The sequence below is a fragment of the Microtus oregoni genome, unplaced genomic scaffold (assembly GCF_018167655.1).
Source record: "Microtus oregoni isolate MIOR12 unplaced genomic scaffold, Mior012 000012F_ref0000307, whole genome shotgun sequence".
Taxonomy (NCBI): domain Eukaryota; kingdom Metazoa; phylum Chordata; class Mammalia; order Rodentia; family Cricetidae; genus Microtus; species Microtus oregoni.
The window spans coordinates 23,675,217-23,804,269 of NW_024543071.1; the positions used below are offsets into that span (position 1 = coordinate 23,675,217).

A 129,053-nucleotide genomic window follows, 5' to 3' on the forward strand; every position below is an offset into this window, starting at 1 on the left:
ATTAAAACATCTTAAGTGCCGCCGGGCGATGGTGGCACACGCCTTTAATCCCAGCACTCGGGAGGCAGAGGCAGGCAGATCTCTGTGAGTTCGAGACCAGCCTGGTCTACAGAGCTAGTTCCAGGACGAGCTCCAAAGCCACAGAGAAACCCTGTCTCGAAAAACCCAAAAAAAAAAAAAAAAACATCTTAAATGCCATATTCTGTAAGTCTTGAAGTGATTGAAGACCATCTATCTGTCTAAAATATATCTCTGTTTGACCCTGAAAACACAGCTAACATGACCACAGATTTGATTGTTATAGACTACTAACCTGTCTTTCTTTACTAGCCTTACTAGATTTCAAGGACTAGAACTTTACATTTGTAAATGAGCTGCATAGATACAATGCCTTAAACAAGAACAGAAACATATAATACAGTATAACAAAATTAACCTTAAATTTGTATCAATATACAAATATATATATATATCAATGTAAAATATTTAAGACTAATAGTTGCCTTTTTAGTTTAAAAGTAGATTCAATAATCTACCCTTTTATTCTAGTATTCCTGTATTCCCCCTATTTTTTTTCAGAAAGAGATCCTTGAATCCAACCTTCATTATTTTTTTTATTTTTTTGGTTTTTTCGAGACAGGGTTTCTCTGTGGCTTTTTGGAGCCTGTCCTGGAACTAGCTCTGTAGACCAGGCTGGCCTCGAACTCGCAGAGATCCGCCTGCCTTTGCCTCCCGAGTGCTGGGATTAAAAGCGTGCGCCACCATCGCCCGGCCCAACCTTCATTATTTAAACCGTTTTTTTTTTTCAGACCATGACCAGTAACAATTTGCAATTAATCCCACTTAAACAATGACAAATACCACCAAACAACCAGAAACCACCACCCCACCTCTTGGGAATGTGGGCATTGTGTTCTTTAGACTGCTTCCTGTTGTCTAGGGGCAATGGCTTCTTTAGGGGACCCTGAAAAAAACTGGATGATGATCAAGTTCTAGGAGAGCTAGCTGTATTATTTTTTTTGTTTAGTCTCTGTGTAATGGGAAAGTGTAGAGCTTATCTGAACTCTTGGCTGGAGCCGTCTGTGATGCTACTCACAAACCATCTCATCTAGCAGCTTTGAAGTTGTTCTGAATGCAGAATTTTGAGGAAACTACAACAGAAGCATTCTGAGAAGTTGGACTATTTGTCTTTATTGGTATCTGGTCCTTTTTTTCTGAAAACACACAAACTTTTAAAGTAACATATATATCTGCATTAACATAAGCATGGAATATGGTGGGTGGCCAATTTTGATGGTGTTTGGTACCCAAATACCTGTGGCATTTGGGGCCAAGACCAGGGCAGCAGCTGGAGTCTGTTATAGAGAGGCTGAAACAGGAAAACCCCAGACTCATGCAAGCGGAGGGCTTAGAGGGAGGGAAAGCCAGCCATGATAGCAACTCCAGGGACCACAAAGCCAATGGAGCAGCTGCCTCATGATCTCATGCCACACATTGGATGCCAGATGTAGTATTTATCTAATTATTCTTTATCAATAAAAACTCAGGTATCAGATATTGATCAGGGTAAGAACCTGACTGATCACCAGGCAGTGGTGGCACATGCCTTTAATCCCAGCACTCAGGAGGCAGAGGCAGGCGGGTTTCTGTGAGTGAGTTCAAAGCCAGTCTATCTACAAAGTGAGTTCCAGGACAGCCAGGGCTGTTTGTTACACAGAAAGACCCTGTCTTGAAAAACCAAAAAGGAAAAAAAAAAAAAAAAGAACCCAACTGATCGGAAGAGTGACCAGTGATCTCTTCTCTCCTCTCTATCCATTTTCTACAATTTCATAACTTCACGTGTCTTTAAAACTGAATAAAATTTTATCCATATTATCAGTAGTCCTTCTTATTGAATGTGGTGTGTGACATTTCAGCTAGACTGGCTAGCCTTTGCACCCCAGGTAGTCTCCAGTTCCTGTGCCCCAGGGCTCAGGTTCCAGCTATGCCACACAGCACTGTTTGGTGGGGGCTGGAGATCTGAACTCAGGTCTTCACACTAAAGCAACAAGCACCTTACCCAGTAAGCCATTTCCCCAGCCCAAGAGCTTTGTTTTTCTTAGAGCAAAATGTGGACAAATCAAAACCAAGTTGTGTACTCCAAAAATCTTATAATGATAGCTTTTCCTGCATTGATCCCTCCAAACCCCCAGAAGCAATCGTTATCAGTTTTTTGGGAAAACTTTAATAATATTTCCAGCTTTGTAAGGAATGTATGCACACTATTATGGGTTTTTGTTTTGTTTTGGTTTGGTTTTTTGTTACAGGGTTTCTCTGTAGCTTTGGAGCCTATCCTGGAACTTGCTTAGTAAACCAGGCTGGCCTCAAACTCACAGAGATCTGCCTGCCTCTGCCTCCTGAGTGCTGGGATTAAAAACGTGCTCCATGACCACCATCCTGTTTTAGTGGTGTTTTAAGTACTATTTCTTTCTTTCTTTCTTTCTTTCTTTCTTTTTTTTTTTTTTTTGATTTTTCGAGACAGGGTTTCTCCGTAGCTTTTGGTTCCTGTCCTGGAACCAGCTCCTGCAGACCAGGCTGCCTCGAACTCACAGAGATCCGCCTGCCTCTGCCTCCCGAGTGCTGGGATTAAAGGCGTGTGCCACCACCGCCCGGCAAGTATTATTTCTTGACTTGTAGATGTGAGGATTTGGTTCCTGAGTTTCCCATCCTTTACACTTTCTCTGCCTAGCATACTCAATATTACTACGTTGTTTATTTTGGTTTTTCTTTTTTGAGACACGTGTTTCTCCATGTGGCTCTGGCTATCCTGGAACTCACTCTCTAGACAAGGCTAGCCTTGAACTCAGAGATCTGCCTGCTTCTGCCTAGCGAGTACTGGCATTAAAGGCGTGCACCACCACCACCTGGCTATTATTTTTATTAAACTGGTATTATGTGTTTGGATTATTTTGCCTGTTCATAGCTGAGCACTTCATTCTAGTAGCTGAATTAGAGATTTTACAATCATGTTTATATGCAAATATACCTTTATCTATTGAACCAAGAGTTCAGAGAATCCTTTCAGCCTGACAATTCATTCCCTTCAGTTCTTGGAAATGTTTTTGAATAATTCAGCAAATACTCTACTCATTTGCTCTGGTCTTGGTCCCGGAATGCTTATGTATTAGATTTCCACTTCCCAGCATGCACCACTATTATATCTCGATATATTTTTTTCAAGTTTTCTGTATGTATATTTGAAATAAGTATGATAGCACTTGAGTAGTTTTGCATCCTGGATTAACATAATTTAAGCATTCTTCCAGGACCCCAAACACTGTTCCTAGCTTCACTCCTATTTGTAGGATCTTGTAAGGTTTTTTTTTTTGTTTTTTTTTTGTTTTTGTTTTTGGTTTTTTCGAGACAGGGTTTCTCTGGGGTTTTGGAGCCTGTCCTGGAACTAGCTCTTGTAGACCAGGCTGGTCTCTCTTGTACGGTTTTTGGGTAAGGTCTGTGTTACTCTTCAGTGAACAACTGAGGGTGCCATTCTGGATTATAAGCATATATCTGATGTGGGAGTGTCATATATCAATCTGTTGATTTCATTGGTTAAGCAATAAAGAAACTGCTCGGCTGGCCCTCATAGGTTAAAACATAGGTGGGTGGAGTAAACAGAACAGAATGCTGGGAGGAAGAGGAAGTGAGGTAAGACGCCTCAGACAGAGACGCCATGCTCCACTCTCCCAGGCAGACGCGATTCAGCTCCGACCCAGGATGGACATAGGCTAGAATCTTCCAGGTAAGCGCACCTTGGGGTGCAACACAGATGATTAGAAATGGGCTAAATTAATATGCGAGAGCTAGCTCAGAAGAGGCTAGATAGAAATGGGCCAAGTGGTGTTTAAAAGAATACAGTTTCCGTGTAATCTCCGACCCAGGATGGACTTGCTAGAATCTTCCTGGGAAGCGCACCTTGGGGTGCAACACAGATGATTAGAAATGGGCTAAATTAATATGCGAGAGCTAGCCTAGAAGAGGCTAGATAGAAATGGGCCAAGCGGTGTTTAAAAGAATACAGTTTCGGGCTGGAGAGATGGCTCAGAGGTTAGGAGCATTGCCTGCTCTTCCAAAGGTCCTGAGTTCAATTCCCAGCAACTACACGGTGGCTCACAACCATCTGTAATGAGATCTGTGCCCTCTTCTAGCCTGCGGGCATATACACTGACAGAATATTGTATACATAATAAATAAATAAATATTAAAAAAAAAGAATACAGTTTCCGTGTAATTATTTCGGGTAAAGCTAGCCGTGGGGGCGGCCGGGTGCCGGGGACGCAGCCCCGCCGCTCCTATTACTACGTATATCTTTAACTGCTGGAATCATGGAAGGTTCTTTTATATCTATGGGTATGAATACTAAAAAGAACATCAAAAAGTATGCCTGTGTGCCCTTGTAAACTATGCAGAAAGCACAGTTCATGAACCACTTAGAACCTTGTAAATAATATACACACAACATTGTATGGACTCAACAATTCATATTTAGGAATATATGTGTATATATAAATACATATGTGTAACAACTGATGAAAAAGGAGGCCATTTATTTGAAAGAGAGCTGGGAGGGAGTTATGGGAAGGTTTTGAAGGAGGATGGGAAAGGGAGAGATGTAATTAAAATGCAACCTCAAAATCAAATGAAAGAAAAACCCAGATTCTTCAAGAATAGCTTAGAGGGGGCTAGAAAGATGGGTCAGTGGTTAAGAGCACTGACTATTCTTCTAAAGTTCCAGAGTTCAATTCCCAGTAACCACGTGGTGGCTCACAGCCATCTGTAATGAGGTCTGGGGCCCTCTTCTGGCCTGCAGGGACACATGCAGGAAGGACACTATACATAATAAATAGATAAATCTTTAAAAAAAATAATAACTTAGAGCCGGGAGGTGGTGGCACACACCTTTAACCCCAGCACTCAGGAGCTATGAATTTAAGACCAACCTGGTTTGCAGAGTGAGTTCCAGGACTGCCAGAAAGAAACTTTGTCTCAAACTCTCCTCTACCACCACCGTGAAAATAAAAAGGGAAGGCAAAGGCAAGCATATCTCTGTGAATTCCAGGACAGCTTGGTCTACAAAACAAGTTCTAGGTCAGCTAGAACTACACATGGAGATACTGTCTCCAAAGATTTACATGGAACTTATGGTTGCCTTACATTTTCATATAATTGTTTATAAAGCATTGGTCATGACGTTGTTTAGCCCATGGGCTCCTCCTTCCTTGCTTCTTCATGCTGTAATTTATCTGTCAAAGAAGTCAAGTCTTGCCTGGTGGTGATGGTGCTCGCCTTTAATGCCAGCACTCAGGAGGCAGGGGCAGGCAGATCTTTGTGAGTTTGAGGCGAGCCTGGTCTACAAGAGCTAGTTCCAGGACAGGCTCCAAAGCTACAGAGAAACCCTGTCTCAAAAAAAGAAAGAAAGAAAGAAAGAAAGAAAGAAAGAAAGAAAAGAAATCAAGTCACAGCCAAGCGTAGTGACATGTCTGGAATCTTAGCACTTAAGATCACTGTTTTGAGGCCAACATAGGATTACCTAACGAGACCCTGTCTCAACAACAGATTAATTAATTAATTAACTGGTTAATTAAAGATCAGGTAATTTTTACTGGGATGTCTCGAACATTCTGAATTTGCTGATTGTATTATTATGAAGGTGATTTAACATGAAGACCCCCCACTGCCCTGTGATTGATTTCCTGTCGATGGAATTGAACCAGTAGACTTGATCTCATACAGCAGCTGTGTGCTTACTTGCTTGTTGCACTGTGCTTGCTGCCAGGTGTGATACAGCAGTGGCTTCAGGTATCATTCATAACACCTGCTCCAAGAAGGAAGTTAAGATTTGAACAGGAACCCTCTAGAGAGTACTCTGGCAGCTCAGATCAGAGAGATACTCTTCCCAGTGGGCTAAGCCAGGAATGGGATCGAAGGAGTTTTGTGAAGACAATGGCATTTAACTGGACTTGGAAGTTGTTAGAGCACTGACAGAATTTTAATCAACTGGCTGTGAGAACTGGAGTTAGGGGCCAGAGAGAGTAGAGCTGGTCATGTGGCGTAGCAGTTGGGTGTTGATGTCTACAAACACATTACATACGAGAGGTGGGGAAGACGGCCATGGGTAAAACCTCTGCCTTGTACCTTGTAAGTGTGAGGGTGGGATCCTGAGCATCTACACAAAAGACATCCGAAGCCAACTTCTGGCCTTCACATGTATTCACATGTACATGCACACATATCATACATATGTGAACATGTATACTAACATGCATGCCACACATATACACATAATAGTCACATTCAAATTCTAGAAGCCTACAAATGTTTAATTATTTGAAAAATACATCTTAGTAGTTGTGCTTAAGTTCAAGGAGAGAAGGTCACATGGTTTTGGAATAATCAGTTGGACTCTAGTCCAGTGACAAGTGTTCTTAGAAGAGGAAGAGACACACAGAGGAGACGGCACTGTGAAGACATCGTGTAGTGGAGTGATGTAGGTGCCAGCCAAGCATGCGGGCAACACGGGCTGAAGAGACAAGGAATGAATTCTCTATATACTGCAGGAACCACAACTCTGCTATGCGGCGAACTTCTCGACCAGCGAGAAAGAACGACCACCACACGAGGATTCTTCTCAGATCACGCTTTAATGGAGTGCTCTTGGTTGAGGGAGAGCAGGAAGCGAGGGGCAGGAAACGAGGGGCAGGGAATGAGGGGCAGGAAACAAGGGGCCCCGAGAGCACTAAGGCAGCTGCTTATATAGGGAGTAGGCACACGGGTCACCCTGTGATTGGTTGCCATCATCAGCTGACACCAGACTGCATCGGGATAGGCCCAAGGACCCTTATCCAAATATGGAGTTGTTTATTTCCAACAAGACAGGATGTCGGCGCCATCTTGTAATGGCGATCCTGTCCGGCTCCTTACACTGCCATACCCTGATTTTGAACTTCTGACTAGGAGGGTTTCTGTTGTTTTAAGCCACCAATTTTGTGGTTATCTACTCCAGCAGCCATAGGAAACTAACTTGGAAAGTTGGGGCTGGAATGCTCTATGATGAAATTGTGCCTTTTACTGCCATAGTCCTAGGAAAGCCCTAGACAAAGGAACATTGCGGCTTTTTCTTCTCTGGGACCCCCCTCCACACACTCTCAGAAATTTCTCACTTTTCTGTAAATTAGTAAAAAGCTCACTTCTTTGCACACTCCCTGAAGAGTCCACATCTTCAGTCTTCATTGGTGTGAGATAAGGGACTTGAGTCACTGTCTCAGGTTGCCCTTTAGTGACTGTTGAGCGTCCAGGACCTTAGAACCCTGAGTCAAATTTATAGCTGTGTCAAGAAAGGTCTCACCGCACTCAAAAGCCCTGAAATAACAGGGTCTCAATGCAGTTCAGGCTGGCCTCAATCTCACTAAGTAGCTGAGGGTGAACGCCCCATTGTACTCCCCTCTCCTTTCCAAGAATTAGGATTATAGGTGTGCATCAGCCCCACACCTGGATAACATTACAGCTCCTTTGACCAATTGTTGGCAAGTTACTGAATCTCCCTTGGCATAGCTCCTCACCTCAGTGAGGAGCACCCTTTTGGAGCGGGAGTAAAGCAAAGACTAATGAAAGATGTATGTATAATACCAGATTTACAGTAGAGCTTCAAAATGTGTTTTCTGTCTATCCAGAGCCTTTATTGAACCTATTAATATCGCACTTTCTTATATAGTGCATCTATTTCCACCAGATATAGAGTTTATCACTCTGCTAATGGAGTTTAGACGTCAGGACCCCTTTTTTTGCACAGGCTCCCAGGCTGGAGTGCTCAGAAATCAAGAACCAGAAACTCTGCAGGGAATCAAGCCCAGGTCCCGTGAGAAGGCAGAACTTGCCTGGTGAGCTGCAGCCAACTCTTTCAACTGATGTTCTCAATAGAGACACTCTATGATGGCCACCTGTCTGCTTTAGGATTAGGGACTTGAGGGTCCTTGGAGTCGGTGAGATGGGTAAAAATCACTTGACAACCTGAACTCAGTAACCAGAACTCACTCACGTAAATATGGAAGACAAGGACTGACTCCACCATGCTGTGCACACGTGCACCATGGCATGCACTACCATATACTCACAAGAATAACTGGAATTTTAAAGGGTCTTAAAACCACGCACTAATAGTTACTACCAAGAAGTTTGCAGCTATTTTTACCTATTTGCAGCCAAAGTTAACCTTTAGTCACAAGAAAGTGCATTGTGAAAACAGTATGGAACAGGAAAACTCTTCTGGGACCGCCGTGCTGAGCTGGGACAGCGGTGCTGAGCTTGTCCAGCCTCAGAAGGAGGTTCTCCACTGCCTTAGGGAAGGCTGAGAGAAGAGCAAGGCGGCTGAGACCGCCTCAGAGCAGAACCCTTATCTTGAGCAACAAGCCCCAGCAACAGTCTTAGGCTGTCCTCATTCTAATGCAGAAAATCCCACAAGTTGATAATTAGACCCAGGCAATCTGGAGTCTGACCCCTAGCGACTACATCATTGAACACTGCCAGCCCCAAGAAGTAGCTCACACTATGAAGTTTATTACCCAGCAAAAGATATCTGCTCCACCATCCAGATAAGAGCTCCTTACAACCCTGTCTCAAAAAACAAAACAAAACAAAACAAAAAAAAGAGCTCCTTACAGACGTTTCATATGGGCCAAACCTAGCAACTTTCCTTTTACGTAAAATCCCTTCTCCAGGAGTATATCAGCTGAGTCTTTATAGAGTGTCTTAGTTGGGGCTATTGCTGTACAGAGACACCATGACCACCATGGCAGCTCTTTAAAAGAAAACATTTCATTGGGGTGGCTTGCTTACAGTTTCAGAGGTTTAGTCCATTATCATCATGATGGGCAGTGAAGCAGCATGCAGGCAGACATAGTACTGGAAAGGTAGCTGAGAGTCCTATAATATCTTCCAAGCAACAGGAAGTCAACTGCTGTCACACTAAGGGAATACTGAGCAAAGAGACTTCAAAGCTCACTTCCACAGTGACACACTTCCTCCGACAAGGCCACACCTGTTAACAGTGACACTCCCTTTGGGGGCCATTTTCTTTCACACCACCACTTAGTGTACTTCAGTAACTCTTCTCTTTGATAACTTTTTTAAAAATATTTTTTTTATTATGGTAGTGTTCTGCCTGCATGTGTCCCTGCAGACCAGAAGAGGGCACCATACCTCATTGCAGATGGTTGTGAGCCACCATGTGGTTGCTGGGAATTGAATTCAGGAGTCTAGAAGAGCAGCCAATGCTCTTAACCTCTGAGCCATCTCTCCAGTCCCCTCTTTGATGATTTTGGTGCTGATAAATTCTTTTGACTCACCCTTGTCACTGATCCACCATACGCAATCTTGTATAGCATTTTGGTAGCCCATTCAGGGAATCCATAGTCACTTCTTTTGTGCCTACTATGGCTGGCTGAGCAGTTTGGAGGCAGCTGATGGCCTCTGGTTGAGACAGCATGACAGAGTGGCCCTGAAGACTGCCAGACAGTGATCACAATCTACCAGTGCTCTATAACCTAAGGAGTTCCTGGTCAAGGTCCTTTGGTGGAACCTGAAGGCAGAAGGAAAGATGGCTACTACAGTTCCTAAGGGTAGGGCATCACATCGCCTTCCTTTGGGGATCTTTATATTGTCTTATGGCATGATTGTCACTGACAACTTTCCCAGGGCAAATCCACACATATCAAGGACTCTTTCTTCCTTGTTCCCTTCTCACCCTTTTCTTTCTTTCTTTCTTTATTTCTTTCTTTGAGACAGGGTTTCTCTATGTAATGGGGGGGGGTGGATAAAGCAGCAATGGCAGTAGATGCCTAAGACCTGCAGCAAATATAATAATAGCTTAATAGTGTGCATAAGTGACCATTGGTGGTTATGTTATACATGATGCTTAGGTTCAGCTCCCTTTGGATAAATAGGTAATTTCTTTGTTGTTAGTTTGCCTCCTGGCATTTAGGATGAAAAGGTAAAGAGAAACCAGTAAATGGGGAAAACATAAAATGATATAAGAATGAAGATATGTCCTTAGTAAGGAATGCTGAAAATGGAATACTTCTGGAGAAGGAAGGACTACTGTGTGGCAAATTAAGATCTTATTCTAGTTAGCTGGGAGACAGAGGGGAGAGGGCCAAGAGTTCAAGGTCATTCTTGGCTACAGGCATTCAAGGCTAGTTTTGCCTGGTTGAGACTTGTTCTCAAAAACTTTCTAGATGCTGATAAGAAGGGGGGGTGGGGGTGGGGGGTTAAAGGAACTTATCACCAAGCCTGAGGATGAGAGTTGGATTCTCAGAACCCACCTGGTAGGAGGAGAGAACTGACTCCTTCAGGTTCTCCTCTGTCTTCCACAGGAGTGCTAAGTGCCAAATGTGTGTCTACATGCACATGCACACGTGTGTGGGCACACACACACACACACACACACACACAAATGAAAAGGAAAGTGTCGTAATGTAAAAATGACAAAACCATAAAGCACAATTATACCACAGAAGGCCTGAGTAAGATAAAAAAGGTGAAACTTTAAAATGGTCTAAGAATGACAATTAATGGTAATAAAATTCCTAAGGTCAAAAGTCATTGTGCTGATATGAAGAAGGACGCTAAAAAGAAATCCCACACATATGCTATGAGATTTGCATTGTCATGGATCTGGGCTTATTCATACAAATTTAAGGTCAATTTTGTTATATATGTATTTCTGCTCCTGATTAAAATATTGGGTTTGGACAGCTCATTTAAAATGTAATATATAATTAAGAAATAGAGCTTAATAGATAATTATCTATAATAGTCAAGCTTGTAGTCATGTTAGTTAGATTTTCTTGATGTATTTCAGATGGATAGGCATTCTTCAAACCTTTCTTCTTCTTTTTCTTCTTCTTCTTCTTCTTCTTCTTCTTCTTCTTCTTCTCCTCCTCCTCGTCCTCCTCCTCCTCCTCCTCCTCCTCCTCCTCCTCCTCCTCCTCCTCTTCTTCTTCTTCTTCTTCTTCTTCTTCTTCTTCTTCTTCTTTTCGAGACAACATTTCTCTGTACCTTTGGTGCCTGACCTGGAACTTGCTCTTGTAGACCAGGCTGGCCTTGAATTTACAGAGATCTGCCTGCCTCTGCCTCCTGAGTGCTGGGATTAAAGGCATGCACCATCACCACCCAGCTTCTTCAAACCTTTCAAAGACTACAGAATATGGCATTTAAAATGTTTTAAGAAGTTAGGACTTTTCATGTCAGTGAGGCACATATGCTCCTGGCAGCACCAATTACTTCAAGAGGTAGATGGGCATCGAAGAGGCTCCTTATGGAGTTTGTTAGTCATTTGGACAACAAACTGCTCTTGCCTGGACTGCTTGATGAACTGGATGTGCAGGACCTACAGAAAATTGACTGCTAAAGTTGCCTTAAGAAGGTGAGACAGTCCTTCAGGGTTCCTGCTTCATAAAAGAGTCTGTTAGACATCCTGCAGGACACAGAAGAAAGTGACTGACAAACTGCCAATATTGGCGGAACTGTCTTTGAAATTTCCTGTTTCGTGGAAAAGTCTACTAGATACTATGGGCCTGTAGGTTGAAGATGGATGCCCAAGTGGTACAAAAGAACTTTGGGTGACAGGAGCTGGAGAGATGGCTCAGTGGTTAAGAGCATTGCCTGTTCTTCCAAAGGTCCTGAGTTCAATTCCCAGCAACCACATGGTGGCTCACAACCATCTGTAATGAGGAGGTCTGGTGCCCTCTTCTGGCCTGTATACATACACACAGACAGAATATTGTATACATAATAAATAAATAAATACATATTTTTTAAAAAAAGAACTTTGGGTGACTATCCAGGCATCAAGATGTCTCTGTCAATTCTACAGTTTTGGAAGTTGCTTATAATACACTTCCTGCTAACTTAGGTAATATTATATCCTTCTGGAGTCTTTGATGGAGTTGAAGAATAGATAGTTATAATTTTCCTTAGTCAGCCGGGCATGGTGGCACACGCCTTTAATCCCAGCACTCGGAAGGCAGAGGCAGGTGAATCTCTGTGAGTTCAAGACCAGCCTGGTCTACAAGAGCTAGTTCCAGGACAGGCTCCAAAGCCACAGAGAAACCCTGTCTCGAAAACCCCCCCAAAAAATAATAATAATTTTCCTTAGTCATGATAAAAGATAAAGTAGATATAAATATTATAACTATAATTCTTGCTTAATACCTGTTTTGTTATATGTAATTTTACTATGTTAAAGTTAAAGCCTTCCTCTTTTTTTTTTTTTTCGAGACAGGGTTTCTCTGTGGTTTTGGAGCCTGTCCTGGAACTAGCTCTTGTAGACCAGGCTGGTCTCGAACTCACAGAGATCTGCCTGCCTCTGCCTCCCAAGTGTTGGGATTAAAGGCGTGCGCCACCACCGCCTGGCAAGCTTTCCTTTTTGTTTAAACAGAAAAGGGGAAATGGTGTGGGAGGTCCTTCTATGTGTTGCTTTTATTGGTTAATGAATAAAGATACTGTCTTGGGCCTGTGCAGGGTATAGAGGTAGGCGGGGAAAACTAAACTGAATGCTGGGAGAAAGAAGGAGGAGTAAGAAGCCATGTAGCCCCACCAGAGACAAACATAGGAACTTTAGCCAGTAAGCCACAGCCACAAGGCAATACACAGATTAATAGAAATGGGTTAAATTAATATGTAAGAGTTAGCCAATAAGAAGCTAGAGCAAACGGGCCAAGAAGTTATTTAAATAATATAGTGTCTGTATGATTATTTTGGTTCTGGGCTGCCGGGATGACCAAGCAGCCTCCTTACAACACTGATATAAAACGAAAATTTAGTCCTGTCTGAAAGGAAGAGGCCCTTAAGATGCCAGCCTGTGATGGTAACATTCACAAACATTGCGTTAAGGACAACTATCTTGCTGAACAGTGGTGGTGTGGTGTATGCCTTTAATCCCAGCACTCAGGGGAAGAAGGGGACAGAGGTAGGTAGATCTTTATGAGTTCAATGCCAGCCTGGTCTACAAAGTGATTTATAGGACAGCCAAGGCTACACAGAAAAACTCTGCCTCAAAAAACAAAAAAATGGACAACTATCTTCTAGTCAAAGTAATGATTTATGTTGTCTGCTAAGTTCTTCAGGCTTTTTTTTTTTTTTTTTTTTGGTTTTTCGAGACAGGGTTTCTCTGTGGTTTTGGAGCCTGTCCTGGAACTAGCTCTGTAGACCAGGCTGGTCTCGAACTCACAGTGATCCACCTGCCTCTGCCTCCCGAGTGCTGGGATTAAAGGCGTGCGCCACCACTGCCCGGCTAGTTCTTCAGGCTTTTATCTACTTGGGAAATGTAACAAAATCAGGATTTACTTTAAAAATGCATTTGTTTTTGTCAAACTTTATCTAAATGTTTCACAAAAGCTAAAACTAAAGTCTATTATGTCCTTTTTAAGACTGGTAAACCTGTGCTTTTGGGTATTCAAGAACCAAACCTTGGATACGTAAACAGAAGAAGATAAAAGGGCTGAATGGACAATCAGTATTTGGTCCTTAATCTCCAGTGCCAACCAGGACCCAGGCGATTTACAAGACTTCTTGAGAGAACTCTCAACATCGCAACACCAGAAGTCACCCTTCCTTTTGATTGGAGAGGCCATGGAGACTCCAGAGGTTGGACTCAGATCAATACACAACATGCAAAAAAACAAAAACAAAACAAAACAAAACAAAAAACATTAAAGGTGGAAGGGACTCTTATGTTGCCTGATGTAGGAGCTGGGAACCATCCTAGGTCCTGCCAGAGTAGTAAGCATTCCGAACTGCTGAGCCATGTCTCCAAGCTTTTTTTTCCCATTTATTTATTTATTTTAGAGAAGGAATCTGTAGAACAGGCCAGCCTTAAACTTGCTTTGCAACCAAGGACCTTAAACCCTTGATCCTCCTGCTTCTTCCTCTCAAGTGCTGGGATTACAGGCCCGTGTTAACATGCCTGGCTCTATCTCAGCCCTTTTGAAGTTCTTCACATAGGCCCTCCCTTAGCAGACATGTCCGGATCTCCAGTTACAGGCCCTGTCACCATGGGTTCCTCTGCCCAGAGTTAAAATTGTCCTACCTACTGAAGCCCAAGCAGCCTGCTACTGTGTCACATACAGCGACTGTTTCTTCTTTGGATGAGACCTAGGGCAATGGTACACCTTCATAAATGCCCAGACCTCCCAATAGCCAAGATGTTTGTCCACTTGCCTTTCTCAATTCTATGATGTAATCTTCTAATATCTCTTTTTCTATTCATCCTCAGGATTATACAGGACTCAACTCACTTCAAGAATTTATCGTAGCCAGGCGGTGGTGGCACATACCTTTAATCCCAGCACTCAGGAGGCAGAGGCAGGCAGATCTTTTTGAGTTTGAGGCCAGCCTGGTCTACAGTGAGTTCTAGGACAGTCGGGGCTACAGAGAAACCCTGTTTCAAAAAACAATAACGAAAGAACTTATGCTATATCTGTTCCTCCAGGGAAACGCACACATGTGAAGACCAGAGGACACAATGGGTGTCTTCCTCAGTTCTGCTTCTGTTTGTTTTGAAACAGGATTACTTACTGAATGTGGAGTTTGCTGTTTTGGCTATGTTAGCTGGGGAGTTAGTTCCAGAGATCGACCAGCTCTTCCTTAGCCTTGGTGTGGCTAGACTGGCTAGCCAGTGAGCTCCAGATATGCATCATTATCCCTCTGCCACCCCTGAGTGCAGACATGCACCACCATGCCTGCCTGGCTTCTTACATGGATGCTGGGAATCTGAACTCAGTTCCTTACATGTTCGGCAAGCGCTGTAGCTACGAAGCCATCTTCTCGCACTAATTAACTAATTATTTTGAAACAGGCTCTCACAATGTAGCCTTGCCTGACTTGTAACTCTAGGTATGTAGACTGGGCTGGCCTTGAACTCAGAGTTCTGCTTGCCTCTCTCTTTGAGTGGTGGGGTTATAGGTGTGCACCACCATGCACAGTCTTAGGGAGAACTTCCTAGACTTAGGTTACCACCTTGAGGTATGGCCCTCATCTTTACTGCTTTCCCCAACATTGATGGCTCTAGGGTTTTCTCATCGTAACAGTCACTGGTTTTTTTTTTTAATATTTATTTATTATGTATACAATATTCTGTCTGTGTGTATGACTGCAGGCCAGAAGAGGGCACCAGACCTCATTACAGATGGTTGTGAGCCACCATGTGGTTGCTGGGAATTGAACTCAGGAACTTTGGAAGAGCAGGCAATGCTCTTAATCTCTGAGCCATCTCTCCAGCCCCATAACAGTCACTGTTAAACTCCTTTGCCATCTTCCTAGACTCACTTTGGGAAAGCATCTGTCCTTCTCTACCTTGCCCTTCTTCGGCTTGCCCAGAGGAGTACTGTGGTGGCGGTATTAGACCGGAGACCTACTCATTTCATTGCTGTCTTGCTCTCACTCCAAAACAACCCCTCCCTCAGAAGTGTGTCCTCCTTTCCCCTTGTTGGGCAAACCTTTAAATCTCCAGACCTTCCCACAACACATGGAACGTGTTTTAGGTGTTCATGGCTTTCTTAGCTAAGATTCCAAATCTTTGACTCCTTGCTGTGTTGTCTGTCTCCTCCATCCCCCTTTTGATGTTTCTCTCCCCACTCTCCCCAGTCATAAACAGGACTAGCTAGCTGTCTGGTCTGACCAGCAGAAAGACTTGATACTGTAGAGGTGGCTCTGTGTCCCAAGCTTTTTGTTTTAGGCTTCCAACCAGTTCTCAAATCACGACACAGAGATTTATTAGTTATGAATGTTTGGCCTAGTTTAGGCTTGTTTCTGGCTAGCTCTTGTAACTTAATCTGTTTATCTTTATCGATGTTTTGCCTTGAGGCTTTTTATCTTTTCTTTCTGTGTAACTTACTTTCCATGTTTTTCTTGTCTGACTGGCTGGTGGTTGCCTGGCTTCTTGCCTTTGGCATGTCCCTCATCCTCTCCTCTTTTATTTATTATGTATACAATATTCTGCCTGATGGCCAGAAGAGGGCACCAGATCTCATTACAGATGGTTGTGAGCCACCATGTGGTTGCTAGGAATTGAACTCAGAACCTTTGGAAGAGCAGGCAATGTTCTTAACCTCTGAGCAATCTCTCCAGTCCCTTCTCTCCTTCTCTTAAGCCTAGATTTTTCCTACTTACCCTCTTTCTGGCAGCTTTTTATTAGGCCAATTAGGTCCCTTAGGCAGGCAAGGTTAAACAGATGCAACATATCTTTACATAATTAAACACACAACCCTATGTCATTAAACAAATGCAGTATAAACAAAAGCAACACACTTTTACACAGTTAAAGCAATATTCTGCAGCATAAACAAATGGAACACATCTTTGCCTAGTTAAAATAGCATTCCACCACAGTTCTCCAAGAAGCCCCTGTCATAGAAGGCCAACTTCCATTCAGGATTTCCCAATACCACCTACTCTACAATCAAACACAACTGAAATCTTCAGCCCATAGGTAGTTGCTAAATCTGAGAAAACATTCTGTGTAAGGCTCAGTCCTTGGTCAGGAAGTCTGCCTTCTGTCCCCACGTTACATACGGAACGGACTGTTATTGTCAGTCCTGCACACCACTTTATGCAATTACAGTTTCTTTTTATGGATGGAAGCCATATGATAAACAGTATGTTGATACTTCCTATATTGCTTCCGTCAACTTATGTTGAGACCACAAGGCTAAAACATAACTAATTTTTTTTCTTTTCTCTTTTTTGGCATAACTTAATGATTCTTTTTGGCCTCTTAATAATACTAAAGGTAAATAAGAGAGATCATTGGCATTCTGGTAAACATAATATGTGGGCCCATGAGATGGCTCTCAAGTAAGGTTGTTTGCTGCCAAAACTGATGACCTGGATTTGGTTCCCAGGACCAAGTATGGCCCACTTTTCCCTTGATTTGGGGGGACCTGGACTGTCAGGCACCTTACAATTGATCCACTACCCAGAAATCTGTATTGATGACTACTTCCTTGGTGCCAGGCCAAAAACTTTCAGTGGGGACTCTGGGATGCTTCCATCCTTGCCAGCTGCTGACAAGGCTAGGCCCTGAGGCCAGCCACTGCTCTCTACAGGGAATCAATTGGTGCTCTTCCTCCCCACTGAATGGGGGCCTGCTGTACAAATGCTGGCTGCTGTCGCTGAGGCCCAGCTTGCCCGTGTCTCAGATTCTCCATCTGTTGGTGCTCTTTACAACCTAGGCTCCTTTCTGGAAAAGGCACATTCGCCTTCATACCCACCCTTGCCCTGAAGTGTAGCAAAAACCCAGTCCCAAATGCCTGATATTCCTGTCGGGGTGCACAGTGTAGCATGGGCCGGTTGGAGAAACAAGGCTCCAAGATGAAATTTTAAGGCCTATGTTACAGCAAGAAGGTCCAGTTTCTCTGGTCGACTGAACCTAGAGCAGCTGTACAAAGGCACATTTACTGATTCTTACACAGAGTGTTTCCTCATAGCAAGGTCCCTAATCTAATTTACATGCCCCCATGGCTTTATTTATTTATTTATTGCAATACACAATAATACAGGAGCCTCGGGAGTGCCTGAGGCATCCTGTGACCAAAGTCCTGGGATAGGTGCAATGCCTCTTCAGCAAAACAATTCTACAAATCATGGAAAACAATCACTGTTTCCCACAAATATCGTTCAAGGCCAAACATCTGTTCATTCTAATGTCCACCCTAGATACAGTGACTCTGCTAAATTCCTACAACATATCCCAAAATCTGGGTCACTAGCCACAATCAAGTGTTAGAACAGACAACTACTTGATAACTCTGCCGATATGCACATTTTCCTGCTCCATTCTTAGACGACTTTTTGGAAAATGAGAATTTCAGCTGTGGGGATGAATATTGAAATACCTCTTGTCTGACACTCTATGTAGAAGGCCTCAGTAGTCACTCTAGAGGTACAATGGAGCCTCAACTTCCTAGAAGGAATGATCCTCCAAATCCAGAAGGACCAAGTCATCCTTACTTCAAAGAAAGGAGGCACCTGAGCTCCCCTTTGTAAAACTTGTTACTTCTGGGTTGACGCTTCAGGAAAAGTAGAGAAAAACTCTCAAAAGAAACCAACCAGTCAAACACTAAATTTCAGTACTCAAGGCCTGAGAGCTGGAGAGATGACTCAGTGGTTAAGAGTATATACTGCTCTTGCAGAGGACCTGAGTTTAGCTCCCAGCATTCACATGGGATGGCTCCCAGCTGTCTATAACTCTGACAGCTCTGACCTACAAATGCACCTGCACTCATTACAAACACCCTCTCCTCCATATACACAATGAAACATAAAATCTTTTTAAAAAAATGTACTCTAGACACCTCCCCCCACCAGATTGGGGGTCTAGACTCCTAGGTAGCTTCTCCAGATGGGCCGGACTTTCTTAGCAATCACAGCCTCTTTATTTTCTTCCACCACTGTCCGTCCATCCATCCATCCATCCATCCATCCATCCACCAGAGACAGCATCTCTGGTATCCCAGGCTGACCCCAGACTGGTGTGTAGTAGTCAAGAGTGACCTTGAACATTTGATCCTCCTGCCTCTACTTCTGAGTTGTAGAATTACCTGCAATTGTTACCACACCCAGTTTCTGTAGTGCTAGTACTCAAACCCAGGGCCTTATACACACCAATTAAGCTAACCCCAGGCTTTTCTTATTTAAAGTTTGCTTTGTGTCTTTGGCCCCTGCTTACAAACCTTTTGGTAGTATTGTGTTGTCCTGATTATTGGCCTATCTGTTCCTGATGGTGCTTGCTCAGTGACATCAACCATTACCGAGGGCCTGTCTGCCACAGCTGAGGATTTTTTGATCTGACGTCACCGTACAACCTTCAGTTTCTTAGACAGCTACTTCCTCCCTTCTCCAAATGGTTCTTGAGATACTCAGCACTCTCGTGATCCTCTCACGAAGAGCAATTCCAAGCAGGGTCTGTAGTGCCCCTATCCAGTCATGCAGGAACTTCAGATGACAAATCTTCATCATGCCTTGTCTGTGATCATATTTAACTTGGGAGACGTGGGAGAGGGGGATGTGGACTCCATTTTGGGACAGATGGCTGCCCAGAGTTACTCTTATTTCAGAAAAAGCTTCTTCCTGCCTCAGGATAGAATGAGTTCAGAGCTAGACTACTGACTTCCTAGCAGGGCTGCTACCTCACAAAGAGTTAATCATCAGACCTAGATGCTTTTTGTCTTAGGGTGTCTTGACACTACTGAATTGCATTCTACCTGTTAAGGAGCATGCTCAGACATCAGGAGGCTGACTACTTAGAGATCCATAATGTCTCTGGGAGCTCTGGGTCTTTCCAGTGTATTTTCATTCCTTTAAAAAAAATACTGTGTGCACATGTGTATCTATTGTGACACACCATGTGTATGGAGCTCAGAGGACAACTTTGGGGACCCCGTGAGCCCTTCCACCTTTACATGGGTCCCAGGGATTGAACTGGAGTCAGCGGGCTGGCACAGCAAGCACCTTTACCCACAGAGTCATCTTGCTAGCCCTTGCTGTATGTCTCCTCTCCTTTTACTTTTGGTGACAGGTTCTCATGTATACTGGGCTCAAACTCAGTAAATTGCCAAGGATTTTCTTGAACTTCCCATCCTCTCATCTCTGCCTCCCGAGGGTTTGGACTACAGGCACGTACCACCACACAAGGCTTTATTGCAGTGTTAGAGATCCAACCTAGAGCTTTGTGCATGCTAGCGAAGAACTATACTGACTAAGCTATACCCCCAGCCTCTGCAATGTATTTAAGTAAACGTTCTGGTTGCTCACTTTGGTCTTGGCAAAATCTTTTTGTCCATCAATATCTACAGTCCTCTACACATGGTCTTTCATGGCACAGGGTATCTCAGAGAGCACCTGCTTCTACTGTTTTCATTTGTAGCAATAATAGGAGTCAGAACCCTGGGTTTGGCTACAGTGTTTGATCTGCTACATCAGACACTTGAAAGTAGTTAAGCTGGGGAGATACACCCCACCTGTCCCGATATGTGTTAAATGTAATGGAAATTCCTATTCATAACCACTATTAGGCTATCTGTGGACGCAAAGCACCAAAGTCACCAGGGAGAAAAGTCATGTCTTTAAAAAGTAATGACCTTTTGAGGTCAGACTGGTTTACATAGAGCGAGTTCCAGACCAGTTAGGACTGCATAGTGAGAGCCGGTTTCAGGAGAAAAAAAAAGTAATAACCTAAGTCCACGGGCATAAGCAGTAGTAGTCGGTAGCAGTGGTTTCCAGCTCTGGGTTGGTGCGTGGTGCACCCGTAATCCCAGCTTTTGGGAGGACGGTCGCTCAAGGTCATCTTCCACCACACAGTAAACTGGGGAGATGCCCGCCTAGCGACGTGAGACCCCGTCTCAAAGACAAGTTTCTTATTCTGGGTCTGAAAGTCTACAGACGCCTTGTTTTACTGAGGCCTGCCTTGGCTCGGGGATACCACAAGATCTGAATGTCCTTACTCCCTAGCCCGACAGGTCCCACGCGTGCTTCCGCAGTCCACGTTCCTTCCGCGCTCTAGAGGGAGCCCGCGGGCCCCGCTTCCGCAGGGGATACGTTTCGGAGGGGCAGCCGCCTGGGGAAGACTTCGTTCCAACACCTGCTGGGCCGCGACCCTGCCTGGGGACTTTCCGCCGTGTGCGCCTCCCCACGCCACAGCCAGGCAACCCTCGGCCCCAGCGGCGCGCAGGGTGGAGCCCGGCTGGGACCTTGCTGGCCTACAAAGGGCTGGCCGCGGGGCCTCCGACGCTCGGGGCCAGAACCGCCACCCACCTGCCAGCCAGCCGGGGCCCAGGCGGCGGCCGTCCCCTCCCGCCCGGCTCCGCGTAAAACCCGGTGCGGAGGCCGATCCCCGGCTCCCTAGAGGCGGCGCGGCGCGGCGGACTGGGCATGCGCAATGCGCAAGGCCGGCTCCCAGCGCCAAAAGGAAGCGTTCGCGGAGATCGCAGCGGCTGCGCCGGGGTATGCGGAACGGGCTCGCGTGGCTGCTGCACTCCGCGCTACCCAGCACCTTGCGCTCCATCCTCGGCGCCCGCCCGCCGCCCGCGAAACGACAGTGTGGGTAAGCGCCCCGAGCGCCCGGGCCCCACGCGGCCCGCGGGTCACCGTGGCTGTGCTGTGTGCTGCTGCAAAGTGGTGATTCAGCACTTAGCGCCGCCGCCGCCCCTCACGCCGCCGGTCCGGCCCGCCGGGTGCGTGGACGTCCGCGCCGAGGCCGCCTCCGGGGACCGGGAAGGGTCGGGCCTGGCGGGGAGGGCGGACGGGGACGGTGCCCTGAGCGGACGCCACAAGTGTAGGGGGGCTCGGGGCCGTCCGAGGCAGCGCGGCTGCTTTGCGAGCCGCGCACTCCCGCTGTCCTCCCAGAACGGTCGGCCACCTGAGGCGGGCCCCGGTGCCATGAGGTGGGGGTATCCGGGGAGTCGTGGGAGACCGCTTCTCACCCTGCAGCGCGGTCCCCACGGGGACCGAGTTTCCTGGACTAGGGCTATGCGCGTTGGGTGCTGTAAAAGTTTGCCTGCCTGGTCGGGAGTGAGCGTGAGCAGACAGGGGGACTGGGGAGCCGAAAGATACCTTGGGAATCTCGCACAGCATCTGCCTTGTTTTACACCTAAAACAAGACAGGAGAGAGAGTTCAGTGATTTCTCTTACGATTGCAGAGATTACGACCAAACCAGGTTTATGATGCACGTTATTTTTCGCTTTGTTTTTTGTTTTGTTTTGTTTTTGCAATTAGTGGCGTACTCCCTCCGCTTTACCCCGCTCTGTGTATACTACAAATTTTCAGTCTTGTAATAAAGGCGTAAGCTATTTTCTCTCTCTTTTTTTCTTTTCTTTCTTTTTCTGTAAATCAAGAGAGATAGTGAGTTCTACTAAGATCACTATTTGAAGCCCTCCCGATTTTTAGTAATATTTGACCTGCCGAATGCAGCGCACTATGGCTGGTCTTTGTGTTCATATGTGATCTGCCTTCCAAGCAACTTTGATTTTGGCTGAAACAATTTGACAAGCGATGAGCTTGGCAATGGACAGTCAGGAGCAGAGTGAGCGGCAGAAGGTGGGTTAGGGGGTCTGGACTGATCTTTGAAGCAATGGCGAAAGTTATGGAATCTGGGCATGTGTGGACGTAATCCAGGCCAGGTGTACTGGTAGTTTGGTGGATAGTGAATAGATTAGTTGAAGCTTTGGGGAATTTCCCAGGGGGAATTAAGAAGGCACAAATGCCATATAGTGCTACCCTGGGCCTTGAAACTCCTGTCCCCCGTCCCCGGAATCTTTAAATAATAGTGAATATTAGGGTTTCATTAAGAGTTTCGAATTACACAAGTAATCCCTGTTACTTGGGAGGTTGAGGCAAAACGATTGTAATTCAGGACCTGCAGAGGGAGTTCTAGGTCAGCCTCGGCAACCTAGGGAGATGCTCTTTAAAAAAAAAATCAGCAGGGCTGGGGATATAGCCCAATGGGTTCTTGCTTGTCTTACTGTGTGCGGGGGCCCTGGGTTCAATCCTCAGTACTCCTCTCCCCTGCAAAAGCTGACGGGGTGGGGTGTGATCTGATGGAACTGGGAGTTTAGGAGATTTGATGCAAAGATCTGTGTGTGATGAAAGGGTGTGCAACCGGAGGCAGAGAACGATGCCTGCCGGGCCTAGTCTTTCCGGCCCCGACTGTGAAGGCAGCAGCGTTATTAGGCGGGACTAGTGGCGATGAGGAATTTATGGAACTTGTTTTCCCTCCCTCCATTTCCCACTACACTATAAAATCCTTTACAGTGTGGAAAAACAATCTCTGGGAGAAGCGGGTGCAGTAAGCATAGGCTTTGTACCTCTGTAGCTTCCCAAGTTCCGGAATTAGGGGCATGTACTGCTATACATAGCTTCTAGAATTTAAAAAAAAAATGTTTAAAAGACAAATTGTTATATAGTTCAGACTTTTTTTTTTTAAATCTTGTCTGAACCTCTTGAGTGCTGGGATTATAGACAACTTTCAGATTTATTTATTTATCTTTAAAATAAAGACGGGACCTCACATAGTCCAAGGTAGCCTGAACTTCCTACCTAGCCAAGGATAACAGATCTGGATTCTCCTCCTTCCATCTCCTAGAATTACCTGGGTGTACCACTGTGCCTGGTTTATGCAGTGCTACGGAATGAAGGAACTAGGGATTGTTGGGTTCACCAAATGAGTTCCTTCACAGCCTTATTTGTGCTTGTGAGACAAGGTCTTACTACATAGCCCTGACTGGTGTGTGACTTGGAACTTTTACATAAACCGGGCTTTCCTCAGATTTGTGATCTTTGTACTTCTGGGGTTATAGGCATGCTCACCCATGCTGAGCTAAAATTTGTAGTTTTGAAGGGAACATCTACTTTAAGTTTTATTTATTTATTTACTTTTATGGTTTTTCAAGACAGGGTTTCTCGGTGTAGCCCTAGAACTGTCCTGGAACCAAGCTGGCCTCAAACTCAGAGATCCACCTGCCTCTGCCTCCCAAGTGCTGGGATTAAAGGCGTGCGCCACCACCGCCCAGATGCAGCTGCCAGTGCTCTTCACCTCTGAGCCATCTCTCCAACCCCCCCCCCCCCCCCCACAGCAACTCTTTTTGTTGTTGTTTGTTTTTCAAGACAAGGTTTCTCTGTAGTTTTGGAGCCTGTCCTGGACTAGCTCTAGTAGACTAGGCTGACCTTGAATTTACAGAGATCCATCTGCCTCTGCCTCCTGAGTGCTGGGATTAAAGACGTGCGCCACCACTGCCCAGCTCACAACAACTCTTATTAAGAAAATGTTTAATTGAGGTGGCAATTTACAGTTCAGAGGTTCATTTCATTATTATCATAGCGGGGAGCAGGCAAACATGGTGCTGGCTACATCTTGATCAGAAGACAGCAGGAAGTGGACTGAGGTACTGGGTGTTGCTTGGGTATGTATGAGACCTCAAAGCACACCCCCACAGTGACACACTTTCTCCAACAGGGCCATACTTATTCCAACAAAGCCACACCTCTTAATAGTGCCACTCCTATGAGCTTATGGGGACATTCAAACTACCATATGAATGGTTCACAACCACCCATAACTCCTTTTCCAGGGGATCTGATGCTCTCTTTGGACCTCTAAGAGCATCAAGCACCCAGATGGCACACATACATGCAGGCAAAGTACACACACAAAATAAAGTGAATAAATGAACTGAAAATTAAAATAAATATAGTGTGCACCATTATGCCAGTCCTAATTAGTTTTAAACATTTTATTTGTATTTTATGTGCATGAGTGTTTTGCCTGTCTGGCAAGTGCACTATGTGTTATGCCCACAGAGGCCAGAAGAGGGCACCAGATCCCATGTAACTGGAATTATGCATAGTTGTAAGCTGCCATGTGGTGCTGGGAAACACTCAGGGTCTCTGCAAGAGCGGCAAGTACTCTTAACTGCAGAGCCATCTTTCCAGTCTCTCTCTCTCTCTCTCTCTGTGTGTGTGTGTGTGTGTGTGTGTGTGTGTGTGTAAATGTAAGTGAATGTCTGCGTTTGTGGAAGCCAGAGGAGGGGTCCGATCCTTTAAAGCTCGAGTTATAAGCAGGTAGTTTGTGAGCTGCCAGACACTGAACTCCAGTCCTTTGGAAGAGTAGCAAGTACTCTTAACTAATGAGCCATCGTGCCAACGCTCGATATATTTTCTGAGACAAGGCCTCTTGTAGCCCAGGCTATTTTTTCTTGCCTCTCCCTCCAAAGTGGTTAATTAAAGATAGGCATCCACCACTGTGCCCAGCCTCTGTGTATTTTACTTGTAGTTAGACTTTCTTTTCCTGCTGCGGTCTTTCATTGATGAAGTCCAGGGCATTGATGAATCAGAGCTTCAAGGATGTCAGAGAAGGAAATTCAGAAGGCTCAACACTATTTACTGAATCAAGTCAACTATTCAGAAAAGCTATACATGGGAGGCAGAGGCAGGCGGATCTCTGTGAGTTCAAGACCAGCCTGGTCTACAAGAGCTAGTTCCAGGACAGGCTCCAAAACCCCAGAGAAACCCTGTCTCGAAAAAAACCAAAAAAAAAAAAAAAAAAGAAAAAAGAAAAGCTATACATGAAAAGGAGTGACTGAAGCTTTGGAAAAGTCAGATTGAATCAAAGGGCATAGTTTTAGGAAGCTACCTTATGTCAATCTTTATGTAAAAATGTTCCTATATGCATATGAGTATTTTACCGATATGTATGTATGTGTCTAACATGTATGCCTGGTACTGGGGTCAGAAGAGGGCATCAGATCCCCTGGAACTGGCATTGCTGCAGATGATTGTGAGCTACCATGTGGGTGCTGGGGCTGGGTCCTCCAGAGGAGCAGCCAGTGCTCTTAACCACTGAGCCAGCATTTTAGCTCCACATGCAGATTTCCAGGACATGTTTTACTGTGCATAGCCAGAAAAAGGCCGGAACAGAGTTCATCACCTGGAGGAATAGGTGAGAGCCTGTTACAGCCTGTCTGGTTGTAATGCCTTTGCCAGTGTTTGAGCATTTGTTTCCTGGTCTAACCTCTCAACAAAGGAATGTGAGAGAAGCCCAGGGAGATGGCTTAGTGGGTAAGGGCGCTCATTGCCAAGCCTGACATGAGTTTGGTCTCCAGAACCCACGTGGTAGAGTGAGAGAACTAAGTCCTGTGAGTTGCCCTCTGACCTCCACACAAGTGCATGATCACACACACACACACACACACACACACACACACACAAACCATGTAAGCTTCTTACAAATTTTAAACAAATAAAAACGAGTAAATAAAAAGCAGTTCTTCAAACAACTGTAGTGAATATTGGGGCTGTGGAGTTATCTTAACTGTTAGGGACCTAGAATACTCCATCCTTGGCAGCCACTTGGGACAGGACTCCAGTCAGCCTGCCTGTCAACTGTGCTCTGTGTTTCTCTGTTCCACACGCTTAGGAAACAGTTGTGATTTAAGCTGTTTGGACCTCTTAGGGCTTGTGGGTGGAGTAGAGCTCAGTCAGTGGTAAAGTCTTTGCCTGTAGCACACAAAGCCTTGGGAAACAATTCAGGCTTTTAAACCACTTTTAAACAAGCAAATGCCTTTTAATAGTTTAAAAAGACCAGGTGTCCTTGAGTATCTTCCACATTAGCCTGCAAAATAAAAAGCTATATTCTGTCCATCTACCTTAAAGTTAGGGTACACAGCAATCTCACCAGAGTGTGGGGTAGGAGTGGGGAGTCTTTGTGTGAGTTTCATAAAAATTGCTTTCCTTTATATTTTACTGCTTGTATTGTAGATTTCCTAGATACCCGCCCAGAGAATTGGCCTATCTTTCAGCCAGACAGCCAAGGCTAGGACACTTTCCATAGCGTTAGGTATGTTAGGCTCTGGAACCTTGAGTAGGACCATCAGTTGAGTTGCTTTCAGTCTGCCCTTATTGTTTTCTGCTGGTTTGGCCATTATTTGTGCCCATTAATTGAGTATCTATATTATGTTGATTGTCCACTATGCTCAGCATTGTCATAAATCCTGTCCCTAAGGAGCTTTCAGTCATAAATAATGGATAATTATATTCCTTTGCTTCTGTTATTTTATTAAACATCTCCATTGTAGATGGAGATTGTGCTTCCGTTTCTGGCTACCCAGACCCAAATAATCACACAGAAACTATATTAATTACATCACTGTTTGGTCAATGGCTCAGACGTATTCCTAGCTAGCTTTAAATCTTAAATTAACCCACGTGGCTGTGGCATTACCTCATTTTCTACTTGTCTTGCTTCCTCAGTGGCTAACTGGCATCTGCTTGACTCCGCCTACTCACTCTGTCCATCCGCCTGACTCTACTCTGCTAAGCCATTGGCCAAAACAGCTTTGTTCATCAACCAATAAAAGCAGCACATCTACAGAAGGGCATCCCGCATTGTTGGCCCATTATTTGTGCTCATTAATTGAATATCTCTATTATTTTGATTGCCCACTCTGCTCAGCATTGTGAGGGTTGCAGAGATAGTTGGTCATAAATCCTGTCCCCAAGGAGCTTTTGTTCATAAATAATGGATAATTATATTCCTTTGCTTCTGTTATTTTATTAAACATCTCCACTTTTATTCTTTGTTGATTCTTCCAGTTTATTTAAAAAAGTATTTAAATTTTTTTTCTTTCTCTGGGGGTTAGAGAGATGGCTCAGTGGTTAAGAGCACTGACTGCTCTTTCAAAGAACCCGGTTTCAATTCCTAGCACCTACATGGCAGATAGCAATTGTCTGTAACTCCAGTTCCAGGGTATCTTACACCCTCACAGGCATACCTGCATGATAAACACTGATGCACATAAAATAAAAATAAATAGGTCATTTTTAAAAGATCATATCTTTTTCCTTCCTTTCAAAGTAGAACTCATAAAATTCTTTTTAAATTTTTATGTCTATGTGGTTGTATGTATGTGTGGAAGTTAGAGGACAGATATGTGGAGTTGATCTTTCCTTCCACTTTTGTAGGGGTTCCAGAAACAACTCATGGCCTTAGGCTCTGAGCTATCTAGCTGACCCCATAAAATTCATTTTTTAAAAATTACTGTTTCTCTCTCTCTCTCTCTCTCTCTCTCTCTCTCTCAACAGGATCTCACTGTGTAGCTCTGACTGTCCTGGAACTCAATCTGTTGACCAGGCTGGCCTTGAATTTACAGAGATCCTCCTGCCCCTGGCTCCCAAGTGCTGCTACCATGCCCAGTGTTTTTGTTTTTAATTGTTTGTATATATGTATGTATGTACGTGTGAGCACAGTGCTTTTGGAGGCCAGAAAAGGATGTTGGATCCCCTTGGAGCTGGAAAACAGGTGGTTGTGAGCCACTGTGTTGTGCTGGCATGTCTGTAATCTCAGTGCCTGAGAGACAGAGGTAAGAGAATGGGGGAATCTGAGGGTAGCCTGAGATATAAGTGATACCCTGTCTCTAAATAAATCAATTAATTAAATAAAAAAATTCACTCTTCTCCGAGGAACTGTTTCTCTTCTTTGTCAATTTTTTTGTCTTTTTTTAAAAAAGATTTTATTAAGGCAGGCGGTGGTGGCACACACCTTTAATCCCAGCCCTCGGGAGGCAGAGGCAGGCCGATCTCTGTGAGTTTAAGGCCAACCCTACAAGAGCTAGTTCCAGAACAGGCTTCAAAGCTACAGAGAAACCCTGTCTCAGGGGGAAAAAAAGATTTTATTGAGCTTTAATTGACATACCATAAATTACACACACTCAAAAGATAAAATTTGATAAATTTGTAAAAAGCTGCCTTAACCATCTTTTTTGTCCATTAAAATCTGTCTGCACTAAAAATTTTTTGTTAACACACAAAAAATGGATTACTTTTTTTGAGACATTGTTTAATTGTATACCTCAGTGGGGCCTAGAGTTCACTATGTAGCTTAGTCTGGTCTCAGATTCAGCCTCCCATGCTAGACAGATTATAGGTCTAAGCCACCACTCCTGGCTTACATGAAATTTTATAATCACAGCAGAAGAAAGGCACAGATCTGTGCAATTCGCCAATGCATTGAGGTATCAGGCAGACTGGCCACAACAAATTGAGAAGTCTTTCTGTAGGCTTCTGGCACTTTCTCACCATATCCTTAGCTTTCGGGTTGGTGGAAGCCAGTGGCTAGCAAGGGTTTTTTACCTGATGGTCAGAGGGTATTAAGTCAGACACACAGGCAGTGATGGACGGCTGATAAGAGGACTGCAGGCCCAGGGAGTTTCTGCTTCCCGTCTTCATAACCACTCTTTCTGATAAAACAGTCTGTGCGGTCTCCAGAGTAGATGCGTTTTTCAGATGTGTAACTCAGACCTCAGTAACTCCTGGCATTGTCGGATTAATCCCATTACTGTGCCACTAGCCCTGTGCCATTGTGTTGTTTAGATCCAACCAGCGGTTCTGTACTAATTCACTTGTGCTCTGTGTGTGGCTCAAGGGCTGGCATCAAACTGGAGATCCTCCTGCCTCGGCCTCTAGAGTGCTAGAATCTTGGGCATGTATCACGACGGCCAACTCAAGTCCAAACTACTTTTTCTTCCTTTTTTTCTCCTTGAGTGAGTGTCTTGCCACGTAGCACGGGTTGACTACACACTGGCAGTTGTCCTTCCTAGTTCTGCAGGTGTGAACCACCATGCCCAGTGCAAGCTCACACATTGTTGTGGGCTTTTCGTTGTTTGTTTTTTTGAGACAGGGTCTCATGTATCCCAAGCTATCCTCAAACTCTCTGTAGTTGAGGATGATTTTGAACTTCTGATCTTCCATCTCCAGAGATTACACATTGACAGATTTACACACGTGCATGAACCACCATGCTCGGTTCATGTTTGATTGAACCCACATATACTCGGCTACATGGGATTGAACCTAGGACTTCATATGTGATAGACAAGCATATTACCAACAGAGCTACATCTCTATTCTTTAGTTATACTTAACCAGTTGGTTGTTTATTATATATAACTTATTCATTTCCAGTTCTGGAATACCCTTTCCTGTTTCCTTTTTGGGACTCAATCCTGCCTTGTAAAAATCATTTATTGTATGTTGTGTATGGGAGCACAAGTGTGAGGGTGCTCACTTGGTGGTCAGAGGACACTGTGTGTAGCCACATGTATCTATTTAAATTCCCCTGTCACCCCAAGAGCATATCAAGGCACATTTGACTGCATGGTTTCTGTATGGACACTGCTAATGCAAACCTGTCCGTCATTACATTCTAAGAGCTATGCCTTTGCTACTCAGACCTGAGCTCAGCCTTAGGGAATAAACTTCCTACTCAACACATTCTTTATATGTTCAGTATGTGTGTATGCATGCGTAATTTTATTTATATATAGGGGTGTTTGGCTTGCATGTGTGTCTACACACCATGTGCATGTGAGCATGCCTGGTGCCCACATGTCCAGAAAAGGGTGTCAGATCCCCTGAGACTGGAGCTATGCTGCCATGTGGGAACAGGGAATTGAACTCAGGTCCTCTGAAAGAGCAGCCAGTGCTCTTAACTGCTGAGCTATCTCTCCAGCCTCTCAATATGTATTTTAAACTTAACATGTCCAAAAGCTATCTAGATAACTTTCTCCAGTGTTGAACCCAGGGCCTCGTGTATGCTAGACAAGCTCCGTGACTGCCCTCTACCGCCAGCCCTTTCTCCTACCCCTGCCCTGTCTCTTTCTGATCTCCTCCCCACAAAGTCTGTTGTTTTAGTCCTTTAACATGCACATTTGGCATAGTGAACATGTGGATATGTGCCCGTCTTTGCCTTGTGTGAGGCAGGGTCTTCTCTATTGTTTGCCATCGTATATTCCAGACTAGCTCATGCTCATGAACTTCCTGGGATTCCCCTGGCTCTGTCCTCCATCGCTCAGGATTTGAACTCAAGTCCTCATGTTTGCACCGTAAGCATTTTACCCACTGAGCTATTGCCCCAGCCCTGTTTTTGTATTTTATTTAAAAAGTAAGGTTTTTTTTGTTTGTTTATTTTCTTGCAATGCTAGAAATTGGATCTAGGACCCTGACATGGTAGGTATGTACTCTATCACTGATTGCATCCTTGCCTTTTTCAACTTGTTTAAGCTAATAATTTAGCCATCTTTGATTTTTCTTTTTTTAATTAATTTATCATATATAGAGTAGTCTGACTGCATGTATGCCTACTCACCAAAAGAGGGCATCAGATCTCATTATAGATTGTGGTGAACCACCATGTGGTTGCTGGGAATTGAATTCAGAACCTCTGAAAGAGTAGCCAGTGCTCTTTAACTTCTGAGCCATCTCTCCAACACCCCCCTAACTTCTTTCTTTAATCCTTTATCCACCTATTATATGCGTCCTACTTCTGGTCACCTCCCTCTGCTGTCCTCATCTACAGTATTCTGTGTCACTCAGATGAACAGAATAGCCTCTTTGCCAATTCCATTATGTCTGAACTTGGTTCTCTGTACATAACCTTGCCATCTGCTATAGCGTCATCTTTTGAAATCTAAATCATTTTATTTATTTGTTATAAAAATCTTTCCGTTGCTCTGCCATTTACTGAGATTTAAAGACATCTTCTATCATCTCTACAATGTCCAAGAAGAGCCTATGGAATCTGGCCTGTCCCCACCTCTCTGATCTTTTTTGGAATAATCTCTCTTTCCTTTGTAGTCACTTCCTTAACTCACTTCTGCCTAACTCATTTTTTTTTTTTTTTGGTTTTTCGAGACAGGGTTTCTCTGTGGTTTTGGAGCCTGTCCTGGAACTAGCTCTTGTAGACCAGGCTGGTCTCGAACTCACAGAGATCCGCCTGCCTCTGCCTCCCGAGTGCTGGGATTAAAGGCGTGCGCCACCACCGCCCGGCCTGCCTAACTCATTTGCACTGCTTACCTCTGCTGAAAGTGCTCAGGAAGGGTTCCACTGAGAACATGGGATTTAACAAATTAGAAAATTTGGATGAATGGGGTATAGTTGGTAGACTTACACACAGAAGACACGGGATTAGCAAAGGCTAAAAGAAGTAGGAAATCTCATCATTGAGAGATGAGATTTTTATCCCATAGGAAGTTAAAATGCATCTCTTTCAGTGATGACATGGCGTGGAAGCTATGTTTTTAGGTGATTAGTTTCTTTGGTTTTTAGAAACACAATTTAAATTCAAGTAGACATCAAAGTAGTGCAAATAGAGGCTGGGGATGTGCCCTTGTTGGTGGAGGGCTTGGTTGTCATGCAAGAGGCTGTGGGTTCAATTCCTGGCATTGGGTAGGGTGGGGTCAGGGGTGTATGAGTGTGAATGGGTTAGGTGCAGTGGCACAGACCTATAGTCCCAGCTGCTTTGATGGATGAGGTATGAGGACGACTTGAGTCCAGGAATTCTAGGCTGGTGTGGCTAAGTAGATACTTGATACCCATACACACACATACTCGGAAGTGTAATGGCAGGGACAAGGGGACTCATTAGATGACGCGCGAAGGATCCAGTAGCCTATAATAATTGATTGGCCGTATGGGGCGGAGCCCAGGGTCTTAGAATTAATGACTTTAAGGTGAGAGCTGTGTGAGCCTAGTCTAGGAGGGACAGTCAGAGTGGAAAAGACACGAGAGATTGAGCTGCAGACTGTGGGAAGAAGGCCGTCCAGGTGGGATGTTGGTCCTGTCTGGCAGGTGATTGGTTTCCCCAAGGCATGCCAAGAGAACAGGATGGTCAGGTACTGTAGTGGGACACAGTGGCACAGTCTCGTGGGCACTTCAGAGCTGGCTTTGCCTTCAGGAAGTTGAATGACACGGGGCTTCTCAGGCTAGTGGATGGGACTGAACAGTCCTTAATTACATAGGAAGGGAAATAAAATGAGGGTCTAGTTCATACAGATGTAGTGGGGGGAGGGTGCAGTTAGAAGGTCAAAGTTAGGTTGGTGAGTTCTGAGCTACTGCAAAAGCTTCTTAAATTCCCTCTGCTGCTTAAGGATCAGAAATGGATGACCCCAGATATAAGCGAAATAGATCCAGTTGCGAGGCTCTTGCTGTTCTTGGAAATGGTTTTGTTTTTGTTGCCCACCTTCTCTTCCACACTCACAGGGGTTCTCCAGGTAGCCCTGGTTGTCCCAGTACTCACTCTGTAAACCAGACTAGCCTCAAACTCAGAGATCCACCTGCCTCTGCCTCCCAAGTGCTGGGATTAAAGGTGTGCACCCCCACTCTCAGCTTGATACTCAGAGGGGTTAAACTGTTCAATGATTCCCAATAAGTGGCTCAGCCAGACATGAGTTCACGTGGGCTCATTCAGGAACCTTAGGGATTAGCTGTTATCCCATCACTTCCCTGAAGGCAGCTTGACATCTCTAGTGGATATGGGGAAGTCAGATAGAGAGGTAGGCTTAGAAAGGATATGCTAAGTGGCGCTGAGTCTGAAGGAATTTGCTAGTCAGGGGAGGCTTTTAATATGCCTTTAATGTGCCTGGACTTTGGTTAGGATGTCTAAGCTGATTTCTTAGATTGGATGTAGAGTTGAGCATATGGACACACGTGGCTGTACGGAAAATATTTATGTAGAGATGTAGATGGTACATGACCTCGTGAAATGCTGGCATTTAAAGATACAGGGGAAACAAATCTGGAGAGTGTGGGAGTTCAGAGAATGGAAGATGATGTCAGAAGCTGAATGGTTAGATGTGCTCAGTCAAAAAGGTTTTGAGGAGAAATGGGATATTGAGAAAAGATAAAAGGCCATTTTATTGGCCATCAGCAAATAGTAAGGGATAGAAGTCAAGTTTTGTGGGGTCTGACACAATTATTCTGAAAAACAAAAAATGAGGTATTGTGTGGGAAAATTAGATATCTGGGAAAAAGCAGGCCTAAGCAAATGCAAGGAGAATAAAGGTGTCTGTTAGGGCTTAAGGAAGAAGCTAGTGGAGAGTGAAAGCTAGGGAAAAGAAGGGGGAGAGCAGGAGTGGGTAGGGGGTAGAAGTAAAAAACCCATTTGTTTTGTGTATTAGTAATAATAATGAGAAAAGCCGGGCGGTGGTGGCACACGCCTTTAATCCCAGCACTAGGGAGGCAGAGGCAGGCGGATCTCTGTGAGTTCGAGACCAGCCTGGTCTACAAGAGATAGTTCCAGGACAGGCTCCAAAACCACAGAGAAACCCTGTCTCGAAACCCCCCCCTCCAAAAAAAAAAATAATGAGAAAAGGTTGCTGGGTGTGGTGACTCAGGCCAGTAATACCCAGCAATTAGGAGGTGGAGGAAGAAGGGTTAGGAGTTGAAGGTGGACCAGCCTGGCCTACATGAGGCCATGTCTCAAAACAAACGAGAGAGGGAGGAAGGAGGGAGAGATAGTGAGGCCTTTCTGTTTCTCATGCTGTTAGGTAGTCCCACAGCCGGGTGTTTTTAAGGAATACTTCCAGTCCAGGGTCCTGCCATAAGCACCGTGCTTGCCCAGCTTGTAGGATACTTGGTTTGGGGACATGTTTTCTGTTTGGGGCAGGAGCTCTGGAGGAGCAAGCGTTGCCTCTAGTCTATCCCCGGTACTTAGCACAGTGCTTAGCACATATAGGTGTCCACTGAGAATTTGTCATGTGTCTGTCTAGAGTCCTGGGTTGCTCCATGCTGGGTAGTTTCAGTTCTGGGTGCTCTGAATTAGAAGATTTTTATTATATTCTATTTATTTGTTTGTCTGTTTATTTAGTTTTAATAAATCAGAGTCTTCCTATGTAGTTACCTGGCCTTGTACTTACTATGTAGCCCAGGCTGACTTTCAAGCCTGAAGTCTTCTGCCTCAGCCTTCCCAGTACTGGGACATAAGTATGAGCCACACGTATTATGAACTGGAAAATTTCTAGGCGTGTTCACCAGGTTCTTGGTCATGGGAAGAGTTGAGACGCAGTTATCCTTTCGGTGCTGGCCCCTCAGCTACACAGTTGTCTCTCATTGGCCAGATGCTTTTCTACTACCTCTAGATTTTATCTGGCTCAGAGCCTCATCCTGACCTGTGTATGGTGAAGGTTCGGCATGTTGGAAAGTTCCTGCATCTGTGGGATGCCACGTCTCTGACGTCACTGACCACACAGTTTGGGTTTGAGGGCTCTTGGCTCTTGAGCTGGTCATTGTATTCTTCACAGTGCTCCTGTGCAGAGGCAGATAGTTTTTCTATGGGACTCGGGGAAGAATCCGTGTATTCTGAATAAGCAGTCCATAGAGGAAGGAGGAAGAGGCTCTAGGTGACATTTACAAGGCTGTGTGATTTGTGCAGCCTGTAAAATTTGGGCTCAGTAACAGTCAGTCCCTAGAATATGATGCTTCAAGGCACACAGGCTTTGGGGAAAGCTGGACCTGTGTTCATGTTGTCAAGTAGGAAACAGGAGAAATAAGAGGTGCCCTGTGAGAAAGGCCAGGGTCTTGAAAGACTGTCACCATGGCAGTGCTAAAGAATGATCCCAGGGTTGAGTGCTGTGTCGCCACCCAGCTGCATCCCCAGCTGAGATAAATCTTCCAGTTGTTTTTCAGAATGGCGACTATGGTTAGTAATAATAACAACATACTATGTTTCTAAATTGCTTAGAAAGTAAAATTCAAATGCTTTTACCTCAAAATATAAATATGAGGTAGTAGATATATTAATTCATTTAATTTAATCAGTCCACAGTGGCTACGTATAGGAAAATACCACATTGTACCTATCCTATAAAAGGAAGGAGAAAAGTAACATTGTACACTTACTGCCACTCAAACCTCAGGTCTCAGATTTATCGGTTGCTTAGATTTATCGGTTGCTCCGGTTGCATCATTTACTAAAAAGATCTTAAAAGAAGACATTCAGCTCAGAATTAGTGTTGTCTTCTGTTGTAGGTCCCCTTAGCTTTTGACAGGAATAGTTGCACAGTCTTTGCTTACCTTTTCCGACCTTGACTCTGGAGTTTATGTGCCTTGTAGCGTGCCCCCAGTTTGAGTTTCGGTGGAGGTTTCTCAGCTCCCCAGAGACTGCCACAGGGCTGCTAGCAGTGTTCTCCTTGTGTGCTAGCAAACAGTATCTGGAGTTCATTGCTCTCTTTACTGATACTTACTTTTATTAGTTATTGTTTGTGGTTTTTTTAAGACAGGGTTTCTCTGTGTAACCCTGGCTGTCCTGGAACTTGCTTTGTAGACCAGGCTGTCCTCAAACTCAGAGATCCACCTGCCTCTACCTCCCTAGTGCTGGGTTTAAAGGTGTGGGTCACCACTACCTGCCTTACTTTTATCAATTTAACAGTTCATCATAGCTAGCTTTTGTTAAAACGTTACTTTATCCCTTTGTTATCTTTTGGGGAAATACTTTAAAACTATTCAAATACATTTTCAAATGAAACTATTAATTTTATTTATTTATTTGTTTGTTGTGTGTCCGCCTGAGTGCCTGTGTGGAGACCAAAGGTTGATTTCTTTTTTGGAGACGGGGTTCAGGAGTTCACTGATTCAGCTAGACTGGCTGGCCAGCAAGTTTGGGTATCCGCCTGTCCTGGCTGCTTACCCCAGCACCAGGGTTATAAATGAGTGCCACCGTGCCTGGCGTTTCTGTTTGGAATCAAGTCCTACACGGGCACTTTTCCCACTAAACAGTCTCCTCAGCCCCTGGTCCTAATTTATGTTCCTCCTGTCTCAGCCTCCAGAGTGCTGCTATCGTAGGAATGTGCCACCCACGCCCTGCTTTGTTCCTTTTATTTATCTTTCAGAATAGATTTTGTGATGTGTATGTGTGCACATGTTTGTGTGTGTGTACATGTGCATGTCTAGTGTGGAGGCTGGAGGTCAGCATAAGATGCCTTCCTCCATCACTCTTCATCTTACCTTTCAAGGTGGGATGTCTCCCTGAATGAGGAGCACACGCTTCCCAAGAGCAGCAGGCTCCAGGGACCTCCTCTGCCTCTCCACTACTAGGACTCTAGGTGCATGTCACCATGCCCAGTTTTCTCACATGCATAGCAAGCACTTTATCAAATGAGACGTCTGTCCAGATCCACATAGAGGTTTCTGTCTAGTTTTTTTCCCCTGAAACAGGCTCGTGTAGCCCTGGCTAGTGCCAGACTCTCTATGTATTAGAGGATGACCTTGAGCTTCTGATCCTCTTGTCTCTGCTTCCTGCATGCTATAATTATAGCATGTGGCACCATGCCTGGCCAGCTTTAATTCATTACAGTTACTATTTAATGTAATACTTATGTTTTTAATGTGGACATTGGGAATCTAAATGCTAGCGTCTATCCATTGACTATCCCATCATTCTGTTAGCACTTTATTATTTTTGATCCGCAAGATGTTTCAGGTTTCTAGTTATGAAATCAACCATTTCTCCAAGGAGCCGTGGCTGTTTTTAGTGGTGAAGTCAAAGTTAGAAAGCAAGTTCATGGTACAGTATACACTGCTACTTAGGGAGGAAAAATTGGGGCCCTGGGTCCTCTCAGTGACAGGATGAAGGCAGGAGGTTTATGTAAATAATAAATAGGTATCTTATCTGTGGATGATTACATGTATCTGTATATATTCATGTACATGCATATGTATATGTAGTCATGTGTGTAAACGGAAACACACACACACACACACACACACATATATATACAGACATGTTTACATTTGTATTTCTATATCTGCTTGGATACTGAAAGCTGCAGGATCACACAGACAGCTCCAGTGAATTACAAGGTTAATTTTGGCTTTCGTTCCTTACATATTTGTAACTCTTTTCCCTGATGTGAGGACCCTGGTTCTCACTGTCCTATATATTCCTCATTTACTGTGTCCCACCGTCCCGCCCTAGTGTGACCAGCACCTGTCTCATCGCTGCTGGCACATCCCTTGCCTGTGAAGTTGCTCCTCTGGCTCTTGTCACTCCCCACCACCAGTGAATGACTGCCCTGTTTATTGATGACCTTTGACCTTTGGCAGGCATTGGCGGTTCTTGCAGGGTGTCTTTGGATACACCTCTGCACATAACTGAAGCTTTGTCTCCCCTGTTGGGCTGTGGAGGATGGGGTGCCGTCCTTGTTCCCTGGGGGATGCAAATATTATAAGGCTTGAGTTCCTGTTTCTAAATACCCTCGCCAGGTGGTGGCATACTCAGGAGGCAGAGGCAGACAGATCTCTGTGAGTTCAAGGCCAGCCTGGTCTACAGAGCAAGTTCCAGGACAGCCAGGGCTACAAACAGAAACCCTGTCTCTAAAAAATAAAAAAGTTGAAAATAGAGCTCAGGACAAGTCCTAACTCTGCATGCGTCTACGTAATTTTGGGTGCAAACTGAAGAAGGGGATGGATATCCTTGAAACATTAGTATCTTGCTTTTTTTCTCTTTTAATTAGCCTTGTTGTGACATGGACAGCCCATGTTAGCAAAAACAAGTTCAGTCTGGGGCATATCAATTCATTGAGTAGAGAGAAGTGCCTTCAAGTCCAGTAAGCTTGACTCTTCAAAGATTCTTCTGCGTAAAGGTGACCTGGTGGCCTGTTATCATAGGTTTCCCCTCCCTCTAGAACTGTGTAGTTTATAGGTAACGTTAGATTAGCGACATGGTTTGACATAGTGCTTGATATATAAGGATTTGGATTTGATTCCCAGTCCTCCTGTCTAAAGCCCGTATGACTTTGCCAGGTAACTTCCCTGAGGTCTCACTTCCCAGGATCCATACATTCTCCGAATGTATGTCCTTAAAAAGCCCGTGCTGGGCAAGAGCCTGACTCAACAGGGTCGGGAAGGGCAGCCCAGTCCAGGCTTCTAAGGGTCAGCCTGCCTTTTTACGGTTCACCCTGTGTTTGTGCCTTAGATTGCTCTTTTCGGGACAAGTTCCTGTAGACCTTTTTTTTTTCTCTTTCCTTCATGGTCTGTTCTCTTCCTTTTCTTTTAAGCCTTTTCTGATTTAAATGTATAGGTAGGTAGATTGGAGTTTATGATAGTTAGTGCATTTCGATGAGGCTGTCTCCTGATCCTAGGTGTATAGAATTGGTTGTAGTGATTCTCATCCATTATCTGGGGGCAGTAGCAGACCTGGAAAGAAGAGTCTAGTTGTCAGCATTGTTGATGTTTTGATCCTTTCCAGTGGAGCTGTCCTGTGTGCTGCAGGATGCTAAGCAGCACCCCTGGCCCCAGTACTCCTCGTTTACGACAGCTAAAGATGTCTCCAAACACTGCCAGATGTCCCCTGGGAGAGGGGGTGAAATTGTCAACTTCTAAAAACTACGGGCTATAAATATTGCCTCCCTAATAGCAATTACACAGAATTGTTAGCTACCTGCTTTCCTGATAGTCTGCCCGATGATGTTTTGACCTCTGGAGATGACAGTATACAGTTGGAATTTGCACGAGCCTGTAGTCAAAATGCCAGTAATAACACAGTGGTTACTGAGACAGTCTGTTTGCATCTCACCCTTATAGGGCCACAGTAACAACGATGGTTCTGATAATGAGCTGCCGTCTGTTGATGCCTTGAATGTGCCAGGCAGTGCCCTCATGAAGTTTAGTTAAATGTATTCACTGGAGAGAACCTGTGAAGTCTGCCCAAGTCTGGTGCAGCATGTCCCTGTCAATTTAATAACCCAAGTGAACATTATATTTTACTCTTGAGATGCTTAAGTCCAATTCCAAGAGCCTAGTAGTGTCCCAGGTGAGGAACAAAGAGATCATTTGTTAGCGGTGAAATATGGCCACTGAACCATGCTAAGAGGGTCAGCAGAGTTTTCTTAACCAGCATTATCCGAGGTGGGCAGATTGTCTCAACCAGGGTGTGTGTGGTGTTCAAATGAGCCCTCAAGAGATCTAGCCTCTGTACAGAGTATGAGCACTTGTGAGTTGCTTTCCTCGGAGGCTGTTTTCAGAGAACTATCAGGCCAGTACTGATTTGGATTAATCTTTAGGACCTGTGACATCAGCCTTTAAGGGTTCATGGGGCAGAAAGATAATCCATTCATACACATTAAGTTATATGATATACACGTTAACTCTATATGATATCTCTTAAAAATAAAGAAGCTGCCGGGCGGTGGTGGCGCACGCCTTTAATCCCAGCACTCGGGAGGCAGAGGCAGGCGGATGTCTGTGAGTTCGAGACCAGCCTGGTCTACAAGAGCTAGTTCCAGGACAGGCTCCAAAACCACAGAGAAACCCTGTCTCGAAAAAAAAAAAAAATAAAGAAGCTGAGCCAAGTGGTGGTAGTGCACCCCTTTAATCCCAGCACTCAGGAGGCCGAGACTAGCCTGGTCCACAAGAGCTAGTTCCAGGACAGGTTCCAAAGCTACAGAGAAGATCTGTCTTGAAAAACCTGTCTTGAGACAGGATTTCTCTGTATAGACGTAGTTGTTTTGGAACTTGCTGTAGACCAGGCTGGCCTTGAACTCAAAAGATCTACCTGCCTCTGCCAGTGCTGGGATTAAAGGTGTGCGCCACTACTGCCTTTCTGAATCTGTATCATTCAAATCCTGATCGTCTGATATAAAGGTTAGAAAATGTTTGTTTTGTTTTATGTGTATCATATTTTGCTTGAGTGTTGTATGTGCCCTGCATGCATGCCTGCTGCCTATCAGAGGTCAGGAGAGGATGTCAGATTCGTTGGAACTGACAGTTGTAAGCTTCCATGTGAGTTCTGGGAACTGAACCCCAACCCCCCGGAAGAGTAGCAAGTGCTCTTAACTGTTGAGCTGTCTCTCTAGGCTCTACAGGTTGAAAAATTTGAGGAGGAATTTATTCAAGATTTTATTATTTGGGAGGCTGGAGAGATGGCTCAGTCAGTGAAGTGCCAGCCTAGTGATGATCACTGGGCTCAGTGAAAGACCATGTCATTAAATAATAATAATAGTTGTTTGGCTTTTACTTTTTATTACATTTAGTGCTGGCCACTCAATTGTTTTTGGAGACTATCAAAACTTTTTCTTTTGTCTTGTTTGTTTGCTTTTTGTGGTACTGGTAATGAAATCCAGGGCTTTGCACATACTAGACGAGGGCTCTACAGCTGAGATATATCCCACCTTTATTTTTAAGTCTTAGAGTTTAAAGTAAGTAATGACTAAAAGCTCGTTTTTGAACGAGGAGTAACAATGGTGTCCATGCTGTCCTGTGGTGTCCTTGCTGGCCTTATATAGGCCTCCTTGCCTTTTTAAGATCGTTACTGTTACTTTTTTTTTTTAACTTTTTTTTTATTGAGAAAAGAGAAAAAAAAAACAAATTTTCGTTACTGTTACTTGTTTGAAACAGAGTCTCCTGTGTAGCCTTGGCTCTCCTGGAACTTTCTGTGTAGACCAGGCTGGCCTCCAACTCAAAGAGATCCACCTGCCTCTGCCTCCTGAGTGAGTGCTGGGTTAGAAACAATGTACCACTGTGCCTAGTTCCTGTGTCCCCACCCCCAGCCTCCCACTTAAGATCTTGCTCTGTGTCCTGGGCTGGCCTTAAACTCATGATCCTCCTGTATCAGCCTTCCAAGTGCTGGGGTTACAGGCCTGTGTCACCACACCAAGTTCTGTTGGGTTTCCTAGTTCTTGTGTTTGTGATGGCATCAACAAGTGGTTGTCACAGGACACAAGCAGAAAGGGTCACAGTAATTAGACTGTTATTTCTTAAACCTTATTGAGTTAGAATATTGTTAAGGTTTTCAGGATGACTTTTGATGACTGATATTTATAATGTTAGTAACTGACTTTTGTTTTACTGTGCTTTATGAAAGAACTTTTTATTGTAATATATACATGTTTAGCATGATGTGGTTTTGCAAACTGAACATACCTGTGTAACCAGCACGTGACCAGGAGGACTTCCTTGTGATCCTTTTATTTACTGTGTCTTCCCAAGGTAATAGCCTTCCAGGTGAACACATAGTTTGGTTTGTTTTCATACTTGATATACATGCGTGTATACATCATTTATTCCTGCATCCAGCCTTTTTCATTCAACCTATTAGTGAGGCCCATCCTTACTGTTGTGTTTTGTTTTCTTATTGGTTAACTCACTTGTGTGATTGAACCACAGTCTGTCTGTCTTTCTGTCTCTCTCTCTTCCTGTCTAGACAGGGTTTCTCTGTAACAGTCTTAGCTGTCCTGAAGCTCGCTTTGTTGACCAGGCTGGCCACTAACTCAGAGATCCACCTGCCTCTTCCTCCCAAGTGCTGGGAGTAGCGGCATGCTCCACCAGACCCAGCCACAGTATATCTCTATACAGTCACTGAGCATACTATCATAATGCTATGGGACGATGATGCATTTATTTTGAATATATATATATATATATATATATATACATACATACATACATACATATATTACTAGAATTGTTAGTTTGCCGTGTCAACATTATTATATAATGATTGGGGTTTTGGGGGCTGGAGAGATGGCTCAGAGGGTAAGAGCACTGGCTGCTCTTCCAGAGGTCCTGAGTTCAATTCCCAACAACCACATGGTGGCTCACAACCATCTGTAATGAGACCTGGTGCCTTCCTTGCCAGCAGTACATTGTATGCTTAATAAATAAATAAATCTTTAAAAAAATGATTTTTTTTTCTCTCTTTTTTTAGCCAGGGTCTCACTCTATAGCCCAGGCCAGTTTTGAACTTGTAGTAATGCTCCTACCCCATACCCTGGAGGGTCAAGATTATAGGGGTGACACATTACGCTTGTAGTAACAGTTTTTTTTTAAATATTTATTTACTTATTATGTATACAATATTCAGTTTGTGTGTATGCCTGCAGGCCAGAAGAGGGCACCAGACCTCATTACAGATGGTTGTGAGCCACCATGTGGTTGCTGGGAATTGAACTCAGGACCTTTGGAAGAGCAGGCAGTGCTCTTAACCGCTGAGCCATCTCTCCAGCCCTGTAGTAACAGTTTTTGAAGATCATCGTGTGGATTAGTGTTCCCTGTATCAGTGTATGAGTTTGGGCACCTGTGTAGCTTCGACGATACTTGATATGTCCCATCATTTTCTTCTATCCATTCTGGTAGCTATGCAGTGGAATTTTAGAGAGTCTGTGGGAAGAATTAGCTAAAAATTTGAAGCTCCTCGTAATATTAATCTGCACATCAACCCCATACCCTTCACAAAGCCTTCCTGTAACCCCTTTCTGCAGTAGAGCACCCCTCCTGGGACAGGCATAGTCTGCACTGGGGTCAGCAAACATTCCCAAAGAAGATGCTGGGGATACTCAACTCACTCCAGGGTGCTCGTGCCTCTGGAATTCCAGTTTTGGTTTCTAGCACTTTCATAACCCTTCACCATGTGTGGAAGTGTGATTTTGTGATTTATTGTCTTTTTGTAGTTGAAGCTGTGTCAGATTGTCACGACCCACCCTGTCCTCTGCAGGGGTGGGAGTTATCACTAGGTTCTTAGTAGCTTTCCATGAGCACAGTCCTGTTACCTGGTAATTTCTCTCCCCTACTGTGTGTTTTGTTTCTTTTTCTTGCTTTCTTGGACAGTTTAGTGCTGCCAGGATGGGGCTGGACAGAAATGGATTTGTTCTGGGACTGAGAGTACTACATTATTTCAGCATTGCAAGAGACCATTGCTCTTGGTTTTTGTAAATGTTCTTTTTTAGATGAAGGAATATTTTTTAAAAAAAAACTTTTATTATGTATATGTGTGTATCTGAGTGTGGGTTTTCGCACATGAGTACAGTATGGAGGCCAGAAGAAGGTGTGGGGGCCCTTGGAACTGTGATTACAGGTGGTTAGAAGCCATCGATCATCAATACTGGGACCCAAACTCATGTCTTCTGTAAGAGCAATATGTCCTCTTAACTGCTGAGCCAGATCTCCAGCCCTTGATGACGTCCCTATAAAAGTCATTATTGGGCCTGGCCATGGTGGCGCACGCCTTTAATCCCAGCGCTTGGGAGGCAGAGGCAGGCAGATCTCTGTGAGTTCAAGACCAGCCTGGTCTACAGAGCAAGTTCCAGGACAGCCAGGGCTACACAGAAAAACCTGTCTTGAAAAGAAAAAATAAAATAAAACAAATCATATTAGTTTTAAATACTTATTCTTTATTTACCAAGGAGATTATGATTCATCTTTTTTTTTCTTTCTGTTTGTGTGGTTTCATGCATGCTTTTGAAAAACAAGTCACGGGGCTGGAGAGATGGCTTGGTGGTTAAGAGCACTAACTGCTTTTCCAGAGGACCCGAGTTCAATTCCCATGGCAGCTTACAACTGTCTGTAATTCCAGTTCCAGGGGATCTGAGACCTTCACACCAATGTACATAAAATGAAGTTAAATAAATCATAAGAAATTCGAAAAAAAAGAAACAAGTCACACATAAGCCAATTATGTACTTGTTTTCATATAAGAGATGGTTCTTTTCAGTGTCTCTGCTGCACATTTCCTTTCTTAAAAAACATACTTTATGGGTTGGAGAGATGGCTCAGTAGTTAAGAACACCGGTTGCTCTTCCAGAGGACCTGAGTTCAATTCTCTGCACCTACCTGTGGCTCACAACCATCTGTAATGAGACCTGGCACCCTCTTCTGGCATGCAAACACAGATGCAGACAAAATTCTGTATACATAATAAATAAATAAATCTTTAAAAACATTTACATATAGCAATATACTTTGCATATTAAGCAACTATAATAGAATGGTTTTAAGTAGTTTTAAAAAAAGAAAAAGGAAAAAAATTCAGGTTAAAAAAACTCCCCAAAATGAGTTAAAAATAGTAATTTTTTTCCTAAGTGGGTCAGTGTAATTCATGTATTCATTGACTAGGCATACCAATTCCCATTGCACTAATGGTCAGTGGGATTAGAAAGAGAGCCCAACTTTCAGTCACTGCCTCAAAGTAATGCCACATGTTGGATCCTTTTGTAATGTAAAAATGGCTTACTGCTTCAGTATACAGAAGCTGAATTCACAGATAAACCGTCCAAATAAAGAAAACTATGTTGGAGTTGAAACTAGAAGAAAAAAGTGCTTCATGTACTCATTGTGACTCTGTGTCCTTCGCCCCTTTCTTTTTTCTTTTTTTTTTTTTTGTTTTTTGTTTTTTATGCTGTGGGACATTGTTTAATGATGCAAAGATGTGTTACATTCATTTTTTATTTATTATTGTTTTTATTGAGCTATATATTTTTCTCAACTTCTCTCCTTTACTTTCCCCTCCCCTCCTACCTTCTCCCATGGTCCCCATGCTCCCAATTTACTCAGGATATCGTGTCTTTTTCTACTTCCCATATAGATTAGATCCATGTATGTCTCTTTCAGGGTTCTCTTTCTTGTATGAGACAGGGTCTCACGTATCCCAGGTTTGCTTGGAACTCACTGTGTATTGATGATGACTTTGAACTTCTGATCCTCCTGAATGCTGGGATTCAGGCGGCCTGGATTATTGGTCTGGGGCTGAACCCAGGGCTTCGTTGCCTCGTAGGCAAGGATTCTACTAACCGGGCTACATCCCCAGCCCATAGTTTCCTTTTTACGGGGAGTGTATTGTGAGACAGGAGGACTCTGTTGGCAGACTCAGAACGTTCTAGGCTCCTTCCACTGCCTGTGTTTGTTTTACATAGAGAAGGAGAAAAATCCTGAAACCTTGTCGTTGGAGCAGTTGTTGTGACTCACCGCGGTCTATTACTTAGCACCCTAAGAAAGGCAATGGGTCAAGGAAGGACTGTGAGGGTGGCGCTGGGAGCCAAGGAAAGCCGTGCGTGATTGCTCTAGGTACCACCTGCCACCTCCCCTTCCCACGCTTCCTCTTTCCCTGTGGTTCCTGCTTTACCACAACCTGACTGACTACTGCAGTTGGACAAGTTGGCTAATCACCAGGTTTTGTTTCTCCTCAGGGTTGAGGATGGTGACCATCCCAGCAGCTATGAACCACTGTGTAAGGAGAATGAGAAGATTAATGAGCAATTTACAAAACAACAACTTGAACAAAAGTAGGAGTGATTGTTAGGATTACGTTTGTACAGTGCTACCTCACACTCACATTTTGTAGTAACCCAAAGACTGTGCAGAGGGTACTTGTGATGCGGACTGTGCAGAGGGTACTTGTGATGCGGACTGTGCAGAGGGTACTTGTGATGTGGATGCTCACCCTCACCTGTAACTACACCCCTTAAAAACCCTGTGCTAGGAGCTGTAGCTGAAGTTTGGTTCCTTCGCTTGAGTTACAGTCTCTGGAAGGTGTTCCCTGTTAAACGTCTCACCTTGGGAGTTACAGCTTCTTGATAAGCAGGCACTTGAACTTCACATTTGGTGAAGAACTGATCTTTAAAGTGCTGGGTGGTGGTGGCGCACACCTTTAATCCCAGCCCTAGGGAGGTAGAGGCAGGTGGATCTCTGTGAGTTCGAGGCAGCCTGGTCTACAGAATGAGTTCTAAGACTGGCTCCGTAGCTACTGAGAAATGAGAAACCCTGTCTCGAAAAACCAAAAAAATTAAAGCATAAAAAAAAAAATTAAATAAAGTGCTACTGCTGTAGGGGTTGTTTAAATTGCATCCACTGTACTTTTTTTAAAGTTTTAATTGTTGGTCATAAACTCTTTTTTTTCAGAGGGCCAGGGCATAGAGTAAGAACAGTTGGGCTTCTGTGTGGAACGAGGGCACAGCTCCAACTGTGGGAGATGAGACCTACCCACAGATTTCAGTCCGTCCTCATGTTCTTGAGTTAGGTTCTTTATGAACCGAAGATACCTGCCCCTAAGGTAGAAGAGCCGTGGATAGATGGTGCCCTCAGACACGCTGCTGGTCTTTAGATCAAGTGCTCATGACTTACCATGCTGAGGCACTGTAGGCTTCCCCATAGCACCGGGAACTCTCTCTCTCTCTCTCTCTGCCCTGCTTCCAGTGGGAGCATGGTGTTTTGGCTGTGTTTCTGTCTGAGTGCTTACCTCTGTGCCCTTCCTCCACGTGCAGAAGCCTTGGAAGATCCAGTTTCCACTTATTGGGAGTGGATGGGTGGGTTCCACAGAGGAGGTTTGGATTTATAAACCTAGCTATTAGCACGATCACTTACCTGTTCAGGTTTGCAGGTCATTATTTCTAAACTGGCAGATCTTGTGGAGCGCAACCAGGGTGGGAAGAAAGCCAGAAGCAAAGTAAACTTTCCCAATCTATTATTAAGCAGACTGTGGAACCCTGAGCGATACATGAGAAAGACTGTAAAAGGTCATCTGAATAGAAGGCTATTTACATAGTAAGATTTTAGAAGCAGTAAGTTCACATTCGACTTAAGAGATATTAGAAGCTTCATAAGTTATAAATCAGTCTTCCTTCTGTGGAACACACTGACCCACTCCCCAAACCACATACTCCCGGAGGCCAACAAGATGACCCGGCCGGTAAGGGGACTCACCACCGATCTCAAGGACCTGAGCTGATTCCCTCAAGGTGTTCTGACTTCCACACACAAAAATAAATAAAAATGTTATAAAATATTAAAATTCCTAAAATTAAAAAATTAAATTCTTAAAAACTTAGTATAGGGATTTAGAAATGACTTTCTGTTATGCAGATTTGTTTTGGAAAATATGAAATCTAGGCCCTTACATGTTTTACTTCATAATTTTTTTTTTTTCGAGACTGGGTTTCTCTATGCAGCCCTGGCTGTCCTGGAATTCACTTTGTAGATTAGACTGGCCTCGAACTCACAGAGATCTGCCTGCCTCTGCCTCTGCCTTTCAAGTGCTAGGTTAAGGTTAAAGGTGTGTGCCACCACCGCCCGGCCATAATTTTGTTTGTGTTTGGTTTTGTTTTTTCAATGCTGGCGATGGAACCAGAGCCTGGGACGTGCTGGGCTCCTAGTCAGCCACCAAGCTCCATCTTTCAGGCAGAGGTTCTAGTCACACCAGGCTTCTGGGGCTTCTGTTGGGGTTGCCTGCTTTAGTTCTGTTGAGAGGCCTGGCTTCTTCCTTCTTCCCTTCCACTCTGACCGTCCCGTCTCTCTTCTGAACTGGGCTAGATACTACTCTTTCCTTACTCCATTGTGCCACCAGGCAAGCCTGTCACCAACTTTACAGATAAATTACTTTCCTGTCTGCCCGGTGCTCGTCTGTGTCTTGCAGAGCAAGGGCTCTGGTGTCCTTGTCTTTGTAGTGGATGGATGTACATACATGTGGTGCCCGGACCTGGGCCTCCATGGGCCTCCTGAAATGTTTGGATGGGGGGTGGGGTGGGGTGGGGTAGGCTTCAGCCCACCCCAGCAGGGTGTGAATTGTGATGTTTTTGTGAAATGATTTTGGGTAATGGTTCACTCTCCCTAGCAAAACTTATTAAAATGCAGACTATGGCTGAGTGGGTCTGTGGTGGACTCTGATGTTTTACATCATCTCACCAAGCTCCCGGGAGGGGCAGCACTGCCAGTTCTCCAGTTACAAAGGCCTACGTAGGACGGTTGGCTTTTGTGAGTATAGTTGTTTTAAATTCTGAAGAAAACACAAATGAATTCTAAACATGCCTCAGTTTATCAGGATGCAGAGTGATGGCAGTTCTGTATTTTAGGAAGTTTCCAGCATATGGTAATATCCCTAAAGCTGACAGCAATTTAATTGCTCCTACAATTTTGACTTTGACAAGTTAAAAATACCAAATAAATGTCTGGGAGAGCATGTGAGTTAGCATTTGCTCCTCATCTAAAACACGGGATGCTTGCTTATTGAAGACGAGGCTTATGCTAATGAGGAAGCCGAGCTAGAGAGACATGTGATCTCCTGGGTATAAATATAAGTCCACAGACAGGCAAGCTGTTGATGACTCCATCCTCAGAGGAGGCGTTCCCAGTCATTTCCCCAGTTCTCCAGAAGGTAAGGATCAAGTCTCTGTAGAGAGGATGCTGATACACTGTCTGGAAACGAGTCCTTTTGAAAATGTTGCCCATGTTTCCTTTTCCCCTTTTCCTTCCTCAGGAAGCCATGGTATTTGATATGCAACATTGGTAGTTGGGAGGTTTTTGGCTATTCTTGATTCTCTGAACAAATGTCTACGAGGAGTTGCATTGGTTTTAATGTGTTTGTCTCTTCTCAGCTATGCTAGGGATCTGAGGCAGGTAGAGAGCTTCAATGTCCAAATGCTCTCAGCCATGCCTTGGACTCCAGTCATTCATTCAGAAAGAGTGTTTGCCGGCCTGCAGCTGTCAGTCCCTGCTAGTCTGTGCTGCTGCTTCCTACTTTCTGTTTTACTGTGTGTGCAGGTTGAAATACGATCTTGCTACATAACCCAGGCTGCCTGTTCATCCTGCTTTGGCCTCCTGGTTATTAGGATTACAAATGCCTGTCATAAGTTAAACATTTTTTTCCCTATAAAATTTAAATCTGGACAGGAGAAGTTGAAAACCATCTAGAAGTAAAGTATATATTGATCATAGTTGAATTGGCCATTTTTATATAATGAGGTGGATGTTTGTTTGTTTGTTTATTTGAGACAGAATACCAAACAGGTTGGCCTTAGATTCCAAACAGAGCTCCTTATGTATCTAAGAATGACTCCAACTCCTGAAGAAAAAAAAATATCTATATCTATCTATCTATCTATCTATATCTATCTATATATGAGAGACTGTGTTAATAGCAAATCTCTTTGGTTTACCAGCTTTTACATTGATTATATACATAATTATATATAATTTCAGAAAGGAAGGCGTTCTGCTAAAAATCAGACTAGACTTTTCTCCTAATGCTTTGAGGTTTCTTCCTCATTTTCACATGTATGTGTAGTGTGCATGTGTATATGCAAGCTTTGCATATGTGTGGGCACGTGTGTATGTGTGTGGGTATATAGAAGCCTGGGTTTGATGTCGAGAATCTTCCTTGATTATTTGTCCAATTAAAATGGACAAATAATCTCTTCATCAAACCCAGAGTCTGCCATGTGACTAGTTTGGCTAACCAGTTTGATCTGGGGATCTCCAGTCTCCACCTTCAGAGGCTGGAATTGCCTGTGAGCCACCTCACCTTCCTGACATTTACGTGGGTTCTGACCTCTGAACTTGTGTCCTCATGCATATGTAGCGAGTGCCAATGAGTCATCTCTTGAGGTTAGCACAGTATTCTATCCAACTAATTCCATGCCTGTGGTTTACCTTTAGGTCTGGCTATTGGTAATTTATTTGTTTTTTATTGTCTGGCTTAGCCTTATGCATACTAGGCCAGCTTTGTACCTCTGAACTGCATCATCAATCTTCAGAGATCTACCCTCGTCTTCTAAGACACCAGGGTACCAGTGTAGGTTCAGTTCCTTTTCGTACTTACAGATATATCTTCGGCTTTTCCTGATTCCTGTATGAACTGGCTAGTATTTGAGGTTTAATGTTTTGTCTGTTAAGTAGTTCCTAGTTAGACAAAAGTACCATTTATTGTACTCTGAAAAACAAAACCAAACCAAACTGTGTCTACCCCAGACTCTGGAATCCTTTCGTTGTACCAAACCCAATAAATACCCTCTGGGATTTCCTTTGCTGGTGGTTCTTATGCTCTCACTGTCTCTGGCCTTGCTGGAGGAGAAAGGGAAGAGCTGCCAGAGGAAGCGCTATGCTTGTTTGGAGATTGAACCTAGGGCCTCTCGTGCTAGACAAGCGCTCTGCCATCGCGCTATAGCCCCAGCCTGAGGAAACTCTTGAAAAATAAGGTGTCTGGACTGTTCTTGCCGTGGCAGTCAGCACTTCAGCAGACTACAAAAATCTCTTGGGGTCTGCCTGACTTTTCATTTGTTTCATGCCCTGGCTTTTGTTGCTTTCATGAGGCAGCTTGTTTGTCTTGTTTTCAAATATTTCACAGCATTGTTCTTCACGGAGGCTGTTCCGTATGCTCCGAGCACACATATGTGAGACTCAGACGATCCTGTTCAGCCCAGTCTTGCAATCCATCAGGCTGAACAATTTGGCTGATTCAGTACGGATCCTTACACAATCTCTCACCTTACTCTCCATCAGATACCTTTGCAATGTGTATGACCGTAGTTCTTGGTGATTAAAACCCAGTTGTTGGAGCACTGACCAGCTCATGGTCCAGCCATGCTGTCAAGTCCCCATCAAAGTGCTTATCTAGATACAAAAGCGGCTCCATAGAACAACACTGTTGTGCTGGGTGTGAGGGGTGAGGTGGGGAGGAGGATAGCTACACCCTGTAAGCAGCCAATATGACATTTCCTGCAGGGCTCAGTGGGAAAACAAGCTTAGCTGTGTGTGTGAATCAGTTCAGCCCTCAGCAGCAGAAGCTGCACCAACAGGAGCTGCAGCCAGGTGTCTTGGTTGGTTTTCTGTTGTTTGGGATGGATGGTGTTATATGAATTTTCCCAATGGTCTTTCTTTTTTTTTCTCCAGAGCAGTCACTATACAACAAATATCCTTTTCTTTCCAGTTTCCAAAAAAAGACTTACAGCAAAATGAATAATCCAGCTATCCAGAGAATAGAAGACCAAATTGTCAAGTCTCCTGAAGACAAGCGAGAATACCGCGGACTGGAGCTGGCCAATGGTATCAAAGTGCTTCTCATCAGTGATCCCACCACGGACAAGTCGTCAGCGGCCCTCGATGTGCACATAGGTATAGTGCAGCCCATGGGTGATGCAGTGGCAACAGATTTGATAGAGGGTGCCGTGAGCGGCAGGACCCGATAGCTGTCACGTTTATGATTTCTGTTATTATTTTTATTATTGATGGTTTTGTTTTTGAGACAGGCTCTCACTCTGTAGCCTAGGCAACCTAAAATTCACTGTGTTGCCCATGTTGGCCTCTTAATTTGATATGATCCTCCTGCCTCTCAAGTGCTGGAGTTTACAGACGTGAGCCACTATGCCTGTTTGTGGTGTTTTGAGACAAGGTCTCACTGTTAGCTTAGGTTGGCCTGGAACACGTTACTAGTAGAGTCTGTTATGTTTCCAACTTAGGTGATATGGCAGCAAAGAAATTCATTCCATCCTTTAAGCCAGTTCTTTTTTCTCTGGTATATTGAACTTGTTATTTGATGGATTCTTGTGTATACATTTTTTCTATATGTAATGTTACTTTTTAGTTCTCTTATCTCCTACACACATAATATGCTTAATGGGAAACTACTTCTTTTTAATAGTTTTTTTAAAATAAAAGCTTTATGTTACTTTTTTTTTTTTTGAGACCGAGTTTCTCTGTGTAGCTTTGGAGCCTGTCCTGGAACTCGCTGTGTAGACCAGGCTGGCCTCAAACTCATAGAGATCTGCCTGACTCCCGAGTGCTGGGATTAAAGGCGTGCGCCACCCCCTCCCAGTTCACTGACATTTTATAATGGGGGAAAAAGGTAATATTGAACAAATAACTACTGCTTACCTTAATGTAGTGCTCTGCAAATATCTAATTTTGTTTCTTTCCTTTCTTTTTTTTTTTTTCCAGACAGGGTCTCTGTTATGCAGCCCTGGCTGTCCTGGATCTCACTATGGAGACCAGGCTACTAATATCTAATTTGTATTCAAGGGACTAAGATAGGGATACATAAAAGACATACTTGAAGCAACAGAAGTATTCTACTTGAAATGTCACAGCTATGCTGAGTGTCGTGGCTCACACTTTAACACTTGCAATTGGGGCTTGGAGTTCGGAGGATTACTGCGAGTTTGAGACCAGCGAGACACATAGAGAGACTTTCTTTCAGAATAGCAGTGTAAGGAAAATTAGAAATAAGAGTGTTTTGTAGTTGTGAGGCTGCTGCACCTCAAATGAGGCTTCCCAGGGACACCACTCAGTTGGCCCAGTGCTGCCCCGTAAGTGATGGCCAGGCAGGAGCTAGATAAAGCCTGGGTCTTGTTTTACTTTCTAAGTAATGCTATTTTTAGAGCAACCTCACTTGCTTCTCTTGGTATGTGTTATGTTGAGAATTTCAGACCACTTATAACCCATTAAAAAGTGATTAATTGCATGTGCATTTTAATAATTACGTGTGTTGTCTCTTCCAGGTTCATTGTCAGACCCTCCAAATATTGCTGGCTTAAGTCACTTTTGTGAACATATGTTGTTTTTGGGAACGAAGAAATATCCTAAAGAAAATGAATACAGCCAGTTTCTCAGTGAGCACGCTGGAAGTTCAAACGCCTTTACTAGTGGGGAACACACCAACTACTATTTCGATGTTTCCCACGAACACTTAGAAGGAGCCCTGGACAGGTAACGCTGAGTGCCCTGCAAAAGATTGAATTGTGTTCAGTTCCTCAAGTTAATAAAAATAGTAATTACTGCTTCTGCAAAGATGATATCACCATTTTACAGTTTAGCAAAGATATTGTAGGACTGGTGAGCTGGCCAGTGGGTGCCTTTGCCACCAGGTTTGTTGACCTGAGTTTGATCTAGGATCCGCATGATGGAGGGGGACATAAGTCCTCCTCCTCCGACCTCCATATACTTACCTCTTCTCCTCCCTGCCCAAGATAATTAAAGAAAGTATTTTTTGTTTTAAAAGGCATTTGTGGCCAGGTTTGGTGGAGGCAGAGCTGTGAGTTCCAGGACAGCCACGGCTTTGTAGTGAGATCCCATCTTTAAAAAACAAAAAACTGTGTTAAAAAGCAGAAAATTAATGAGAAATGTCACATATTTACATCATGGTAGACAGAAAATAATTATACGACTGTAAATTGACCTTTAGGACCATAAAATGTTATATTGACTTATAAAATTCTTACGAGCCCTTCTCATTGTAACTGGAGTCTCATCTTTAATGTCTGCAAAGAATAACCTGTGACGGCCTGGAGGCAATGACTCAGCGCTCTTGTTGCTCTTCCAGAGAGAATCTGGGCTTGTCCCACCATGCACGTGGTGACTCATAGCTGTCTGTAGCTCCAATTCCAGGGATTCTGATGCCCCCCTCTGGCCCCAGACACACACACACCTGGTCCATATACATACATGCAGCAAAACACTCAGAAATATTCAAAAAAATTTTAAGAATGAAAGAATAATTTGTGCCAGTGTCATAGATCTCTTTAAGGCCCACGTCATGTTCCAGAGTGTCACATGTTAGACCTTCTCTTTCCCTGGTTTCACACTTCTCAGTGATACTTAGTGGATATAGAATTAAAGACAAAGCAAAATCCCGTACGTGAGTGTGCACATGCAGATGCCACAGAGTGCGTGTGGAGGTTAAATGGCAACTTTACATGTCAGCCCTGCCTTGCCCTTGAAGCAGAGTCTCTACCACAGACAGCACCAGGCTCACCACCTGCCTGCCGGCTCCCCGGGGAGTGCTGGGATTACAGACTCGTACCGTGTCTGGATCCAAGTTCAAGTCTTCAGTCTTGCACTCTTCCCGCTCGGATACAGACTCTTCCAACCTCCTATTTCAACCCTGAGGATGTCTTGCGAGTATTTATGGAACAGGTTCCATTAGGACAGTGTAATTTCTTTTATTTAAATTTTAAATTAGCCACATGTAGTGGTGCACACCTTAATCCCAGCACTTGGGAGGCAGAGGCAGGTGGATCTCTGAGTTTGAGGCCAGCCTGGTCTACATAGTGAGTTTCAGGACAGCCAGGGCTACACAGAGAAACCCTGTCTCAGAAACAAAAGAAAACAAAAAATTACTTTTATTTACTTTGTGTGCATGTGGGGGTAATGCACATGTCATGGGATGTATGTAGAAGTCAGAAGACAGCTTGTGAGAGTCCCTTATCTCCTACTATATGACCACGGGAATTGAACTTAGGTCATCAGGCTTGGTGACAGATACCTTTGCTTGTCATGCCATTCCCATCTTGATGGCCCCAATTTATTCTTTTTTTCCCTTTTCCTTTCTTTTTTCCTTCCATTCTTTCTTTCCTCCCTCCCTCCTTCTCTCCTTCCTTCCTTTATTTTTGTTAGGTAAATACATTATTTTTTAGATTTATTTATTTATGTATTTTTTGTTTATGAATTTTTTTTCTGGTGTACACCAGAAGAGGGCATCAGATCTCATGGGACTACAGTTATAGATGGTTGTGAGCCACTATCTGGGTTCTGGGAATTTAATTCAGGCCTTCTGGAAGAGTAGTCCTATGGACTCAAGAAAGGTATATTGGTTGCTTATGTTAGAGTTACATACCATGTTATTTGTTAAATTGATGCTTATTAAAAATTCATAGACTATTTACTCTTTTATAAAAGCTCGTAACCATGACTTAGACTGTTGTGACATACTTGAGGTTTTTCATTGCACTGTTGTTTCTCTAAAACTTGAATCACACCTTTTAAAATTCAGTTACTTCATTTGTTTGTCCTGAGGTGCCTGAGTTTTAATGAGATTGCACACCGCGGGCTGTACATTTAAGATTTTTAAAACATTTAAAAAATTTTTAGTATGTGTGCATGGTAAGTGTGTGTGCATGTGAGATGTATGTATGTGTGTGATGTGATTGTGACTGTAATGTTTGTATGAGTTTATGTGTGTATGCGCATATATGTACATGTATATGATAACTTGTATGATGTGTGTGCATGTGATGTGTGTTTGTGACTGTCATGTATGTATGTATGAGTGTGCATGTATATACAAGTATGTGATAAAGTGTGATGTGTGCTTGTGACGTGTGTGTGTAGGGGATAGAGTGTGTGCACATGCCTTGGTGCATATGCAGAGATCAGAGGGGATTTGATTTTCTCTTTCTACTATGGACTCCTGAGATCAAACTTAGATTGTCAGGCTTACATGGCAAGTACTTTAGTTTGCTGAGATGGTCCATTGACTGCACATTGAAGATGTGACAGTTATCAACTGCTTTCCCTAGCCGGGCAGTGGTGGCGCACACCTTTAATCCCAGCACTTGGGAGGCAGAGGCAGGCGGATCTCTGTGAGTTCGAGACCAGCCTGGTCTACAAGAGCTAGTTCCAGGACAGGCTCCAAAACCACAGAAAAATCCTGTCACAAAAAACAAAAAACAAACAAACAAAAAAAAAACAACTGCTTTCCCTTTCTTTTGAAGAAACTTAAACTTCATAGACATGTCAGACTGCAAATCTTAAGTTATACTTATATTTTTACTCATTTTAGCATTTCTGGAAAGATCAACAACTCTAAATTTACATATTAGAGTAAAAATATTAAAGTTTTTATTATTTAGAACTTCTTTTATATTCCTTTTTTTTATTAAAAATTTCTGCCTCCTCCCCGCCTCCCTCCCCCTCCCGTCCCCCTCCCTCTCCAGTCTGAAGAGCAGTCAGGGTTCCCTGCCCTGTGGGAAGTCCAAGGACCTCCCCCCTCCATCCAGATCTAGGAAGGTGAGCATCCAAACAGGCTAGGCTCCCACAAAAAGCCAGTACATTCAGTAGGATCAAAACCCAGTGCCATTGTCCTTGGCTTCTCAGCAGCCCTCATTGTCTGCCATATTCTATATTCCTTTTTCTTAAAGCAGTGGTATTTTTCTTCTCTCTCTCTTTTTCTTCTAGAAATGAGACAAGGTCTCACTATGTCCCTGGCTGTACTGGAACTCACTGTGTAGACCAGGCTGTCCTTGAACTCAGAGATCTCCTTGCCTCTGCCTCCTGAGTGCTGGGGTTAAAAGTGTGCACCACCAAGCCTGGCCCTATTTTTTTTTTGGGGGGGGTCTTGTGCATTCTAAGCAAGCATTCTGTTACTCAGCTGTGTCCTCAATCAACCGCAATTTCTTCTGGTCGTGTGTATTCATATTAACCATCTAACAGTTTTAAAAATATTTTAAAAGCTTTTCTTTTAAAATCATAGTTCTCGAGTTGGTAATTCTGTCTTATATTCTTAGGTTTGCCCAGTTTTTCCTGTGTCCCTTGTTTGATGCAAGCTGTAAAGACAGAGAGGTCAATGCAGTCGACTCAGAGCACGAGAAGAACGTGATGAACGACGCCTGGAGACTCTTCCAGTTGGAAAAGGCTACTGGGAATCCCAAACACCCCTTCAGCAAATTCGGGACAGGTTTGTCAGCATCATGCATTAACTTCTGTGCTCTTGGATCGCAGTGACTCATGGGTTCCCTGCATAGTGCTGTCATAATTTCTCATTTCATTTTGAATCTCATTCAAGTCGGAGTCCACATATTTCAGGAGTGGAGCAGCTATCCAGGGCTTTGAGAATGCTAGGCAAGCATTCCAAACTAAGCTTCACCCTCTCGTCTTTGTTTTTGTGTTTTTGAAACCCTGCAACCCAAGCTAGCCTCAAACTTGAAATCCATCTGCTTCAGCTTCCCTACTGCTAGAATTACAAGCTATTACCCAGCAAGGTTACTGTGCTTTTAAAAATGCCTTAGTTGTTATAAAATATAAAACAATGATAATATTTTAATTAGTATGTTTATTTTCTAAATTAATTTCTTTAAGTTTTAGATACGATTTCCTAGATATACAATAGCATCCAGAAAAATTGCCATAACTACAGAATTAGGTGTTTGTAGAAGTTAGTTAGGAAGGCAGGCATAGTGGCTTCCTAATTGTACTCTTATAGAAATCTCTCTCCTCCCTCTGTTCTTTCCTTCCTTCTTTCTTTCTCTCTCTCTCTCTTTTAGACAGGGTCTTTTGTATCTCAGGCTGGTTTTATCACACTGTGTGGAGGAGGATGGGTGATCTTGAACTCTTGATCTCCCAGGGCTGAAATTACAGGCCTGATTACCACATTATTTCTCCTTAAATCTGAACCCTGGTTGGTATCCATGTGACTTTCCCCTTTTCTCTATATGTACCTTTGGTGTCAGTTCTTTAGATTTTGATAAAGTGGAAGCCTTAGTCCTTCTAGTCCTGGGTTTGGTATCGGATTGCGGGTTCTTTTTTCCCCCGGACAATGGAAATTAAAGTGGGAGCAGTTGACTATTTTCACAAGCAGCCTTGGAACAGGAAAAGAGAAAATTGGTTGTGGTTATTCTCGAGTGATCTGTTTATCCAGTTGTAACCCCATAGATACAAAGAGCAACTGGGTGTAGTCAACTGGGAAGGAAATAATAAATGAGGAAGGACAAGAGTGAGTGACTCTACTTGACACACAGGTGGACCAGAAACAAGTGGGAGGACTTCTGGGTGGGGCTGTGTTTCTGCTGTGGGTGACACTTTCTTAATTGTGTGTATGCTGAATTGTTAGGTCATTTTATGTAACAAGTTCCAGGATTATAGATGGGGCCATGCTTACTTTGTTGGCTGGCTGGCAAGTTATTTTTTTACTTCTTAGAATGTAAAGGGTATTATCAACACTAGCAGAAGCAACGGGGGAGGCAAGGCAAACCCAGGACTTCCCAGGTCATTATCTCTTTCATACCTTGCTGGGTTTTATCGAATTCTGTTTTAACAAGTACTTTCTTTACATACAGTGTTTTATTTATTTATTGTCTTATTTTTATTTGGTATTTTGAGACAGGGTCTCCTGTGTAGTCCATGCCTTGAAGCCATAATTTTATTCCTCAGCCCCCGAGAGCTGTGATTACAGTTGTGTGTATTGCTCATGTAGCCCATACTGGCCTCTGACTCACTGTGCAGTCCAGGCTGGGCCTCCTGAGTGCCGTAGTTACAGGCGTGCGCCTCTACATCTGGCCTCCTTTGCCCATGATTTGATCCAGCTGTTTGTTTTCCTGTCATGGAGTTGTGAGAGTTCTTTGTAAAGTTTTGCTAACTCATTATCGTATCTGCTATATGCAGGTTTTTCCAGTCCGTATGTTACCTTTTTGTTTTGCTAGTTTCTTTTTGCTCTTCTATGTAAATGTTTATTAGAGTGATGTAGTTCCATTTATATAGCTTGAATCTATGATATGGTATCAAAAAAGTCATTGGCATGGCCAATAGCAAGAAGGTTCTCTGTGTTGTTTTCTAGAAGTCCTTTGTTAGGTCCTTCTCCGTTTTGATCCTAACTTTTGTGTTCATATAAAATGGCAGGTGTTGAATCTGATTCATTTTTGAAAGGATTTATAGATATATTTATTGGTGGTATTACTGGATTATTAGTACAGAGAATAGAATACAAAGAAATTAATACTTTTAAAGGAATCATTAACTTTTTTAAAAAACATTCTTAATTTTTTCATTTTTGTATTTTGACACAGAGTTTCTCTATATAGTCCTGGCTGTCCTAGAACTCACTCTGTAGACCAGGCTGGCCTTGAACTCACAGAGAGCCACTTGCCTCTGCCTCCCAAGTGGTGGGATTAAAGGTGTGTGCCACCATGCTCTGTGGAATAATTGATTTTAAGTATAGCATTTGTGTAGATGGATCATTTTGGTCATCATTTGTGTGTGTGTGTGTGTGTGTGTGTGTGTGTATCAGTGTGTTCTGTGTAGGCCGTGTGTGTGAGTGGTTGTGGAAGCCAGAAGAGGGTGTCAAGTCTCTAGAACTGGAATTATAGGCAGTTGTGAGTCACCTGATATGGGTGTTAGAAACAGAACTTGGGTTCTGTGTAAGAGTTGTATGCATTCTTAATTACTGAGATATTTCTTCAGCCCCTAAATCTGATTAGGTTTGCCAAGAAATGTAGAACTAGTTCACCTGATATGGGTGTTAGAAACAGAACTTGGGTTCTGTGTAAGAGTTGTATGCATTCTTAATTACTGAGATATTTCTTCAGCCCCTAAATCTGATTAGGTTTGCCAAGAAATGTAGAACTAGTTCCAAAGCTTTTATTCTGAATATAGTTTGAACTGGAGTTCTGGTGTATCCCATTCTCAAACCAGATGTTTGGCTAGCAAGATGGTTTATCCTGTCAAGGCACTTTTTGCTAAGCCTGACCTGAGTTTGGTCCCTGGGACCACGTGGTAGAAGAAGAGAGGTGGTTTTACAAAAGAGAGAGAGACAGAGAGAGACAAAGAGAGAGAGAGAGAGAGATAACTCCTGCAAATTGTTCTCTGACCACATGCACACACACACAGTATATATACTCAATAAAATACATAAATAAAACCAGCTGTTATTTTGCTGTACTTGGACCAAGTATAATCAATTTTGTTTTTAATTAACTATGCAGACAGGTGGGATTTTTATAGCAGCTCTTTGATTTAGGATAAAGCCAGTGAGAGAAAAAGAGCTTCAATTCCAATTATATACAAAGTAGAGACTCTCAGTCCCAGGCATGGGATTCCACTCTGACTCCTCATCGTGGCCATGCCGGTTCTACTCGGTGGTTTGTAATTCTAGCAACAATCCAGTTAGCGGTAGCTGATTTGTGCTACAAATCCAAACCACTGGGGTTTTTGGGTTTCAGTCAATGAACAGTTTAATCATCATGCTCTTTTGTAATAATCCAAGAACGTGGTTTATACATTGCAGCATCACTAACAAAGGAGGCCTTCAGTCACACTGCCGAAAGCTGCAGTGCAGTTTGAGGATCAGATTTCTGCTTACATAATGCAGCCATCTATAAAGACTTTTGACACTGCTGGTATTGTGCAGAGCTGTGAATTCCTGGTCCTTTGTTAGGGTGAGGTTCTATGACAAGGCCTTTCTTGTCATTACTCCTTTACTTTTTTTTTTTTTTAAAGATTTATTTATTTCTTAAGTATACAATGTACTGCTGGCAAGGAAGTCACCAGGTCTCTTTACAGATGGTTGTGAGCCACCATGTGGTTGCTGGGAATTGAACTCAGGACCTCTGAAAGATCAGTCAGTGCTCTTACCCTCTGAGCCATCTCTCCAGCCCACTCTTTACTTTTGAAACGTAATCTCACTCTGTTGCCATGGCTGGCCTGGAACTGTCTCCATAGACTAGACTGGCCTGAAATTAGAAGAGATCCTCCTGCCTCTGCTCCCGAACGCTGGGATTAAAGGTGTGTGCTACCACCCCAAGCTCATTATCTGTTCGCTTGACTAAGGCTGAGTGTAGATTCTCTTTAGACCTCACGTCAGAGGTGACACTAGAATGCAGTATACTTGACTGTAGTAGGGACTTGAAATGAACACAATGTTCTTCTGAAAAGGGTCAAAGCAAGTAAACATGCGAAAAGGAAATTTACAGCCCTCACCGCCCCACACTGAGGAACGTTCTGAGGAGCCAGGAGCAGGCGTTTGTCTCATTTCTCCGGTGTTCCTCTAATGTGCCAGTTCAGGCTGTGTTTTATTCACATAGTAGGTCATGCCTCGAGGCAGCAAAACAATGGCAGACAGAGCAAGACTCCCCTGGAACTCAGTCCTCTGACAATCCTTGCCTTATGGTCCCCAAACTGCAAAGGACTTCTTTACTTGCTGTAGATATGGATAGAGGAGAAATGGCTTTCACCCTGACCAGGCTGCGGGGTCTCCAGTGAAAGAGTTCCTGATAACTCCTTGTACCTCTGTCCATCCGGATATCCCAGCAGCTAAGAGACATTTTTATTCACCCTTTTGCATTTTGCCAGAACTAAAGGGGCAGCACCTTCATGACTGCAAATACCAGTTTTGAGTCCACTGGTATCCACAGAGGTGAGAAACTGTGTCTTTCATAATCTGTGGCCAGCAGATCTTTCAGTACCAGATTTATGCCCTAGCTGGCAGATGCCCACATTCCCTCAGGCTGCTGTGAGCTGAAGGTCTGTCCTGTCCCTGCTGTCACAGATATTTGGGTCAAAGCCACTTTGCAAAGCTGCTTAGAATAAAGTATCCTATCAATGCAGGCTTGTAGCAAGGAAACAGTATTCTGAGAATCATTTATAAAAACATATGGAGGTGTGTGATGGTGTACCCTCTAATTGCTGCATTTGGGAGGTGGAGGCCAGAGGATCAGGAGTTCAAGGTCATCGTCAGCTACTTAGGGAGTCTAAGGCCAGCCTGGACCACACAAAACTTTATCACAACAAACAAAAGTAGGGTACTGCTCTGACATGAATGGAATAGGTGTGATCCATAGGATTAGATCTTTCCTTCAGTGGCCACTCAGTGCTTTATCTGAATTCTTTACAAAATTCAATATAAATATTCAGTGATGTGCCTGCAGTGACCTGCAGCCTAAAGCACACTACAACAGCATCATTCCTGCCAACTGGGCCAATCAGAAGCAAGCAGAGCTCGCTCTGGGCTAGTGTTGACTTCTTGTCCTTGACTATTTGAAGTGACAGTTTTGCCATAGATAATGATGTTCTTCCATTGGGCATACGGTGTTTGCCTCTCTGTGAAATAGTATTGATCCTCAATGCCTTCCCTCCCTAATTCTGATTTTCTTAATTCTATTATTAATTCTCTCTTCATTAGCTTGTAGATACTGTGAGTAGAAAAATCCTCTTTTCTCCTGTTTGGGCCAGTGGTGCAATTATTGCTCAGAAAGCAGGATAAGTGTTTTCATTCTTTCTATTCAGTTACCAATATTCAAAATAATGTGTTGGTTCCCTGCCATGAGTAACACAATCCTTGTGAATACATGGTATATTTTAATTGACTTAATCATTACTATTCTCTAAGCTTTCCCATGGGCTTTGTGTTCCTGTTCCCCTATTCTCCTTCCTTTTATTTTCCCAAAGTAGTTAAACATTTTCTTCAGAAACAAGGTAAAATTACAGGTTAGCTATACTGGGAGAGAGCAGTGGGGCCATCACACCTAAGCTGCTAATGGGCATTTATTTCTTTAAAAAATTATCTTTTCTTTCTTTCCTTCCCTCCCCTTCCCTTCCTTTCTCTTTCCTTCCTTTCTTCCTTCCTTCCTTCTTTCTTTTCGAGACATGGTTTCTTTGTAGTCCTGACTGTTCTGGAACTTGCTCTGTAAATCAGACTGGCCTCAAATTTGGAGATCCGCCTGCGTCTGCCTCCCGAGTGCTGGGATTAAAGACATGCAACACCGCCGCCCATTATGATACTGAGTATGGAACTTAGCCCCAGCACTGCTCAACAAGTCATCCACCGTAGAGTTCCACTCTTCCTTTCCTTGTTTCTTTTGGGGATATATAGCTGTGGAAAAGTTGAAATTTTAATAAAAACAAGATCCGAATCAGTCAATTGTAGAGGTATTTTGTGATAACACTTAGGAGATTCTCCTGAAGTCCTTTTTCAGGACACATATCTTATACTACTAATATATAATTATAGTGGAATTGCTCCTTTAAATTTTCTAAGGAAATTCTTGTGCATAAAAGAGCTGTAGTATCTTCCAGGAGTTTTAGAATACCAAGAAGAAAAGATTTAAAAATTTTTAACTTTATTATTTAATGTGTATATGTGTTTATATGCATGTGTGTATGTACACCACATGTGTGTCTGGTGCCCAAGGAGACCAGGAAAGGGTGTCAGGTTCCCTGTGAAGCTGGAGTTATGGTTGTAAGCCATCCTGTGTATCTGGGAACTGAACCCAGGTCCTCTGAGCCATCTCTCCAACCCCTGTAGAAGGAGACTGAGACTGTTCTTTCCTTTCCCAACTGCTCAGACCCGAATAATCACACAGAAACTATATTAATTACAACGCTGGTCAATGACTCTAGTGTATTTCTAGCTAGCTCTTACATCTTAAATTAACCCATTTCTATCAATCTGTTTATCTCTATGAGGCTGTGGCCTACTGGTAGGGTTCTGGCGTGTCCTTCTCCTTTGGCGTCTCTCTGACTCTGCCTACCTTCTCTCTCTATCTCTGTTCTGATTTCCTGCCTGGTTTTACTCTGCTAAGCCATTGGCCCAAACAGCTTTATTCATCAACCAATAAAAGCAACACATATACAAAAGGACATCCCATATCAAGCCGTCAAGAGAGGGCTTTTAAAAGTCTATAATGTTCCACTAACTGCAGTTAATAGCACCACTAGCATAATGTTTTAAACCCTGGGTCTTCAGAGCACCGAGGGCTGTCACGGTTGTGCTGTTAGTATGGCCTTTGCTTGAGCACCTTTATTATTACACAGGTCATTTGAGACACCTGTAGTTTCTCTTTTTAAATTAATTTGTATTTATCTTTATGTGTATAGGTATTTTACTTGAATGCATATCTGTGTACCATATGTGTGCCTGATGCCCACAGAGGTCCAAAGAGGGTGTCAGATTTCCTGGGACTGGAGTTACGGGCAGCTGTGAGCTGCCATGTGGGTGCTGGAAGAGCAGCCAGTGTTCTTAACCGCTGATCCATCTCTCCAACCCAGAGATACCTATCGTTTCTAAGACAGATATCTAAGACATCATACTGAGTTCTTCTCACCATAGCAGAAATACATTGCTGCCTCAAACTATATGGGGGAAGTCAGTTTTATTTTCTTGAAAAATTAAAATTTGGATTTCTAGTACTTGTTTATAGACTTTTTGTCTTAAATATAATTTCAAATCGTTGTTACAGTGAAAATTACAGAATATTAACACTAAGTTTGTATACTTTTTATACTAAATAAAACTTAAAATGAAAATATACAGTGCATTTAATGGATTTTATACTTTTCAAAACCCTCTACACATACACATCACATTTGTCCCCTTGTGGTGTTGAGGGTGTGCCGTGCACATGCTAGACAAGCATTTCCGACTGCTGAGCTACACCCCAGCCTCCTGTTCTGTTTCTTAAGCTCCTAGGATGTCTGTCTCATAGTGGGCAGTCAGGGATCGATCCTGCCCTTGACCACCAGTCATGTCTTCCTGTCACCCAGTTACAGATAAGACACACAACCCTTTTGAGATGTTTGGAGGTCTTTCCCAAGAATTCCTGAGTGTCCCAAATGCCAGCCAAGGCAGGATTTCTCCCAGCAGACCTAGGGTGAAAGGGTCACAGTCAGCATCCTGATGTCCTTGGTCCAGAACTAGGGCTTGCTTTAATGTTGACCGAGCCAAGTAGGAGTCAAGATCCAAGTAGCAGCATTTTAATTTGTACAAGTGACTCAGCCTAATTAGCACTAATTTAGAACAGTGTGTGCCTGGAGAGGGACTGCTAGTTTTCATCTCAACTGTGTTCACATTGTCCCCTCCATGTGGGTTTGGGTTGGGAAGCGGTCATTGGACCATTTATTCAGCTTTCTTCTCCACTTTTCTAGCTATAGTGTTAATTTTTTCCCCATTTGGAATGCGTGCATCTTTTTGTGTGATATGTGCATGAGCCAGGATTACTCCTTTACCCTTCACTGTACGGCAGCCTCGATGTACACGGTCTTTACTACAGACCTTCGCTGATTTTGATACGCGGTTTCACCCTAATTCTCACAGGAGCACTAACACCGGCGTGCCATGTGCATCACAGGAGAGCTGTGAAAATGTCACCGCAGCCGATTTTTCCCAATTTGGATGAACCCATGAGAATTCAAAATCACAAATTTAATGCTTCTTCTCAAAATAGCCAATTTGTTCTTTTCTTCCCACAAGTAACTTGGTAAATTCCAAAAAGATTCCCCAGTGAGTCCGTTCAATTAATTATAGGAAGCACGGGGAATTGAAAACCAAAGCAAGTGTGAGTGGAAGCCAGTGGGTCTCATTTTATCTAAAAATGGCCATAATGCCTATCCTCTGAAGATATTTATTTATTTATTTGTTTATTTATTATGTATACAATATTCTGTCTGTGTGTATGTCTGCAGGCCAGAAGAGGGCACCAGACCTCATTACAGATGGTTGTGAGCCACCATGTGGTTGCTGGGAATTGAACTCAGGACCTTTGGAAGAGCAGGCAATGCTCTTAACCTCTGAGCCATCTCTCCAGCCCTCCTCTGAAGATTTTAACAAGCTTTTTATTCGTCTGCTGTATTTGAGACAGTCTTACTGTTTAACCCAGGCTGACCTCAAACTCACTGTGTGATGGAGGAGGATCATCTGTCTATGTGTTACTTTCATTGGTTAATAAAGAAACTGCCTTGGCTCGGCTGCCGTCCTTCTGCCTCAGCCTTCTAACTGTTAGGATTATAGGCATGTGCCACCATGTCTAGCCTAAAAAGCATAGCTTTCATGTAACATTTGTAGCTCTTATGAAAAATCCTAGTTGAAAATATTATTAGTTAGCCAGGTGTAGTTTTTGACCCCAGAACTCCAAGGCAAAGGCTGAGTTCAAAGCCAGCTTGGTCTACATATTGAATGAGACCCTGCCTCAAACAAACAAACAAACAAACAAATATATAAATAAAATTAATAATCTATTTTTATCGTATTGCCCTGCCCTGTGTATTTGCTTTATGTTCAAACAAAGTATGTCTTAGTTTCTTTTGTCCATCTTATAGTTTCTTAAGTCTGAGTCATAATGAAACTATAATATTTCCAAATTTTGCCTTTTCTAAGAAATGCTTTTTATCCATTTTTAGGCAACAAATATACTCTAGAGACTCGCCCCAACCAAGAAGGCATCGATGTAAGACAAGAACTCCTGAAATTCCATTCTACATATTATTCGTCCAATCTGATGGCTATTTGTGTTTTAGGTCGAGGTAAGAACTCTTCAGACCGTTCAGACAATTAGTGGAGTGGGTTTTAGTTGTTGTCCATTTTGACTTTTTACAAAGTATTAGCAGGGCTTGAAGTATCGGTATTTATCTGCTCATAGTCTTGAAAATGATCTGCAGATGAGAAATTTACTTAAGCCTGCAGTCTTCCAAGAAGAAGTGGAGACCTGAAGCACATGCGAGTTACTGGTGGGCTTTCTGACTACAGTAAGGAAGGCTGAATGGAGGAAGATTTGATCTTACAGTAGTTACAAAGTCTGCATGTTAATGAAACTGCAGAAGACAATAGATAGATGGAAGTATTTGTAAGCAACAAAGGTTTGTTTTTAAGGTGGAAATTAGTGATAATATGTTGTTTCCCTGTTAAACTGTTGTTTTGTTTTTGCCTTACTTTAAGTAGTGCTGGATTTGGTTGTGGCTGCTATTCTGTATTGCTAGTGGTAAGTGGGACCTTCAGCTGCCCTAGTCTTTCTGAAGGACAGTTTATTTTTAGGATTATTTGAGGCAGGGTCTCACTGTGTAGACTAGGTTAGCTTTGAATTTGTGATGATAGTCCTCCTGCTTCTGCCTCTCAAGCGTTGAGATTATAGGTGGGAACCGGGCCCAAAATTAAAAGAGTTATGGTTGGTTTAGATACAAGACAAAATGGATAAAAAGAATGTAAGCCGGGCGGTGGTGGCGCACGCCTTTAATCCCAGCACTCGGGAGGCAGAGACAGGCGGATCTCTGTGAGTTCGAGGCCAGCCTGGTCTACAAGAGCTAGTTCCAGGACAGGAACCAAAAAAGCTACGGAGAAACCCTGTCTCGAAAAATCCAAAAAAAAAGTATGAATGTGGTATAGCAGTTAGAACTTACACTCTGTAGAGTTCAATAGCCTGACTTTGAAGACCAAATGTACTGCCTAGTTACCCCTGTGGCTGTGAACTAAGGAAGTTAGTGAACTTTTCTAAATATCTGACTTTGCGTTTGTGAAATGGAGATGGGGGCTGGAGAGATTGTCTTCTCACCTCTGTGTGTATGCACACATGTAAATAAATATAACTTAAAAAACTTTATAATGCTGCCTATTAAAGATATATTGGCCAAGAATATTCAGTATTACCGGATATGTAGAACCCAGTCCTGACAAATGGGTATCTAAAAGCTATATTGTATCTCAGATAAAAATGTATGCTCAGGCTGCGGCCTGGAGCTGATCCTATTCCCACAGGCACTGGCTCTGCAGCTGCCTCTAAAGGTAACTTTAACTAACTCTCTATTGTTCTATTTATAAATAAGACTCAAGATTCAAAGGCTGGGGTGAAAACCCGCTAACTCAGAGAGGCTAGATCACAATTAGCTAACTTTTCTTCCTTGTTGGGGTTTCTGAAAGACCCATGCTTCCATTTAGCCAAACCAGAAAAAGCTGCACTACTCCAAACCCCACCCTACTACTTCCTGTGTCTGTCTGTCTCTTCTCTCCTGATGCCCTCTGAAGTGCTATGATTACTTTCTGTCACCTAGTAGCTAATGCAGCCTCCTGACCCTAGGTTAGTTTTATTTAATTAGTGCAAATGCAAACTCAAGGTTCACAGTGTGATCGAATATCCCACAGCAACCTAATGGCACTAGCTGAATTAAACTTGAGCTCTGCCCTCAGTGTTTTTGATTTAACGGAAGTGATAGCGTGAGGATCTAAAAAGATCAGATGTTCCATTTTCCTGGTCAGTACACGTCACTTCCAACCTAACTGCTTCTGCATGAGCTCAGTAGAGTTGTGGGTTCTCAGGGAGGCGCCCTCACGTTACAGAGACGTGAGGCAGAGATACCATCTTTTACTGCCTCAATAGATGGGGATGAGAGGAAAACTAGCCATGTGTAAGGGTCTCTGTCACAAAAGAACAAAAACATTGTTTTCTGTCTTTGCTGTAGCTGTTCTAGCTGTAGCGGCACCAACTGTCCAAACATTTGTCAAATAAGTAATGATCAAATATAGACACCGAAGTTGCCAAGCACAGACATCACAAAGTTCCCTGCGCTTTGGGCGCTCTCAGCTTGGTGGGAAAGCCAAATGGTTCAGACGCCTTACCTTTAGAAAGTTACCATTGTGTGCGCTGGAGAGATGGCTCCGTGCTTTATTCTTTGGCAGGGAACCTGAGTTCGGTTCCCAGGATTCACACAGATGGCTCACAGCCATCTATAGGTTCAATTCCAGGGGCGTTTGACACACTCTAGTGACTTCCATAGGCCGCAGGCATGCATGTGGTACACATACATACATGCAGACAAAACACTCATAAAATAAATAAGTGTGTGTGTGTGTGTGTGTGTGTGTGTGTGTGTGTGTTTTAAACTCCATTGTGGTTTGTGCTTTAAGGGTAGAAAAACAGAGAATTGTAGCGTATTTGGTAGAACCTTGTTTGAAGGACTCCACTGTCATTAGTACTTGAACATGATAGCCCACCATGCATAAAGATGTCCCCTAACCTTTTTTTTTCCTTCAATTCTTAAAGAAGTAAATAACCAGACTGGTTTAGAACTCAATAAACTCCAAAGTGGGCCTCTAGTTGGGATGACAGGCCATCTGACAGCTCTTGCATCAAATATATTCCATCTATTCTCCAGTTCACTTGTCATATATCAACTAATCCCTGGTCTGCCTTTTGTCTGGCTACGCACATTTTCCTAAATACATCTAAGTAGTTGGTTGTGGAGGTATACACCATTAATCTCAGCACTTAGGAGGCAGAGGCAGGTGGGTCTCTGAATTCCAGGTGAGCCTGATCTACAAAGTAAATTTCAAGCCAGCCAGGAACACAGCTAGTATTCTGCTGTCTTTGATATTTGTTTTACATTTGTTACAAGGTATATATATATATATATATATATATGGATAATATATGTGCAAAATAAGGTATTGTGAGGAATGTCTGGATATTTACACCTACACAAAAGTGGCTGTGGGTCAGACACGGCTCTCGGTGTTGCACAGAGACTTCCGACGTGGTGTAGGTAGTGGGCTCTGACTGCTCATCTTCATCACACACACAGGGGCCTTTTGTTTTATTTTTCCAAGTTTTTCTTTTAAAACTATGAAACATTTCAGAAGTTCTAAGGCCTGAAATCCTATCTGTGCTTCAAGTTCTGATTGGTAAATTCTGCTTTTTCTCTGCTTCTTGTAGAATCTTTAGATGACCTGACTGACCTGGTGGTGAAGTTATTTTCTGAAGTGGAGAACAAAAATGTCCCTTTGCCTGAATTTCCCGAACACCCTTTCCAAGAAGAACATCTTAGAGTACGTGCACATAATTCCGTTCTTTTTCCTTTGTGAATGTAATTGTCACGGCAATCAAATCAATTTTATGTGTGTTAGGAATGTGTATTAATAAACAACGCACCAGCATGTTTTGATCTTTGCATGCCTAGAGCAGTTTGGGTAGCTGTGACCTTGGCAGGCTATTAAACTGTCAGTGCCAGAAGGCACGTATCCAGAGCTGCCTCAGGATCTAGGGCACCACGCTTAGCCCATATAATAAAATCGCACTGAAAGAGAACCCGATTCATTTTATTTCTTTGTTGTCACTTTTTCGCAGTCTGGCAGGTAATTAACCAAAACCAGTACTTTTCATTATCAGTAAGTATTTCATGCTGTAAGCGTCATATGTAGCAAACATTTTGTGATTTGTCTTTTGTCTTTTTTTTTTCCTCCCCAGCAACTTTATAAAATAGTACCTATTAAGGATATTAGGAATCTTTATGTAACATTTCCCATCCCAGACCTTCAGCAGTACTACAAATCTAATCCCGGTCATTATCTTGGTCATCTAATTGGGCATGAAGGTCCTGGGAGCCTATTGTCAGAACTAAAGTCAAAGGGTAAGTGTTTTTGGGCAGCACCCCGAATGTAGTACCCCATCTTTCACTCAGTCCCTCATTGTCACCTAGGAAGGAAGAATTTTAGATGACACTTTGCGATCTTGAGTGAAGCAGTCATTGTTAGTGTTTCTTCCTTTTGTCTGGGGCTCCTTCCACAAACCTGTATACCATCGAGATGAGTGAAGGCGAGCTATTTCAAAAGTTATGATCATGTGTGTTGAAATTGGACCCAGACCTTTGTACCTTAGGCAAATGGTCTGCCCCTGGGCCATATACTCAGCTGCGCTGTACAGAAGGATTAAGATGTTAGCTCGGCTGAGTGCTGTGGCATATCCCTGTGATCCAGCCTGTCAGGAGGCCTAGGCAGGAAGATCACCAGTTCAAGACCAGCTTGGGCCACTGGTTCAGACCAGTCTGTCAAATCAAAAAAGAAAGGCCTGTGATGGATTTTTCCCCCCAACCATAGCTGTACCAATTGTTTTTTAATTGTTTGTTTTTGTTTTTTGTCTCTGTGTAGCCCTGGCTGTCCTGGAACTCACTCTGTAGATCATGCTGACCTTAAACTTATAGAAATCCACCTGCCTCTGCCTCTCTAGTGCTGGGATTAAAGGCACTTGAAAGGCAGAGGCCAGCCACATTGCTTATTTACCTACTTCAATCCATTAGATCAGAAAGTTGTGGGACGTAGAATGGAGATTCTTTTCAAAGCCCATTCAGGACTTACTGTGTGCTACTGTATACATTTAAGCACATGTCTATTTCCTGTTGGGGGTTGATTTGCTTTTTGGGCTAATTCTTTTCCTGCAGGATCCATTTTAATTTCTTTAACTATATAGTATGGCTATTACTTGGATGCAGTAGTGATGTCCACCTAAATTCCAGCAAGTCCAAGGCCAGCCTAAGCTAGTTCCAGTCTAGCCCAAACTCCATAGCTAATCTCTGTTTCAGGGCTGGTGAGATGGCTTGCTGCCAAGGTTGACCATGTAAGTTCAGTCTCCAAGACTTACTTAGGGTAGAAGGAGGAAACTGATTCTCTTAGGCCGTCCTTTGATTTCCACAGCATATTGAGGTACAAATGGTCCTCCCCCCGCCCCACATACACATGTGTGTGTGCTCAAAGAGAGAAAAATAATATGCGATTAAAAAATTGGGGGCAGGGGAGGTGGCTCAGTGGTTAAAGCTCTTGCCATACAAGCATAAGGACTAGGGTTCAGATTCCCCAGAGCCCACATGTCAGCTTAAAATTCCAGTTTCAGAAGACAGTCAGGGGTCCCCAGAACAAACTGGCTAGAGAGACTACTAGGTTTGATTATAGTACAGTACCTCAATGAATAAGGCAGAAGAGTGACTTAGGATGCTAGCACTTTGACCTTGGTCCCCTACATATACATGCACCCACATATATGTGCCCGTACACATGTAAGCATGCATTAGCACCCATGAAAGTAGAAAAAGAAAAAAACTAATGATGGAAAAAGCAACAACACTCCTGTCTATCCTTTCCCACGGCCCAGTGAAATTGTTCAGCCAGTAAAGATGCTGCTGTCTATCAAACCTGATGACCTAAAGTCACACCCTGCAACCCACATGGTGGGATGAGAGAATCAGCTTACAAAAGTTGTCCTCTGATCTCTGCCTGCATACTGTGGCTCATGCGTGTTCCTACATATACACAGAATTAAATTCTTTTAATGCTGGGGCTGGACAGATGACTTAGAGTGGTGGATCTCAATCTGTGGGTCTTGACCCTCTGAGAGCTGAATGACCCTTTCCTAGGGGTCACCTAAGACCATCAAAAAACCACAGATATCTATATTACAATTCATAGCAGTAGCAAGATTACAGTTATGAAGCAGCAATGAAGATAGTTATATGGCTAGGAATCATCACAACATGCAGGATTGCAAAGGGTTGCAGGCAGCGTTAGAAAGGTTGAGCACTTACGTCTTTATCAGAGATCCAGAGCTCTGATTCTGGCACTCCTCAGACAGCTCATAGGCACCCATAACTTCAGCTTACTCACACACGTATGCATATGCACACACGTAATTAATATTTTTAAAATGTTAAATAGAAAAATAGGGATTCTGTGTGTGCATATGTAGTGTTCAGGATTGAAACCAAGGTTTCATATATGTAAAGGAAGCACTCTACCACTGAGCTATATCCCTAGCTCTAGTATGAGCATTTTAGAATCTCTTATAAGGAAGCCAGGCTTGGCATCATGTGACATCATGGGAGGTGCTTGCCGCACAAGGCAGATGACCTGCGTCTGATCCCTTTGTCCCACATAGAGCTGAAGCAGAGACCTGTCTCTACAAGGTTGTCTTCTGAGCTTCACCTTGTGTTCTGCACGTGTGTACCATGCACACATACTCCATGCACACATGATAACAAATACAGTTGTTGTTTTTGTTTGTTTGTTTTGGTTTGGTTTTTTTTTTTGGCCGGTTGGTGGTGGTGCACACCTTTAATCCCAGCACTCAGGAGGCAGAGGCAGGCGGATCTCTGTGAGTTCGAGGCCAGCTTGGTGTACAAGAGCTAGTTCCAGACTGACTCCATAGCTACCAAGAAACCCTGTCTTGAAAAACCAAAAATAGATACTACTACTACTAATAAATACAGTTTTTTAAGAAGAAAAGCCACACATTTAGCTTTGTTGTCTTTTTCTTGGAATGTTGCAGGCTGGGTAAATACCCTGGTTGGTGGACAAAAGGAAGGCGCCCGGGGTTTTATGTTTTTCATCATCAATGTAGACTTAACTGAAGAAGGGTTGTGTAAGTATTGGTTGGATTTATTTTGTAATTCCTCATGCCATAGGTTTGTTTTATGTTGAAAAGTCATAAACGCTTTAGTTCATACACTTTCTCCATTGTATTTTTCATGTGTAACTTGGCCTCTGTTTGTGATAATCCTTACCCCTTAATAATTGATTTTGTGTTTTATTGGTAAAGTGTGTACTTGTCTATTCTGTCACATATCTGTGAGTCCAGAGGGCTGTGTGGGGGATATCTGAACCAGACTCAGGGAGGTGAGGACTCCATTTTCTGAAAGGGACCGCCTCCACTTGCCTGACTTCCCTTAGGAGTGATCCATGCTTGAAGGATTCAAGGACTGAATGGTTTTTAAGTGTGCCCCTTTTTTCCAGTACATGTTGAAGATATAATTTTGCACATGTTTCAATACATTCAGAAGCTACGTGCAGAAGGACCTCAAGAATGGGTTTTCCAAGAGTGCAAGGTACTTTTGTTTCACCAAAAATTTTCTTAAGGAATCTATTTTTCAAAAACCAATATATGTGAACTAATTTAACTTTAAGGCCCAGTTAAACTTCGTTTTCCCCTAAAGTCTAAATGTTGCAATGCATAGTTGTTTTAGTTAAGGCTTAGGAGTGGCAGACTGGCTTGTTAGTTGGGGCACTATTTAGTCCCTGGAGGAGAGCCGGCCCTTCCCAGGGTTTGCGCTGCTTTCTGCCCGAAGCTGCACAGAGTCTGTTGTTCTTAGATCTGGTGATGAAGCTCTACAGTGAACGCTATGAGAAACAATAAGTTGTTTCATGGATAATATTATGTTCTTCAAAGTGATTTTATTATCTGTGTAGAAAAGCTTCCATTTCCCTCCCATCCCCCTTTTTGAGACAGGCTCTCACTACGTAAACCAGGCTGGCTTCGAACCCACAGAACTCTCTACCCATGCCTCTTCCTCCCGAGTGCTGGGATTAAAGGTGCGCATCACCATATCTGGCTTTTTTGTTTTTAATATATAGAACATAAAGTATTTGTCTTTCAATTTTATTTATTATTTTATTTTTATTTATTATTATTTTTCTTTTCTTTCTTTCTTTCTTTTTCTCTTTCTTTCTTTCTTTTTTTTTTTTTTTTTGGTTTCTTTTGAGACAGGGTTTCTCTGTAGTTTTGGTGCCTGTCCTGGAACTAGCTCTTGTACACCAGGCTGGCCTCGAACTCACAGAGAATCTGACTGCCTCTGCCTCCCGAGTGCTGTGTCTAAAGGCATGTGCCACCACTGCCCGGCTTATTATTATTTTTCTGAGAGGGGGTTTCTCTGCATAGCCCTGGCTGTCCAGGAACTTACTCTACAGGTCAGGCTGGCCTTGAACTCAGAGATCTGCCAGCCTCTACCTTCTAAGAGGCAGGGACTAAAGGTGTGTGCCACCACCGCCCAGCCGTCTTTCAAATTTCCAAAGTCTTTTTTTTTTTTTTTGGTTTTTCGAGACAGGGTTTCTCTGTGGCTTTGGAGCCTGTCCTGGAACTCGCTCTGTAGACCAGGCTGGTCTCGAACTCACAGAGATCCGCTTGCCTCTGCCTCCAAAGGGGATTAAAAAATACTTTATATATAAAGACCTCTCAAAATTCTGACACAAATTTTGGATTGGGTAACTTTTTCCCTCTAGTGCTGGGGATCAAACGCTATACTTCATGCGTGTTAGGCAAACACCCTTGCCCTGAGCTATATCTTCAGCCTGAAAAATACCCTATTAAACATCATAAAAATTTATAATTATTGCTTGTGGAAATTATGACAATAATTTCTAATGTATAGATTTTCATTGAACAAGTCTCCAAATCATCATCTGTGAGATTTTTGGATTTCACAGATTGTACACAGTTCTTTGATACCTTGACCAATCGTTTTAGCGATCTAGGCAGTTGAACCTTTTTTTGTTTTGTTTGTTTGTTTTTTAATGCTGTGCCATTTAGGCCAGCCTTGACTCTGATCCTCCTGCTTCTGCCTCCTAACCTGTGCAGTCATGCCTAGGGCTGGCTCCTCTCGGGTTACTTCATTTAGAATTATTTACTTATTTTTCTTTTAAGTCTGTGTTGATAAATTTTAAGGTTTTTTTCATGTCTTAGTACATTCCTAAATCAAGAACTGCCAGTTGTTCGTAAGTGTAATGAGGATAAAATTATAGTTCAAATAAAGCATTAAAAATGCATTTCTGACTAATAATTGGTTTATGTCTAATTGGTTGTTAACTTTCTGTTTTAGGACTTGAATGCTGTTGCTTTTAGGTTTAAAGATAAAGAGAGACCTCGAGGCTATACATCCAAGATTGCAGGAAAATTGCATGTAAGTTGATTTTCCTGTTCACAGTGGTGTGTAGGATCTTTAGACTCCAGTATGTGTTACTACAGTACTACACAGATGATACAGTTGGGACTCATAAAAACAGACATTTTAGCTCTGGGCAACCCTTGATGATATGTTTAGAATATTACTGCTCCTTATCCTAAAAATCACCCTCTGTGGTATTTTCATTACATGGGCCTTTCTCATTTTTTTTGTTTGTTTGTTTGTTTTGTTTTGTTTTGTTTTCCCAGTCCCACAGCCTCTGTCAAGTGCTCCCTCTGCGAACATTTTTTATGGTCAACTTTCCCCATTTCCCTTGTTCCTGCTCTAGTCTGAGCTACTGTCATTTCTTACTGTGCTGCTAGCATGGCCTCTTAGCTCCATTTTTCACTTTGTTCTCCATGATAGTTTACTTTTCTAGCTTCAATGACTTTTTTTTAAGGCATGCATCTTAAACATTATTTGTTATGTGGTGTTGGGGTCAAACTCAAGGCTGTATGCCTTCCTCCCCACAGTGGGTTTTGAAAACTCAATTCAAAACTTGCTCTGTAGACTTGGCTGGCCTCAAACTCACAGAGATCCATCTGCCTCTCCTTGAGTACTGGGATTAAAGATGTAAGCCACCACCACCCAGCCAGAAATTACTTTTACTAAAACAATGACAAAACCATCTATAATAGTTTTGTATACAAGCCAAAATATAATCCATTTCTTTCTATACTTTTATAAATGTTTATTTGATTTCATTCATAGAAATTTGAGAGAAAATTGTTTATAAAAATGTGTGTACTATATATTAAAAATCCTGTAGGTGTCTATTTCATTTTCAATTTTTCTATATTAGCAAATATCAATTTTTAAACAGAACTATTGTATTTTTCTTCAAAAAAAAAAAATAGAGAGCCAGGTGTGGTGGCTCATGCTTGTAGGGGGCTGAGGTAAGATGTTGGGTTCTAGGCTAGCCTGGGCTACAGAGTAAGATCTTACTTTTCCACCCCATCAAAAAACAATGATTTGTTACCTCAGTAATATAAGTATAAAGATTGCCAGTGTACTTGGCAGAACCATCACATCGTGAGACTTAAGGATGTGACAGTTTGGGCCAGGGGTGTCCGAGGAAGGGTCTGCTGTGTTTGCACAAGACCCTGGTGTAGTCTCCAGCACTGTAGAATATAGGATGTGTTAGGCAACAGAGTAACGCTTAGGGCCACAGAGTGATTGTCAATGGAATAAAACAAACTGAAGGGAAGGGATGTATAAAATAATAAACTTAGTTTTTAGAAATCTGCCCACCTTACTAATCTCTGGGATAGCCTTACTTCTAACTGTTTCTACCTTCCCTTTCCACAGTATTATCCCCTGAATGGAGTGCTCACAGCTGAATATCTGCTGGAAGAGTTTAGACCCGACTTGATAGACATGGTTCTTGATAAGCTCAGACCAGAGAATGTCCGGTGAGTCACCTGCAGATTGTGCTATCACACACTAAACTTTCCCCATATGTAGAATCTCAGAACTCACAATTGTGATTAAAACGCTTTTATTTCTATTTATTTATTTTTGAGACAGGCTCGCATTATGTAGCCCTGGGTGGCCTGGAGCTCACTATGTAGACCAGGTTGGCCTCAAACTCAGAGACATGCCTGCCTGTTTTCAGAGTGCTATGACTAGCGGTGTGCATCCCCAAGCCTTTGAACGTCTTCAGTCTTTACAAGCCTGTTAGGACGGTGCTCCCCCATGAGTCCAGTGCTTGGGATGCAAGCATTTGAGGCCAGTTTGTGTTACATAAAAGCTTGTCTCAAAATACAATATAAAATTGACTGCAAAAGTAGAGAATAGTCTAATAAACCAACACCAACCCACCTCTCTTTATTCACCCTCTCTGCAAGTCCAGTGATAAAAATGACATAAAAGAAAGAAAAAACCAAATTCAAACTCGGTTTAACATCTCATACCAGATGAATGGAAGGTTTTTTCGCTCCCATAGGTGGAGCGTGCAACAGTAGCAGACACACACAGGTGTTCCTCCAGGTGGGGTGTGCAACAGTAGCAGACACACACAGGTGTTCCTCCAGGTGGGGTGTGCAACAGTAGCAGACACACGCAGGTGTCCCACCAGGAGGGGCGTGCAACAGTAGCAGACACACACAGGTGTTCCTCCAGGTGTGGGGTGTGCAACAGTGGTGCACACACGCAGGTGTCCCACCAGGAAGGGCGTGCAACAGTGGTGCACACACGCAGGTGTCCCACCAGGAGGGGCGTGCAACAGTGGTACACACATGCAGGTGTCCCACCAGGAAGGGCGTGCAGCAGTGGTGCACACACTCAGGTGTCCCACCAGGAGGGGCGTGCAACAGTGGTGTGCACACGCAGGTGTCCTCTCACCAGCACACCTCTGACATTGTCCATCTGGAGCTAGATTTAGTTGAGTGTTTTATTTAGTGATGAAATGGAGAAAGTACAGATTATTATCAAGCTTTGTTAAAGGATTAATACGATGCCTTAGTTTTTAATTTAAACAACTCATTAAGAGTCAAAGTTTAGAAATCTTTCCGAATGGAAATAAGCTATGTGACCATACAGAAATTAAATCTGTTTCATGTAGCCAATCACAGCAAATTACAGTATGTCTTGTGTTCAGTTTTTTGTTTGTTTTTGAGATTTATTTTGATTTGTACGTGTCTTTTGTGTGGTGTGTGCCACATGTATATGGGTGCCCTTAGAAGTCAGAAGGCATTGGATCCCCTAGAACTGGAGTTACAGGCACTTGTGAGTTCTGGGAACTGAATTTGGGTCTTCTGGAAGAGCTGCAAGTGCTCTTAGCTTCTGGCTATCTCTCCAGCCCCTGTTTTTTTTGAAAGAGGAGGTCTCACTTTATAGCCCTGACTGGCTTCAAAACTACATAGATTCTTCTACCTCTGCCTCCTAGAAACTGGAATTGCGGGAGTGCATAACTACACCAGTCTTTGTTTTTTTTTTTTTTTTTTAAGACAAACTCCCATAGTCCAAGGTGGATAAACCTGAACTCCTAAGCCTCCTTTCTTCGACTCCCAGGTGTGAGATTACAGGTGAACACTTCCACACCTGACTCCCAGTCAGTTTTATTGCCATAGTTGTTGTCTAATCCTTAAGTACTCAATATCTGATTATAATATGGAAAATCTTACTCAAAAACTGGTTGTTAATGGAAGCTAACATCTGGGCTATCACTCCCCTCTGACAGCATTGCCTTCAGTGTAAAATAATTTACTTAAATACTGAAGAATGGCAAAGTCCAGAACTTTCCTTTCTTGTCAGCGAATAATAAAGTTGACAGTTGATCCTGAAGTCAACAGTCGCTCGTTCCTAGACGGGATGTGACAGAGTCCACATGGTTCCTATGCTGTCGAGTGAGGCGGCACAAGTGCAGGCTGGAGTTGGTCTCCTGGACACATTACTGCGTATAGCAACGGAGAAAACGAGGAGGTTAAAATAGTTACAAAACAACAAAGCCAGCTGGGCAGTGGTGGCGCAGGACTTTAATCCCACAGGCAGGCAGATCCACAGGGCAAGTTCCAAGACAACCAGGGCAGCACAGAGAAACTCTGGAAAACAAAAAACCAAAAAACCAACCAAACAATTAAACCAGTAAAATACTTAGGAGTTTAACCAAAAGTAAACAAGACCTCTCCAAAACATCTGGGTGTGGTGGCAAGTTTGAGGCCAGCCTGTCCAAACAAACAAACAAAACAAGCAAACAAAAAGAATATACAGGACCCCCATGTGTATCAGCAAGCAAACAGACTTGCCATGGTAGCCTGGTGACCTGGGTTTGATCCCAAGTTGGAAGAAAAAACTGCCTCCCCAAAGTTGTTCTCTGATCATGCATGCACAAGGTAGCATGTGACCCACACACATACCCTTGAAAACCTGTGATTTAAATAGCATTTGCTTGTCAGTACCAACGCTTTTAGACGTGAACGTGCTGGAGTCGGTGTTTTACTTTTGATTACATTGCATGTTTCTAAATTTGATATCTCTTGCAATTAGACTTTAAGACTCCTTTTCCTGTTACCATTGCTTTGAAGGAAAGTGTTTTTCCTGTGGAGGCTTAGACTCTGTGATTGCTCTCATCATAACTGCGGCAGGTCACTCAGGAAGTGCAGAACAGCTGGGATAATCTAGTCAGCTGCCAGGCGAGAAACTGTATTACTCAAAGGTATAATTACTTTTTAAATCCCAGTGAGAGAAATCTAACATTGCAACCAGGAAAGGAATTCCTCAAAATGTGAGAGGTTGTTGGCTGCAGCGCACCAGTCTGTAGATTACGTGTATCACTTAGGTATTTACTGTCCTAGCTCTAAGTTCCTCTGATAATGGAACTCATTAAGTATTAAGGCAGAGACATTTCTTTTTAGCATTGTTACTGTTTGCTGGTCCATGGGCATTACCTGTTTCTACTCTCCTTTATGCCTTCGATGTGTTTATCATATTCCATCTCAATGCAGCAGGAGTATCTTTGCTGTGTGCCTAGCTCAAATCATAAATGATTCTATTAATTTGGGAGTTGTTATTCATGATGAATCTACTTGGGTCCGGTCTTCTGATCACTTTCAGAGTCTTAACCATTGGCTGTAGAATTCTGTCAGTAGTCTGCTTAGATCACTGGTTTATGGTGTTCAGGGTCTATTCCCTTTCTTAAAAACACAGGTATTTGGGCTGGAGAGATGGCTCAGAGGTTAAGAGCATTGCCTGCTCTTCCAAAGGTCCTGAGTTCAATTCCCAGCAACCACATGGTGGCTCACAACCATCTGTAATGAGGTCTGGTGCCCTCTTCTGGCTGGCAGGTATACACACAGACAGAATATTGTATACATGATAAATAAATAAATATTTAAAAAAAAAAAAAAAACACAGGTATTTGCCCATCTCTAGTGTTCTGTCTCTTTTCATATCCTTCAACCTTTCCAAAAGAAGATGAGCCGATGACTCTGTTAATTAGAGTTTGTTACTTCCTTGCATGTCATGAAACATGCACACTTGTGCGTGAAGCTGTGACTTCATCTGACCCACTTGGATCACTGTCCTGAGCATCAGTGTTGTTTTGTTTTGTTTGTTTGTTTTGAATTTGGTTCACTGGCACAATGTAAAAATCCATGGTGTTTCCAAAGATAATTTAGTAAGACAGGCATTGTCTCCTTTAACATGAGATTAGCACAATTTGCTTTAGACCATGTGTTCTCTTAGAAGTTTCCTTTAGGCCAGGCGGTGGTGGCGCACGCCTTTAATCCCAGCACTTGGGAGGCAGAGGCAGGCGGATCTCTGTGAGTTCGAGACCAACCTGATCTACAAGAGCTAGTTCCAGGACAGGCTCCAAAACCACAGAGAAACCCTGTCTCGAAAAACAAAAAAAAAAAAAAAAAAGAAGAAGAAGTTTCCTTTAGGTAGTAGGAACTGTGCTTATCTTCAGAATTCAAGCTGGTGTGGTAGGGGGTTCAAGAAAAGCTGACTAAATGTTCCTCAAGCTTTTAGCTTCATTTTTATTCTTCCTTTCTTAGTTTAAGTAATTCCTTCTTAGTTTCAGAAACACATATAGTGGCTGGAGTGAGAACTCTGGTTAATAAGATGCACAACACACAGACAGATGTGTGCACATGGACACACAACACACAAACAGATGTGTGCACATGGACACACTCACACCTGTGCGTGCTCGCACACACACAGACAGATGTGTGCACATGGACACAACACCTGTGCATGCTCACATACACAACACACAAACAGGTGTGTGCACATGGACACACTCACACCTGTGCGTGCTCGCACACACACAGACAGATATGTGCACATGGACACACACCTGTGCGTGCTTGCACACACAACACACAGACATGTGCACATGGACACATACCTGTGCGTGCTTGCACACACACAGGACTCAGCATTTTTCATAAGTCTGGGTTTCCTCAGCACTTGCCTTTTGCTGCTGTTGTTTGATTTTGTTTTGTCAATAGAATTTTGGCTTGTTTTTCACTTTTTTTGATTACCTGTGAGACGACCTCTTCTGTAGCATGAACAATAAAAACCCAGAGACAGATACTGGGGTTCAAGCTGAAGATCAGAAAAGCAGAACAGCCAAGCCACTAGAGAGACCTTTTACCTCCACCAGATCTTCATATCAAAGGGGCGAGATCCTTTCTCCAGGTCTCAGACTCCACACTCCAGTGACTTCCAGTCTCTTTCCCTTTACAGTCCTCTCTCCGCCCAGCCATTTCGCTTCTTTCTCCCAAACACTGTGATTAAAGGTGTGAACCACCACCACCTGGATCTGTTTCTGGATTGATTTTTATGTAGCCCAGGGTAGACTTGAACTCACAGAGATACGTCTGCCTCCGTATCCCTGAGTGGTGGGATTAAATTTGTGTGCCACCATTCCCCACCTGTGTGGCTAACTAGTGTGGCTGCTTTGCCCTCTGATCTTCAGTCAAGCTTGATTTATTAAAACACAAATAATATACCACTATACTCTTTTTCATTTTCTCTCAGACATTATTTGCAAAAGTCCATGAGAAGTCATCCCCTGGAAACTACACTGTCTTTTCATATCTGTAATCAGGAAACCTTTGTTTCCAAATGGCTCCCTTCCAGTGCTGCATTCCTGACATCATAGCTAGCCTGCATTCTAGCCTTCTTTCTTTTCTTCCCCTCTTTTATTCAACATAGATTCTTTTGTCATACAACATAATCTGAGTACAGTTTCCCCTCCCTCTACTCCTCCTAGTTCCTCCCCTCCTCCTCTCCCATCCAGATCTACTCTCTGTCTGTCTTTAGAAAAGAACAGACTTCTAGGAGATAACAACGAAACACAACAAAATAAAATATGGTAAGATAAGTGAAGTTGGATAAAACAAGCCAATAGATGCCGGGCAGTTGTGGTGCACGCCTTTAATCCCAGCACTCAGGAGGCAGAGGCAGGCGGATCTCTGTGAGTTCAAGGCCAGCCTAGTCTATAAGAGCTAGTTCCAGGACACAGGCTCCAAAGCTACAGAGAAACCCTGTCTTGAAAAAAAAAAAAGAAGAAAGAAAGAAAGAGAAAACAAAAAACAAAAAAACCCCAAGCCAAAAGAAAATAAATAAAAGAGCCCCAAGAGAAGGCACTAGAATCAGAGACCCACTCATTTACAGGTCCAGGAGGAGTCTGGCTGTGGTCTCTGTATTTGTTCCCATCTGCTGCAGGAGGAAGCTTCTCTGATGATGGCTGAGTAAGGCATGATCTTTGAGTACAGCGGAATATCATTAGGAGTCATTTTATATCATCGTCATCATCCCAGTAGTATTTGGTTTTGCCCTAGGTCTCTGGGCTGTCTAGCATCTGGTTCTTGGTCACCCAAGCAGTGCCAGGTGTGAGTTCCATCTGATGGATTGGGCCTTAAGACAATCAGACATGTGTTGGTTACTACCAACATATTTTGTAGGTAGGATAGAGTGTCGATCAATGGTTTTATGGTTGGGTTTACATTTCTCTTTAGGCGACCTGCAGAGTACCTATTCATATCATAAATACTAGAACCTGGGGGTGGAAGCTCTCCGTAGGTACCAGCTCTCTCTTTCTCAGTGTTCATTGAGTTGTGTGAGTGTCTTACTGTCAGTTTGTGGAGAGCAGCCTATTGTCTTGGCAATAGCCTAGGTTGTTTGGGGGTTTCCATGGCAGACCGGAAGGAAGAAGCAGAACCTCTGACTTCATGCCAGTTGGCTTGAAATCCTCAATTCAAAAAGGTTCAAAACTGGCTTTGTCCCTGTGAGGGGTTGGTGTGCTGGTGGCAGTGTAACGATTTCAGTTGAGACAGGTGAGACAGAAGTGTTGCTGATGCTGCTCCCCAGGAAAGGCTTATGGAAGTTTGCTGATAAAAAGCTTCCATTCCCCTAGCTCCTTATTCCTCCGTGCTTGACGTCCAGCTCACAGCATGTCTCATGATAAGCAAGTGCTCCACTCTTGACCTACATCTTCAGCCCGGTGTGTCTTAGAATCATCTTTGCCTTTGGACATTTCACCTCTACCTTCCCTCCTGTATTAGTGACTTTTCTGTTGCGGTGCCAAAATACCATGGCCAAGGCAACTTAGAGAAGGAAGAGTTGATTTGGCTCCAGAGGCCTGAGACCCATCATGGCAGGGAACTGTGGCAGCAAGCAGCAGGCATAGCAGCAGGAGCGAGAAACTGAGGCCTCACATCTTACCCTGCACCTGTGGAGCAAAGAGAGCAAACTAGAAACGCACTAAGTCTTGTAATATTTCAAAACCCATCCCCGGTGACATACTTCGTCTAGAAAGGCCACACTTCCTACACATACCCAAACAGGGCTCCCAACTAGGGACCAAGCATCCAAATGCTCAGACTATGGAGGACATTTCTCATTCAAAACACACTTTTTGACTATTCCCATTTGCGTTCTCCTTTAGCTAGTTTCTGGTGTCTCATCAAAGGTAGACTTTTTAAATTCCGAAGATGGGTGTCTCTCTTTGTTCTTTCCTCTAGCAGCAGGCAGACCAGTGTGCACGGAGTAGACAAATTTGGTGTTAGTTTCTGGTAGGAAAAGAACACAGAACAGAAGATAACAAGTTGGTAAAGGTTGCTTTGAGTTTGTGGGGCAGTGGAGGGCCCTGATCTCCTAATTCTGTGCTAAGGATTGAATCCACAGCCTCGCAGCTGCTGGGCATGTCTTCCCCGCTGAGCTGCTCCTCCAGCCCACGTTTGATGTCTGTGTGATCACTCCATGATGCTTTTTTTTAACCATGAGTGTTCACTGAGCCTGGGCTGTGCTGAGCAGGAATAGGCTTTTGTAAAGATATTTCATTATTAGTAGTAGTTTTTGTTTTTGTTTCAAGACAGGATTTCTCTGTGTGGCCCTGGCTGTTCTGGAACTCTGTAGACCAAGCTGGCCTTGAACTCACAGAGACACCCCCCACCCCACCCTCCCGCCTCCTGAGTGCTGGGATTAAAGGCAAGTGCCACCACTGCCTAGATGTAAAGACTATTTCTTAACTACTTTGGTTTTGTTGCTGCTGTTTTTCTTGAGACGTGAGTCTTAACTATGTAGCTCCGGCTAACCTCCAACTCATGATGTCCCCACCCAGCTGGGATTACAATGAGGTGCCACATCCCTGTTCTTTGTTCTGTTTTTCCCCTAGCTGTTCTTTTAAATTAGTCAATAGCATACATAACAGACTCTTTCCTATGGTAACCTTTCTCACTAGAAACGATGGGTTATACCCAGAGGATAATGGGCTGTACTCAAAAGCCTGTGCATGTGTTGCCTGTCTTTTGGGTTTTAAGAGGCCCGAAGTGGTTATTTTTGTCAACTTGACTCATACAAGCTAGGGTCATGTGAGAAAAGGGAACCTCAATGGAAAAAAAATGCCTCTATCAGATTGGCTCACAGTCAGTGGTTGGGCCATTTTCCTGACAATGTTGATGTGGGTGTGTCCAGCTGCTCCCAGTCCTGCCTCCAGGTTCCTGCTGTGACCGGCAAGATAAACCCTTCCTTCCCCACTGTGCTGTTGCTCCTGGCGTTTGCAGGACAACAGGAGGTGAACTAGGACGAGGCCCAATACATTCTTGACCGTTACTTCCGTTTTCATGAGTCAGAGTCCGTACACGTTTGCACCATAAGTTTACAGGCTTGCTTCTGTTTGCTTTCTCCCTCTGTCTCTAGGGTGGCAATAGTTTCCAAATCGTTTGAAGGGAAAACTGACCGCACAGAGCAGTGGTATGGAACCCAGTACAAGCAAGAAGCCATCCCAGAGGAAGTCATTCAGGTAGGTTTACGTCATCTGTGAATAAGCCTGAACTATGAGGAGCTAGGGGAACCCAGATCCCCTCGATCTTGCCACGCAGGTTCCAGAGCATGGAGAGTGATGGCACTGTCACCCTTGCTGCCCTGGGAAGGGTCAGAGGAACTGGAGGTTTCTCATGAAGCCTCGTGTTCTGGCTCCTACAGACGCCCAGCCTTCCTGCATCTAAGCCCTCAAGTGTGGGGAGCACAGTTGCACAGCACCAGGAAGGCAAGAGACCGGAAGACAGGGCAAGCTGCGGAGGGCTGGCTGCGCTGCCGCAGTCCTGGCTGGGGCTCAGCCCGCTTTACTTTCTGCTAGCATTATGTTTTGCCCTCATTGGTCACTATTTTTGTCAGCCTAGGAGAACTGTGATTTATTTCCAGACTGTTGTGCTGAGACTTCATTCTCCCAGTTTTTCGAGGCTTTGCTTAGCTGAGTAGAATCTTTTTCTCTCTCGCTTGTTGGCTGTGGACCCTTGTTTTGGTCCATTACCAACAGTACCAGAAAACCTTATAAGTAATGATTTTTTTATTTCAGTGACAATACAGGAAAAGAAATATTTTTTTCCATTTTTATTTTATTGTGTGTGCATGATATGTATGTGGAGGTTAGAGGACAATGTTGTGTGGTCAGCTCTCTCCTGGCTCCACACGGGTTCCAGGGATGGAGCTCGAGTGTCCAGGCTGGTGTGGCCAGCGCTTATATCTCTGTCCTCAAAAAAGCAATAAAGTAAGAAAAAAGTATCACCGATGCTTCAGGGAGCTCTGACACTTTGATGCCCTCCAGGATGTGACTAAATCCATATTCTTTTTTTTTTTTTTTTTTTTTTTTTTTGGATTTTTCAAGACAGGGTTTCTCCGTAGTTTTTGGTTCCTGTCCTGGAACTAGCTCTTGTAGACCAGGCTGGCCTCGAACTCACAGAGATCCGCCTGCCTCTGCCTCCCGAGTGCTGGGATTAAAGACGTGCGCCACCACCGCCCAGCTAAATCCATATTCTTAAACTGAAGAAAATTCAACTTTTTTCCAGTCAGTCCTGGGACTGAAATAACCTGAAAACAAGGAGAACTTTCTGTTTACCAAATTATGAGTATAGTAGCCTTGCCCTGGAGAATTTTTCTCAAGTGTATCTGGAAGTTCAGCAGTGAGGTGGCTTGCTGTGTGTTGTCTGTCCTCTGCTCTGCCTTTCTGGAGACACGCTGCAGCTTAAATACTCTCTCTCGTCAGCATCTCTACTCTCCCTGTGCCAAAAGACCACATGTGTCAACACCAAAATCAAGCTGCAACATCTGCAAAGCTGTGACATGTCAACTAGCTGACAAGTGACCGAATCCGGAATTATTGGCACTAGTTTGCCCCTTTGGGTTTTCAATAATAAAAAGCCCGTTTAGTTGTGAGCCTGAGCTTTAACAGCTGACCCATCTCTCCAGCCAATGCAGTGTTGTCAATTAGGGTTCTGGGATCTGTCCAGCTTCGCTGTTGGAACCAGTTTGTGTCATTCTCGACCTAGATCTGGTCTTTGTTTTAACCTTGTTTTGAATTATTGGTTTACCTAATAGTTTGCATGTTCTGGAAGAAATGGGCCAGGCCTTAAGAAGCCTGAAGTGATGGGCTGGTGAGTGTGCTCCGTGGGCTGGTGAGAGTGCTCCTGGGCTGGTGAGAGTGCTCCTGGGCTGGTAAGTGTGCTCCGTGGACTGGTGAGTGTGCTCCTGGGCTGGTGAGTGTGCTCCGTGGACTGGTGAGTGTGCTCCTGGGCTGGTGAGAGTGCTCCGTGGACTGGTGAGTGTGCTCCTGGGCTGGTGAGTGTGCTCCTGGGCTGGTGAGAGTGCTCCTGGGCTGGTGAGTGTGCTCCTGGGCTGGTGAGAGTGCTCCGTGGGCTGGTGAGAGTGCTCCTGGGCTGGTGAGAGTGCTCCTGGGCTGGTGAGTGTGCTCCGTGAGCTGGTAAGTGTGCTCCATGGGTAAAGGCACTTGCTGCCAAAGCTGATGGCTAGGGTCCAGTCCCCAGAATCCACCTGGTGTGTGGAAGAAGATGATCCCTACAGCTTGTCCTCTGACCTCCACATAGGCAGTGTGTGGTGTGTGTGCAGCTGAATACAAAATAAACAAGAGGGAAAAAATAAGAGTACCAAGGTGGAAGAAGCCCCCAATTAGCCTGGCCTTCAGGCCATAGATAGAGGCAGCAGCATAATTGAAAGTATGGATTTAAATATCCCTGGGTACGTGCTTATTTTTAAAGAACCACAGCAGGTATGATCCCGTCAGCGTCTCTGTGTTCCACAGACTCGGATTTTTCTTTAACTAGCTGATTAGAAGCTGCAGGAGGAAGAAAAAAAATTGTATAGATAAATGTAAAATCTCTTTTAGTACCAGAAAGATAAGCTGAATGAAGTGTCATGAAAATCTGTCAGCATCCATTGCTTCTGGTTGTAGCCCCTTCATATATGACAGGAGAATGCTCCTTCCTGTTTGCTTGGTATAGCAAGGACACTGTTTTTTGTTGAGTCAGCCAGGCTGGTGTCTCACTGGGGATCCTTCTGCCTCTGCTTCCCAAGTACTAGGATTACAGAATGGAAGAACCATGTGCCAGAGAGCATTTACCACTGCTTTGCAGTGTGATCCTGAAGATCAAACCAGGGGATAGCCTCAGCCCAAAGACGGTATTTTTAACTCAGGTTATATTCATAATTGCTTTTGTGTGTATATGTGTTTTATTATTCATCTAGAAGTGGCAAAATGCTGAACTGAATGGGAAATTTAAACTTCCAACAAAGAATGAGTTTATCCCTACAAATTTTGAGATTTTGTCATTGGAGAAAGATGCGACACCGTACCCTGCTCTTATTAAGGTAACGTGCTGAGTCTGTGTTTCTTTGTTTATGATGGGGCTTTCTTATGGTACCCAACTTTTGGGGCTCAAGTGATTTTTCTTGCCTTCACCCCTCAATTTCTCGTGCTGTAGACTTGTACTGGCATACCATATAGTCAGTGGTTTTAATTAATAGGTCAGTAGACCTATTAAATGGAGAAATAGAGAGGTCAGTTCTTACATTTGGTACTTTGTTCGTTTAGAATTTGTCACTCCTATGAGGTGACAGAAATTCTGTAAAAGAATACAAGAGGGCTGGAGAGATGGCTCAGTGGTTAAGAGCATTGCCTGCTCTTCCAAAGGTCCTGAGTTCAATTCCCAGCAACCACATGGTGGCTCACAACCATCTGTAATGAGGTCTGGTGCCCTCTTCTGGCCTGTAGACATACACACAGACAGAATATTGTATACATAATAAGTAAATAAATATTTAAAAAAAAAAGAATACAAGAAATACTATAAAGTTAAAAATACAGCAGCAAACAAAGCTACTGAATAACGTAGGAACATGGGATTGCTTTGTTGTAGGAGAAAAGTCAGGGCTCTTCTGGATGGTAAGTCTGTTGAAAGGTCTCCTTTCTACCCAGTAAAGATCGGTAAAGAAATTGCTCTGTGCCACTTCATGCAGGGTCAGGTCGCAAGCCTGTTTGAGGGAAGTCCCGAAACATAACTGACTTCGTGGAGCTCCTGCAGTTACATGTCAGGGAAGGGTGACTGGCAGGGCTCCCTCCTTTTTCAGAATGTTCTTTTCATGTCATTATTTCACTCCATGGATAAAGTGTGTAAAAATTTGCAGCATATTCTTGGTTCTAAACTTGCACACTAAAACTCATGATAGTAGACACTGCCTTCCATTGTTTTTATCTTCCCGTGACCTAATACCCAGATGAAGTTGGTAAGACAAGAGTCATTGTTTAGGGGCATGAAATTTAGTTTATCATCTTAATAGGTTATTAATGAAATAACTGTTTTTCCTTTAAGGAGACTTTAATGATTATGATTAAGAAAAGGAGAACTGTTTTTATTAATTGCCTCTTTTTGGGTGGAGGTGTTAGAGGGCTGTGCTCAAGTTAAGCACACATTCTACTATTGCACTATAATCTCATTGTTTGTTTGTACAGTTCTGAGGCTTGAACCCAGGGCATTGCATATGCTAGGCAAAAACTCTACCACTAAGCTATGTCTTTAGGCCCTGTGTTTTAGATAGGGATTTGCTATTGTAGCTCAGGCTAGCCTTGCACCTGATGTAGTTAAGACTAGCCTCCTCAGTCTTCCCTAGATTCCAAATTCTGGCATTGCAATTATGCCCCTCTGCCTGGCCGAACTGTTTTAAATGTTTTGTCAGAGTAAAGTGCTGAGCACATTAAATTGTTTGTATCCCTTAAACAGTTTCAAGGTTTAAAATTAACACTTGAGAGCATTCTTGGTATAGAATAAATGAAATAAGTTATTATTAGATTGTTCATATTGGTGTGCTTTTTACTGTGGCATAGCAAATTGTTCTAAAACTTACCAGCTTCAAAACCACAAATATCTTTTAAAAAATCAGATAAAACCACAAGATGCATTTTCTGAGGGCCAGGGGTCTAAATGACAGGGATCAGTAGTTCTGGCTCAGGTTCTAAAATGAGGTTATAGTTGAGTATGTTTGAGGTTTCTTCTAGGACTTTGTTCCTTAGAAGGCTAAAATAGGGCTGGAGAATTCTCTCCTAGGCTCAATTTTGTGGTTGTTAATAGACCTTAGGTCTTCAACATGTAGATTTCTCAACTCAGTAGAGTTGTTTGACATGGCAGTTGGCTGTCCCCAGATGATTGACTGAAAGGGTACTGTAATGGCCAAGGTCTTACATTGTCGGAGCCAAAGTCTTTTTTAAAGATTTTTATTTATTATGTATAGTGTTCTGTCTGCATATATGCCTACTCGACAGAAGAGAGCACCAGATCTCATTACAGATGGTTGTGAGCCACCATGTGGTTGCTGAGAATTGAACTCAGGACCTCAGGAAGAGCAGTAAGTGCTCTTAACCTCTGAGCCATCTCTCCAGTCCCCATGGGAGCCAAAGTCTTACAGTTGAATCTTGGGGATAGAGTACCCCTGAGCCTGTGGTTTCCTGTCAGTTAGGCAGGCTAACTTGTACTATACATGGGTGTGAATCCCAGCCAACAGGGTTGTGGATGACCTAGAGGCTGGGCTGGCTGTCAGATCTATCCAAAAGATGTCCTGTGCCTCTTGGGCACCCAGTGTCCAGGAAGATGATGTCAGAACAGCTGGTAGTGATGTCTCCTCCCCCATGCTCTCATCTCCCCATTCAGGGGACATAGAGAGCTGGCTTCTCTGCCACAAGAACTGGCAATCTTCTCTCTGTGCTGCTTGCTAACCTGGGTGCTTCAAGATTGTGAGACAGCAGCAACCTTCAGAATAATGTCCTTTTCCCCTCAACTTGAAGAGTATTTTGAGCAGATACTTTTATGAAGTGTACCTCTGTTTCCCTAATGAAACTGTTTCTCTGTCACAGGATACAGCCATGAGTAAGCTGTGGTTCAAGCAAGATGATAAATTTTTCTTGCCGAAAGCTTGTCTCAACTTTGAGTTTTTCAGGTATGTAGTTAAATCCAACTTAGGAAATCAACAATTATATTTTTGTTGATTGTTCTCTTCTTAAGCATCCATTCTTGAGATAATAAGAATTAGATTTCTCCTATACAAGAAAAGGTTGCTAATAAGTGCTGAAAATCAAAGTTAATTCTTCCTTGTATTAATGAATGTTCCCTTTAGCTCAATTGACTTATCGTAGCTCTTATTAGGAGGGTCTTCTTAGTTTCGGGATTTGGGAATCTGGACGAGCTATAGATTTATCCAGAAGGTTCATTTAGGAAAAATTAATGTTTGAAATATTTTTGTTCATTTTTTTCAATTCCTGAAGCTTACCCAGAGACGTATGTGTATAAATAAATAAATAAATAAATAAATAAATGTGTGTGTGTGTGTGTGTGTATGTGTGTGTGTGTGTGCCCAGGGATGTGTGCATAAATAAATACATGTTTGTATACGTAAATGTACACATGAATGTGTTTATACACACCCACAAAGAGAAGGGAGGTGGGATTTGGGTTTTTTGACATAAAATCTCAAAACCATACCTCACATGACAGTGTTTGTCTTTTAGAGAGGTCTGTGCAGGAGCCTTCTAACAATTGCAGAGTTGACCTTCAAGGTCCGGTTTCCCCTTCAGAAGAGCAAAGCCCAGAGAGCACCTTGACTCTGACCTCATCACAGACCTTGCACCAGGGCCTCTAGACTGCAGTTTCCACATCTCTGACCCTCAGACACATGTGCATTTCATGGTTAAACGTTAGTAGCTTTAACTGCTAAATCTTAGAGTGATCTAGAATAATGTAGAATAACACACAGTCTGGCTGTTCTGCCTGAGCCTTAGTATTGGGATTACAGATGTTCACTACTAAACCTGACATATACTATAATATTATATTTTTAAAGCCAATGTTCTCATAAAAAGTGAATTTATCATTGGGCGATGGTGGCACATCCCTTTAATCCCAGCTCTCGGGGGGGCAAAGTCAGGCGGATCTCTGTGAGATTGAGGCCAGCCTGGTCTACAGAGTCTACAGAGTGAGTTCCAGGGCAGCCAGGGCTACACAGAGAAACCTTATTTTAAATAGAGAGAAAGAGAAAGAGAGGGACAGAGAGGGAAAGAGAGAGAAACTATATGTGTATGTTGTAAATGTCTTTTTCACCTTTCCAGAAATAGGATTAGATTATGTATACTTTATGTATACATTACATTATGTATACTTAAAACACAGTTTTAAAGACCCGGTAAACCATATGAAGGTGTATAGTGTCTGAATACAATATAATATATTTGAGCCAGAATTTGCATATTTCAGTGGAATCATGTCTCTTTTTTTTTTTTAAAGATTTCTTTATTTATGTATACAGTGTTCTGTCTGTCTGTATGCTTGCTGGCCAGAAGAGGGCACCAGATCTCATTAGAGATGGCTGTGAGCCACCATGCGGTTGCTGGGAATTGAACTCAGGACCTCTGGAAGAGCAGTCAATGCTCTTAACTTCTGAGCCATCTCTCCAGCCCGGAATCATGTCTCTTTAAAAGTATATTTTTTGGCTACTCCAGTGCCCTGCACACATAGTTGTGTGACGTGGTGTTTTAGGACATTTGTAATTCTTTTCTAAGTTTGAGTCAGACGGCATTGGACCACCAGTCCTGGCACTACTGACTTTCAGCCCCACCTGACGACGCTCCAGTTGCCAAAGATGTTGCTTTGACTTTGTCATGGCCTTACTTTCTTTTTGATGAGCTGGCTCGCTCAGTCTCTTTCTCTTTCACCACACCTGCCTTCCTGGGTGTGGTGTGGTGTGGTGTGGTTTGGTGTGGTTTGGGTGTGGATGGTGTGTGTGTGTGACGGGGGAGGGGGTTAAGTTTAAAGCTGCTCATTGCCTAAAAGAGAGAATTAAGTGGCAGCCTCCATTTAGATTTTTCTGTTTGATTTTAATTTTCCTAGTGCCTAAGCGTTTTCTCTGTATTTTTGATTTATTATTAGCTTGGATAAAATAGTTAGCATTGCTCTCAGCCCATTATGTGTAGTGCAGTACAGTCACTACTACAGGAGAGTAAAACCTTTCCTTTGCTTCCAGGTAAGGCAGAAAGCACAGTCCTTGGTCTGGAGCAGTAGTGAGCGGTAGTAAGGAAAGTCCTCCTGTCCATCTGCCAGATTGCCCCAAGACTTGCTCCCCTGCTTGCTCTGGGTGCAGGCCCAGTGGGTCCCGTTATCACCATGGAGTAATTTTCCCTCCCTGCCCTCCCCCCTTCTCCTTATTTACTGCTTTTTATCCCATAACCCCCGACCACCACCTGGTGAGCCCTCGGGGATTTTCTCCCGATTCCTCCTCACTAGCTCTCCCCGATGCTGCTGAATGCCTGGCTCTTTCCTTGGTGCTGACAGAGCTGAGCAGTGTTGTATAGGCAACCGAGCAGGTCATTTAACTTTAGTTTGAATCCCAAACTCTGGTGCTACCAACCCAGGTGCCCTGGGGAAAATAGCTTCCTGACTGGGCGGTGAAAGTTGTCTTTGACTGCTACATGGTCTCTTCTCTTTTCATATACTCTCACATACATATTTTCATACTGTAATTATTTCCTAATCCTAGCTGCAGTTCTGTGGTAAACTTTATTAATGTTCTGATAGTACTCTAGTTCTGTTGATTACGGGTAAGCTAATATTTTCACAATTCTTTCCAATCTTTCTCTTTTAAGACCATGTGGTTAGAGCACACAGGTTTCCCAGCCTCATGTTTCTGAACTTTACGAGTATAGCTTGCTTGGAGAGAGAAGAGATGCTGTATTGATTCACCAGCCCTGTCTCCTCCCTGCGGCTGAAGGACGGCCATGCTCTTTTAACCTTTTCTTCTTCTCACCTTCCTTTCCTTTCCAGCTAGTCAGGTAGCCTATGCCAGCCGTTCTCAACCTGTGGGTCACGACCCTTCCACAGGGCTCACGTATCAGATATCCTGCATATCAGATATTTACATCACGATTCATAACAATAGTAAAATTGCAGTTATGACATAGCAACGAAATAATTCTACGGTTGGGGGTCACCACAACATGAGGGACTGTGCTAAAGGGTGATAGTGTTAGGAAGGTTGGGATCACTGCCCTGCACCATCTGAGGTAATCAGTTCTCCTCACCATCACCAGTGCACGCATATAGCTTGTCTCTGACGTCTTCTTAGACCCTTTTCTCCTCGTGGCAAAAAGGAACCTGTTCAAGAATTCAGCCATGCCCTCAGGAAATGATAGAAACTGATACTTGCTGTCCAAGGCCCAACACCCGGGAAGTGACAAACCGCTCTTTCACTGTCCGCGTTCTCTTCCAGCCCTTTTGCTTATGTGGACCCCTTGCACTGTAACATGGCCTATTTGTACCTTGAGCTCCTCAAAGACTCACTCAATGAGTATGCATATGCAGCAGAGCTAGCGGGTCTGAGCTACGACCTCCAAAATACCATCTATGGGATGTATGTAAGTACCCGTGATCGGCCTTCCACTCTCAGCGTTTACATTGATTGGATGGAAGCATTTGGAACTGTGGGTATGACTTTCTTAAAAATAAAAAAAACTTTATGGTTTATCACATTTTCTTTTTATTTAATTTTTAAGTTAGCTTTTATTCTAACATTCCACTGTGTACCATTCATTGTATGCAGAGTTTCCTTGATTTTTTTTTAACCATCTTTCATCAGAATGCCATATTTTTCTCCTCAAACAAAATTGTGCCCGCCCAAGGTTTAGCTCTCACCCATTCTGTATCTGAACTCTTGCGCTTCAGAAAGACAGAATGACGTCATCTCTTTGTAAACACGTGAGGCTGGCCTGTCCTGTTTCCCCAGAAGTCAGGTCATGAGGCTGCATATTCATACTCTTCGGTCATGTTTCTTGACTGTCATGCCGCCGTCTGAGGTATCAAAGCATTTCTTTTGTTTTTCTTTTCGTTAGTCGCTACATTTATGCTGATCCTCTCCATTGCAACATGACATACCTGTTTATCAGGTTATTGAAGGATGATTTAAAAGAGTATACATATGCAGCACGCCTGTCAGGTTTGAGCTATGCCATTGCAGCAGGGATGAATTCAATTCTTGTAAGTAAAATGCAAGCCCAAGAAAAGGCACCACATTGTTAGAGTTTTCTGTTGAGCTTGGGAAACTATTAACGTCTGCATCTTTAAACAGGAAGGTTGATGGGTTTTTTTTCCTGCACCTTTTAAATGACTGAAAGTTTCAAATTAGTGTTAGCCCACTAACAAGTGACTGGGACAACTTCGTGCATCTTATGAACATGCCTGTGTGCTACATATATGTGCATGTTCTGTTTGAAATGTCTAACATACTAATCCTAAAAGCATTTGTTTCTCCCAGTGTGTTTGAGTCCTTTTCTACTTATAAGGAAAGGCTGTTTGTTATTATTGTGGTGCTTGGATTACATAAGCATCTTTTATTTCTATAGACAGTAGCAGAAAGATCCTGTGTTCAGATCTGCCTGGCACTTTATTTTGTGGCATTTTTCAGTAACTGTTTTACATATGTTATTCTTATATCCTGCCCTTGATGATATCTCAGTTGTGAATTAGCATCCATTTAATGACACACGTTTATTCTCACTGATCTTGAAAACATGTGTTTAGTAAAAACTGAGGTGAGCGCATGTCCCAAATCTTAAAACAAAAGGTTTTAAAATTTCATTTCTTTTTCTTTTTTTCTACATTATTTTTTGGGTAGCTGTTGTTCAATGTATAAGAATACGTATAGTCTAACCATTTTCATATTCTGCAGATTGAAGCTTAAAGATCAAAAGTAGCCACAAGTATTAAAGTAATAGTCCATTTTGTTTCTTACGAGTGGCATTTATCTGTGGTAAAGCAGGCTTCCCATGGTTGTTGTGGCTCACGTGGTACACAGAGTGCTTTCTGTGGCCAAGGACTTTTGCTCCAGCTGTGGTTCTTGCCTGTCATCCTCACAGGGTAGTTCTCTGTGCAGTGTTCACTCCTTACAGGGTAGTTCTCTGTGCAGTGCTCCTGTGTTCTCTGTGCAGTGTTCACTCCTCACAGGGTAGTTCTCTGTGCAGTGCTCCTGTGTTGTTCCAGGTACTGCACATAGAAACATAACCACACCCTTTCCCCTTCCTTGCTTTCCGAATACAAGGCTTTGAGAGACTGTTAAAGTAAATCATTCTAAGGCGAAAACCTCATAGTGCATACACTCTTATTTTCCATACAGATTTGTTTGCCATTGGCATTTAGAACATCAGCAGAACTTATAAAATAGAGGGTAATTAAGGTTGTGGATCCTTGTCAGATGACACTGAACAAGCAGCATCAGGCTGTGAAATACAACATTAGGACTGCCTGGTCTTTTTCCAAAGGTGATTGTTTTCCCTAGAAGAGGCAGGTAGCTGAGACAGGGTCTTACTGTGTGTTCCTGACTAGCCTGGGACTGGCTGAGTAAACCAAACTGACCTCAGACATTGGGGCTGCCTGGCCTCCTAGTGACATCCAGCCAGAGATGATTATTTAAATATTTCTAAACAGTTTTGGAATGTGTCCAACAGATAGGTAGCAATCCCCTCTGATTTTTGCCTTCTTACCAAATTCATAATTTTGGGGCTGGAAAGATAGCTTAGAGATTAGGAGCACAGCTGTTCTTCTAAAAGTCCTGGGTTCAACTCCCAACAACCACATGGTGGCTCATGAACCATCTATAATGAGATCTGGCATGCAGGCATACATGCAGACAGAACACTGTATACATAACAATTTTTTTAAAAGTATTAATTCTACTATTCATCAGAATTTTTCTTAATATAAAATTTAGGAGCTTTGGGTGTCACTCCAAGGTAGAGCATATACTTAGCATGGAACTGGAGTTCAGACTCCAACACCAAAAAGAAGATAAAAACTGAAGACACGTTCTGTAATTAAATTTGATACAGTGAGAACATGAATGTCCCAGGGTGGTAGGGGTCACTGTAGTTTGGCATCAGGTGACTTTACCTCCTGTTGACTTTATTTGGGAAAGGGTATTATTTAATATGAAGATGACCAGTGTTACGTTAAGCTTATATTACTAATACCTTCAACTCTTCCTGTAGCTCTCAGTGAAAGGTTACAATGACAAACAGCCAATTTTGCTAAAGAAGATTACTGAAAAAATGGCCACTTTTGAGATTGATAAAAAAAGATTTGAAATAATAAAAGAGGCGGTAAGTCTTATAACATGTTTCTATAATTTTTATTAATCCAGTTGTGTTGTCATGTTATAAAAATTGCTGGACTGGAGAGATGGCTCAGAGGTTAAGAGCACTTGCAATTCTTCCAGAGGACCTGAGTTCAATTCCCAGCAACCACATGGTGGCTCACAACTATCTGTAACAAGATCTGGTGCTCTCTTCTGGCCTGCAGGCATACATGCAGGGAGAACACTGTATATATAATCAATAAATACATTTTTTAAAAATTGCTTATAATGGATAGAGGATTGGGGACCAAAAGCATAGTTCTGAGTCATCGTGTTTGCTGGGTTTCCCTTAGGAAGCTGAGCCCTGTAGTATACACCTGACTCTTTCAGCTTCAGAACCTACTAGAGTTGCAGGACTAACTCTGGGGAAGCTCCAGTGGAAGTGAGAGACTTCTTACCCCAGCCTTCATTTTAGACACATGCCTGCTTGGGTAGCTGGAGGCTGCCTACCGGAAGAGCTTTCTTACTTTATAGTGCAGCCTTTAGGGCTTATGTGAGTTCCACTGAAATTCATGCCATGTTTGGCCCAAGACTGGATAAACTCAGTTTTCAATTGAGTGTCCAATAACTACTACTCCGTTACTTGCTTATGAAGACCTTGGAGATGTGCAGTATCCAAGGATTCCTGGGAATTACTTTCTGAGGCGTGCAAGATGTCCCATAGAGAAGGCATTTAGATACACGTCATATGCCAGAGGTAAAGATGCAACCTGACAATGAAAATGTCTGCCCTTTCGTGTAAGAACCAGAAAAGGGTTTTAGTTACTGTGCCTAATAATGTAGAAGAGAACAAAGTAAATATCCTTGCATGCCAGTTACACATAATTTATGGAGAAGAACTTGGATTGTAGCTGATTTTTTAAATTGACTTTGAAAATTAATGAACCCGTGTTTCCCTTCCCTAGTACATGCGCTCTCTTAATAACTTCCGGGCGGAACAGCCCCACCAGCATGCCATGTACTACCTCCGCTTGCTGATGACCGAAGTGGCCTGGACTAAAGATGAGTTGAAAGAAGCCCTCGACGGTGAGACTCTCCCGCCTAATTCTCTAATTCATTCCATTGTCTGAGGGCTAGGCAGCAAGAACCTCAGAATGTAGTACGGTCCAGTGATATTTACCAACTGCCTCACAGCCAGTCTGTAGGTTAAACAGTGATCGGTTAGAAGGGTCTGTGGATCAGGGACTAGAGCTGGGAAGCATTGAGTAGAAAAATCATTTCAATAAGGATGGGATGGTAAGTGTTAGGCCAGGAAGCTAGAGAAGGGGGCCCTAGGCAGCACAGTGGGGGTGGGCCATGTTCCAGTTCTACAGTGACTTAGAACTCAGTGACTCAAGATAAGAAACAACTTCAGATGTGTGTGTGTTTGTGTGTGTGTGTGTGTGAGAGAGAGAAACCTTTAAAACAAGGCAGTAGCTTATACTTCTATATTGAAAAATAACATCTATAAAATGCCTGACCCATCATAGGTATTTAATTAGTTTAATTAGTTCCTAAGGAAGGATTAGGACATGTACAAGGGATGTGAGAAGCAGGAAAATTACTGCTGGGACATGGTATAACAATTGTCACAGGCAGTGTCCACCCACAGATGTTTATATTAGTAAAACTCTGAGAGAAATGCAGCTAGTGAGATTGCTCAATGGGTAAAGGTGTCCACACCATGCTGATGACTTGAGTTGGATCCCCAGTGCCCATACGGTGGGAAGAGAGAACGGACTCTTGTATGTTGTCCTCTGACCCCTACGTTCACCACCACCGCATACGTGTTGCTACTCTCCGCTCTAGACTGCCGTAAAAAACAAACAACAGATAAATAGACAAACAAATAAAAGTTAATGCAATAAAATTTTAATTTAAGAATTTGAGAGAAAGCTGTATTTATACAGTCTTAAACTGTCCCCCCAAACAAATTAATTCTAATGGGAAAATTTGACTGTGATAGGCTTTGGAAGTGGGCACTTTCAAATTGCTTGCTGAGCATACACAAGCCACTCCGTTATTACCTAAAAATAGAACAGTGCATAATGAAAACCCTGGTGGACACCACCTTAGCCAGGTAACTTCGGGTCACATATCCAGTAGCATGGCATACCCCTCTTGCACTTGGATGCACACGGCCTCTGCAGTGCGTCTCCCTGCTGGTGTATCAATGTAGTTTGATCGTGAGAAGACACTAGATAAACAATGGAGTTCTGAGGAACTGTCTCCAGTGTAAGGACGCACGGCCGCTAGTTGTAATATAGGACTATAGATTAGATACTGGAGAGAAAGAGGACATTCTTGTAAAAACTGAAATCCAAGGCCTTAATCCCAGCACACTGGCGCAGAGACAGGGAGATCCTGGTGAGTTCAAGGCCAGCCTGGTCTACATAGCAAGTTCTAGACCAGCCAGGGCTACACAGTAAGACTGTGTCTCAAAAAATTCACAAGGAAAAACTAAGACTGAAATTCAAGTAAAGACTGTACTTGGGTTAACAGTATCATATTAGCTTGGTGGTAGCGTGCTTGCCTAGCATATACAAAGCCTTGGATTTGATCTTGGAAAAAAAAATAGTGTATTGATTGCTTAGGTTTTGATAATCATGTTGTAGTTCTTGAAATATGATAACATTAGACAAATCTGGGTAAAGAGTCCAAAGGGAACTCTAGTATTTTGCAAGTTTTATATAAATCTGAAATTATTTCAAATACAAAGTTTTAAATCTTATATGCAGATCTCACTGTTTCTTCTTACTCATTTGCAGATGTTACCCTCCCCCGACTTAAGGCCTTCATACCTCAGCTCCTGTCACGGCTGCACATTGAAGCCCTTCTCCATGGAAACATAACAAAGCAGGTATGTATGGGTGAAGTTTTAGCAGTCTTTTGTGGATCGCTGTAAGAGATTATCCCTCTGTTCTGTCTTAAGACTTGACCAGCACAATGCTAAGCACATTAGAATTCTAATGCTCATTTTTTTTTTACTAATATTCTGTAATATTTCTTCTCCTTCAGGCTGCATTAGGAATTATGCAGATGGTAGAGGACACCCTTATTGAGCATGCCCACACCAAGCCGCTCCTTCCAAGTCAGCTAGTTCGGTACAGAGAAGTCCAGCTTCCTGACAGTAAGTGAGATGCTGTACCTTTGAAAATGGATCGCTCTTCCTTAGTAATGGGGCTTGTTACAATGAGTTGAACACACTTGGAGAATAATATGTGGTTCAATGTCAAAGATCTACAGGAAGCCTCTGTCATTTATAGAAATGTGATTATAAGTAGGTAATTTTGCCAGAGAATTCTCTAGTTTGTGAGCCATATACATGAAATTGAAGGTAGGCGGTAATTTTGAGGAGATTGATATTGGAATTCACTAGTATTTTAATATAGAGGAATTAGAGAATAAAACTCTTATGCTGGGTAGTGGTGGCACACATCTTTAATCTCAGCACTCAGGAGGTAGAGGCAGGTAGACCTTTGTGAGTTTGAGGCCAGTCTGATCTACAAAGGAGTTCCAAGACAGCTAGGATTGTTAACACGGAGAAACCCTGTCTAAAAAAAAAAAAACAAAAACAAAAAATGAAAACAAATTATCTTATAGCTCATGAGATGTGAGCTATGAGGGCTGGAGATTGGGTCATCAGGTCTTGTGCTATTCCTGGAAAGGACCTGAATTTGGTTCTCAACACCTGTTGAGGGGGCAACTTAAAACTGCCTATAACTCTAGTTCCAGGAGAGCTGATGCCCTCTGGCCTCTATAGGTACCTACACTCACGAGCACAGATACATACACATACATCATGCACACACACACACACATGCATACAAATAAATAAATAATAAATAAATTTTGCTGGATATGGTGGTGACTTGGGAAGCAGAAGCATTTGGGTCTGTGAGTTCCAGACCAGGGTGGGCTGCACAGTGACTTTCAGGCTAGCCAGAGCTACATTGTGAGAATCTCGTCTAAAAGAAAAAGGAAAGCCGCTGGATGTGGTGTAGAATGCTTGCCCAGCACACACAGAGCCTTTGATTGTTCCGAGCTGAGAATTAAAGTGGTCATGGTAGTATATTTGTATTCTCAGCACGTGGGAAGTGGAAGCAAGAGAATGAGAAATCGAGACAGTAAGTTAGAAACCAGCCTTGGGTAAATGAGACTCAGTGTAAAAAATAAAAGTTGAGGAAAACTAAGAAGCAGCTGAAATCACGGCACTCATTGGCAGTCCGTTGGAATTGTTGGAGGGGGTAGTTCCGAATAGTCACAGGTACAGATAACAACATATTCCTTATGTGTATTTTTCTAGGGGGATAACATCAGGAAATACTTTCATTTATATTGGATTTGTAATGTCAGATTATAGTTACACTAACAGTGGCATCTTTTGATATAAAAATTTAATGAACATTCTTTCAGTGTGGAAAACTTTAATGGGGAAGATACTAGACCAAGAATGAGGGCATCGATATTTTTGGCCCTTCTTCATTGTTGGCATTCCCTGTGCATACATTATCTGTGTCCCCTGCTCATTGCTCTTTTACCTGCTGGAATGGTGTCCCTTTTCCTGCTGCTCAGGGACTTAGGTCTGTATTCTAGTCCTCTTCCCAGGCCTATGGTGCTCCTCTGTTTTAGTCAGTTTCTTATAAAATACCCAATATAAAATATATTTTGACTCACAGTTTTGAAGGTTTCGGGTCATGGGTAGCTGGTCTCTTGCTTTTGCATTATAGAGTATCATGGGAGTACACATGGAGAAGGAGTCCCTCCCTCCTGGCAGCCAGGAGAGAAAGCGAAAGGAGTTTTTAAAGATTTAACTCCCTTCCACTAGGTTCCACCTTCCAACAGTGTCTAAAGCTGGGGACCACACTCTTTAGGCTAGGGATGCAGCTCAGTGGGACAGCTTCTGTCCAGCATGTGGCCCAAGGTTTGGGCCAAGCTGTAGCACCCACTACGCTTTCCTGACATCCTCAGGTGGAGTAACTACTTGCGAGGTTTTCTGAACACTTTGAAGCTCTCGGCACTTCTGCTCTTTCATGTGGGTTAAAGGGCAGCCCCATTATGAGATTATACATTCCTTTAGAGCCACAGTTTCTGCTTTGAGTAGCTACTCAGGCAATTTAAATGTGTTATTACTTCACGGCACCCCTGTCAAACACAGCTAGTTCTGCTGCTGTGCGTGGCCAGCTGTCACAAAGCGGGTGATGGTCGTCACACGCTGCCTCTCATGTGTTCCTCAGTCAGGGCATGCATGGCCGAGAGGATTAATTGGGATCTGGTGAGCACGAGCTATCCCATCGGGCTGAGCTAGAATATATTTAATGGCAGGTGAGTGTGGTCCTGTGTTCAAGCCTCAAACCAAAAGCAAAAAGAAATTGCAACATTTACCTTCACTCAAAGTGATCCAGTCTAGAGACAGAATTTCAGAGTGGAGTTTTCCATACCCCTTCCCTCCTATCCTCTCCTAGGAGCCTCTCTTTTGTCCTGATTGCGCTATCAATTTCCCTCACTTTCCGAAATAGCACAGTTTGCATCCCATTCTCAGAATGATGGTGTTAGGAAATGACTCTGATTTAGCCGACTGATCAGACATGAATGCCTTAAGTAACCCTTCACCTGAGGCTCGGCTGGGCTACGTCTGCAGCTGGAAGGCAGAATCTTATGCACTGTGAGGGAGGAAATATTTTGAGATACGTGTGAAAAACTGGAAGAGGGAAACATGAGTCTTAGGACCCACAAACCCTCCCCTCTTCTGAGGAAAAACAGCACTGGCAGTGTCTACTGGGGGTGGTTTATTAAGTCAGGTGTCTGTCCGTGCTAGAACCCTAGCCCAGGGTGGGTGAGACAGGAGAAGCAGGATCCAAAGCCCGCTTCAACCACACAGCAAAGTCAAGACCAGGCTGGGCTATGTGAGACTTTGTCTCAAAAAAAAAAAAAAAAAAAAAAAAAAGGAAGGAAGGAAGAAACCATTGTTTTTAAAGGAAAGAAAAATTGGCGGTCAAGCGGGTAAGCATAAAGAGGGTGTTGGGGAGCACACATGTAACCTCAACCTCAGCACATATATAAGGTGGAAGGATTCCAAGGCCAGCCTGGCTGTATTAATTTGCTTTCTGTCTCTGTAAAATAAAACACTGACCAGCCGGGTGGTGGTGGCGCACGCCTTTAATCCCAGACAGGGTTTCTCTGTGGTTTTGGAGCCTGTCCTGGAACTAGCTCTTGTAGACCAGGCTGGTCTCGAACTCACAGAGATCCGCCTGCCTCTGCCTCCCAAGTGTTGGGATTAAAGGCGTGCGCCACCACCGCCCGGCTTTTTTTTTTTTTTTAAGACAAGGTCTCACAATGAGCCTTGACTGGACTGGAGCTCACTAGGTAAACCAAGCTGGCCTCAGGCTCATAAAGATCAGCCTGTCTCTGCCTCCTAAGTCCTGGAATTAAAGGTGTGCGCCACCACTCCCAGCTGGCACTTTCTTATACAGCCCAGACCTACCTACCCAGGTGTGGCACCACCTGCAGTGGGCCAGGATAGCTGTACTCACAACCTGTCTAGAAAATGCCCCACAGATCAGTCTGATGGAGGCAGTTCCTCAGTTGAAATCCCCTCTTCTAGATTTGCATCAAATTGATGAAAACTCATCAGCATGATGTATTATATAGTAGCAAGTTCAAGGCCAGCCTCAGCTATATTGTGAGACTTTGTCTCAAAAGCACTAAGAAAAAAAAAATAATGATACCAAATGTTGGAGGAGACTGCTCCGTTTGTCCCCAGCCGCCCAGGCCCAAAATGACCACACAGAAACTATATTAATTACATCATTGTTTGGCCTAATTAGCTCAGGTTTCTTATTGGCTATCTCATATCTTGAATTAACCCATTTCTATTTCTGTGCATAACCATGAGGTTGTGGCCTACTGACAAGGTTCCAGTGGGCTTTAGCAGGCATCTTTCTCCTCTGGCTGCAATATGGCTTCTCCCTGACTCCGCCTACTTTCTCCTCTATCTTTGCTTGGAATTCCTGCCTTGCTCTATTCTGCCCTGTGATAGGTCCAAAGTAGCTTCTTAATTAACCAGTGGTATACAGCGGGGAATCCCACATCAACCAGATATACCATTGGTTTTATTAAATCGCAGATACTCTCTTTTTGCAACTTCTTAGGAGGCTGGTTTGTTTATCAGCAGAGGAATGAAGTTCACAATAACTGTGGCATCGAGATCTACTACCAGACAGACATGCAGAGCACCTCGGAGAACATGTTCCTGGAGCTTTTCTGTCAGATTATCTCTGAACCTTGCTTCAACACTCTGCGCACCAAGGAGCAGCTGGGTAAGAAGACGGTGGGGATTGAGGATCCTGGAGAGCGTAATGAACAGCTTTTGTGCTCAGCAAAAACTCCCCGCCCGGAGAGTCACATGGCATTGTGTGTGGAGCCTGCTATATTTAGAGGGACTTGTGAAAGCCTTGTTTCTAGGGAACTGCTTCTGAAAGACGAGCAGTTAACATCTTGCAGACACAGGGGCTGTTGTCGTTCTTTCTTTTCCTCGTCCTCCTCTCTTTTCTCCTTTAGATCCTCCTCTTCCTCTTCCTTTCTTTTTTGTGAGGAGGATTGAACCCAGTCTCCTCCGAAGGTGCTAGGCAAGTCCTCAGCGCTAGTGTTAGAGCGATTCTTTTTTTTAAAAAAAAAATATTTATGTATTTATTATGTATACAATATTCTGTCTGTGTGTATGCCTGCAGGCCAGAAGAGGGCACCACACCCCATTACAGATGGTTGTGAGCCACCATGTGGTTGCTGGGAATTGAACTCAGGACCTTTGGAAGAGCAGGCAATGCTCTTAACCTCTGAGCCATCTCTCCAGCCCCTAAAGCGATTCTTAATGAGATGATGCAGGGTTTCCAGATGCTGAGAGTAGGCTTGTAGGTAGGGAGGTGGGAAGCAAGTCCTACAGAGGAACTTAGCTTTGCCAAACTTTTGAGTTACCCGAGGGCAGGTGTTATCTCTTCCTTATTCTGCATCCCAGGCACAGGGGAAGTAAGCGCTTGCAGTTTTAGACTTGGAGATCCTGGCAGGTTTGATGGATGAGGCAAGAAGTTCACCTTGGCAGATGAAGGCATCACCCTCCGCTACTTAGACAGTTCTAGGCCATTCTGGGCAACATTTAGCCATCTCTAAAAACAAGAACAAAGAGAAGCTCAAAGAAACGCCCCTAACGACTTGGAAGAAACATTTTGAAAGGATGTGGGCATGCCTCTTAATGCCCTGTCCCTTTAGAGTCACCCCCATGCTAAGTGCTGAGCATGGAAAATGGACATATCATGGATAGTCCTTCTTTTAAGGAGCTCAAAATGGCTGACCTATAAAGGAGCAATTATGTTTCAGTGTGGTGTTCCTGTAAGAGCATTCAAACAGCAAAGCCCCTAAAGATAGCAAGTTCCCCAGAATCCAGGGTCCCAGACTGTCTTTAGTGGTAGATCTGTGCAGAGCTGCAGAAGGAAAAAGCCAAGAGCTAAATGGAGAAAGAGTTGGGGACGTTAACTGTGAGGGAAGTTGCCTGGCAGCCTGTGAGGACTGGTTGCTCAGGGTGAGGCATGATGACACTACACCCTGGTTGCTGCAGTCTGACGAGCACAGGGGCTGCTCACTGTCTGTGGCTGCCTGTCGTGCCTCACGCATTGTTGGCAGCTGAGGAGCGGAGCCTCCACATTGCCAGGCACTCTCCAGCCAGTGTCTACAGCCTGACCTCCCGAGCGCTGTGCCCACTGATTGACAGATGAGAATGCCCGAGACCTGTACATGCTCTGAAGCACTGACTCACTTAGCACGTTCTCCAGGTCTGGTGTTACAGCCGCAGACTGTGATTGGTGCTCCTGGGCCACGATGGTGCCTATTGGCACCTAAATGAGCCCACCACCAGTTATAACTGGAATTCCATTCTGGCAGGGCAAGGTGTCCTTCTATGACTGCAAAGGCTGCTACCTGGCAGCATCTAGGCCCAGTGACATGAGACATGAAAGACCACCAAAGTGGGTGAGGACAAGATCTTTGCCCTGTAACATCTGGACCCGGGTTTGCTGCAGGTACCCAACTAGAGGAGCATGTCCATGTTCCAGAACATGGAACTCTTGACTACTCATAAAAAAGAGACTGAGACTGACCAAGATGCTTTGAGCGCACCTTCTGCATGTACAGTGGCAGGCGCTGGGTGCTAAAAGCCACCAGGGGTATGCGTAGCAGTTTGCTGTGCACCAGGAGGCCTGGTGCTACTTTGACATCACGTGGTGATGGCTGGTGCATCACACCGCGGCATCCATGGGAAGTCTGTGACTGCCGAGAATGGGCAGCTGACTGTCCCAAACAGAGATGTAGGCCTCTTCCCCACAAACCTGGCCAGTAGTCCTGTCTCTGTGTTCCATAGGAAATGTGTTCTTGACTGCCACAAAGTCACAGGAACCTTGACCACCAGCCACTGAGAGTGGGTGCTAGCACTGTTTGCTTTATTTGGGCAGCTCCTCCAGACAGTGTCATATATAGGCATCCAGGACCCCACTGTGGTTCTCTTAAGGTAGCACCCGTTCACCCACCTGTAATAGTTCCAGAGGAAAAAAATTCAAATGGATTTTTCTTCTTCTGCCTACTAGAGTCTTGTCTACAACTAAAACTTTCCCATGGTAACTTTGATGTTTAGGTTTCACTGTTGAACTTGAGCAGGAAGATGTAGTTAGAGTGGCTTCAACTAGACAGAACAGAATAAAACAAAATAATGTCTGCAAAAGATGGGAGCTGGAAGGTAGAGGGTGTGTGGTTGGAGGGCTGTATATAAACACACAGGGTATCGACAGAGCTGTGTCCTCCCATTGACCCTGTCCTAGAGAGTTGGCTTTCCTAAGCTGGTCCAGGAATAGATTATCAAGGAAATGCATTGTAGAGCCAGGGTCGTGTGGGGAACTTAGATGGTAAAGCAAAGAAGGAGTTGGGACTTGGCTGAAGCATGAAAATGAGCAGTTTGTAGGAATGGATACCTTGAGCTTAGACAGGAGCTGCTGAGAAAGTCACAGAGTGTGAATTTGAAGGATAAACACGGTCAGCCTCCAGTTTCTGTTCTTCAGTGAGCTGTTCAGCTTTGTCTGAGGAAGAAGACAGTGTCTTAAATGGTCGTATTTCTTCCATGTGAATGAGCTGAAGGAGATTTTATTTGCTCTGATCCTGACTGGCCATGTGTGCGCTTCAGGCTACATCGTCTTCAGTGGACCTCGCCGAGCCAATGGCATCCAGGGCTTACGCTTCATCATCCAGTCCGAAAAGCCCCCGCACTACCTGGAAAGCAGAGTAGAAGCCTTCTTACTCACCATGGAGAAGGTCATAGAGGACATGACGGAGGAGGCCTTCCAGAAACACATTCAAGCATTGGCCATCCGTCGACTCGACAAGCCAAAGAAACTCTCTGCCGAGTGTGCTAAATACTGGGGGGAGATCATCTCGCAGCAGTACAATTACGACAGAGGTAATGTACAAAGAGCTCCACTGTGGCCCGTGAGTGTAAGATCTGAGAGCATCAAAACCATTCTATGCGGTATTTGTCTCGTAGGTCTTTGTTTCAGCATTGATTTGGCAGCGTGGTGGGATGGCAAGTCTTTAAAAAAAGAATGTTTTTTGGAGAGATGATGGCTCAGCTGTTAAAAAAAAATGTTTTTAAAAAATTATTACTTAGTTAATGTAACAACCATTTCCTGCTAGAAACTGTCTTCCCCAGAAGTAAAGCTGGTCTCTGTCACATTAGCCCCCCTTTCTGTCCTGTCAGTGTAGCCTGAGACTCTAGCACTGGTCCATGAGCATCGTCTCCTTGATATGACTGGGGGAAGCATGCAGAACAAACATCCAGACAGCAAGGGCCTCCCCTGCACAGTTTAGGAATCTCCAAAGATCCCCACTGCTTTCAGATGTGAAAGAGCTATGCATTGGAGCGTCCTGTGTGTCTGATTCCATTCCCGTTTCAGTACAGAAGGTTAAGCCAGGAAGCCTAAGCACACTAGATGTCAGGAGACGACGGTTTTATTCCTGGCACCACCAAGCTGACAGTCTCGACCAATCACCTTTGTTCCTCACTTTCCTTACCTGTGGTTTTTGTTGTTGTTTGTTTGTTTTTGTTTTGTCTTACTATTGAGACCAGGTCTTACTACACAGCCTTGGCTGTCCGGAGCTTGCTCTGTAGACTGGACTGGCCTCAAACTCACAGAGATCTGAGTTCTGCCTGCCTTGGCGTTTCTTTTTTTTTTTCTTTTGTTTTGTTTTTCAAGACAGGGTTTCTCTGTAACAGCCCTAGCTGTCCTGGAACTAGTTCTTGAAGACCAGGCTGGCCTTGAACTCACAGAGATCTGCCTGCCTTGACATTTCAAGTGCTAGAATTAAGGGCTTGCATTACCTTGCCTGATCTTCACCTGTGGTTTTTCTAGCAGTTGGATCTGCTCATGATATTGATGGCTACTGTGCCTGACATCATTTGTCATATGTCACCTTCTTGGTTGTCATTATAACCGTTCTAAGTGGCCGATCCCTTTGATCTCCAGATAAGGAAACTGAGGGTTAGAAACTCAAAGTGACTGGTTCCCGAACCAGGTCTTAACTACTGTAGCATAGGCAATTACTTTACTTGGCATCTATCCCCTGCCTACTTAGCAGATGGTGGCTTTAAAATGTGGATACCTGGGCTGGAGAGAAGAGCAGCAGGTGTCTTAGTCTGAACTGGATCCCGAAAACCCACAGGTGGAAGGAGAGACCCAGTCAAAAGCTGTGCTGTGACCTTTACAGACACACAAATGAAAGTAAAAGTTTTTAAAATCATGGCTACCCAACAGGCTTAGAGTGAAATGTATTGCTGTTCAGTGCAGTATTTTAGACTATTTAATGTAAAAATATTAATAAATTTTAAATTAATAATAAATTAATAAATTTTTCCTGGTTACCTTTTCAGATAACATAGAAGTTGCTTATTTAAAGACGCTTACCAAGGATGATATCATCAAGTTCTACAAGGTCAGTGCATTTGTTGTCTAGATTTTATTTTATTTGCTAATTAGTATTTGTGTGTTCGATGTGTACTGTGCGGGTGCATGCATGCCGAGGGCAGGGCAGCTTGCAGAAGTGGCTTCTCTTCTACCATCGGGTCCCGGGTTGTCAGGCTTGGCAGCAGGCGCCTTTTCCCAGTGAGCCATCTCATTGGCTCCTGAGTTTGGGTTCATATGAGCTACTTGCTGTGCTGTGTATTGAACTCGCTCACCCTGGAGGTGTGTTTGTAGAGTTAAGGATTTGACACTTTGACCTATTACCGTTAGATATAGTCCTCTCTATGCTTCAAAGGCCGTAATGGCTCTGCTGGCTTCCAAGCCCCCATTTCCAGGCTCTTTTTCTGTCTTCAACTTCTACCCTGCTGTTGAAACAGCACTGCCGAGCTTTTCAGTGGGCAGGGAGAGTCCTTAGTTCATTGTCTACAGGGCAGCAGCAGGAGCTGGTACGGTCTCTGGCTACACTAGGGCTCAGGGGTCCCGCCCCCACCTGTAGCACGATGAATAAAAACCCAGAGACAGATAGATATTGGGGTTCAACCTGAAGTTCAGAAAAGCAAAACAGCCAGCCACTGGCTCTTACCTCTGCCTCAGTCTGAAATAGCGATCCTGTCTCCTCCCATTTTATTAAAGGCGTGCACCGTTGCCACCTGGTTTCTATGGGAAACTAACGTATGCCATAGAGTTCAATTCTTAGCAACCACATGGTGGCTCACAGCCATCTGTAATGAGACCTGGCACCCCCTTCTGGCATGCGGGCGCACATGGAAGGAATGCTGTATATATAATAAATAAATCTTTAAAAGAAAAGAAAAGAAGGGCTTGGTAAGGAAATGGCAGCCAGTGTGAAATTGTTTCAGGTTGACAGTACACGGTGAAGAGGGCTCAAGAATAGAGCTTTGATGTCAGGTGTGGCGGCACACACCTTCAGTTAAAGGGGCATATGGATGTAGCTCTGGATGCTCTAGAACTACTATGTAGACCAGGCTGGCCTCAAACTCACAGAGATCCTCCTGCCTGCCTCCCGAGCACTAGGATTAAAGGTTTGTGCCAGCATCACTGAGCTGAGACCCTGTGGTCGTTGTTGTTGTTTGTTTTTAAAAAGAATCTTTGGAAGCAAACTTTTTACTAGAATAAGAAGTTCTCAGGCAAGGCATTCCATGGTACTGGATGCAGGCCTGGAAGCTTCTAAAAGGATAAGTCAGAGCAGCCTTGGGAGGCTAGTCCAGGCTCTGTCAGGGCTGGGGGGGGCGGGCAGGGTAGGACTTGCTACACCACAGCAACAAGGCTTCCTCTTAAATGCCCAGGACCGGTTTTATGATAATTGTCCTCACAGCTGTGGAGTGGTTTGGTTTGTCTTGTGTCCTTTCCCCTCTGAGAAGCAGACACGTGCCATCGGCTAAGGCACCAGGGGAAGCTTCATCCCAGCGATTATTCCTTTGGTAGTAGCAATAACGGTCCAGCGTTTGGGAAAGGTCAGGAGCTAGGAGAAAGATGTGCTGTAAGCAAAGGGAATCCCTGGAAGGAACCTGGAGACACTAGGAGCGCTGCATCATGACCCTTGCAGAGAATAATGTGAGTGCATGCGGGAGACTGCCACATACAAAGAGGACTCAGCAAGTGTTAGAAGCCACGGCTTTACCAGCAGACCCCTGGTACAGAATTTGAAAGTTCTTAGAGATCTAACAAGGGTTGTGATTGTCCTGAGTGAAGATCACTGGAGGGGTCAGCATAGTGGCGCAGACCTATGGCCTTAGCACTGGGTAGGCTGAGACAGGAGAATTGTAAGCTCAAGGCCTGCCTGGGCAGCATAGCAAATCACTCAGTTCCCTTGGGCTTAGCTTCCTCATCTATAAAATGGGAATAACTCTTGGCCGTGCTAGGGGTGGGTATAGCCCCATGGTAGAACATCTGCATGGCATGTATGAGGTCCTGGGTTAAATTCCAAGCATCACAAAAAGAGAATTAAGTCTTGCCTGCCTCCTGGAATCTTATAAAATCATGTGAGGGTAAAGGAAAGAAAGCTTCCTTTTGTACCTAACGTGGTGACTGACTCTTCAGATCCTCAGAGAGAACTTCACTCTTAACAGCCTAACAGGGTGACCTTGGTTTTCTTTGTGTTTAGGAAATGTTGGCCGTGGATGCACCAAGGAGACATAAAGTATCCGTCCACGTTCTTGCGAGGGAAATGGATTCTTGTAAGTATTGGATGCTGACCTTCTAAAATTTCCATTTCTAATCCAATATTGAGCCATATGATGGCTGTCCCTTACCATAGTCACTCACCTTAAAGAGCAGCAGAAAGTGAAGATATAAACAGAATGTCCTAGGGCAAGGTCTGCTCTATTGAAGCAGAAGTTGAGGCAGAGAGGAATGGAATGGTGGAGAAAGCCAGTACCGGTTGACAGTACCAGTCTGGGCACCATCTCCAAAAGTGGCTGTAGGGAAGGTCTGCAGGTGGGCTCACCTGCATAGTCCTCCTCTCTGGCTTTCCCAGGTAGTCAGAGCCTCAGAGTCTAATCAACTCAGATCTGAGCACTAGAGCTGCAGAGGCCCAGGCTGTATGGCCTTGGTGACATCAACATAGAGCCAGTGCTGGGACAAGCACACAGACCCAGGCTGTATGGCCTCAGTGACGTCAACATTGAGCCAGTGCTGGGACAAGCACACAGACCCAGGCTGTATGGCCTCAGTGATGTCAACATTGAGCCTGTGCTGGAACAAGCATACAGACCCAGGTTGTATGGCCTCGGTGACGTCAACATTGAGCAGGTGCTGGGACAAGCACACAGACCCAGGCTGTATGGCCTCAGTGACGTCAACATTGAGCGGGTGCTGGGACAAGCACACAGACCCAGGCTGTATGGCCTCAGTGATGTCAACATTGAGCCTGTGCTGGGACAAGCACACAGACCCAGGCTGTATGGCCTCAGTGATGTCAACATTGAACCAGTGCTGGGACAAGCATACAGACCCAGGCTGTATGGCCTCAGTGATGTCAACATTGAGCCTGTGCTGGGACAAGCATACAGACCCAGGCTGTATGGCCTCAGTGATGTCAACATTGAGCGGGTGCTGGGACAAGCACACAGACCCAGGCTGTATGGCCTCAGTGATGTCAACATTGAGCCTGTGCTGGGACAAGCACACAGACCCAGGCTGTATGGCCTCAGTGACGTCAACATTGAGCGGGTGCTGGGACAAGCACACAGACCCAGGCTGTATGGCCTCAGTGATGTCAACATTGAGCCTGTGCTGGGACAAGCACACAGACCCAGGCTGTATGGCCTCAGTGATGTCAACATTGAACCAGTGCTGGGACAAGCATACAGACCCAGGCTGTATGGCCTCAGTGATGTCAACATTGAGCCTGTGCTGGGACAAGCACACAGACCCAGGCTGTATGGCCTCAGTGATGTCAACATTGAACCTGTGCTGGGACAAGCACACAGACCCAGGCTGTATGGCCTCAGTGATGTCAACATTGAACCAGTGCTGGGACAAGCATACAGACCCAGGCTGTATGGCCTCAGTGATGTCAACATTGAGCGGGTGCTGGGACAAGCACACAGACCCAGGCTGTATGGCCTCAGTGATGTCAACATTGAGCCTGTGCTGGGACAAGCATACAGACCCAGGCTGTATGGCCTCAGTGATGTCAACATTGAGCCTGTGCTGGGACAAGCATACAGACCCAGGCTGTATGGCCTCAGTGATGTCAACATTGAGCGGGTGCTGGGACAAGCATACAGACCCAGGCTGTATGGCCTCAGTGATGTCAACATTGAGCCTGTGCTGGGACAAGCACTCATGCTTGCAGCAAGCAGCTTGGGAGGACCTGAAAAGTGTGCTGAGGGCTTGGTGTGGTTTATTTTTCAATGAACTAAGTCTAGCTTAGATTTCTTGAAAATAGCTCTTGTTGCAAGTGTGAATAAGGCATGAAGCTTTGGTTTCCTTACAGGTCCTGTCGTTGGAGAGTTCCCCTCTCAGAATGATGTAAACTTGTCAGAAGCACCAGCCTTGCCACAAGTAAGAAACATTAGACAGGGTCTGAGGACTTCTAAAGCAGCTCATTCATCAGAAACCTTGGAAACCTAGCGGTTCAGGTCTTCTCAAACGCCCCATCACTCAGCCTCTGCCTTTGTCTGCCTTTGCCTCTGTTTTCTTTTGTTTTGGGGTCATGTAGCTCAGGCTGACCTGAAATTCACTATGTAGCTGAAGCTGGCTTGAACTCCTAATCCTCCTGCCTCTACCTCATAATAGGTATGCAAGTACCTCTCCTTCTGTGTTTGCCTCTGGTCTGGACTGTCTCTCTCTGTACCAAGTCATCTCCAGCCATGTCTTTCCCAGATTTGAGTTACGGAATGAGAATGTCTGGCCCTTTCCATGGTGCCTCTTTATTTACTTACAGGGTGAGAAAGTGGGCAATGTCATTAGGCTTTTGCTGGGTGTTCAAGTCAGCCCGTGCATGTCCAGGTGAAAGCCAAGAGTTCCATCTACCATGGGTCTCTACAGACTCATTTGTGACCCTCTGACCCAATTTGAGTCTATGGGTATCTCCTTATTGTAAACACCACCACCTCCCCGCCACCTCAGCCTACCCCCAAAAGCTGATATATTGTTTAATCTAACTTTTATGTAACACACTAAAGAAAACTTTTTTTTCTTCCTTTTCAGCCTGAAGTGGTTCATAACATGACAGAGTTCAAGCGTGGCCTGCCACTGTTTCCCCTCGTGAAACCACATATTAACTTCATGGCTGCCAAACTCTGAAGAGAGTGGATACGTTCCTGTGTCTTCTGAGGCCTGGGAAAGCAATCTTAACCACTTGAATAGTTTCTGGCTTGCTATTAGAGAGACAAACAGAAAAGAGTTATCAGACATTATTATATAGAAATGTTAAAAACCCAAAGTAATAAAATTATAAAATCTTATAGATGTAGAATATTTTTAAAATACATGCCTCTTAAATATCCTAATTTTTTTCCTTTTTAGTCCTAAGAGAAATTCCCCTACATTAACTGTTTAATATGAAGAAGGATATCCCAACAGAATCTTTCTTCCTTATTCTGTAAAATAGTCACTTGTCTCCAGAAAACAATTTTTTTTCTAAAAGGCTTCAAACCATTTAGAAATGATTACCTTTTAAAGAACCGACCCTCAAGTCGGCTTCCTGTTTGATAGTTTCCTAAATCAACAGAAAACATTACATTTGGCAGATAATGCACAAAGCAATGCCATGTTCTTTTATTAGTGAATTACTGATTATCTAAGGCATGGTTTTAAAGTTTTTATAAAATTTGGGTATGTTTTTTAATCTTCTTAGTCAAATGCTGGAAAGCCCTACAACACCCGATTTACAGTGCTAGAAACACAGATTAACCTTACATCACAATTAGAATTTCTCAGGATTCCTGTGGGTTTTCTCATTGAATTCTGTTGGCGTTTCTGGTTTTCGTAGTTGGTTTGCAGACAGATGCGTGCTTCTGTGTAGAGGGTGTGAGACGTGTCGTGCTCACGTCAGCTGTTGTCACCCCCCCTTGACTCCTGGGGGACATTGCCATCAGTGTGTGAACTAAATCACTGGGAGCAGATGCAAAACCACAACTGCACTCCTAGGCAGCCAGTCTCCGAAAGACTCTAAACTCCCTGCTGCTTCCAGTCTCATCTTGCCTTAAGTGATATTTTTTTGAATATATGAATATAGACATACAGATGATGACTGGAGTGGGCTTTTAAAAACTATTTTTTTCACAGGATACTATTTTAGGTGAAGATGTTACTGTAGATTCAACAGCTGTTTTAAATATTTGCTATTATTAAACCTTGCTTCAAGAACAAGCATGGCTGTTTCCACACACAGGCAATAGTAGTGGGAAGGGCTCCTGTTTGCCCACCGACTCAGGCAAAGTACAGAGTGGCGTTTCCAAGAAACATTTGACTGCCCCACATGACTTGGTTTGCCAGGATTCTCCGCTCTAGAGTCTTGGCTTTTCCCAGCTTACGTTTTCATATTTGCCACTTTCCAAATAACATGGACTTGGGCGGCTGTGGAGGCCGCTCTCCCCGTGGTGCTGCGACTGACCTTTATCCACACGTTTTAAGAGTCTCCTGGTGAGAAACCTGTCCTTGTCTGTCCCATCAGAAGGTGTGAGTCATTCTTTCCTTCTCGTCTGAGCAATTGGCCAAGCAGCCGAGGCTGACTTTGAACTCCTGATCCTCCTGCCTCCACCTCTCCAGTGCCGGGATTTGGCGTGCGCCACCCTGCCCAACGAGACTATGCAGCTTTTCATCAGACTGCAAAGTATATACGAGACAAATCTAAAACTAGTCCTGAGTGTTTGACTCCATCACTGTAAAAGCAAGTAACAGTCTGCTGCCTTTTCTGTGAGCGATCACGTGCCGTTGAGTAACTTGGCTCCTTTCTAGGAGATGGGTACAGTTATAAGCATGTCTTTTGTGTGAGAAAAGGCACTTGAAGAGACCGGAAAACAGTCCCATGTCGTCTTCATGAACCTGCACGTGGTGTTCAGTGTGCTCCCGAGTGTGTGTCACTTGGCATCCTGACGGGTTCATCTCTGTGGGTCCAGGTCATGGTCCATGAACAAGAGCAGACTGCCCAGACAGAGACTGCCATGTTCTCAAGCTTCGCAAGTGAGAGTTGTGAAAAGGTTACGCGTTCCCAGAGACTTTAAGAAGTCTTTTTAATCAGTTGATGTGTAAAAGCATGTGGCACCGCCAGTGTGGCGGGTCCTAGGGTTACCCTGTTTACAATAAATCTCCTGAACCGAAACTGTGTGCTGGATCATTTCATAGCTCGTGTGAAACGGTGCCCACCCTCAGCCTCCCTCGGCGTTCAGCTTTCGCAGGATTTCTTGCTTCTGCTGTTCTGTTGCAGAGAGCAGTGAATTTGTGCATGTTTGTGTCCATACCCATACATGTGCATGTGTTGGTATTGTGTTTGCTGAAGTAGCTTTTGTAAGCCAGGAGCCTCGGTGTGGGCGACCAGAGTTCTGTTGAGCAGTGCCGCTGACACAAGACAAGAGCAAGTCACACAGATAAAAATGGAAGGCTTGATTATTTGTTCTCAAAGAGGTCATAGTTAAAACCCTTCTTCCCAGTGCACACACCCAATTAGAGCCAGAAATTACACTGATTTTACATTAATATTCTAGGAGATACAGAAGGGAACCCTTCCCCACTCAATATTATTTATCATGATAACAAAATGGAGAGGAAAACCAGCCCAGGATTAATAAGAGTATTTTAGGAAGTGTATGAAAATGTCAACAAGCAGAGAGACTGCCTTTATCCCGCTCTGGGACTTTATGAAATAGATACAGCTAGCATTTAATGAAGGAATGCACACATGTCTCCTTGGGCCCTCACGAGAACACCCTCTCTAGTCAGACTGTATGAGGTCCTAGGCAGTGCAGATATCAGCACTGGGAAAATGTGAAACTGTTCATGGGCAGCGTGGTCAGATGGTCATTAGGGATCTCCAGAGGTATGAGCACAAGAAGCATAGGTGATGGACGAGCCAGGTCAGCATTAGCAAACCAACTGTGTATATACAGGCAGCGGAGTTTAAATGCTTCAGTAACTCGAAATATGAAGAATTTCAGGGTAAAGTTACCAGAACATGGAAACTTACATACTAAAAATGTAACCAGATGCAGCTAGTTCTCAACCAGGTTATGGCTGTGCAGGCAGGGAGAACATGGAAGTTACCGAAAGCCTCCAAACAGGGGCAGCATGGAGATTTTATTCTTAGACCTCACAGCAAAACCCTGTCTTGGAAATAAAAAGGGCAAATGGAGTTGCTGTGGTGGCTTATGCCCAACAGGTAGAGGCAGGCAGATCTCTTAAGTTTGAGGCCAGCGTTGTCTATGAAGTGAATTCCAAACTAGCTGGGCTATACATTGAGATCCTGTTTCTAAGAGGGTGGAAGTGTGAACAGAAAGAGATCCTTTTCCACGAGGGTTGCCCTAGAACTAAGGCTGGTCTCCATCCTTGACCCTCCTCCCACCAGCTCCCTCGTGCTCAGATTGCAGGCCATGTGGCTAAGAAGTATGTTCTAAAAGGGGGAATTTAGAGTTCATTTATTTAGGATCCTTAATGGTTGGCACACACAAAGATGGGCCTAAACAGTTTCTCTAAAGTTCACATGGATGTGTCTTGAGATACTGGTACACACTTGAGGTGAGAAACACAAATCCCAGGCTTTCTCCCCAGCTGGGTCTGGCTCTGCATGCCTGTAATCCCAGCAACTGGGAAATCGGAGAGACATGAGAGCCAAGGATAACCGGGGCCACATAGAAAGAATCTGTGTTTAAGAAAACAAACAAAAAGACAAGGAATCTGCCCTGAACTCTTGTGGCACAGCTAAGTGAATATGGATACGTAAGAGGCCACCGCTGGAGGCTGGAGTTAGGCTTTGGCGTCTTTCCCAACAGTTCATCTCCTGGGACTCTGCGATCAACTATGAAATGTTAACTATTTTTAATTTATTTTAAAGTAACAGTGTGTGTTTATGTAAGTGCATGTGTGTCTGTCTGCTGGTGTCATTCCTCAGGTCTTTCCCACCTTTTTTTTTTTTTTCGAGACAGGGTTTCTCTGTAGTTTTGGGGGCCTGTCCTGGAACTTGGAACTACCTCTGTAGACAGAGATCCGCCTACTTCTACCTCTTGAGTGCTGGGATTAAAGGTGAGAGTCTCCACTGCCTGGCTTTAAAAACATCTTTTATGGTCCTGGGGTTTCCAGATTAGGTCATGCTGTCGGCCAGCAAGCCCCATCACACCTTTTAAAAACACAGCTTTTGTTTTTTAATTGTGTGTGTGAGGGGCTACAGCACCAATGTGGAGGTCAGGATAACCCAGGATTGGTCCTCTTTCCACCATGTGGGTCTCAGCAGGTCCTTCTTGCCAGCCACTTTTTTTGCTTTCTTTTTTTCTTTTTTTCACTTTTTTTTTCTTTTAGAGACAAGATCTCACTGTTTATAATAGGCTGGCCTCAAACTCACGGAGATTTGCCTGTCTCTGCCTCCCACGTGCTGGAATTAAAGGCGTGCGCCACCCTGCATGCCTTTTTTTGTAGTTGTTTAGATGTTGGTCTTGGATCCTGTTGGGGTCCTTGTTGAACTGTTCTGGGGAAGGGCGCCATTGATGGTGCAACGCCAGCACTGTCCGCCAGAGGGAGAAAGAACACTTCTCAGTGAAAAGTGCTCCACACAAAACCTGGTTTCAGTGCCAACTCCAGTTTATGTAATAAACCAGTCGGGGCAAAAATGTAGCAAGACCCAGAGGTTGAGGCAGGAAGATTGTAAGTTTTAGTCTAGCTATGACTACACAGCAAGACATCCCCCCAAAAAAAGTAGGTGCAATGATTCTTGGTCCTGTTGTTTGCCCTCCATGAAAATCGCCATTGAAGAAAATGCTAGGAACTGGCTTAAAAATAGCTTGTGGCTACAAATGGATCTTAATTCATCTAATTACGCAAAAGTTTATCTACAGGAATTTTCCATGTTAGGCTGTCAAAAAAAACAGTCCAGAAAAACTCCCTTAAAAATTGGGACCCTGGCTGGGTGGTGGCCATGCACACCTTTAATCCCAGCACTCAGGAGGCAGAGGCAGGCGGATCTCTGTGAGTTCGAGGCCAGCCTGGTCTACGGAGTGAGTTCCAGGACAGCTAACCGCTAACCTGTCTGGAAGGTAAGTGGAGATGGTCAAAGAGATGTAGTTGAAAGTTTGCTCCGTCCTGTCCTCTGCCCCATCTTCCCAAGGTGCAGCGGCCGCGGCTGTCGGACAGGACAAAGGCTGCAGCTAAAGATGGCAGAGAGGCTCAGGAGTCCCTTGGTGACCACTCTGAGCAGTGACTATGGCAGGGGGAGTACGGAGCTATGAACTTAGTTTTGAGGTATGAGAGCCACTGTTGGACAGGCTTCCCTTTCCAGAAAAAATTATTCCTACGCAGTGCATCACTGACATTCACATGTTGGGTTGGGCTTCTGTGTAGGGCGTGTGTACAGGGGGGTGTGTGTTGTGGAGTGCCCATCCAGGACCAGGGGAAGCAAGAGACCGAGCCTTTGAGGGTCCGACTGCCCGAGCCTCGTAGCACAGAGAGGGGCGTGCCTTCCAGAAGCAGTCAGGCCTGCGTGGTGCAACTCCACCAGCAACGTCCTTCCCCTCCCCCACTGTCCCCCATCCCCCGCGAGCTAACAGATGGGAAGAAACTGAATGTTTCACCCCCCCCCCCCATAGAAACCAGACCTTTATGGTAGGCCATCAGGACTGCGGAGGATTGGCCCAAAAGTGCGACAGTCACGCATAAATATACACGCATGCGCACAGCCTCCCAGTATCACTCAACCATGAACCACAGGGAACTTCTAAACCTGGAATACAGGTGGCCTTCTCACCTGGCTCTCTGCTCCTAGGTCTGTCCCCAAGGACACACGCGCAGGTTTTCCTGACGCCCTCTACACCGTGTAGACTTCTACAGCGCAGAGGTGTCTGGCAGCTGCCTCCCTCCTGACAGCTCCAGTCATCTTCCTCTTTCTCCTGGATGTTTGCTTCAACACTTGCTGCCAACTTCAGGTGGCTCCTTTTATTCAGCTTCCTTTTCGTCTGGGAGTGAAAGCTGAGTTTCTGACCTTTGGAACTTGATTTCCAATTCAGTGCTTTATCAAATATTAACAAATATTAATGCCACAACGGGCGTGTTAGCTTTAGGATAGAAATTTGTGTTGGGGGAGTGCGAGAATATCTTTTTATTTTGAGATAGGGTCTCATTGTGTAGCCCTGGCTTTTTATAGACCGGGCTGGCCTTGAACACACAGAAATCAGTCTGCCTTTGCCTCCCAGGTCCTGGGATTAAAGGCGTGCACCTCCACATGTGGCCATTTATTTTTTTAAACTTTATTTGTTCATGTTGTAAAGGACAACTTGTGGGAATTGGTTCTCCTCCCAGCAAGTGGGTCCCAGGGACAGAAATGCAGGTTGATGGATCCCCTTGATTGTAGGGTGAATATCTCATTAAGCAGAATCGTTCAGAGCAAATAAACAAAAACCCCTAGGCTGCTCCCTTATTCTACACTATCCCCGCCTGTGATTTCTTCAGGGTAGGAACCAGGTCAAGTCTCACAGACCATTGCCGTGACCAAATGCACAGACAGCAGGACAGCAACAAGCCAGACAGCCGAGGACAGTGAGACATTACACCAAGACCAGCCCCTTCTGGGCTTAGTGAGTGCATGATGTCATCCCAGCATGCAGGATCTTCCCAGATGCTAACCTGAAAACCAAGTGTCATCGGGTTGTGGTTTCCAATCCCTTTCTCATCTCACCCACTCGGTATCCTTCACTCCTCCCTCCTGGCTGTCAGCCTCTTCCGCTTGGGCTCTGTATTACTGCCAGGCTTCGTACACTTCCTGATTCTGCCCCCTCCATGCTGCCACCAGACAACTCTCTAAAATCTCTGCCTTCTCCCCACCCCGTGGTCTCGTAACTGAAGCCTACCTGGACTCCACTACATGGCCTCCAACTATTGATCTCCCTGCATTTGCTTCTCACATGCTGTGACGCCATGACCGACTCACCATGTGGCTTTTTTTTTTTTGTCTAGAGATTTTCAAGGGGTTTCTTACTTTTTATTAATGAGTTAACCCTAATTAAAAATTTCTAAAGATGTATTGTATGTGTTGTAGCCTTTGCCTGCGTGTATGCGTGTGCACCACATGCATGTAGCGGTGGCAGATCCCTGGAACTGGAATTAGAGTTGGGAGACACTATGTAGATACACCCAGGGCCTCTGAAAGAGCAATAAGTCCTCCTAACGGTCCTGATGGTTGAGCCATCTCTTCAGTTCTGACCCCATTTTTTTTTTAAAACTAACAAATCACATATAGAGGGAACAGGTTTTTTTAATTATTTATTTATTTATTTATTTATTTATTTATTTATTTATTTATTTATTTATTATGTATACAATATTCTGTCTGTGTATATGCCTGCAGGCCAGAAGAGGGCACCAGACCTCATTACAGATGGTTGGGAGCCACCATGTGGTTGCTGGGAATTGAACTCGGGACCTTTGGAAGAGCAGTCAATGCTCTTAACCACTGAGCCATCTCTCCAGCCCGAGGGAACAGGGTTTTTTGTTTGTTTTTTTAGGTTTAAAGCAAAACTGAATGGAAACAAAAACCTCAAATTCCTCGGTTCCCCTCTATTGGAGAGGAGAGCTCAAAGTTCTCCCCTCCCCTGCAGTGTATCAGCGTGCTCTCTCTGTTTCCATCTGGTGCTTGGCACCAAACACAAGGACTCACACAGCAAGTACATCTTCTTCCACTGAGTACAGTAACCCAGCCTAGCTCCGTGGGGACCATAGAAGTGGGTCCGCTCCACCTTGACTGGAGGTCAGAGAGCTTAAGCCTGCACTTGCTCTTTCAAAGTTATTGACAAGAAGTTGGACTTAAGAAGTGGCTACAAAAAAGATATCCTGACCTAGGGTGTTTACTTGAGTTCCTTGGTGTTTTGGATATTAAGATGGTCCATAGAGGTGGATCTACTCCACCTCGACCAAAGGTCAGAGAAGTCAAGCCTATTCCTGCTCCTTCAAGGATATGACAGGAGGCTTGACCCAGGGAGGGGCTGCCTACAGATTTAAGGTGTGGTGGTTACATGTCCTGTCTGAACTTGAATACTTAACTAAAGGCTATAGTTGCTTGATATTTCAAATATTGAAGCAAGAAATTGTTCTGTTAGTCCTTTGTTATGTCAGTACAGTCTTTGGCCTTCTTCCCCCCTTTTTGGATTGGGGCGTATAAGCATGTGGAAAATAAATGTGATGTATTCAGTATTCACTGCATAGCCCTCCTGGTTCTATCCTATGTCTCTGTATTTCTTTCGTATCTCTCTCTGGGCCTCCTACTTAATCCACACGCCCCTACCCAGAAATGTGTGAACCCTGTTGAGGCTGGACCCCGAAAGATGTTGCCCCAACGTGTGGCTACGACACACCTCTAGTACCGGCATCTTCCTCCTTCCATCCTTCTGTCCCAGGTCTTCCAGCTTTTACTTTCCTATAGCATGTATTCTATTACACCTCCCACTCCCTCCTTTTTTTAAAAAAATATTTATTTATTTATTATGTATACAATATTCTGTCTGTGTGTATATCTGTAGGTCAGAAGAGGGCACCAGACCTCATTACAGATGGTTGTGAGCCACCATGTGGTTGCCGGGAATTGAACTCAGGACCTTTGGAAGAGCAGGCAATGCTCTTAACCACTGAGCCATTTCTCCAGCCCCCCACTCCCTCCTTTTTAAGCCTTTTTCTTCTCTCTTGGGCCCCTTTCTAGTCTCTAACTCACTGCCTCAAAATACACACACACACACAGAGAGAGAGAGAGAGAGAGAGAGAGAGAGAGAGAGAGAGAGAGAGAGAGAGAAGTCAGGATACATGTATGGGCCAGGTGGTATTAGCATATTAGCATACATTTTTAATCCCAGCCCTCGGGAGGCAGAGACAAGTGGATCTCTGAGTTTGAGGCCAGCCTGGTCTACAGAGTTAGTTCTGGAACAGTCAGGGCCACATAAAAGCCCTGTCTCTAGGGGCTGGAAAAATGGCTCAGGGATTAAGTGAACTGGCTGTTCTTCCAGAGGACTCAGGCTCAACTCCTAGCACCCACATGACAGCTCACAACTGTCTGTAACTCCAGTTCCAGCTGATCTGATGCCTTCACACCAATGCACATATAATAAAGTTAAATTTAAAAATGCTTTCTAGAAAAAAAAATCTGTCTCTAAAAACAGCAAAAAAAAAAAAAAGATACTCATATGAAAGAGACCTGGAGTGTTTCTGTCTGCACCTGGGTTACCCCCTTAGTGTATTTTCAGGGTTTGCTGTCAAGCCAGACAAGTTTGATCCCCATGAGTTTGATGTCCAAGACTCACATGGTGGAAGGAGAGAACTTACTCTCAAAAGTTGCCCAATTACCTGCACACCTGCTCTTCCCAAGACGAGTAAATAAATATAATAAAAATAAATATTTTCCAATTCCATCCATTTCCCTACAAATTTTATGGCTTCACTTTTCTTTATAGTTGAATAAAATCCCTTTGTATATACCTGCCAAATTTTCGTTATCCTCTACTCTGGTGCTGGACATCTAGACTGGTTCCATTTACTTGCTTTGTGAGTAGAGCAGCAGTGACCATGGGTGTCCAAGTGTCTCTGTGGTAGAATATAGGCTCCTTTGGCTATATGCCCAGAAATAATATATATATAGCTGGGTCATATGCTAGTTCTAATTTTAGTTTTTTTGGAAAAACCTCCATATTGATTTCCATAGTGCTGTGAAATCCCTTTTTGAGGTAGGGTCTCAGGCAGAGTAGCTGACCTAGAACTCACTTTGTAGCCAAGGATGACCTTGAACTTCTGACCTTCCTGGTGGAGACAGGTGCTGTCCTGTCCCGGTTTACATAGTGCTGGGGGATTGAACCCACCCATGGCTTCACGCAGGCTAGGCAAGCACTCTATCAACATGGCCACATTCCCAGCCCATTTTTATAGGTCTAATTCCAGCAAAAAAGGAGAATCCCTTCCATCCTAATCAACTCTGCAATAGCGTTAAGATTGGGGATTAACACAAACACCCCAAAGTTAGATTTCACTAACAGCGCCAACACACAGATGAAGTATGTTCCTCCAGCTTCTAAGAAGAGAAGTGAAGTGAGACTATTTCTTCCATACTCGTTAGACTTTCCCCCGAAAACAACTTGGGCTCGATGCCTTCTTTTTTGGAAGGCTATTGGTTGTGCAAGTTCCAAAATAGTCATGTGACTACCTGTAGTGCACCACGCCCATCTGCGCTCTATGTGCTACCTTACAGTTTGTGAACCGGGCAAGGGGCTGGAAATTGAAACACACAAAGACTCACAGACAGAGACACGGGCCATCCTTGAAACAGAAATGCCCTCTTTAAATTGTGTCCAGGGGCAGCTTATACAGAGATCCTTAACTGATAGCCACGCCCCAGCCAAACCCACCAGAAACCACTCTCCTGCCATCAGGAGTCCTGAGGGTCTTGTGCTCAGAGCAGCTGCAAGATGTCTCAGAGCAGAGGAAAACAAGTTGTTTATAAGAAATTCAGGATCTGGGGGTTCACAGCTCCCAACAACTACCCACCAATTTGTCTTTCAGTGGGGTTTGGGAGACGGTATCCTTCAAGGAACTGCTTGCTCCCTTCCTTCCTTCCTTCCTTTTGTTCTTTGTCTGTGATAGTGCCCTACTCCATAGCCTAGGCTGACCTGGAGCTCATTATAATCCTTCCTCACCCTCTAGAGTGCTGGGGTGACTAAGTGAAAACCACTCCTGGCCAAGGCCCATTCCTTCCATTCTGAGGTTGGACTGTTCGTGATATTCCCCTATCTCCATATCCATCTAAGCTATTAGATGTCTCAGGGCCCTGGTGAGCTGAGTTTGATTCCCAGAACCCACATGGTAGAAGGAAAGAATTGATTCCAACATGTTGCCCTCTGACCTGTATGTGCAGACCATGGTGTGTGCATGTGTGTGTGCGCACACACCCACCACACTAAGGTAAACATCCTGTATCATTCCTAGATGCTGTGGTCAGGACTGATGAAATCTCTTGTTTCTAATATTAGCAGCATTTTTTTCTTGTGTTCTTGGTTAACCAGAAGAGAGAGAGAGAGAGAGAGAGAGAGAGAGAGAGGACCAGCCTGTGCCACCATGTCCAGTTTGTGGCACAGTGGCGATCAGAGCCCTATTGACTCTGCAAGGATTGCATCCTCAGCCCTCTCCCTATACTCCCCCTTTCCTCTCCCTCCTCTCTCTCCCCCTTCCACCTGCAGGCCCTGGCTGGCCAGACCTCTGCGTTCTCCCAATGCTGTTCAGTGTTGCAGATCACCCACCTGTTTTTGTCGTCCCACACAAATCTCAACAAACCTCATCTTTGCTCAGTTTAAAATATTCGAGTTTCTTTTGAGATTTCTTTGACCCATGAGCTATGGAGAAATATATTGGGGTTTTCATTGTTGTTTCTTTGGCTTTTGCGTTTTTGAGGTGGTCAGCCAAAGATGATCTTGAACTTTGTGGACTCAAACAAATCTTCCTGCCTCTGCTTGCAACTAGCTGGGTCTAAAGGCAAGTACCACCAGTTTAGAAGTATAGGGTCAAATACTTGGAGGCTTCCTGGCTGTGTTTCCGTCATGCGTGGTTTGATTTCACTGTAGTCTGAGCTTACCTCTGTTTGCTTTCAGACAGGGTTTTGCTAATAGCCCAAGCTGACTTCCTGCTCCCCATCCTGGTGGCTCTGCCTCCTGACTGCTCCCATGAGAGGCATATACCCCCATGCCAGGTGCTGAGGTCTATTTTGTAGGATTTTGTTTTAAAACTTGTTAAAGGGTGTTTTTCTGTCTTTAACGTGACTTCAGTGAAGGTGTTATCTGAGTTTGCGAATAACGTGCACCCGCACTTGTCAGATGGCTGCCTGACAAATGCCAACAGATTGGGACTAATGATGCTGACTGGTTTGCGCTTGGCCTTGTCCATTTGCTATTGGATCGGTCAGTCACTATTAGGCGGGTGCTAGAATACCCAGCTCCAATGGACTCGTCCTTTTTGTGTTTTTGTCAAATGGATTTTCTGCTCTCGCAGATATTCGGACTCCCTGCTGTTCAGCTTGGTCGTCTTAACGACTGCTACATCTTTGTGGATAATAGACTACAAATGTTCCATGTCCTGCTCCTCTTTGCCCCTGATCATTTTCCTTGCGCCAGCGGGCTCTGTGCCTGGAAGCTGGGATCTTGCTCCCTTCAAGCCCTATCCTGGAAGCAAGCGTCCTCTGAGAGGCAGATGGATATCTTAGGCCTCTGAGGCTGGTTAACAAGAGGTCCTGGATCCACAGAACAGCAGACGGGAACGAGCAACGAAGGGTCACGTGTCCAGGGAGACCCAAATCCCTCCATCACTTTTGCTCTTCTTCACAGTTTAGTCACGAACCTCGCAAAACTATTGTTTGCTGTTCCCCTAAACTCCTCATACTCGGCAACAGCGCTTGCGCTTTGACCATGGCGTTTACTATCGTTTTTCTATTTTCAGTAGACTTTTTCTTTGTACAAACATTTTCTATGATCCACCACCTCCTGCAGGTCCGGCAAACTCTTGGTTGACACAGACTCGCACGGAGTTGGAGTTGAGGTCAGAGAAGCTCGGGACAACCACGAAGCCGGGGTCCCTCGCGCCCCAACCACCACGGTTAAGGATTCTGATACGTTACTAAACCGCCACCCAGAAAGGAATTGCGATTTGAACTTCTACCAGAAATCAGAAAAAGGTAAAGGTAAATTACCTGCTACCATCCAGTATGCCAAGTCTACAAAGGTCCGGGGGGCCTGGCTCCTCCCACCTCGACACTAAACGATTCCTTTACTTTCAGGGCAGCCTCGCTGCCTGCAGGGGTGACCGAGACCCTGAAGTCCAGAGCTTTGCGGAGTCGTCACTCCGGAGAGTACACCTCCAGAATCTTCAGTGCAGTTTAAATCACACTTGTGAGTCCGTGTTCTTCCCCTGACCTGTTCATGCCTCTGCCTCTCCAGCACTGGTGTTACAGTGTGTGCTACCAGGCCTGACTTTATGTGCGTAGGGGTTGGGGGTGGGGTCAAACTTGAGTCCTCAATTTGCTGACTGAACTCTCTTCTCCATCCTGCTGTTCAGAGATATTTTTGTTTTATTTCGTTTTTTGGCTTTTTTTTTTTTTTCGAAGACAAGGTTTATCTGTGCAACAGCCCTAGCTGTTCTGGAATTAGCTCTTGTAGACCAGGTTGGCCCTAAAGTCACAGAGATCCACCTGCATCTGCCTCCCGAGTGCTGGGATTAAAGGCATGTGCCACCACTGCCCAGATGATTTTTTTTATAACCTGTATTTTATGTGCATTGGTGTGAGGGTGTGGAGTTATAGACAGTTGTGAGGTGCCATGTGGGTGCCAGGAATTGAACCGGGGTCTTTTGGAAGAGCAGCCAGTGCTCTTAACCATTGAACAATCTCTCCATCCCTAGAGCTTTTAAGAACTCAGCCTAGGAACAAGATGCCCTTGTGTCTTGCTCACTTAGTCGTTCTCTCTCTCTCTCTCTCTCTCTCTCAAGTTTATAAATAATTGTGTGTGTTTGAGTAAGTATGTATTGTTAGTTGTTTTATTCTTTCAGATTTTGGACTCTTTTGGGGGTTCCCCATCCGCTCCCAAATAAATCACCCACGGAGAGACCTATTATTACTTATAAACACCCGGCCTTAGCTTGACTTATTTCTACCCAGCTTTTCTTAAATCATCCCCATCTAGCTTTGGCCTGTGGGCTTTTACCTCTCTCTTACTTCTGTATGTCTTATTTTCCCTCTTATTCTGTGGGTGGCTGGGTGGCTGAGTGGCTGGGTGGCTGGGTGGCTGGGTGGCTGGGTGGCTGGGTGGCTGGGTGGCTGGGGCTGGGTGTCTGTGTGGCTGGCCCCTGATCTCTTCTTCCAGATTTCTCCTTCTTTTTATTCTCTCTGCCTGCCAGCTCTGCCTATCCTTTCTCCTGCCTTGCTATTGGCCGTTCAGCTCTTTATTAGAGACCTTCAGGTGTTTTAGACAGGCAAAGAATCACAGCTTCACAGAGTTAAACAAATGCAGCTTAAACAAAAGCAACACATCTTTACATCGTTAAACAAATGTTCCACAGCATAAACAAGAGTCAGACACATACAGTATGTGTATATGTGTATGAGTGAGTGTGTATGTGAATGTGTGTGTGTGTGTGTGCGCGCGCGTATATGAGTGTATGTACTTCAGTAACCCTTGGAGACTAGAAGAGGATAAGACTCCCTTGAGCTGGAGTTCCAGGCAGTTATGAGCTGCTCAGTGTGGGTGCTAGGAATCAAACTCTGGTCTAGAAGAGCAACGTGCTTTCTTAAACCTGAGTCACGTCACGGCCCTTCTCTGCAGGGTCTCACTGCACTCCAGACTGATCTTGAACTCAAGGTGATCCTCTTGCCTCAGCCCCTCCAGTGGTAGAATTACTGGATGAGGCACCAAGCCTGTCCGCTTACTTGGATTCTCTCATGTTTGCTGGAAAGCTAACTCATATCAGGTTCTTGCTTCCAAAACTGCACTGCTATTTCTCCTTGCAGGGCCTATTTATTCTGAGTTTGACCTTTAAACCTAATCTCTTTCCTGTTATGTTAGTGAGGTTTTAGTTGGGAGTGGGGGTAAATGCCCACATTCTTTGAGGTGTGATGGGAACCATCTCAAACCTCTTGTGCACATTGAATTCACTGTTTAATCTGGTGTCCTGGTGCCCTTAGGCCAACACTCAGTCCAGTTCTGTGACTTGCGAACTGAAGGTAAGATGGTTGTCAGCTGTCAGCACTGAGCTCACACACTCAGGTGGGCATAACTTTTTTGCTGTTCCTGTGTGTATCACAGATTCAGTCTCTCTTTTACATTTTATAAATAGGTGTAATAACATCTGATCTTTCACACAATGGCATTAACTTTGTGTCAAATCAAGAAAGATCTTTCTCTCTCTTACTTTTTTTTTTTTTTTTTGGTTTTTCGAGACAGGGTTTCTCTGTAGCTTTGGTGCCTGTCCCGGAACTAGCTCTTGTAGACCACGCTGGCCTCGAACTCACAGAGATCCGCCTGCCTCTGCCTCCTGAGTGCTGGGATTAAAGGCGTGCGCCACCACCGCCTGGCTCTCTTACATTTTTGTTGAATATATTTGTGTTTTACACACATTAGGGAATGTAGTATGAGCTGCAATGGGCTCCGTTCCGTCCCAGCTCCTGCACGGCTAGCTTTACCCAAAATAATTACACAGAAACTGTATTCTTTTAAACACTGCTTGGCCCATTAGCTCTAGCCTCTTACTGGCTAGCTCTCACATCTAGATTAACCCATTTCTAATAATCTGTGTACCACCACGAGGTGGTAGCTTACCAGTAAGATCCTAACCTGCATCTGCCTCAGAGAGGAGAATCATGGCAACTGCCTGACTTGGCTTCTTTCTCCCAGCATTCTGTTCTGTTTACTCTGCCTACCTAATTTTCTGTCCTATCAAAGGGCCAAGGCAGTCTCTTTATTTTTATTTTATTTTATTTATTTATTTACTTATTTATTATGTATACAATATTCTTTCTGCATGTATGCCTGAAGGCCAGAAGAGGGCACCAGACCTCATTACAGATGGTTGTGAGCCACCGTGTGGTTGCTGGGAATTGAACTCAGGACCTCTGGAAGAGCAGTCAGTGCTCCTAACCTCTGAGCCATCTCTCCAGCCCCCGGCAGTCTCTTTATTTAACCAATGAAATTAACACAAAACAGAAGACTCTTCCCCCATCAAGGGAAAACCAAACCTAAAAGCTAAGATGAAATCATGAAAAATGTATAACTTACGGGAGCACTCACAAAGGAAGGCTTATGAAGATAAATCTACCTATGGCATTTTCTACTCTTGCCCCAAACAACATTCTCTTTATCATTTATTTCTAGCCCAAACAAGTACAGTCAACAAAAGTGAAGGCCGGCATCCCACCCCGACATCCTGTTGTATGTGTTCTATGTGGGCATGCACATATACGTGAAGCTCAGAGGCCCACATACGGTATCTTCTGTAACTGCTTTCCACCTTAACTTTGAAGATTGGGCCATCTTACTGGAGCTAGCAATCTGACGAGGCTGGGATCCTCCTGCCTCAGCGTCCCCAGTGCTGGCATCACAGACACACCTGGCTTTCTTCATGGGTGTCAGGGTTCCAGACTCGGGTCCTCATGCTACTGAAACAACACTTTACTGAATGAACCATCTCCAGCTCTCCTCATACCCAACCTTTGG

General features: G+C 43.9%; 1 protein-coding gene across 2 annotated transcripts; it reads left to right on the forward strand.

Moving 5' to 3' along the window:
• The first annotated feature begins 20,653 nt into the window (after positions 1 to 20,653).
• Ide (insulin degrading enzyme) lies at positions 20,654 to 114,958 on the forward strand. 2 transcript variants are annotated; one of them, XM_041661209.1, is made up of 25 exons: positions 20,654 to 21,130; positions 50,817 to 51,001; positions 52,384 to 52,591; positions 56,167 to 56,336; positions 65,543 to 65,665; positions 68,842 to 68,954; positions 69,373 to 69,535; positions 72,220 to 72,312; positions 72,684 to 72,775; positions 74,543 to 74,623; positions 75,974 to 76,077; positions 84,317 to 84,419; positions 87,158 to 87,280; positions 89,817 to 89,899; positions 93,837 to 93,981; positions 95,988 to 96,098; positions 97,039 to 97,159; positions 98,881 to 98,972; positions 99,131 to 99,242; positions 103,264 to 103,431; positions 106,335 to 106,607; positions 108,075 to 108,136; positions 110,291 to 110,363; positions 112,127 to 112,194; positions 112,843 to 114,958. In XM_041661209.1, exons 1-25 carry the CDS (start codon positions 21,033 to 21,035, stop codon positions 112,936 to 112,938), a joined length of 3,060 nt encoding a protein of 1,019 aa, XP_041517143.1. In that variant the 5' UTR covers positions 20,654 to 21,032; the 3' UTR covers positions 112,939 to 114,958. The 2 variants fall into 2 exon arrangements, with proteins under 2 accessions (XP_041517143.1, XP_041517142.1); XM_041661208.1 differs by lacking the exon at positions 93,837 to 93,981 and adding an exon at positions 93,218 to 93,362 and having other exon boundaries at positions 20,655 to 21,130.
• Positions 114,959 to 129,053: the final 14,095 nt, after the last annotated feature.

Excerpts from the sequence above, each read along its gene's own strand:
- Ide (XM_041661209.1), top strand. The coding sequence starts at position 21,033 with ATGCGGAACGGGCTCGCGTGGCTGCTGCACTCCGCGCTACCCAGCACC. Across the intron at positions 68,955-69,372 it reads TCCAAGAAGAACATCTTAGA|CAACTTTATAAAATAGTACC; the intron begins GTACGTGCACAT and ends TTTCCTCCCCAG. Across the intron at positions 72,313-72,683 it reads CTTAACTGAAGAAGGGTTGT|TACATGTTGAAGATATAATT; the intron begins GTAAGTATTGGT and ends CCTTTTTTCCAG.